At 39.1% G+C, this 144179-nt stretch overlaps 3 protein-coding genes and 1 long non-coding RNA gene across 8 annotated transcripts in view; 1 reads left to right on the forward strand and 3 right to left on the reverse strand.

The window, feature by feature from the left end:
• Positions 1 to 29466: 29466 nt before the first annotated feature.
• Positions 29467 to 87960, reverse strand: LOC18421358 (putative fucosyltransferase-like protein). Of its 5 annotated transcripts, XM_088863997.1 has the most exons (8): positions 87402 to 87960; positions 79925 to 80095; positions 77083 to 77122; positions 68825 to 69066; positions 61101 to 61205; positions 60156 to 60312; positions 54056 to 54286; positions 52470 to 52823 (listed from the first exon to the last, which is right to left on the reverse strand). In XM_088863997.1, exons 4-8 carry the CDS (start codon positions 69045 to 69047, stop codon positions 52568 to 52570), a joined length of 972 nt encoding a protein of 323 aa, XP_088720123.1. In that variant the 5' UTR covers positions 69048 to 69066; positions 77083 to 77122; positions 79925 to 80095; positions 87402 to 87960; the 3' UTR covers positions 52470 to 52567. The 5 variants fall into 5 exon arrangements, with proteins under 5 accessions (XP_088720120.1, XP_088720122.1, XP_088720123.1 ...); XM_088863994.1 differs by lacking the exons at positions 52470 to 52823; positions 77083 to 77122 and adding an exon at positions 29467 to 29923 and having other exon boundaries at positions 79929 to 80095; XM_088863996.1 differs by lacking the exons at positions 52470 to 52823; positions 77083 to 77122 and adding an exon at positions 29467 to 29923.
• LOC148782409 (uncharacterized) lies at positions 34933 to 37400 on the forward strand. Its single transcript, XR_016053507.1, has 2 exons — positions 34933 to 35354; positions 36782 to 37400. It is a non-coding gene; the product is annotated as an uncharacterized LOC148782409 (long non-coding RNA).
• Positions 39162 to 50230, reverse strand: ACD2 (accelerated cell death 2 (ACD2)). Its single transcript, XM_006826173.4, has 2 exons — positions 49895 to 50230; positions 39162 to 40082 (listed from the first exon to the last, which is right to left on the reverse strand). Exons 1-2 carry the CDS (start codon positions 50186 to 50188, stop codon positions 39483 to 39485), a joined length of 894 nt encoding a protein of 297 aa, XP_006826236.1. The 5' UTR covers positions 50189 to 50230; the 3' UTR covers positions 39162 to 39482.
• Positions 87961 to 143300: 55340 nt separating the features above from the next.
• Positions 143301 to 144179, reverse strand: part of HSF4 (heat shock factor 4) — a 5311-nt gene continuing 4432 nt past the window's right edge. Inside the window, exon 2 of the mRNA XM_006826177.4 lies at positions 143301 to 144179. This exon is cut by the window's right edge and continues 74 nt beyond it. Coding sequence (XP_006826240.1) covers positions 143636 to 144179 — 544 coding nt within the window. The 3' untranslated portion in view covers positions 143301 to 143635.

Here is a 144179-nt window from a genome sequence, read left to right on the forward strand (position 1 = left end):
AAGTTTATAAGTAGAACATGCCCTCAAGCACAACCCCACAATGTTTAAATATATATTAGTCTCTAAAGATCCCCCCATGGGTGTGCATACAACCAAAGCCCAATCAAGCTGCTCAGATTTAACATTCACGTGGCATGCAAAATGTGGTGGAACAAAAGAGTGGGAAGATCCAGGATCAATTAAAACTCTTGCTTCAATTCCACAAACAGAAAGCGTACATTGGATAACGGAGGTCGACGCCTTAGCCTCTTGTTCTGTCAAGGTGAATACCTGACCTTGAGTCCTCAATCGGTCGTCTGGTCCTTTGACTGGACAGTCCTTCACCAGATGGCTTGGTTTTCCACAACGAAAGTAAGCCCTGGTCTTTCTAAAGTACTTAGCTACCGTATGATTACCCAGACCACATTGAGGGTAGATTGGGTGTCGGTTGCCCCTTACATCACTCAGGAAAGCCCTCTGGATCTTGACACCACCCTGATCATTTCTCCCCTTCAAATCTCTCCTTGGAGGTAGTCGGGCTTTCGTCTTAAAATTCTCAGGCTGTGCGACACCCAATCTCCCTTCTCTCCTTGCTCAAAAGTCTTCGCAATCCCTTTCTATCTTCAGGGTAAGATCCACCAATGGGGAGAAGGTCTTGACGTTAGCCGAAATTATCCTCCCCCTTATATCAGGCCCAAGGCCCCTCTCAAATTTATTAGCTTTTCGCACCTCTATGTCAAGAATATGCAGCGCATATCTTGAGAGCTCAGAAAAAATTTTCGCGTACTTCTCTACAGACATCTTTCTCTATTGTAGCTCAATAAATTCTACTTCTTTTCTTTCCCCTACAGAGTTGGGAAAATACTTCTCATAAAAGGCTTCCAGAAAATTCTCCCAAGTGGTTACAATTCCTCACCTCTCCCGTGACTGTTTTATTGAGCTCCACCAATGCTCAGCTTCTCCTTCAAGCATAAAAGTACTCAGCCTCACCTTCTGCTTATCTGTACAATTTAGAACTTCAAAGATCTTTCCTACCTGCCTTCTTTTTTCTCTCAGCCTTTTCTACTCTCTCTCAACCTTCTCTACTCCCCCATGCCCCACAAAGTTTGGAGTTGCTAGCGTCCTAAATCTTTCTATCAAACTACTATCACTCTGCTCAGGGGCAGGGGTAGGGGCAGGGGCAAGGGTAGATGGCACTAGCATTGATTCTCTCATCATTTGTGTCATAGCCCGTAAGGTTCTGAAAAATTCACCGAAGGCCTCGGTGTTCTCGTTACTTAAACTCGTATTGTTGGCACGAGTCCTCGGCATCTTTAACCTAAAACACAAGCACCCAATTACTAGCCTATTAAAGAACTATCCTAAAGACACTTTTAAAACTTTATAGGCCAAGAATCTTATCCTGGCTGCTCTGATATCATAAACTGTGATGACCCCGCCCCCAAACCCCATACCGTACATGTCGGAGGGCAACAAATTGCAAGACTGCAACATGAGGTGAGTGGCTCAATTTATAAAAACACGGAATCAAGAGCAAACCATGAAATAAAACTAAAATCCAATCATTGGGACAGGTAAAAGTCCAAAAGCACAGCCATTCATTGACATCTAATATCCAAAATTTTCTTACAATTTCTCCAAGGCACTAATGGCCCAAAAATACAAGGTTAAATATAAACATCATAATTGCATAATCACTAAATACATATTAGGAAAATCTTCTGAAGGCAACTCCACAAATCTTCAAGCTTCAACCACCCAAACACAGAACAGGTACCCACATTTAGATCAGAGACTAACACTCTTCACTCTACAGTCATGGGAGTAAAATGGAATTAGCTAACAACCCAGTAAGCAGTTCTACACCATTACATTCCAACTTTAAAAACAGTGATAACATTAAATAGTGCCCACTAATTTATAGAGGTATCAAGAAAATTTCCTCTATCCCTTTAACACATTCACAATGCAAGGATAAACACAATTCAATTATCAGGAACATGCAGTGCATAAATCATAAATCATTTCATTTTTAGCGGACAGTAAGATTAACAGTTCACAGTTTATGCAGTGAAAGCTAGAGAAGCCTACTTTTGAAATAGAAGTTCCATTGATCAGGTCAAGTCAATCCTATAGCATGGAACCTCTACCCTCGTTCAAGAGGGAGGACAATGACAAGTGGGTGAACCACATCGTAATGCCCTCATACACACACACGTCCACAACGCACTTTAGGGTATTCGATAGGCAGTGGCCTTACAAGACACGACCCTCTCCTTATGCCTTTCTGACGAGAGAGCGTTACACTACCATTGGGTGTCCCAATGCATAGTGCCCATAACAATTGGGGGGAAAGCAACCCACCCTATTATCTAGTTTTACTTCCCGACCCCATTCCTATAATTGGGGTCGAGGTACAGTCCAATCAGCAGCCAGCAGAGCAGTATGCAACCACTAATAGATGACCCATTCCATGATGGTCAAAAGAACAGTATCTCATAGTATAAACAATATCACATTACCTACTACCGAAGGATGGCCCATTCCATAGTGGTCAGAGTCAGTGTCAGTTTCATGATCATAGTACAACAACATCCACTACCAATGGGTAGCCAAATGCGTAGAGGTCAGTATCAGTTTGGCTTATCAGAATCGCAATATCATATTCACAGTGTCACAGTGTGATATTCACAGTATCACAGTGTCATATTCATGGTTCGTATTTCCTGCAATTTCAGACAGTGACGTTCGATCATAATTAGGGTCGTAACTTTAATTCCGTTTTGAATTTGGAGGTGGTTTTCAAACCAATTTTATACTAGACACACCTGTATTTCAACTAGGGGTAGTTTGAAGGTAATTGGACGCTATTTGGTCCTTTAAAGGTTTAAGAAAATGGAGGTTCACTAGCTGTACCCTGCTGTGCTTGGGAGGCAGCGACATATCCTTCTTCGTGCCACTATAACTTTCAATTCGTGAGGTATTTTAAGATAATTTTTAAACCAAAGTTTAATCCACGACACGTATCGTTCCATCAACGGAAATTTGAAAGCATTTGGACTCCCATTTGGTTATTCAAAGATCTGTGCCCACTAAAGTAATGGTTCTGAGTTTTATTAAAAGATGTCCACAGTGACAAACCTTTATAAATAGTTGTGTAGCCTTCAATCTAGGAAGAATTTCGAAATAATTTCTCATGAAAGTTAACACTTGCTTAGATATATTTCAAATGGCAGTGGTTTGAAAGAAAATAGACTTCATTTAGTTAGTCAAAACCAATGGCAACAGCAGTGACGGTAAAATATCTAGGGAGAACAGCCAACAGTGGCATACTTATATATTTTGGTACATAACTTCACTTTTGTAAGGAATTTCAGCAATGGGCACACATGAAAAATTTACTAGACTCCCATATTTTCTAGTGGAATTCATTTGAGGTCAATTGGTCCTCATTTGGCTGTTCAAAAGGGCTCTTACAAAAACATTTATGTTCTTGGAATTTCACAATAACACTTTACATGCGTCAAGAACATGTTCCATAACCTTCAATTCTTAGTGAACAACATCATAATAATTGTTCCTTCACAATATACACAAATAAACATACAGTTCTACAGAATATGTAAGCCATACATTCATTTTTCAGTACCAAAATTCATCATAGAGCAAAGGCACTAATTTTGGTTAAACAATGCATAGGAATCACTACAATACATTCATTTTTTATTACTCATATTGTAGACAATCAATTTCATGTATTCTCATGGCAATAGTGCAATTGTGGTGGACCCACTTACTCAAACAGCAATGGTGCCCTCCAAATCTTTTTTTATAGTCTTCTTCAACTCCAACAATGGCTGGTCCACTAATGAGGTAGAGAACTTCACCAAGTTTTGTCTTTGAGAGAGAGAGAGATGAGGAAGAAAAGAAGTGGCAAGTGAGTGGGAGGGGAAGGCTTAAGTACTGCTGGCTGGGTCGTGGCCCAAGGCTAGAAAAGTGGCAAGCACCACACATGGGTGGCAGCCCAAGGCTAGACAAGTGGCAAGCACCACACATGGGTGGCAGCCCAAGGCTAGACAAGTGGCAAGCACCACACATGGGTGGCAGCCCAAGGCTAGACAAGTGGCAAGCACCACACATGTAACAGAACAAGTGGCGTGTGTGGCAGCATATATATGGCAAGTGGCAATCTTGTTCATGCACGCCGGTAACACAAAAGGCACTAACACAAAAGGCAATAACACAAACGGCGACAACACAAACGGTGATAACACAAAAAGCGATAACACAAACGGCGATAACACAAAAGGCGAAAACACAAAGGTGATAACACAAAAGCCAGTAACACAAAAGACGATAACACAAAAGGCAATAGCACAAACGGCGATAACACAAAAGACGATAACACAAAAGGCGATAAAACAAAAGGCAATAATACAAACGACGATAACACAAAAGGCGATAACACAAAAGGTAATAAGACAAACGACGATAACACAAACTGAGATAACACAAAAGGCGATAACAGAAAAGGCAATAACACGAAAGGCTATAACACAAACGGCGATAACACAAAAGGCGATAACACAAAAGGCAATAACGCAAACGTCGATAACACAAAAGGAGATAACACAAAAGGCGATAACACAAAAGGCAATAACACAAAAGGCGATAACACAAAAGGCGATAACACAAAAGGCGATGACACAAATGGCGATAACACAAAAGGTGATAACACTTCTCTTTTCCTCTTTCATTGGCTTTTTACTGCCGTGCAAGCCCCTCCAGCTGGTAAAGGTTTTATGCACCTAGTGAACTTCCCCTTCCCAATGGGCTTAGTTAACGTATCCGCTCGATTGTCATCAGTATGAATTTTTTGCAACAAAATTTTTTTATCTTCTACCACATCATTAATAAAGCTTTCGTCTTGTCATGGAAGATTAGATTTCTTGCTAGAAACAAGGCACTCTGATTATCGCAATGAAGTAAATTCCTTTTTGCACAACTTGGAATTCACCAAGTAACTTGTTTAACCAAAATGCTTATTTAGATGCATGAATAAGTAACATATACTTAGCTTCTGTAGAAGACAAAGCCACCATAGAGTGCAACCTCGATAACCAACTAACCGCACAACCTCCCAAAGAAAAAACATACCTAGTAATAGACCTTCTTTTATCCAAGTCACCTGTAAAGTCGGCATCGACATAACCAATGACTTTCAAATCTATTCCACTATAACAAAAATTGGCATTGCAAGTTTCCTTCAAATACTGAAGGATCCATTTCACATCGATCTTGTGATTATGGCCAGGTTTTGCCATATATCTTCTCACAACTCCCACAGCTTGAGTTATTTCAGGTCTAGTGCTGACCATAGCAAACATAAGCCCCCTACTGCTAATGAATATAGTACTCGAGACGTTTATGTCTTGTCTGCTTCGATGCTAGGATATTGTTTCGAAGACAATTTTATATGCATAGGAAATGGGGTACTAACTGGTTTGGCATTCGGCATATTGAAGTGTCGTAGAACCCTCTCCACATAACTCTTCTAAGATAACCAAATTTTCATGTTCGTCCTGTCTCTAAGTACACTCATCCCAAGAATTTGATTAACGGATCTCAAATCTTTCATCTCAAATTCCCTAGCCAACTGAGCTTTAAGTATTGTAATATTTCCCTTGTTTGTTCCTGCAACAATCATGTCATCGGCATATCATAACAAAATAATAAAGCTTCCATCACCATATCTATGAAAATAGGCACAATGTCAACTTGACATCTACGAAAATTCAAACTCAACATGAAATAGTCAAATCCTTTGTACCAACATCTCGGTGCATGTTTCAACCCATAAATGATTTCTTGAGCCTACAAACTAAATTCTCTTTACCTTTCTCAATAAAACCCTATAGTTGGGTCATACAAATTTTTCTTTTAAGCCATTATGTAAAAATATAGTTTTCACATCTAATTCTTCCAACTCTAAATGAAGAACAGTAGCCATAGTCAAAACAACTCTAATAGTGGATATGCGTGCAATAAGAGAAAAAATCTTATCAAAATTAATACTTGATTTCTGAGCATAGCCTTTCACAATTAATCGAGATCTGTACCTTTCAACAATATCATCAGGACCTTTCTTCTTCTTGAAGACCCACCTGCAACCAATTGTCTTTCACTTCTCTGGTAATTTGACAGGATCTCATGTTTTATTTTTTCACAGGGCCTCGATCTCTTCTTCCATAGATGCTCTCCATCGACCGACTTCATCAACCTCACATGCCTCATGAAAAAGAACCGATTCACCCTCATTTGTTAAGTAAGAATAGGATAAGACAAAGTCATTAAACCTCATAGGAGCCTTTTTAGGTCTATTTGATCTTCTGAATTCAATATCACCTAAATATTCTTCAAGCTCTTGGGCAATTTCAGGTTCTTGGTTTTGATCACTATCTCGCTGGTTCTCATGGGTGCATTCCACCTCAACAGTGGCTCATCTTTTTTTTTTGCATGGAATTTTCATTCAAAATAACATCTCGACTAATTATAACATTGTGGTCAGTAGGATCCTACAATCTGTACCCTTTTGTACTATCAACATGGCTAAGGAAAAATATACTTCTTGGATTTTTCATTCAACTTAGTTCTTTTCTCTTTTGGAATCCAAGAATATGCATCACAGACAAAAACACGAATGAAAGAGTAATCAACTGGTTTACCTATCCAAACCTCTTCTAGTGTCTTGCAGTCAATAGCATAACTGGAGGACCTATTGTTTAGAAAACAAGTTGTATGAACTGCTTCTGTCCAGAAATACTGCTCTAACCCCGCAACACTCAACATACACCTGGCACACTCCATAACGATACGATTCATCATCTCAACAACACCATTTTGCTGAGGTGTTCCAAGAACCATCAACTGCCCAGTAATATCATATTCACTACAAAATTTATTAAATTTACCAAAAATAAAATTCTCCCCCATTATCAGTTCTTAGACATTTGATGCTCTTACTTTTTTTATTTTCTATCAAGGCCTTAAATTTTTGGAAACAATCAAATGCATTTGATTTCTTTTTCAACATATAAACCTACACTTTTCTTGAAAAATCATTAATAAAAATGATAAAATATGCAGTACCTCCCATAGAAACAATAGGTGATTCTCATGTGTCCAAATGAATCAATTCTAAAAAATTCTTAGTTTTAGCTGTGGATATGGCAAAGCGTGATTTGTTCAGCTTTCTAAATAAGCATGACTCAAAAAAATTAAATTAAAAGATTTTAAACCAGGGAGAAGATTTTATCGAGAAGTACCTTGAGTCAACGCTCACTCTTGTGACCCAAACGTGCATGTCATGTCATGACAGAGTCTACCTCTGCAATATCGCCCCTGTCCCAAATCTATTTCTCCAACAAGTCTCTACAAATTGCCTGCTAACTCTCATTTTACAATGACTAACACTCCTTTTGAAATTTTCAAACATCTTTTTTTACTTATAAATTTAAAACATTGCTCATCAAACTTTCCCAAGGACAAACGACCCCTTCTATGACCCAAAAGATATCTACTCGAGATAGTGCATATGCCTCCATTGAACATATTTATTCTCACATCTCCAACTCCATTCAACATTAGTCATTATTTTTCATGTAAACAATACCTCCATCATATGGTTGGTACCTATATAACCATTCTCAATGTGGAGTCATGTGAAAGGATGGACCTGAATCAAATAGCCAATACTACAAAACTTCCTCCCTATCCATAGACAAAATTTTCCCATCTTCAGAATACTCTATTTCTTCTACTAGATTCCTTTGAGATCCAATCGAACTAAGCTTTTCATTAGAACCAGATTTAGGGGCTTCATGGTTCCCTTTTTGTGCCTTACAATCTTTCCTCAAATGGTCTCTTCCACAACTCCAACACTTCATTTTCTTAGGCCTTCTTGATTTGGATCTTGACTGACACCTACCTATAGGTCTCTCCATAGATCTTTCCTATATTACAAACACATTCCTAGATGAATCCTAACCAGAATTTCTCCTAGACTCCTCGGTCAGAAGTGTTTAAACAACATAATCAAATTCAAGAGATTTTGCACTATTGAGATTCATAACTAATCCATCCCATGATACTGACATTGAACAAAGTAAAATAGCTTACTTGTCTTCATTAATTTTTACATCCAGTGACATCAACTTGCTAATTAAGGTATTAAACTCATTTAAGTGCCCTCGCAAAGATGGATCATCACTCCTCTTGAGAGTGTAAAGTTTCTGACGAAGAAATTTTTTATTAGGAAGAGACTACTTACCTTTATAAGTATTTTTCAGCCTGTCTCATAAATCTTTCGCAAAAGTTTCTAATTAGACATTGAATAAAATGGACTCATCAAGCGTCAAGAAAACATTTGTCCTGGTTAATTCATCCTTCTCATCAAATTCCTCATCATCCATCTTTTCCAGTTTATTTTCTCTGCCTTTTAAAGCCACTATACGTCCATCTTTCACCAACACCGCATGCATCTTTAATTTTCAGGTTGAGATATCCGAACCGTCAAATTTTGGAATTTCATATTAGGTTGAATTTCTTCAAGCCATCTTCAAACATATGAGATCTACCACAAACTTTATGCCCAGCATGGATATTAAATAATGCAAAAAAATAAAAACCAAGGTTTAACAAAAATAAGGGAAGAAAAATAGTGCAGAAAAATAAAACAAAAGAGACACAAATATTTACATGGTTCAGCAAGTTACCTACGTCCACGAGACAGCAAAGTTCTCTTCCACTAATCAAAAAATGATATGCATGCATGGAGAATACAAGGGATTACAAGCTCTCTCTTGCTCTATCAAGCCCTAAAATAAAGTCTTTCTCTCACTAGAATACCCACCCAAAAGGACTAAAGAACTATCCTTCTCTTTGTATTTCACCTTGCATTATTTTTATCTCTCTAACAAGCTATCTTTATAAAAACAAACCCAAGAGACTCACGTGAGGCCTCTCTTCCAATCCTATTTTGATTGGGTTTCCTGAACACATAGATTTCCCATAGCTATTAGGATTTAGTTTCCTTAAAATAGTAAGTCTACAGAACACAGGAGTTATCACATACCACTCCCTTATTAATTGAGATCTTCCTTATCCTATAAATATGGATTTAACTTATATCCCATTTGATAAGGAGACAACCACATAGGATCATGCGACATCCCATTAAACTAGGAACATTGTAAAAAAGGAATCTATCCAATTGGAAATATAGATTCACATACATCCAACAAGCCCAACGGTCCACATTGAATCTGAACCCATCGAATGGCCATGATTATATTTTGTATTTTAATTTTAATATTTTTTATACAAATCTAAGACACTTGAAATTTTGAAAATCTATTATTTAAAAATACAATAATCTAAAAAAATATCAAAAAAATAATTTGCAAGAAATAAACCCAAAATATTTTAAGGGTACTTGATTACTTCATATTTTATGGATTATTTTTTTAATATTTTTATTAGGTGCATCTTAAAATTTCATATGATTTAGAATCCTAAAAAAAGTTTAAAAAAATATTATGAAATAAAGTCATGACCGTCAGATCAGCCCAGATTCATTATAGGTCATTGCGATAATACTGTAGTCTTTAGCTAGTGGGCTAACCTCAACTTTTTTCATATATATAATATACATGGAAATGCTTGCGTAGGCCCATTTGCATATAGGAAATCAGTACGCCCAATTGCTCAGATCATGTCATCATGTTTCAATGCCTAGGATGATGCCTGGTTGGCTGCCCGCATTTCAAATTTTGTAAACTTCATTTAATGGGTTGTCAGGTACCTGACACATCATGCAGTGCCCTGTTTTTCGTCTCTCTCATCTCACCTTCTCTCTCATCTCTCCCTCTCTCGTAGCTCAACCTCTCTCTGTACAACTAGGTTGCTCTCTCTATCTCTCTCGTTCTCTCTCCCATCTCACCCTCTCTTTGCTCACCTTCTCTCTCAAAAGATCTCACCCTCGCTCTATCTCCCATCTCACCCTCTCTCTCTCTCTACAACCATCGACCTGTTCCGCTCAGCTCAGAGTCGTTTTCTCTACAACCATGAGGCCGTGCCCCCTCTCTCTCTACAACCAGATTGAAGGTAAGGAATAATCTTAGATCTCTACCATAATTTTATGCATTACTGGTTAAAACCCTTCAAAACACCAAAACATCCCCTTTATTTGAAATAGAAAACAAATTTAATGAAAGAATTTCTGCATTTTGAGGAAGACAGATAAACATTTGCATGGTAACCAAAGTTCAAAATAGTTCTTTTGGCTGATTTAGTAGAATAGGGAAGCCATATTATGTTTTTGTGAGAGCTTAATATCTTCTTTTTGTTTTATTTTTTCATCGTGGGTCTCAAATTTTTGCAGCAATAATGTAAGATCGATTACATAAAAAATGGTCAATTTTGGATAGTTAAATATTGAATCAATAGTTAGTATGGACGCATTGTCCTGTAAACCTTGATTCTTAAAGGGTTATTCCCTTTGTTGTAGGTGTATTTCCATGGTTCAACTTGTTTACTAGTTTAATTCTTTTGCTTGTATGGACGGCCTTGTTCTATAGTGCAATACTTTGATTCCAGTGAGTTATTTTCCATTCTCTTTGCTTTTAATTACATAGATTAGAATTGATAATGCAAACGTTTTTAGGCTTATTATGTCCCAATTCAACGCATCATTTGCTCTAAAATTAGAGACTTAACATACTCTAAATCATTGGCACTTATATTGTGGTCTATGAGTGCCCATGCTAGTAGAAATTGCAACTCAAAAACTGAATTACTTAATGCTTGCCATTTTCCTTAGAAGTTACATAGGCTCATATCTTCCCGAGACATGACTAGATGTTAAATAGGACTAAAAAATTGAGTTACTTAATCCACACCATCTTGCTTAGAAGTAACATAAGCTCATATCTAGTACATGTGTTAGTATAAATAGACCCTCTAGTTTGAGCAACAATGAATTTAACACAATGCTATATACATGGCGAAGTCAATAAATTCATTTTTAGCTTTGCATTTGCAATTTTTACTCTCAATGTTGTAATGTGCTTGAAATACATATTGAATTAGTCCTTGTAAGTGTGGTTCTGATGTGATTATTTTAGACCCTCACAATGTCAATTGATTCTATAAGTTATCGAGGATGTCCACCTCGACATTGCCCTAAATGTGGTATAGAATGTGCTACAAGAGCATCATCAAGCTCAAGTAACCCGAACAGGATGTACTGCAAGTGTGCAGTATGTGGGTTCTTCCAATGGTGTGATGACTATGTTAACACCGTGCATAATATCAATTTAACATGTCATAATACACAACAATGGAATTCAATGCATGAATAAGAAGAATGTGTCATGGTCAATCTAGATACAAGTGTTAACCATGATACGATAATCAGTGCCTTAAGACGTTTGCAGCAATTTTTGCTTTTCTTTAGTATAATGATTGCTTGCTTATTTGTATTCATCTTTTTTATTTTTAGAGTCCTTACTCGAAACATGTGATTGGTTTTTGGGGTTGAATTTATACTAATATAAATATTTGACAAAAGCTATCACTATGATCCTAGGCATTGGCCCAAACCTGATTAATATGAACCACTGAATGACAAAGTATGGGACAATATGCTAGAACTGGGAGCTGAGTTTAAATACAATGATCGACATGTCTATGGGCTTAACCGTAGGCTTGTAGATGTGCATCCATATTCTACTTATTATTTGAGTCTTTTTTGTTGCAATTTTCCTTTGCCTAGTTTTATGATTTCTTGGATTATGAGGGAGACCTTTTTTGGACTCAAGATTTTATATCATTACATTGCAAATTGGTTTGCTTAGTTGTGAACGAATGTAGGGATATCACTTGATTGGACTGCATTACATTGGAGGTACAACTTAGATAGACTCTGTGGTTTTCATGCTAAGTTGTGATCCATTTGTATTTCATTCTTTTTTTCCTTGGGTGCTTATGGGTGTGCGTGACAGTGTGACCACTTTAGCTATAGTACAATAGATTAAACATTTAAAATTGAAGATGCATTGTCTGTTGCTAAACGGTGCAGTTTGCATACGGATGCATCAGTAGGTGCAGAGGTAAGGTACAACTTCAAATTTTATCATGTTATATAATTTTGATGTAAAATGTTCTTAGGATTATCTCAAAATCTATTTTTATATCTAATTATAAAAGTTTAAACTTTCAAAAATAGTTAAAATCAAGTAGATCTATAAATATATGAAAATCATAAAATAGACGGCCACTGTAGTTTTTGAATAAATATATGAAAATAGAAGGCCACAAAATCATAAATATATGAAAATCATAACAGAAAGTCTCTCGGCCACTGTAGTTTTTGGTTTCAAAACTGCAATGAGATGCCAGTTACAAATTGTATTTCATAACATAAAAACAAAAAAAAGGCGGCAGGGGGGTGGGGAGAAAGAGAGAGAGAGAGATACAAAACTGCCAAGAAGAAGAAGCTAAATATCCAAGACAAAAAATCAAAAAAAAAAAAATAGAAATCAAGTAAATGAGGAAATACCTGTTGGTAGGGGCGCTATGGGAATGACAAGCTTCTTACTAAACCAAAAATGTTGCAATTGTCACTGCAAAAATTATAGAAACACTTGTGCAAATCATTGACATGGATCCAGCCACACTAGCATAAAAAATTCAATGAAATAAAAATTCTTACCATGCAAAGCAATAAAAATTTAAAAATTTCATTGCAAAAACACTTGTTTACTGATACACTAGTCATCTCCAATGCAAAGCAATAAAAATTCTTATCTTTACTCATCATGTTCCACATTCTCAAATCCCATCCATGCATCTTATATTGTTATTTACCAGGAATGAAGAATAACCATTTCAAATATTTAAGGAATTCATAACCTTCTCAAAAGAGTACGAAAGTTTGAGCAATAGTGAGTTCATACTTTGAACGTAAGAGAGATGGACAATTTCTTTTGTCATGTCCACTCCCTTTGCAACCTTGCACTTTCAGGTAACTTCCTTCACTTTTGCTTTCTCTGCTTCTATCTCAGCTTGAGAAACATATCTATCACTGGTAAGTCGCCCCTTTGTTCATGCCTGAGAGGGCTCAAGGATGTTATGGTGTGCATGTCCCTCTACCTCTGCCCGGTTGCTATTGTCGGCAATCATATTCTCATTAGGGCTGCTGCAAGGGGTCTTAAAAGCATCATGTAGATCAGTCACACCCGCAATCTTGGCCTCAACCCTTCCAAATGTATTGGCTACTTCAGACATTTTAAATTCATGGAGTTCTACACTTCTTGAGCCATACTATACGAGCACTCTGGTGGCTTGAAAAACCTCATTGAAATGAATGGAATGGGAAAAATCATAAGTACCTCGAATTTATTTCCTACTTTCATCAAGTATAACCCCTTTCATCCCATCTTTCGTCCATTGTTTCATTATGTCATGCGATGGAATTTCAAAAATATTATTCACCATCACGACCTTAATCTCACGCCTAAGAATAATGCCTAACCTCCCATACATTTGGCAAGTACAAGAAAATGTTTGGTTATTAGCATTGAACTCTACATTACAGACCCTTGTTCCACTTCCACGTCTTGATACCTAGAAGATTGCAACTGTGTCATTATCTTCAGTAAGTTCACTCATGTAATTGACGCCATCTACAACTTCTTCCAAAAACAACTTCATAACTTTTTGTGTATATATCTTCCTAGCATGACCCTCGATGTCACATGTGGTCCTCAGAATAGTCATAGTTGTGATGTTCTGTAAGTCATTTTCTCTCATCGTATGAAGTTTTTTTAATGCACTTTTATAGTAGTTTCCAACAACATGCACAAGCTCGTTTTGGAAGTCAAGTACATTTTGAAGTGCTTATTCATTTATTCACTTCTTTGAGTCGATAACATATGGGCTGTGAATACATCTGGCACATATGAATGAATCCATTGCATTCAATAACTGTATAATCTGTTGAGCCATTAATTATGTTGAAGCTCATATTTATCAATAAGAGATTTCCATTATGACTCAAACTCTTCCTTAGTTGGGCTCATTATATAGTTCTTGAATATTTCTGAAAAATATGGACTTCTTCACTAAACATGGCAAATTTTTTTCTCTAAACTTTACAAGTATGTGCCACTTACAATAATGATGCATGTTTTTATTCAGAATTTGTCTCACTACAGCTGTCATTGCAGAATCCTAATCAATAACAATTACATCGAGTTGACGTCCACCCATTGCCTCTAGCTAATTTTCAAATACTCATACAAACGACTCCACCTTCTTATCTAATATAAGTGGAAACCCAAAAAATATTGTGCTAAGGTGGTGATTCACTCCAAGTATAGAAGCAAAGGGCATGCCATAAAAGTTTGCCTTATATGTGGTATCAAAAGTGACCACATCGAAAAAGTGATGGTAGAACACCCTTAACATGGCATCTACCCATAGTATATTGACAATGTTATCATGTTCATAGAATTCCACCTTATAAAAAAAGGACGGATTCGATGCGTTCATATTGATTAACCATTCCATTGTATAATTTCCATCCTCCCCTTTCAATTTTCTTCTTTTGTTTCCTAATTAGTTTTCAATATCTTTTTGTGAGCAAGGAAGATTATCAATCCCTCCACCTGGAGGGGTCCATTTCAGGTACATGAATGAATCTACACAAAACACATTTTATGTCAACTAATATCTTTAACACTTCACATCTTTCTTAATATTTACGAATTCAAGATCTATTTTTTAACAAAAAGGCATTGCATTTGATTTAATTATGTTGACTGTATACTTCCATGATTAATCAAAGTGCTAGAAAAAGAGCTCGGTGTGGCCTACTATTCTACGGGATCGATACCAAGTTAATACCGAGATGCAAAACATTGAAGGACTTTTGACTAAATTTGAGTTAGTTTTCTTAGCTACGACATACATAAGAACATAGCAAGATAAATAAGAGAAATCAGTTGCAACATCTACTATTATGGGCAGTCACAATCCACAACATAAGTGCCAATGATTTGGAGCATGTGAAGTCTCTAATTTTAGAGCAAATGATGTGTTGAATTGGGACATAATAAGCCTAAAAGCATTTGCATTATCAATTCAAATCTATGTAATTAAAAGCAAAGAAAGTGGAAAATTACTCGCTGGAATCAAAATATTACAATATAGAACAAGGCCACCCATATCAGTAAAAGAATTATACCAGTAAACAAGTGGAACCATGGAAATACAAATAGAGTAAAGGGAATAACCCTTCATGAATCAAGGAATCGTGCCTCCACATTAGCTAATAATTCAATCATTTAAAATTTGAAATGTGGGCAACCAGTCAGGCATCATTCTAGGCGTTGAAACAAGATGACATGATCTGAGCCATTGGGTGCACTGGTTTCCTATACCCAAACAGGCCTACACTAGTATTCTCCTATATGGATGGGTCATTTCTCTCTCATTTTATTTTACTTAATTATTTATGAAATTTATGTTTATGATTTCATTGATATATTAGTTAAATGATTGAATCATTAGCTAGTATGGAGACACTATTATGTAAACCTTGATTCTTGAAGGGTTATTTCCTTTGTAATATTTGTATTAAATGATTGAATCATAAGCTAATATGGAGGCCTTGTTCTGTAAATCTTTATTCTTGAAGGGTTATTTCCTTTGTTGTATTTGTATTTTCATCGGTCCACTTGTTTATTGGTATAAATCTTTTGCTTGTATGGGTGGCGTTCGTTCTATATTGCAATACTTTGATTCCAATGAGTTATTTTCCACTTGCTTGTATAAGTGGCCTTGCGAGTAAGGGATCTTGCTTCTTGGGCTCAAAAGTATCCCCCATATTGTCATGCTCTAACCATGCAAGAGATGACATGCTTCCTGAGATGGAGGGTCCATCTCAGGTGCATGAATGAACCTACACAAACCACATTATATGTCAACTAATATCTTTAACACTTCACATCTTTCTTAATATTTACGAATTCAAGATCTATTTTTTAACAAAAAGGCATTGCATTTGATTTAATTATGTTGATTGTTTACTTCCATGATTAATCAAAGTGCTAGAAAAAGAGCTCGATGTGGCCTACTATTCTTCGGGATCGATACCAAGTTAATACCAAGATGCAAAACATTGAAGGACTTTTGACTAAATTTGAGTTAGTTTTCTTAGGTATGACATATATAAGAACATAGCAATATCAATAAGAGAAATCAGTTGCAACATCTACTAGTATGGGCAGTCACAATCCACAACATAAGTGCCAATGATTTGGAGCATGTGAAGTCTCTAATTTTAGAGCAAATGATGTGTTGAATTGGGACATAATAAGCCTAAAAGCATTTGCATTATCAATTCAAATCTATTTAATTAAAAGCAAAGAAAGTGGAAAATAACTCACTGGAATCAAAATATTACAATTTAGAACAAGGCCACCTATATCAGTAAAAGAATTATACCAGTAAACAAGTGGAACCATGGAAATACAAATAGAGTAAAGGGAATAACTCTTCATGAATCAAGGTTTACAGAACAGTGCCTCCACATTAGCTAATGATTCAATTATTTAAAATTTGAAATGTGGGCAACCAGCCAGGCATCATCTTAGGCGTTGAAGCAAGATGACATGATCTGAGCCATTGGGCGCACTAGTTTCCTATACCCGAACAGACCTACATGAGCATTCTCCTATATGGATGGTCATTTCTCTCTCATTTTCTTTTACTTAATTATTTATGAAATTCATGTTTATGAGTTCACTGATATATTAGTTAAATGATTGAATCATTAGCTAGTATGGAGACACTATTATGTAAACCTTGATTCTTGAAGGGTTATTTCCTTTGCGATATTTGTATTAAATGATTGAATCATTAGCTAGTATGGAGGCAATGTTCTGTAAATCTTGATTCTTGAAGGGTTATTTCCTTCATTGTATTTGCATTTTCATTGGTCTACTTGTTCACTGGTATAAATCTTTTGGTTGTATGGGTAGCCTTATTCTACAATGAAATACTTTGATTCCAATGAGTTATTTTCCACTTTCTATCAATTCTAGTGAGTTATTTTTCAATTTCTTTGTTTCTAATTATATAGATTAGAATTGATAATGCAAATATTTTTAGCCTTATTATATCCCAATTCAACAAACCATTTGCTCTAAAATTAGAGACTTCAGATGCTCTAAATCATTGGCACTTATGTTGTGGACTATGACTGCTCATGCTAGTAGATGTTGCAACTAATTTTTCTTAACGATCTTACTATGTTCTTATATATGCCATAGCTATGAAAACTAACTCAAATTTAATCAAAAGAACTTCAATGTTTTGCATCTTGGTATTAAATTGGTATCGACCTTGAATAACAGCAAGCCGCATTGAGATCTTTTTCGAGCAATTTGATTAATCTTGGAAGTATACAATTGACAGGATCAAATCAAATGCAATGCTTTTTTATTAAAAATCAGATCTTGAATTTGTAAATATTAAGAAACATGTGAGGTGTTGAAGTCATTAGTTGACATAAAATGTATTTTATGTATTTATTCTTGTACTTAAGATGGATCCCTCCATTTCATAAAGCATGCCATCTTGTACATGGTCAGAGCATGACAATATGGGGGATACTTTTGAGCCCATGGAGCAAGATCCCTTGCTCACAAACCTGCCCCCAACAAGTTTACAGATGCGGGAAATGGGGAACATGCATCGTCAGAGAAGGGGTCAGAAATAGAGGAACCCCACATATGAATGAAGTTCAGTGCTGAAGAAGATGGATATGAGTATTAAAAATCTTATGCATTGGCGCGTGGGTTTGGTGTCAGAAGGGAAAGTACTCACAATAATAACAATGGAAAAAGAATAAATAGAGAGTATATTTGTTCTAAGGAATGATTTCTTAAGAAGAATGAAGTGTTACCTACAAAGGAAATCCCTCAATCAAAGTGTGGATGTGCTACTAAAACGGGCATAAGATGTTAACGATGAGTGGGTTGTGCCAAGGTTTGTTGAGGATCACAACCATGACTTTGTTATTCTAAAGAAAACTCGAGTCATCCGATCACACCAAACAATATCAAATGTAAAAAAGATAATGATAGAATCCATGAGCTCTGCTTTGGTAAAGTCTCAGCATATCTATGATATCTATATAGAGCAAGTTGCAGGGATTGATAATCTCCCTTACTCACAGAAAGACAATGAAAACCAAATACGAAAGAAGAGAAGAAAATTGAAAGGGGAAGATGGCAATTATGCAATGGAATGGTTGATCAATATGAACGCATCGAATCCATCCTTTTTCTATAAGGTGAAATTAGATGAACAAGATCACATTTTCAATATACTATGGGTAGATGCCATGTCAATGGAGGCTTACCATCATTTTTTGGATGTGGTCACTTTTGATACCACATATAAGACAAACTCTTATGGCATGCCCTTTGCTCCTATACTTGGAGTGAATCACTACCTTAGCACAATATTTTTTAGGTTTGTACTTATATTTGATGAGAATGTGGAGTCTTTTGTATGTGTATTTGATAGGTGGACATCAATAGGGTGTAATTATCACTAATCATGATCTTGCAATGACAGCTGCAGTGAGACAAGTTCTGAATAAAAGCAAGCATTGTTATTGTAAGTGGCACATACTTACAAAGATCAGAGGAAAAATGTGCCATGTCTTGCGAAGGAGTCCATCTTTTTCATAAATATTCAGGAACTGTATAATGAGCCCAACTAACGAAGAATTTAAGTCATAATGGAAAACTCTTATTAAAAGATATGAGCTTCAACAGAAAGAATGGCTTAACTGATTGTACAGTTGTCGAATGCAATGGATTGATTCATATGTGGCACATGCATTCATAGGGGGTATGTCATCGACTCAAAGAAGCAAATAAATGAATAAGCACTTCAAAATATACTTGACTTCCACAACAAGCTTACGAACATTGTTGAAAACTATTATAAAAGTGCATAAAAAAATGTCCTACCATGAGAGAAAATGACTTAAAGAACATCACAACTACGGTTATTTTTAGGACCATATGTAACATCAAGGCTCATGCTACGAAGATATATACACAGAAAGTTACAAAGTTGTTTTCAGAAGAAGTTGCAAAAGGCATCAATTACACGAGGGAAATTATTGAATATAATGGCACAGTTACAATCTTCAAGGTATCAAGATGTAGAAGTGGAGCATGGGTCTGTAATGTAGAGTTCAATTCTCACGACCAAACTTTTTCTTATGCTTGCCAAATGTATCAGAGGCTATGCATTATTTGTAGGCATGGGATTATGGACTTGATGGTGAATGATATTTTTGAAGTCCCATCGCATTACATAGTAAAGCGATGCGAAAGATGGTATGAAAGGGGTTGTCCTTGATGAAAGTGGGAAACAAATTCAAGATATCAGATCTAGCCCGTTCCATTCGTTTTAATGAGTTTTGTCAAACCACTGCTCGCAGAGCATACCTTGGGAAGTGTATAACTCCATGAATTTATAATGTCTAAAGTACCCAGTACATATGCAAAGGTTGAGGCCAAGATTGTAGGTGTGGCAGATCCACATGATGCTTTTAAGACTCCTTGCAACAGGCATAATGAGAATATCATTGCCAGCAGGAGCAACTGGGCAAAGGTAGAGGGACACGCACGCTATAACATTCTTGAGAGGTCCCCCCCCCCAAGGGGCACAAACAAAGGGGCGACCTACTAGTGATAGATATGTTTCTCGGGCTAAGTTAGAGTTCGAGAAAGTGAAAATGAAGGAAGTTACCCGAAAGTGCGTAGTTTGCAAAGGGAGTGGATATGACAAAAGAAGTTATCTATCTCTCGCACATTCAAAGTATGAATTCACTATTGCTACAACCTCTGTATTCTTTTGTGAATTTAATATGAATTCCTTAAATATTTGAAATGGTTATTTTTCATTCAAGCTAAATAACAATATAGGATGCACGGATGGATCATCTAAGAATGTGGAACATGATGAGTAATTGTAAGAATTTTTATTTCTTTGCATTGGAGAACTAGTGCAATTAGTAAACAAGTATTTTTGCAATGAATTTTTATCGCTTTTCATTGTAAGAATTTTTATTTCATTGAATTTTTATGCTGGTGTGGGTGGATCCATGTTAATTATTTGCAAAAGTGTATATGTAATATTTGTAGTGATAATTGTAGCTCTCTCCCAACCCCCCCCCCCCCCCCCCCCCCGTTGTTCCTTGTTTTCATGTTATGAAATGCAATGTGTAACTGGCAACTCGTTGCATGTTTGAAACTAAAAACTACAGTGGCCGAGAGACTTTCTGTTATGTGTCAAAATCCTCCTCTTTTGGCTGGCATATTTGGTGCTCCTAGTAGGCATAAATAACTTGATGCAGCCATGCCCCTTCTTGACTGGGGCAAAGAAGGGTCGCAGAACCCAAGAGGGAAAGAAAGGGCAATGTCGTAATAAGGAAACATTATTAGGGTTATTTATTAGGATTATTTTAATTGTTCTTTTGTTTAGGGAGTGTGCAGGGATAACTAGCATGGCAACTTTAGAGTTTATATTGTGTTTATCTCGTATCGATTGGATTAGTTTGACGGATATAATTAGGATAAGGGTAAATTTAGAAGAGAGTTTATCTTTATCAACAACAACCAACTTGGGAGGTCTTTTTTAGGTAAAACATGAGAGAGAAAACGTGGCTATTTAGAAACCCGTGAATATGAGAGAGAGAAAATAGGGATAGGTGTAGAGATAAGTTTTTTATTAGTTATCTTATTTTAGTCTATTAAAAGGGACATCTCCTTTTATTGTAAATCAGTCTATGAATTGAATAAAAATTGGTCACTTGAAAGAGATTGAATTGGTCTCTTAAAAATTTTTCTTTTACCTTCCTGTAGCTGCGAAAGTCGATGAGCTTACTGTCCCCAAGAATTTACAATACTGATATTCCTGAGATGTGACATTCAAAACAAAGCAATTTTAAATATCTACCATGTATTGAATCAAAATCAAAACCCCCTTTTATTTATTTTATTTTTTTTGAAATTTTAGGAATACTATATAAACTCTGTTCATAACTAATATTAACATAAAGGTCTAAACATATATATATCTCTTGACAGGACAAATTTACAATGGTGAATTCTAACAAAGTAACAAAAGAAAGTTTAAGCACAACTACAATATCTTCTAAAGTTGATCCTGACAAGCACTCCAAATGAAACCGCAGTTATCCTGAAAAAACTATTTACCATAGTTTGATGAGTTTGGCTACTCAGTAAGTGATCATCATAATCCTAAAAATAATCATGGTTGAAAGATATCAATATTTTCAAAAAAGAGATCTATTAACAGAAATGCATCAACAGTTTCACTTTCAAAAATGCATAATTAAGTATAATTCGAATAATTGAAATGCATATAACATTTTAACGGCAGTGCATAATTCAAAAGATTTCACAAAATACCCTACTGGCGTCCCAAGTAGGTCACCTATATACCCCATCAGCATCCTGATGGGTCCACTTAATCCCTATCAGCGTCTCAGATAGGTCCACTTAATCCCTGCAGGTAGACTTATACCTCATCGGCGTACCGAACGAGTCCACTTAAATCCCTACCGGCGTACCGGATAGGTCCACATATACCTCACCGGCAAACCGGATGAGTCCACTTGCATACTTAAAGTATTTCTAAATCTCTTTAAACATTCGAAAGCAGCAATATCATGTACTCAACATATCACTGCAATTATTAATATGAATTTCACTGAAACCACACAGTCACTTTCAATAACATTTTAAAAAATACCCAGTCAAATATTTTGGGCTCAAATTCAGAAAGGTAGCAGTTTGTAAAGACATTCTAGCATAATTGCCAATCTAGTATGTATAGAAAAACTCTTATAGAAATCCAAGAATACGGAATTATCACAATTTATGGGATGTCGATTCGCAAATAAACATTTCACAGACAATGTTATAATGAAATACAAAAATATCAGTTTTCAAGTAATAAGGTAGTCATTTGCACATGAATTTTACAATGTCTAAATATTCAAAAACAGTAGAAAGAAATCTCACAATTTTAATAAAAGCAGAAATATCACATTTATTTCTAATAATTTTACAGTATCCAAAATTCTCTAACAATAGACAAGAAAAATAAATTTATTTATAAGAATTTACAGCATTTAAAATTTCTAACATGGATAAAATATCACAATTTTATTAAAAGATTATTTTTCGAGACAATGAGGTCACTTACAGTTGCTCATCATATTTGATTCATCGGAACCATATATAGGTCTGGACCTTCAAAATGGTCTAAGCGATTCAAAGTTTAGAGTCCCTAAGCTTTACTTTGTACGGTTACTGCTCTCACCTTTTTATTTTCTTTGGAGGAACTAACCCTTGTCGGATGGTCAAGCCCCTTGAAATTGCCAACTACATGGCAGAAGTAAAAATTATATACGCGAAGGAAGACCTCATTACTAGGCTGTTAAAAAGGGATGGTCGGAGAAGGACTACTCCAAGAGAAACATCAAAGCGTGATTTCCTGTTATCTTTAGAATACATACGTATATAAGGGATATAAGGGAGAACTTTTTTTTTTTTTTTGCTAATGATTTACAATATTTAAAATTCCTAACAGTAAATAAAATTTCACAATTTTACTAAAAGTTTATTTTTACAAAATAATGAGGTCGCTTGCGCATAAAATTTATCGCGCCTAAAATTCATGATAATCAGCAGAAGTAATTAATTCATTTCATTTTTAAAAAGAACGGATTATTTTTCAAGATAATGAAGTCACTTACCTAAAATATTTGAGAGTGAGCTTCCGATAAAAATTCGGCTAGAGAGAGGAGCTCACTGTGTTTGTAAGAGGGAGAGCGAGAGTGGAGTTCTGTAAGGCGACGCCTTACCCTTCACCCTATTTAAATCTTTTAAAATGCCTCCACCTCATGTATGAGGTGTAGCGTAAATGTCATCCTTTAACACATGAAAACCACGTCCACTAAAAGATGTAGCAATGAAACAAAGCTTAAACCAAATGAAGGTAAAAGCTTTTGAAAGTAGTGATGGTCCCTAATAACCTCCTTGCTCATATGGACCATCACTTATTAAAAGTTTTTATTTTATTTTATTTTTTTTTGAAATTTTAAGATTATTACACTTACGTAAAGGTTCGCTCAGCTTCAGGATAGAAGGAATTTGGAGACCGACGTTGGAACTCAAGGTAACGGAGATGAAAGAGGTATGCATCTTGTTCCTGACCAACCTCAGGTGGCCCCGGCTAATAACAAATTCAATGAACGAATTCTTCGGTTGTTGCAAAGAGAAAGAGAACCTAGAATAAAAACTAATATTCCAGAGTTCCATGGTTGATTGCATGCAGATGATTTTCTTGATTGGCTAAGTAAAGTAGAGAAAGTGTTTGAGTATAAAGATATTGCAGATCACAAAAAAGTAAAATTAGTAGCCACAAAATCTTCTGGTCATGCATTGGTTTGGTGGGATGATTTGCAACAGGATCATCTTCGACAAGGCAAGGAAAAGATTATTTCGTGGGAAAAGATGAAGACGAAGATGCACCGAAAATTTTTACTAGTAAATTATGCCCGAACTTTGTACCAAAGGTGTCAAAACCTCAAGCAAGGTGAAAAGTCGGTAAGTGACTATACTGAAGAGTTCTATATTTTGACATCTAGAGCAAATTTACAAGAGTATGAAGATTAGAAACTAAGTTGTTACTTGAATGGGCTAAATCAAGGCATTCAGAATGAATTGGCCTTCAAAGATGTTTATAAGATGTCTTATGCCTATACTTTGGCCCTCAAAGCAGAGGAAATAATCAATCTGGCCCTTTGGAGAAATAGCTCAGTGACAAGAGGTTTTACTTCAATACAGGGGCAGCAAGCTTTAACCTTTAGAAGACCACCTATAGGGCGTAGAAACCAAACTTCTCAGAATTTTCCAACTAGGCCAAATCCTAATATGGGGAGAAGTGGTGTACGGAGAGGGTTGGGAGCACCTAAAACACTTCGTGATAGTACACAAATAGTGTGTTTCAAGTGCCAACAGCCTAGACATATGCCATTCAATTGCCCCTCACGTCAACCCCTTGTCAAACTTAATTTGGCTGAAGAAAATTATGAAGAAGTTGATGAAGGATACACCTATGAAGGCCAAGGTAATATTGGGACGAGCCAGTCTTATGAAGGGACTGGGCCCTTCAAAGGGAAAGTTGAGGATTTGTATGGAGATGAAGAGGGTGAAGTCATAGTTGTCCAGCGAACTATGTTATCAACCCCAATACCTAACGAGGATGAGAAGTGACTGCGACATAATATTTTTCGAACAATTTGCACATCAGGAAGCAAGTTATACACAGTACTAAGTGATAGTGGGAGTAGTGAAAACATTGTGTCTAAAGAGATGGTGGCTAAACTTCAATTGGAAGAACATAAGCACCCAGACCCATACCACATCCAGTGGTTCAAGAAAGGATGTGAGGTACGAGTTCTTACTCGATGTTTAGTCTCTTTTTCCATTGGTGCTAATTATAAAGATAAAGTGTGGTGTGATGTAGTACCTATGGATGCATGCCACATATTACTTGGTAGACCATAGCTTTATGATCATGATATGGTGCATAAAACTAGGCCAAACACTTATTCTTTTGTTAAGGATGGTATTAATATAATACTTCACGTTATGAAACAACTTCTTACACCCAAATCCACTAAATAGGAGGGTTCAAAGTTGCTTAATGTTCAAAAATTGAAAGGGGACAGCAAGGATATAGATGTGATTTATTTATTGGTTGCAAAAAAAAATTCTGCACCGACTGCAATTCTTGGGTCTCTTGAACCTCTACTTGATAAGTATAAAGATTTGATACTTGAAGAATTACCAGATGGTCTTCCTCCAATGAGAAATATTCAGCATCATATTGACTTGGTGCCCGGATCTAGCCTACCAAATTTGGCCCATTACCGAATGAGCCCCATGGAACATGAGGAGTTGTACAGACAAGTTGTTGCGTTGCTTAAGAAAGGATTGCTTCGAGAAAGCATGTCACCATGTGTCGTTCCTCCATTACTGACTCCAAAAAAATATGGGTCACGGAGGATGTGTGTAGACAATCAGGCAATCAACAAAATCACATTCAAGTGCTGATTTCTCATACCTAGGCTCGATGATATGTTAGATATGCTTAATGGAACCAAGGTTTTCTCAAAGATTGATTTAAGGAGTGCGTACCATCAAATTCGGATTCGACCTGAAGATAAATGGAAAACTGCATTCAAAACTAGAGATGGACTATATGAGTGGCTTGTGATGCCATTCGGCCTTTTTAATGCACCAAGTACATTCATGCGCCTAATGACTGAGGACTTCGTCCTTTTATTGGTAAATTTGTTGTGGTTTATTTTGATGATATCTTGGTTTTTAGCGTTAACCCACATGATCATCTTAACCACTTGGAACAAGTTTTTGATGTGCTAAGAAAAAAACCACTTATTGTGAATTTGAAAAAATGCTCATTTATGATAAACAATATTGTCTTTTTGGGGTATGTTGTTTCATCTGAGGGAATTAAGGTGGATCAAGAAAAAATAAAAGCCATAGCTGAGTGGCCGGTGCCAAAGTCACTCACTAAGGTGCGTTCTTTTCATGGCCTAGCGACCTTTTATCATCGATTTATCAAAAATTTCAGCACTCTAATAGCACCAGTGACTGATTGTATGAGGGCTGAAAATTTTTCATGAAATCCTACTACTGAAAAGAGTTTCTCTCTAATTAAACAAAAGATGATGCAAGCATCAGTACTTGCCTTACCAGATTTTTCTAAGGTGTTTGAGATTGAAACTGATGCATCAAATATTGGCATAAGGGCAGTTCTAAGTCAAGAGGGACAACCGTTGGCCTTCTTTAGTGAGAAATTGTATGATGCACGTAATAAGTATTCGGTTTATGACCTCGAGTTTTATGCAGTGGTGCAAGCTTTACGCTACTAGAGGCACTACCTGATTCATAGAGAGTTTGTTCTATACTCAGATCATGAAGCACTCTGATATTTGAGTTCTCAGAAAAAGTTGAATGCGCGACGTGCTAAGTGGATGGCCTTTCTTTAAGAATACATCTTCCTATTAAAGCACAAGGTTGGAACCCAAAATAAAGCACCTGATGCTTTAAGTAGAAGGGTAGTATTGCTTAGAACTTTGTCTATAGAAGTGTTAGGGTTAAAAGATCAATATAAAGTTGATCCAATTTTCAACAAGGTCTTTGAAAGGTGTGTTGATGCGCGAGATCCTATGGGTGAGTATCTCGTACATGATGGTTGTTTATTTAAAGGTGTGTGATTATGTATACCTGATTGCTCCCTAAGGGAGAAGATAATCATGGAGCTTCAAGGAGGGGGCTTGGGTGGACACTTTGGGAATGACAAAACTATGACTATGATTGAAGAAAAAAAAATTTAGCCACGTATACAACGAGATGTTTATCGATTTGTGACCCGATGTTGAACTTGCCAAGTATCTAAAGGTCACACACAAAATACAGGTCTTTATACTCCTCTTCCTGTTTCAGATGCCCCATGGGTTGATATTTCTATGGATTTTGTACTTAGACTTCGACGTACCACACGAGGTATGGACTCTATTTTTGTTGTTGTTGATCAATTTTCCAAAATAGCACATTTTATTCCTTGTAGAAGAACTATGGATGCTACACATATCTCGAATCTTTCTTTCAAAGATATTGTAAGGCTACGTGATGTTCCTAAGTCTATTACATCTGATCGGGATACAAAATTTTTAAGTCATTTTTAGCGCACGTTATGGAAGCTCATGGGAACCAAACTTCAATTTTTTAGGGCCTATCATCCTCAAACAGATGGGCAAACCGAAGTAGTGAATAGAAGCCTTGGTAACCTCTTGAGGAGTATTGTTCGTGATAACATATCTCTGTGGGACCTCGTTTTGCCTTAGGTTGAGTTTGCTTACAACAGTTCAATAAATCGATCTATAGAAAAATCACCATTTGAGATTGTTAATGGGCGGATGCCTAATCATGTATTGGACCTAGTGTCATTACCCATGCTAGGCAGGATAAGTGATGATGTCAATGCTTTTGCTATGCATATTCGAGATTTGCAAGCCCAAATCAAGAAGAAAATTGAGGAGAGCAATGCAAAGTATCAAAAAGCCTCAAATGAGCATAGAAGGGAGAAGATTTTCAAGGAGGGTGACTTAGTAATGGTGTATTTGCGAAAGGAAAGTTTTCATTGGAAACCTATAATAAACTCAAGTCCAAGAAAGTAGGTCCTTGCTGCATCTTGAAGCAATATGGGAACAATGCCTATAAGGTAGAATTACCAAAGGCATTGGATATCTCCCCAATATTTAATGTTGCTGACTGATTTGAGTTTCAAGAGACCCTCTAGAAGTCACAGAAGATGTAGTTGATATGATGAAGAAATTACCACGGAAGAAAAATGATAAAATTGAGCAAGTTTTGAAGACTGAAAGCTTTCAAACTCGAAAGGGGTTCCTATTGCCAATTTCTAGTCAAATGAAAGGGCAGGCCATACTCTGATAGCACGTGGATTCTGAGCTAGAGTTCAAAAGAGTAGATCCAAACTTATATCGCATATATACTGAAACCAACTTGCCGGAGTCGAGTTCCTTTCAACTGGGAGATAATGATGCAGCCATGCCCCTTCGTGACTGGGCCAAAGAGGGAAAGAAAAGGCAATGCCGTAATAAGGGGACATTATTATGATTATTTTAATTATTCTTTATTTAAGGAGTGCGCAAGGATAATTAGCGGGGCGACTTTAGAGTTTATATTGTGTTTATCTTGTATCGATTAGGTTAGTTTGGGGGATATAATTAGGATAAGGGTAAATTTAGAAGATAGTTTATCTTTATCAACATTAACCAACTTGGGAGGTCTTTTTGGGGTAAAACATGAGAGGGGAAACGTGGCTATCTAGAAGCCCGTGAATATGAGAGAGAAATAGGGATAGGTGTAGAGAGAAGCTTTTTATTAGTTATCTTATTTTAGTCTATTTAAAAGGACATCTCTTTTCATTGTAAATCAGTCTATAAATTGAATAAAAATTAGTCTCTTAAAAGAGATTGCTTTGAGAGTGGATTCCCTTGCAAACCTTGAAAGAGGGTATTTTTCTTTTAACCTTCCTTCTTTTTATTATCAATTTTTTGGTTTTATTCTCTCCCTGCATCACAACTTGCTGAATAATTGGGGATGTTGTTGATCCAAAGCTCACTAAGGGATAATATTAGTGAACTGCATTGATGCAGACTAGTTCCTTTGGTTTGAATTTGAATTTTAATGAACACAGTTGTTGTTTATTAAGCAATTACTGGGAACTATGTCTTAGATTGCAACCATCTTGGAAATCCAATGATATGATTTGAATTTGACTTTTAAAGCTTTTAATGGGTTATCGAATTCCTGTGTACATGCTGGTTATTGTTGGGGAATCTCTCTCTCCTTCTCCCTCTCCCTCTCCCCCTCTCTCTCTCTTTCTCTCCCTTGTTCCTCATTTTTTGACGAGATGCTCTGTCTTTGTACAGTTCTTACTTCTAACTTATCTGCCGCAATGGTTTTGATTGCCTGCTTCTCTCCCTATCAGATTGTGTCTTTATGTGTTTTCCATTATTTTCAATTTTTATTTGATGAGTCCCATGTTTCTACTCTCAATATCTTTTCTATGGTATGGCCTACTTGGATCCATTACAAGTCTCTCTCTCTCTAGAAAAACTTTATAATTTTAAATGTCTCACTTGGACATACACTGGAAAATAAGATTTAATAATCACACTATTGGAAATAGTTAATTCTTTGGAATAAAAATAATTAATAAAAAATTCAAAATTTCCAAGATAGAGATATTCTTTGCAATCAACCAGGAAATTTGCATTTCCTTGATTACTACTAGATCCATAATATTCACTTAAATTAAAAACTATAGACGTTCACCATTTTCGCAACATTGTATCATCAATTTTTAATGTTTAATCTGTTGTACTATAACTAAAGTGGTCACATTGTCACGCACACACATAAGCACCCAAGGCGGAAAAAAAAATGAAATACAAAAAGATTGGATAATGACTTAGCATGAAAATTAAGGAGTATCTAATTTGCACCTCCAACTCAATGTCATGCACTCCAATCAAGTGATACTCCTACGTTTGTTCACAACTAAGCAAACCAATCCAGCATTTGCAATGTAAGGGTATAAAATCCTGATCCCAAAATAGGTCTCCTCATAATCCAAAAAATCATAAAACTAAACAAAGGAAATTTGCCACAAAAATGACTGAAATACTAAGTGGAATATGGATGCATATCTACAAGCATAGGGTTAAGCCTATAGACATGTCGATCATTGTATTTAAACTCAGCTCAAAATTCTAGCATGTTGCCCCATACTTTGTCAATCAGTGGTTCATATTAATCAGGTTCAAGCGAACGCCTAAGATCATAATGATCGCTTCTATCGAATATTTACATTAGTATAAAGGCAACTTCAAAAACTAATCACATGTTTCGAATAAGGACTACAAAAATAGAAAAGATTAGTACAAGTAAACACATAATCATTATACATAAGAAAATCATAAGTTGTCGCAAATACTTATAATACTTCTTGCACACTCATAATATTTCCTGTTCGGGTTACTTGAGCTTGACGATGCTCTCGTAGCACAATCTATACCACACATAAGGCATTGTCGAGGTGGATATCCTCGATAACTTGTAGAATCAATTGAAATTGTAAGGGCCTAAAATAATCACATCAGAACCACATTGTCAAGGACTAATTCAATATGTATTCAAGCGCATTATAACATTGAGAGTAAATATGTCAATGAATAAACTAGATTGAAAATGCAAAGCTCATGAAAAATTACAAATGCAAAGCATAAAATGAATTTATTGATTCACTATGTATATAGCATTGTGTTAAATCCATTGTAGCTCAAACTAGAGGGTCTATTTATAATAACACATGTATTAGATATGAGCCTATGTAACTTCTAAGCAACATGGTGTGGATTAAGTAATTCAGTTTTTGAGTTCTATTTAGCATATAGTCATGTCTCTTGAAGATATGAGCTTATGCAACTTCTAAAGAAAATGGTGTGGATTAAGTAATTCAATATTTGAGTCCTATATAGCATCTCGTCATGTCTCTGGAAGAACATAAGACAGAACTCAGATCCTAGTACAAAAGATATCTTGGATACATTACAATTGGAACATACAGAACTCAGATCCTAGTACAAAAGATATCTTGGATACATTACAATTGGAACATAAAATGTCTATCAGTAAAACTATCATATACAAGTTATGGCATATATAAGAACATAGCAAGATCAATTAGAGAAATCAGCTGCAACGTCTATCAGTCACATTCCACTACATAAGTGCCAATGATTTAAAGCATGTGAAGTCTCTAATTTTAGAGCAAATGATGTGGTGATTGGGTCATAATAAGTCTAAAAACATCTGCATTATCAGTTCTATTCTATTTAATTAAAAGCAAAAAAAGTGGAAAATAACTCACTGGAATCAAAGTATTGCATTATAGAACAAGGCCCCCCATACATGCAAAAGAATTAAACCAGTAAACAAGTGGAACTATGGAAATCCAAATACAGCAAAGGGAATAAACCCTTCAAGAATCAAGGTTTGCTGAACAGTGCCTCCACACTAGCTAATGATTCAATAGTTAACTACACAAAATAACCATTTTTTACGGAATCCATACCACGTTCTTGAGCTCCTAAATTCAGTAGTTAACTATCCAAAATAAACAAAAGAAAGACATTAAGCTTTCACACAAACAGAATATGGCTTCCCTATTCTAGTAAACCATCCAAAAGAACCATTTTGAACTTTGGTTACCATGCAATTGTTTCTCTGTCTTCCTCAAAATGCAGAAATGTTTTATTAAATTTGTTTTATATTTCAAACAAAAGGAATGTTTTGGTGTTTTGAGTAACCAGTAATGCCTAAAACTATGGTACATATCTGAAATAATTCCTTACCTTCAATCTGGTTGTGGAGAGAGGGAGGACACGGCTTCCTGGTTGTAGAGAGAGCAACTCTGAGCTAAGAGGGCGAGGCTGATGGTTGTAGAGAGAGAGAGAGTGTGTGTGATCGGAGAGAGAAAGGGTGAGAACTGTTGGGCCTCCTAGTTGTAGAGAGAGCGACTCTGAGCAGAGAGAGAGTGGTTGATGGTTGTAAAGAGAGAGAGAGGGTGAGATCGGAGAGAGACAGAGAGAGTGAAATCTGTTGGGCTTCCTGATAGTAGAGAGTGACTCTGAGCTGAGAGGGTGAGGCCAATGGTTGTAGAGACAGAGGGTGAGATGGGAGATAAAGCGATGTTGAGATCTGCTAAGAGAGAAGGTGAGCTGAGAGAGAGGGTAAGATGGGCGAGAGAATGGGAGAGATGGATAGAGCAACCTGGTTTTAGAGAGCAAGAGGGGTGCACGGCCTGTAGGGAGACGATTTAAATAGACCAAAATACCTCTAAAATATTTTAGGGTATTTTGGTTAATTTAAATATTATGAATAATTTTTTAATATTTTATTAAGTGCACATTGATGAGACGATTGGATACTCCAAATTTCATGTACTTTGGATTTGTAAAAAAATTAAAATTCAAATATAAAATGTAGTCATGTCCGCCCATATAAAATATTAAAAAATTGATCATCAGCTAGTGATCTTTCCCTATATATATATATATATATATGAACAGTGTGAGCCCAATGATGTCGATTGAATCTGAACCGATCTAATGAACACGACTGCATTTTGCATTTTAATTTCAATTTTTTCTACAAATCCAAATCACTTAAAATTTAGAGCATCTTTTTGTTAAAAATTATGTGAATCCAATAAAAATATTAAAAAATTATTTATAAAATTTAAATAGACCGAAATACTTCTAAAATATTTCAGGGGTATTTCGGTTAATTTAAATATTACGAATAATTTTTAAATATTTTATTAGGTGTGCATGATGAAAAGATTGGATACTCCAAATTTCATGTAATTTGGATTTATAAAAAAATTAAAATTAAAATACGAAATACAGTCATGTCCACCCATATAAAATATTAAAAAATTTATCATCAGCTAGTGGGCTTTATATATATATATATATATATATATATATATATATCGAGAGAGAGAGAAGTGATCCAATGCAACAGTTTATCATACTATAATGAAACGATGTGTTGGCATAAAGTTATCCATTAAATTAAAGGGAAATCATCGTTAATATACTTTAATTTTAATAAAATCCCTCAAACTTCTCAAAACTTCGCCCACACCCTTTTTCCCAATTTTCAACATTTTTTGGATAAAAATACCCTTTGCGGTATTCTTTCTATCGTAATGCATTGTGACCATTACGGTAATTAAAATACCGTTGTAAATAGAGATAGAATTACAATACTTCTAGTACTGTAATAACATAAACATCTATTATGGTACTTTAATTACCGTAATGACGTAGAGTATTACGGCAATACTTTAAAAGCTTCAAATCAAAGCTAATATCAGGGCTACCCTTTTTGAAAAATCTATGTTCCCATGGGAGCACGATGTGGATCTACTCCCTCACTGAAAAATACCTATTTAAGAGTGTTTGCGTTCTAAAATTTTGAGAACCATATAAAAATTAAGTAGAGATTATATCCTAAAAATTTAAGATTTTAAAATTTACAACTAGCCCGGATTTTTGTCGAGGGAGTAAATAAATAGTAGGCTCGATAGTGTAAAAAATCTTCGTGTTGAGTTGCGTAATATTACGATACTTACCGTAATACTACTTTAAAGTATTAAATTATTTTAATTACCATAATACTCTATGTCAATGGTTTAAAAAACGGATCAGTGACCCGGATCGGGCTTCCAAAAAACCTATTCGGATCGGCGAATCGACGATCCGGATCGGGAATCGGGTGAATCGGTCAAAATAAAGCTTAAAAAAAATCCGAAAAAATTATTAAAATTCATTATAAATATTGTTTTTTAGGAATTCAATAAGAAATGAGGGTATTCCATTAAGAATTTTCATGTTTTTGAATGAATATGCGAATATTGATATGTTATTTCCCAGCATGAACCACCATTCAGCATTTAATTTACATCACACAAAAGGATAAACATATAATTATCATGGAATAAGTATATCTACATACATGGACTACAATAAAGCATAAAATTAGTAACATATAATCTAAAAATAAAATGATAGGCGACGTTATTGTTCTTCTTGGTCACGCTGGTGCCATAGATTGAATTCGTTTAACAATTCATTGATTCGATCTAAAAACGAATCACCGATATTAGCAGGCGTCTGACTATTCCCAAATCCCTGAGTGTTAGTGTTTTGTTGTGTTCCCAATCTAAAATCCCCGAAGATTGTCCATCCTTCATGCTCACCTGCACTGTCGTGCTCATCCCTACACTGTTGCTGTTGGGACTCGATATGTGAATAATATGGCTGGGATAGGGTGGCCTCAGAATCATCATCTCTCTCATTTTCTCTTTGAATAATATGGATTAAAAAGAAAAAATAACAAATTTTCAAAAAATTCGATCATGGATTAAAAAAAAAAAATCACAAATTTTCAAAAAATTCTATCATGGATTACAAAAAAAAATTCGATCATGGATTAAAAAAAAAAAATCACAAATTTTCAAAAAATTCAATCATGGATTACAAAAAATTCGATCATGGATTACATAAATTCGATCATGGATTACATAAAATTCGATCATGGATTACAAAAAAAAACAAACAAAAAAAAACAAAAAATTCAATCGTGGATTACAAAAAAAGAAAAAAACAATTTGATCATGGATTACAAAAATTCAATCATGGATTACAAAAAACTCTATCATGGGTTACAAAAAAAGCAAAAAACAAAAAATTCGATCATGGATTACAAAAAAAAAACAAACATTTCGATCATGGATTACAAAAAAAAAACAAACATTTCGATCATGTATTACAAAACATTCGATCATGGATTACAAAAAATTCTATCATGGGTTACAAAAAACAAAAAAAAAACAAAAAATTCGATCATGGATTACAAGAAAAAAAAACAAACATTTCGATCATGGATTACAAAAAATTCGATCATGGATTACAAAAAATTCTATCATGGGTTACAAAAAAAAAAAAAAAAACAAAAAATTCGATCATGGATTACAAAAAAATAAAAACAATTCGATCATGGATTACAAAAAAATCGATCAAGTATTACAAAAAAAAAAAAAAATTCCGACCGGGACTCGCCGATTCCGTACAGTGAATCGGCGAGTCACTGTACAGAATCGTTCGGTTCTCTCTAGAACCGGACGATTCCCGTTTTTTTCGCCGATTCGATCCTTCCATGGCGATTCCCGAGTCGAATCGGGCGAGTCCGGTTCGACTCGCCGTTTTTTTAAACACTGCTCTATGTTATTACGGTAATTAAAGTACCGTAATTATGGTACTAGAAGTACAGTAATTCTATCTCTATTTACAACTGTATTTTAATTGCCGCAATGGTCACAAAAAGACCACCATAAAGGGTATTTTCGTCCAGAAATTGCTAAAAATTGAGAAAAAATGTGTGGGCGAAGTTTGAGGAAGTTGGGGTTTTTTTTTTGAGATTTTCTTAAAATTAAGGTCTATTAACAATAATTTCCCTAAATTAAATTAAATCAAATGGGCTGAAAATAATACTTAAATATTCCCTTTTCAAATTTTGAATTCAAATTGAAAACCTTGAATGCTGTAAATCTCCTCTATTCTCACGATCTCCTTCCTTCTTGCTTTACAGGATATCAAGCCTCTAACATTCTCTCTACAACGATAAAGGGCTTTCTCTCTCTCTCTATGACCACCAGAGGCGCTCTCTCTGACCATCGAATGATCTTCTAGCTGGGACTGCGCCTCTCTCTCATTTCTATTTTTTTTCTCTTATTATATGTAGGGAGCAGCAAGATGCTTGTTTGAGTATGCAACTAGCCTACAAATAGATCAACGGACCTATGAAGATCGAAGAACTTTCGGCACCTGCAAATCAAAAACAGCTCGAACCCTCTTTCCTTCTCAATCCCAATTAAAGCTGAAATCTTCTCTCCATCTCAATCCCCATCAAGATTGCAGGAAATGAATCCCCAATTCAAATCAGGTTTGGGATTTTTTGAATTGTAGATTTTTAGCTTTTAAATTTAAAAAGTATGGATTTTCCAAAGGAAATCAATTTAATTCTCTAAAATTAGAATAAGATCTGTCTTCTTTAGGAATTTTTTATTTTTTTAGCTTCTTGGGTTTTTAGTTTCTTTTATTAGATAATTTTTTCAATTGCTATCTCTCACTGTTTTCCTTATAATTTCTCTCATGTTTCTTAGTTTATTAAGCTTTTTATTTCTTGGATAAAATGCTTCTAACCAGAGCTTCAAGTTAGCTGACAACTTGAATTTTATTTCAGAACAAGGTCCAAAGATTTAGACTTTTCTATGCTACTTAGCAAAGAAGACAATAAAAATTGCAACTATATATACTTCCCCGCATTTCTTCAACTTACAAAATCTCTTGGAAATCAGTCTATAATCGGCACATTATTACTTGACTTTTTGTTCGATCACTGAATAATAATTTGAGGGTACTTAATTATTATTATTGAAACTGATTTTTTGATATAAATATAGCTCCTGCCTCAAATATCTTTCTCCACACGAAAATGTGGGTCTAATTTAGCAAAAGTTTCCTAATTTATGTTTTTCTTATAGGTTAAAAAACTTAATTAATTTTCTAGCTATGATTTTTCTCTCAATATATAAAATTGCAATTCTTGTTTAAACGATTGATTGATGATTTCAGTGGCTTCTACCAAAATAATGAAACTGTAAGTGATTAATTGAACTGAGGATTGGTGCGGCTTCGCTCATGGCTCGCTCAGTGCTTACGCACTTCGTTTCCTTTCCTATTAGGCTCATTTTATAGAACTGCACTCGTTTAGACTGCTTACGCACTTCGTTTCTTTTCCTATTAGGCTCATTTCATAGAACTGCACTCGTTTAGACGTAACTTGGGCCTAACAAACTAGTTTTCGTACTTTTGATATGAGTTTGCAAGAACTACACCTAAGCTCGATGTTGTATTACTCTCTTTAATAATTTGTATATAATAGTGTTTATGTAACTATTATTTTCTTGTTTCACTCTTTGTATTAATTTTAGGTTATCCTTATTTAACTTCTTTTTGTATTTTAATTATATTTGTCAGTATGTGCATGTTTCTATCAACTGTATGTTTTGGCAGTGTCGTACTAACAACTTTATTTGTACAAGACCATAACTCAATATTTCTTCTATCTGAGAAATTTTGACTTGAGTATGAGACTGACTGGAAGCGACATGGGCAAGTTATTTTGAATCATATCCTTGTGATATAACTTTCCTTTTAGTTCTTCTACAGTTTGATGCCTTTGATTCTTTTGTACACTTAGATGAAGTTTATGTCCTTATATGTATCTTTCATCAACTGCTGACAAATGGTCTATTTGTTACACTTGTTCTATAGTAGACCAATATGTGTTATTTTCTTCCTTTTCAGAAGTTATGATGAATTTCACTCTAAATTAGTCTCCTCTGGAATATAAAAGGGCTGATTGTTGCAAGCTTGTAGAACATTGTCAACTATGTTCAGGCAGTTAACAACCGCCAATTTGATTTTGAGAATTAGTTACCAAGAATCAATTGGTGACTGAAGTAGTATTACTTTTAATTTAAGTATTTGAAAGCAAAAACACAGGTTATGGGAGGCAAGCAATCCACAAGCCCGCGAAGGCAATAATCGTCACTGTTTGGTTGTGCATCTTCCTCGTCATGGGGTTCTATGGAGTCTAATAAAGAAATATGATTGGAAACTCAGAGGGATAGTCATAATCGACACAAAGGAGTTGAGCCCCAAATTAGACATCTACATCAAATCTGATGGCTACACCAACTACTCTCTAGATACTAATTTATAGCATGCAAATAATCACACCAGTTGTAATTGGTTTGAGAGTTCATTGGAGTTGAAGTTCATTGTAATTAGATTATCCAATATTTTACAATTTCAATACCATATTTGTACTCTGTTTCCCAGACTTTGAGAAACTGATCAAGGTCCCATAGTTTTGATATGACATCGGATGCTACAATTGAATAACTAACTCTCTATTAGTAAACTCGTGATTCTAACAACTTTGTCATGTCAATAGATTCATTTTGATTACACATGATTGCTACTCACTAAGTGTTGGCTGACACTGTTCTTACGTGCTTTCTTTCATGAATGGTAGGATAAAAAACAATAATATATATATATATATATATATATATATATATATATATATATATATATATATATATATATATATATATATATATAGTGTTAGCCCAACAATTTAGGCCGATCTGACGTTTACGACCTCTTTTCGTAATATAATTTTACTATATTTTTTTACAAGTCCAAATCACATGAAATTCAAAGCGTCTATTATTCTCATCAAGGTAAATCTCATAAAAATGTTAAAAATTTATTCATAAAATATAAATTAACTAAAATAGTTTTAGTCAATTTACTTTTTACGAATTAGTTTTTTATATTTTTATTAAATTCTTCTATTTTTAAATACTAGATACTCAAAATTTTAAGTGATTTGGATTTATAGAAAAAAACTTAAAAATAAAATATGAAATACAATTGTGACCATTAGATTGGCCCACATTCAATTTAGACCATTGCTAGTGGGCAAACAACACTTTTTACTATATGGGAGAATTTGAAGTTAGCCCACTAGCTAACAGCTATAGAGTTAACCCAACAGCCCAGATTTAATCTTAATCAATCTGACGGTTACAACCTCATTTTGTAATATAATTTTATATAGAGAACTCAAAAAAAAAACTCTCCCACAAAATTAACGAGAGAAGTGCAGAAGAGAGGATTAACTAGTTCGCATGGGTGATAGCTCTCATTGCCATGCCAAGAGAGTATACACGGAGGCAAATAATTTTTAGAAAAAATTACAAAAAACCCCAACACTAGACTTCTTTTGCAACTTAGCCCCAACCTAACTTTTTCTCTCACATAACAAAAAAATGCCTAAACTACCCTCCCTAATATTTACCTTACCCATACCTCTCTCCTCTATCCTACCAAAATAGAGCCTCCGGCACTTTGTGAGTGTGGTTCAACAATAGAGCTCCAGCACTATGTAAAGTACGATCCGACAATAAAGCTCTAACGCTGTAAAATGCGATTCGACAGTAGGGCTCCGACTCTACAATCCGGCAATTGCAAAAGGTGATCCTTCAATTGCAAAAGGCAATCCGGCAACACTCAATTTCAACATGATAGTTGTCTTAAGACATTCCGATACATGTGCGCTCTAATAATGTGCTACTGGGTCCAAGAGTCAACGTCAAATCTGACAAAAATGATTTTTGTGTATGAGAAGGGTATTTCCATCTAAAAAAAAAACTTTTTTCTTCAAAGGGTATTTGCACATAAAGTTTATGTTAGAGAAAAAATTGAAAAAAAATTAAGGTGAGAGTAAGTTGCATAGAAAGTATGGTCTAGAGGGTTTTTAGTAATTTTTTCTAATTTTTATTCTAGACGTTTGATTTTACTAGCTTCTATTCACAAGCGGAGTTTTGAAAAGTGCGTTATTTACAGGCTCTTCTTAGCACTCAAATGTTTGGACACGAAAATCAGCCCTGTTCTCAAAGTTTGGTCCATCCAAATGGGCATTAGTGAGTTATTCAAATAACACAGCAGACAACCATATTTTTCACATAACTAAATGAGAATTCAACGTTCAAAAAAAAAAAAGTAAATAAGAATTCAGGTTTCCCAGGTGCTCCGAGTAAGAATTTACTAAATTCCAAATACTCAGGTCCGTTTCTATCAATCTGAGGATCTAGGGGCATAGAAGAATTACAAGGACTGAAAAAGGAGTATCATGCTAAAGTTTCTCTGTATTCGTTCAACAAATTTGCAGGGAAATTACCATATATGTATTAAATATTACAGTTAGCCCTAGGGAGATCACTCTTTATCCCTATCTCGTTTCTGTGTCAATCAGCCATGGGAGCAGATGGGTGGTACTCCTAGGCCCCTTTCGCTATGTCAAGGTACAATCACTATCCGGTTCAAGCTCAGAAATGCTGATCGACTTAAGAACCACACCTTAAAACTTTTGAATCAATTATACATACAATATATAACTACACAGTAGCTGTACTTGGTAATTACCACATGAACTCTATACCCCCTTCCTAAAAGCATCAACCACACGAGCCGTTACATCTGGACCAAACAATCTGGGCATGTTTGAGAGAAGGTCCACCTCAATACCTATGGTTTTGATCACATTGTCTCTCCTCAGTATCCTTTCTCTGTCACTCTCCTCCAACTCTCTTCCTGTTCCTTCCAAACAAAGCCTCAACCATGTCTCCACCACCTGCTTAACCACAGGCTCCACATCACCACCCACTATCTCATCCATGCTCATTTGAGAATCACTGTTTATCTGAAACAGAATAGCAGTAGGAGATACTACGCTGCGAATATAGAGAGATGAAGAAATGTAAGGCTTTGAAAATGGTTTTTTTTCCAATTGCTGCCTCAGTGGATCCAACCCGGCATCTTCATAGTAATGCTTAAGATAGTCAGAGTGTAGGACGAGGTCTTTCCGAGGAAGCAGATCAAGAACAAGAACAAGAGAAGATGGGCCAGTTTGGATCACCTCAAGAAGGAGATGAGGTGTATCAGTTCTAGTGTTGAGCATACCAACGAGAGTGAATATGTTGAGAATCCCATGTGGCATTTTGCAGTGGATCCAGGATCCCAATATGAAATCAATCTGTAGAAACCATTAAAAGGAATCAAGTAAAGAATTTTATTTCCCTCAGCAATGTCATAATCAGAGGCAACAAAAGAAGAAAAGTGCGTTGATTTATTGACGAATAGGACTACAATGGATCACATATTTCAGTAGTCAAGACGTAAAGTTTCAGGGAATAGCATAATATACAAAAATCAACTCATCATGCACCATGACTTGTAAGTGACATCAAACCATGTTTCGAAAATCACGCCTCTCCCTTCCTCCGCCCCTCCCTCCCTCATTTGCGGTTGAACTATCTATACATTCCAGGAGGGTAGATATTGGCTTCAATCCAGGTAAGCCCTTACACCACATGCTGTCACACCCAACCAAGCAGGATGTCTTCAAATGGAACTTGAGAATTTTGTAGAAAGCGCATGCCTGCTGAGGGTTGACACATCAAGAGAATAATTTGTACTTGCCAATTTCGTGGAAAAAGAAGTTCTGCCTTCCTGCAAAAACAATTTTCCTTGCAATTGTAGAAGCACACGACTTACATTAGCAGGACAGGCATTTTTCAGCAACATAATACGAGTGAGACAGCCAATAGCAATGTTGTCAGATTTGCTTTGGCGTCTTCTTCGGTGTGGTGAGAAAAATGAAGCAATTCGGTGCTTAGGCCGATTCGAGGGAAGACTTCGGACATTTTTTTTTTAATTTAGTATAATACAAATAATGGAAAAAATTAAAAATAAAAAAATTAAAAAAGTTCATTTATATAGCTATTTCTTTGCTGGCCGAAGCAAACACGAAGTGGTCAAAATTTGATTGAAGCAGCCCGAAGCGGTCCCTGACCGAAGTGACAGCACCACGCTTCACTTCTCTTCGGTTTATAACTAAAATACGAAATCCGAAGGCTTCGGCCTCTTTGGCCAAAGCGAAGAGAATTTGATAACATTGGCCAAAAGTGTTACAAATAAACAAACAAACAAGACTCTGATACAAAATAAAAATGATACCTTATGGAAAGTCGCCTTATCTACACGGGATATAGTCCACATTATCTTTGTTTAATAGGAGTATGTTTTTACAATAAATTTCAAAAATTGACCACATCTATAAGAGCAGAAAGGCTATTCTTTCCTCCCTGATAACATATCACAGTTTCTATCCCCAAAACTATAGTATACAACCCTGTACCCAGAGCTAAAATAGTATCAAACTGCAAACTACTTTTGTGCAATATGCGACTAATTTGTAGTTTATTTTGTTATTACCCATGGCCCTGCAACTTGGTGCTCCAAATCTCACAAATCGGGTTGCAGAGGGAATCCAAGTTCGCCTATCATGAAAAGAGGGGAAAGGAGCAACTGCATTCTAAGGTAAAAGACTGCTTGCAACAGAAGCTAAAAATCAAATATCCACACCACTGGGAAATCATCTAATCTAATCAAATGGCTGTTCATTCGAAATATGATCAAGTTTGCTTCAATAATAAGAGGATATGTGCTGCTCCATGAGAGGATGCACACATACAGAAACTATTCCTTAAAAAGTGAAGGTTTTCAGTCTTCACTTGAGGCAAAAGAGACCACATCCAAACTGCAAAGAGAAAGTAACCAAAGGCGAGCTTAATGACATGAAACATGTCAGTTGTACGTATCAGATTTACATCAGAAAGCCTCACCTCAAAGTGGACCAGTATTTCAAAGAGTGGACCAGATGCACACCCAGCTATAAATGCACTGATTAAATGGCTACCTTTCCAATGGAAATCATTTAAAGGAACGCATGCATAAATTTCTGGAATCCTTGCGTAGTCTATTCTTCAAATTTGGCAATCTATACTAACTTTGCAGCTAAACCAGAGTTAACAGGCAATAATAATGGAAATGGACAGAGCAGCAAGCGGATTGTAAAGCTGATCAAGGAAGCGATATTTACGAATAAATTATCAGGAAACCATTGGAATGCATTAATATTAACAAAGAATATACCCCCACTGACACTTCTTGAGAAATATACCCCCACTGACACTTCTTGAGATGGTTGGCTCTAGATTTACATCAACTCCATCCAGTTGCTTGACAAAAAAGAGAAGTCAAACATAGAGGGGTCCTGCACTCACAACCACTAAGTTCCTAATGACAGGACAAGGAGCATGGGTGGATAACCTTCTGGCTTCTATGAAACCCAATGAGCTGAAAACACAAATGAGCTAATATTTCAATTGAATATATCAAGAATGAAATTCAATGGGAGCAGAAGTACAGCTAATAACCTTCACAGAAAGAGGAGCCTTTGTGACCAAAGTAATTTGTCGTCAGAAATATAAACCTGAAAATCCTTTGCATCAGTTCTTCACTTATCAAATAAACCTATGTATCACATTCTTTTGAACTCTAAGTAAGTTCTTTACAAGTTGAAGTGATCCTCATTGTGATGGAGATATGTGTTTCCTTTGGATGGTTAACACTATAAAAAATTCACGTGTTTGTGTTGCTTGTGTAAAATGGACAAGCCCAGTGAACATTATTGCTCCAAAATTTACATTTGGTGGTTAGAAATAATATATATATATATATATATATATATATATATATATATGAAAAGTCTTCCCAACGCCTATAGGCAAAAATGAACAGTGATTTCACCTACCCTCATCACCGTTCAAAGTTCATCGCACGGTCACGATTGTCCAGTAGTGTTTCATTTTTTTTCTACAAATCGGAATGACCTAAAATTTGGAGCGTGTGTACATCTTAGTGAGGCGGACCTCATAAAAATATAAAAAAAATAATTCGCAAAAAACTAAATTGATCAAAATACCCCCAAAACTTTTCAGGGGTGTTTTGGTTAATTTTTTTCGTGTAAAATATTTTTTTGATATTTTTTGTAGATTAGTCTATTTTTTATAAACACGCGCTCCAAATTTCAGGTCATTCCAATTTGTAGAAAAAAAAATGAAAAATGAAACACTATCGGACAATCGTGACCGTGCGATGAACTTTAGACGATGATGAGGGTAGACGAAATCACTGTTTATTTTCGCCTATAGGCGTTTTGTATTATCTTTCATCTATATATATATATATATATATATATATAGGGTGTGGTTTCCATAAGGTTGCAATACTAAGGTGCACCTTCAAATTTTATCATAATATATAATTTTGATGTAAAATATTTTTAGGATTATCTCAAAATCTATTTTTATATCTAATTATAAAATTTTAAATTCCAAAAATGGTTAAAATCAAGTAGATATATAAACATATGAAAATCTTGAAAATGGACGGTGTAGATAATATGTTGTAAGATGCACTATTTCTGAGACTCAAAATCTTTTTTTGTTTCATTGTCATACATCTCGATGTCGAGATGATCAATCACAAGGTTTATCAACATTAAAACAACCTTTTCCGGTGGATTTTTTAGGTGCATTCGTAGTTCTACATTTTAAAGTTGCAACTTTATATAAACTATATATATATATATATATATTGGAAGAAAAATGAGCCCAACGGCCCAGATTTAATCTGGGCCGATCTGATGATCACAGATGTCCGATAGTGTTTGAATTTTATTTTTTTTTCTACGAATCCAAATCACTTGAAATTTGGAGCATGTGTACATCAAAAATAGGTGAATCTTCGAAAAATATCAAAAGAATATTTTACATGAAATAAATTGACCAAAATACCGCCGAAAAGTTTTGGGGGTATTTTGGTCAATTTGTTTTTTGTAAATTATTTTTTTTATATTTTTATTAGGTGTGGCTTGATGAGAAGAACACACGCCTAAAACTTCAAGTGATTTGGATTTTTAGAAAAAAAATTAAAATTCAAACACTACCAGACGTACGTGTTCGTCAGATCAGTCCAGATTCAATCTGGGCCGTTGGGCTTATACTATTCCATGAGCTAGTGGGCTTACCGCAGCTTTTTCATATATATATATATATATATAGGGAAAGTATAGAATTAGACTATTTACCTTTGGTATAAGGTAGTCACATTAATCTTGATCATTAGATGTGAAATTGGGTGGCTGCAATTATTTTATTGACCAAGTTCAAGCCTCAAAAAAAAATTTCTTGAACTTGACATCCAAGCTATCAAATTTCACATCGGAATCAGATGGTTGGAAGTAATTGTGACAACCTTGTATCAAAAGTTAATGATCGCATTATATACAATTTCATATATATATATATATATATATATATATATATATATATATATATATATATATATATATATATATATATATATATATATATATATATGGAAAAAGCTCCTGTCAGCCGATGGGATGATGGAACAGTGTAAACCCAATAGCCTAAATTGAATTGAATTTGGGTTGATCCAATGAACACAATTGAATTTTAATTTTTTTTTCTACAAATCCAAATCACTTGAAATTTGGAGCATATATTCTTCAAAAATAGTGGAATCTAATAAAAATATCAAAAAAAAAAAACTCGTATAATTAAATTGACCAAAATACCACTGAAAAGTTCCAGTGGTATTTTGATCAATTTATTGTATGCGAATTATTTTTTTAATATTTTTATTAGGTGCACCTTGATGAGAAGAGTTAATGCTTCAAATTTCATGTTATTTGAATTTATACAAAAAATATTAAAATTATATTACCAAAAACAGTTCTGACTGTCAGATCGGCCTAGATTTAATCTGGGCTGTTGGGTTTATACCATTCCATTAGCTAGTGGGCTGACCCTAGCATCTTCCTATATATATATGAAGCCACTACGCAACACCTATGGGCGAAAATGAACAGTGTTTTCGCCCATAGGCTCGGCACCGCCAAATTTTTTCAAACGGCGTGGATAAATCGACCGCACTGGATAATGCTACGTTTGTTGTTGTCCGGTGCAGTCGATTTCTCACACGAAAACACGGGAAACCGCAACGGCTCTATGAGAGCTGTTGCAACATTCAGGCAAAACCACAACGGCACTACGAGAGCCGTTGTGGGGCAAAACACTATTCATTTTGACCTATTTTCAGACCTTTCCAGATATATATATATATATATAGATAGTAATAAAATTGTGATGGGGACATTTATTCTGTTAATGGCCAAACAAGAAAATCGAGGTTATGTATTCTAATGACCCCTTCTCTTGCCAAAAAGGTTGGCTCACACCATACATATTAAAAATGACACGTTCAGGTCCAAGCAAAGCTCCAAAATCTCCTTGATTCTCCAAGGATATAGACATTAGAGGCCCAAGAGATTACATTTGACAAATCTCCCCCAATAAGTAGTAAGCTTCATCTCCAGTTGAACAAATTGATTCCATTTGTGGTCGTTCTTGAATGTTTTGCATGGAAGACTCTTAGTTTTCTCCTTGCCATATGGACCTAAGAGTGCAATAACCCTAGGATGCCAGCAATGCGTGGTAGTGGAAGAGAAACCAAGTCTTAAATAGCAAATCCTACCGATGCTCGATAGACTCGAAATAAATCAAAATAGTCACAAGAAGTAATACGCATATGGAAGGCAATCTTACAGTGGAGAAAGAGATGCTGGACTGATTCATGAAGAGATATCAAATGTTGAAGTAGGTCATTAAGCAAGTACATCCATGTCCTGCAGTTACTGGGTAAACTGATGGAAAGTATAGACAATTGTCAAATTGTAACAAGCAGAGAACCAGTTATACATTTAAACAACCTAAGATTCTCCTTGAGCAAAATGGGCTAAACCACAAAAGGTCTTACAATGTATCTTGTGAAATTCAGCACGGGAGTAGTAACTGTAAAAGTTGCCCACCATGGTTAAAGTTTCATTTGGACAACTTTGGGTCATCGTATTGAAAAGTATTTAAGCCAAGACGCATTGGCTCCATCTTGTATTTGACCAAATATGTTTACAGGAAGTTTCATGTTCTGCTGTGTAGGTTAGTTTTAGTTCCTCTGCATTTTCAGACTGGCAACAGATGATGAATTTATGGTTTCCACTTCTCAATGGAAACATAATAACTCATTTCTGCATGACCATCTCCAGTTTACCATTTGCAAAATTTGTCATAGAACATACAGAACTAGTGTTACATTGACAATGACAGAGGTGTCATGTGTAATACATATTTCAGATATCTTGTACTTCCGCCCAAATGCTCAGTACAGACCTGACATGTCCGGACAACCTTTTATATAACAGATATATAAAAAATAAAAAAATGTCAAAATATAACTTACATACATTAAAAATATATATAAAAATCAAAAATATAAATTATATTTTATACAAGAAAAATAAAATCATATTCTTCTGTTCACCAAAATTAATATTTTCATAATGCATGTCATACATAATTCACAGTTTTGTTAGTAGAGACATTTATAATTTGATATTATTAGAAGGATGCAGATTGAATTCAACAAAATGCAATTTATATTTTAGAATATAAATCATGTTTAAATTTCAGAGACTCTTTGTGGGACAATCTTAATATGGTAATAGCATTATAATAAATGTATTTTTTTTTATTTGAGTCATGTTTGATAATATTTGAATAGTTTCACTTCTCTCCTCCAATATGTTCATATTTTAGTTTAAGTCACCACCATCTAATATATAAACAATTATTTGTTCACAAAACACATATAAGCACTCTGTGCAGTGATAGCTAGTAATATCTCACTTTAACACATCGCAGGTTCCAATTCTACCCTTGGCATTAATTTTGAAAATGCAATTATAAGACATTTCAAAAAAGGTAATCCAATTAAAAGAACAACTCATAAGTATTCCTCATAAGTATTCCATCTCACGCCCTTCTGCGTCAAGAACGACCATGCTACTATGGGGGCAATGGGCCTGTTAGTGTATAAAATAATGACAACACTTCTATATGAAGTGTCAACACATACTAAATATCAGTAGAATGGCCCAACATGTACAGTCAACTTATCATGTCCATTTCTACACATGTTGACCATGTCTACGTGCCAATACATGTTGACATGGAAAAGAATGTGATACATGAAGTGCCCAGGTAATACCGGAAATAAACTCTTCTCAACCACAAAACATCTGACAACTCAGCAGGGAGCTGCATATTGACAACAAACTTTTTGAAGCATCCATACACATTCGTTGCAATTTGTAAAACTAGCCAATCATTGGATTTAATTGCTGCACAAACGACTCAATCAAAAAAAAAAAAAAAAACCGACTCAACTAGTAATAATTAAAAATTTGAATACAAATTATCAAGATTGCTTGAGACAGGCTAATCTGTAATAATTGAAAGTTGAAATGCTTGCTTTTATGAATTCGAATTTTTCGTACATTTAGGCTGCCTTTGGGAAGGGATATTTAATGCCATAAATACAATAGCTGAAAGAATCCTAGGGAGGTCAACATTGTGGACTATGCCATCATTCAATAGGACGGACATTCCAAATGCAACTTTTTATCCCCATTTTGAAATACATATGAAAAGAACCCTTGACCCCTTTTCCTTTCCAATGTATGGACAGCTATGAGGTGCCACACCCAGTGCATTAGGGAATTTAAATTCAGAAGGAAGAAAGGAAGTCTAAACTCTCATGAGCTTGCAATTAATTAACCAATTATCTCATCAACCATCAAAGTAGAGAAATCTTTCACTCCTTTAACTTCAAAATATGGTATATTTGGCTTACATTGCTTCAATCTTCTCTATAATGCAATAACTCCATATCATGAATCCCATGTGATTTACTAAAGCAGGATGTGAGAAAATGGGTTGAATTTCTGACAACTAGTGAGATAAACCGCCTTCTTAGGATTGAGGTTTACTTTCTTTTCCATTCAACTGCTTTACATGATCCATGCTAACATTCCTAACTTGTTTCGTTATGAGAACCAGACATCTCCTCATTTAAGGATCAGTTATCAGGTAGTCACCCATGTTTTCCATTAACTTCTATTACTTTTTAAAGGGCTCTATTTAGGTTTAGGGATAAAGGTTAATCCATTAAGGTTTAAAAATGCATTGACATGAACAACTAGAATGTCTTTGATATCTAAATAGCACATCCATATGCACAACATGATGGAAGATGGCATCGGATGGTTCCATTCAATGATGCCATATCTTAAGCACGATAACTAGATTATCACGAAATGACCACATTACTTCCTAGACCAGATTGCCTTTAAAATCTTTTGGCTCAATGTTTAGGGTGTTTGGAATGCAATACGTTGTCCAATGTTTTCAATATCAAAAGCCCAACCAAAAAGAAGATTTATCTGACAATCACATTCAATGGAAGCCAATAACAATCATTTTTCCCACAACTTTGATGTAAGTCTCTCTTAGATATGAAGCAAGCACAAAACAAGGACTTTACTCATGGGTTTGGATCTGGAAAACTCACTTTACAACATGATTAGTCCAGTCAGACTATATTCCTACCTATTTTGATTGTAATATTCAAATACAAAAAATGAAATGCAACCAACATTCATCACCATTCCCAAAGCCTTTTCCCAACTAATTGGGGTCAGCTACACGAATCCTGGTCCAACATATTGTTCCAGCAAAATGCAACCAGCAATATTTACTGAAATAAGGGCACCACCCTTATCACCAAGAATTCCCCATTAAAAGTGAAACCATGCCCCATTAAAAGTGAAACCATCAGAGAAGTCTAAGTTTTTCTACAATTGTACTGTAATCAGGTGCACAATTCTCCCATTGATTAAGCTTCTTTATTTGTTCAATTTTTCATTAATTCATAAACATGAGTGCAGAACAAGGTCCACCAATATGGCGAACAATCCCAGTAACAATCTGAACAAACACACTAGAGTTCATGTGTGATCCAGTTAACCAGTTGTTCCACATAAAATATTGTTTCAAAGTTAATTGTTAAAAAACAGCCCATTATTTAGACCCAAAAACTTGAAAAGTTGGATAAGAAAAAATCAATTTATAACTTGCATTGTGCATGTAAGTGGAAGAGGATGATGGCCCGACAAAAGAAAGTGAAGCATTCTCACTCAACAAGGTAGCTTAATGCCCGGGAAAAGTCACCCACATCCAAGTGTAGCAAAAGTGTCCACCATACACTAGTACCACCTCCATTCTCTAGTATCATTATTAAATTGCTTACATTACATACTTTGTATTACTGTTTAGAACTAGGCTCCGGCCAAGTGGACTAGCCAAGTACCGTACAGGGCTAAGAAAGCCCTAAAAAATAAAAAGAATAAAAAAACTAAAACAAATAAAATAAAAATAGTGAAAATCAAACCAAACCAAAAACAACATACAAAGTCCGCCTAAGCAGAAAAATAATATACAAATTATGGATTTAGAAAAACTGATCTAGAGTTGGCAAACATTTGAGGAAAATACCCAAAAAAAAAAAAATGGGGCATATGACAACAAAAACAACCAAATCATCAAGAACACCTAAACTACAAATTCTTATATATTTTTTCAATCACCCCGCGTTTTATCCGAGTGGTCGGCTCGGCACAGCAAAGGCCCGAGTCCAAGCACGGCATTGTAACAACATGGCTTCATATGCAGTAACACTATCTATACCCCATTAGCATCAAACAATAAAATAAGTCCAAAAAAGTTCATGCAACCTGTTAATTGTCTATGCTTAATACAAAGATACTCAATTCACTCAAACGAAAATAATCAACAAATTCATGAGATCCATTTCCTGTCATAAAAATCCGAAAAAGGAAAAGCGAATGTTTATTTCTAGTCAACAGAAACTGCGAAAAAAAAAATATCGCAAGATGGAAATCACATAAACAGTTAGTAAAAAAAAAAAAGAGGAGATGGGGGTGGGTTAGCAACAAAATACCATGGTACGTGTGTTATTGCCTCCTCTGATATTCACGGATCCCTGAGAGCTCCCATTTTGGTTGCGGAAGGAGCGGACATCTGAGGGGGTGAAAGAGGGGTTTAGGTAAGGACCCAAACGCGACTCAACAGTGGAGAGCAGACCTTCCATTAGTTTTTCACCACTCGATGACAAGTGAGGGAACTTTAGCAGAGGCTCTTGTTGTGCCATTGAAGTACACTTTGCTGTTATTGTTGGTACAAAGGGTTTCAGAGGAGGAGGACTGGAGATGACGCTCAAATGCAACGGGACCATTTTCGCTTTCCCTCCCTCCCCTAAATTCTACTTCTACTTTCCTCTGAGCTCCCAAATATTATGAGTTTTTTTTTTTTTTTTTTCGTTTTTTTGAGAATTTTTCTAGAGGGATTTCTATATATCTGGACCGTCCATCTAGGAACGGACGATTGGGACGTGGGAATTGTGCTTTGGAGCTCCATTAACTAGTGAACTGGATATGTTTTACTCACTCTTGTTGCTGTACGAGTGTGACATTTGGCTACAACTTGACATCACTTGAAGAAATGCCCATCTCCTTAATTTTGATCTGCCTCTCTCGCGCTGAGACATTGGAAAGTGAGATTTAGAGGGGTAATCTGTATTTTCTTTTTCTTTTTTTTTTTAGAATTATAAAATCTCGAACTCAAGTTTCTTTATAACCTCCTTCCAATCAAATTTTTTTTTGCAAAGTAAAAAAATCATAATTTGGAAGACAAAAATATCATAAAAGGGTGGTGAAGGCTGGTATTGCTATCGGACCCAAACCCATACCACATTAATTGCTGGACCGCATGCAATTTATGCTAGACCGAGGCATCATAGCGCTGCACCAATAAAACTGCCAAATTGCATTTACAAGTGTCGAACCAAGGCATCATAAATTTTTTAATTAGAGATATTTGCCATAAAAGTTAGTTGTAAGGTAAAAGTTACGATAAAAAAATTGTTTCAAGAGAGGATGTAAAGAAAATTGAGTCAATAGGTGTTTTTGTAATTTTTGCATGAACTTTTCATAAATTTGAGATTTCCTACTCTTTGTGGGAGTGTACTACACCAAGAGTATCTTTTAGATGCCAAAATTTTGAAGATGTGATCTCTCGAACCGGACAACTAAACTCAATAAATATATATATATATATATATATATATATATATATATATATATATATATATATATATATATATATATATATATATATATATCAGGCACTCTATGTACCTCAAAAAAATAGAATCCCAAGATTGCATTGGGTTTAGATATTCAAGAACTCAAAATCTAAACTTTTTTTCTTTAAAAGCATTCATCTACTTATAACTAGATAGATCGCCACATTTCTCCGAAAAGACTCAAATAAGTGTTTCACCGGAGAGAATAAATGCATATTTTACTCCTGATGGGGAATAGTATACATGCGCAAATTTGATTATGATATAAGGTTTAACCGAGGCAAAAAACCTACATTCTCTTTCTTCGGACGGCAGTAGCCAACCAGAAAGACAATGAAGAGGGCACAAAATATGGGAGATGGGCCATATACATTGTTTGACGACCGACAATGGAGAAGACCTATTTATGGGGCACTTTCCCTTTTCAATTTATCGAATAAAACTGTGCAGGGAAAATATCTTTTAATTGGATCAAAACTCCTTACAAATTTATTAATAAGTATGAAGATTCCAATAAATATTAAAAGGTTTGTTTCTTTAATTTTCATTCAAATGTTTGGTAGCTTCATTTGTTTTAGTGCCTTCTCAAAAAATATAATTAAGAGATACCCAATGCTCAGTTGGGGCCAAATTATAGAAATGTCTTTTTCAGAGTTCTCACAAGGACAACTAGAGTATTTTTTTAACCTATGTTTTGAGAAAGAACCTAAGAAAAAAAAATGAAGAAAAAAATGAATAAACTCTCCAATATTAATTGAACTTTTGACCCTTGATGCTTTTGTCAGGAGTTTTGAATATTTTCCCAACTTCGCAAGGTTAGTACGAAACTTATTTTAATTAACCCACATGGACCATTCACGCAATAGCGTAGAGATGCCTTAGGAACACAAACGCAAATGCAACAAATCTATTGCTGGAGTGAATCAACTTGTTTTGAATCTCTGTTCGATATGAAATTTGAGAATGTCCTTTCATCCTTGATTTGCAAATGGATTGAAGAATGCCATTAATGCTTTTGCTCTCCCTCTCCACATCACTGCAAAGGCAGTGCATGCTGGAATCCCAAACAGGCATTTAGAGGTCCGCGCAACTACTCTTGTATGAAGTAGACATAAGGGACCTGTTTGAGCTGTATTAGTCGCGGAAACCACCTGTTTACACTCACTCATCTGTCTCATTGTGCATCATTTGTAGTGAGGGTACCATCTAGAGTGACACAGCTAAGTTCATATTGCTATTATTAATTTTAATAATAGTCATAGGCGGTCTAAGCTGTTATTTGCACCATCCAAACTCGCCTGGCAACATATGCTCAGATGCTGCACAACAGCAAAGAAGAGAGAGGGAGAGAGCGAGAGAGGAGACCAGGTAATGGATAACAAATCCCATATATCAGATGCAGGAAACAAAATTTTGATAAATGGGCATCAACCGCATAAATAATTCTAACAAGGGCACTAACATTGCCAATCATACAAATATGACCTCAAGCTTTGCACATGGGTTGCTTTCTATGTAATACTGGAGATCACCATCGCCCTTGAAGCTGAAAGTGTACAGTGCCTGGCGTTGGGTCATGCCAAGCGGATATATCCTATAAATCTTCAAATCATCACCACCTTTGATCACACTGGGTCTATCTCCCTTCCATATGGGCACATGATTCAGGGACTTGAATTTCGCTAAAACGGCAGACTCCAATGCTTGCAATGTCAGACTACTCGAACTGCATAAAAGTATAGTTTACAATCCACTCCAAAACGATCAAGGTACGGTGACCACTATAGGCCTAGGGATTTTGGAGATCAAGAATCACGGTTGGGGGTTCCAATAAAGAGAGCATGTATAGCAATTTTGTTTTCCTGATGTGGAGGAATGATAAATATGGACAAGAGGGCAGCATGTAACCAAGAGATAAATGGTGTTCTGCTCAATTTTAATAATTGAAATGACTCTTAAACATAAACAATTGAGACGTTTGAGCATTGTCAGACAAATGGAAGGTATCATGCTGTCCCTAACAAGAGATAAATGGCGCTCTGCTCAATTTTAATAATTGAAATGACTCTCTTAAACATAAACAATTGAGACGTTTGAGCATTGTCAGACAAATGGAAGGTATCATGTTGTCCCTAAAAATCAAGGACTCTTATCAATTGAAATTTAAATGTTAACTACACCGCCACCCTTAAATGTTAACTACACCGCCACCCACAACCCAACCCCTCCCCCCCGCCCCCCCCCCCTCCCTCCTTCACTCTTCTTTTCCCGGGATGAAATTTTGGCCAAAGGAATTCCCAAAAACCTGTAACCCTAACCCTTGGGACTACACTAGCTTAGTACAACTGACCTATAGTCCCAGAGCCTTAAAAACCTCAAAATAGACCCTAAAACTCAGTCAGAGCTGAACTAGACCACTGCCCCTGGACTCAGCACAATTTCCGGTGCAAGCTAGAGCATTGTGTCAGCAATGCGCCCACCTTATAAGCCCTGCAACCGATACGCGTCACTGAAGATTTCTGGGTCACCAGAGCGAAAGTGAGGGTACTTAGCCCTTCTGCTTTCAGAAACACATTATTGAACCTCCAAAATATATTGTCTTACTATAAGAAAGCAAGAATAGTTTAGTCATATTTTTACAACAACACCCAAAATCGTAAATGCTTTAGGTTCATCCCAATTATCTAGGTGATAGTGGCAGAGCATACAGAAAATCTATCCCAAGAAATTCCTAGTGCCAACTTTTACGGCCTAAATAAAGACATACATGCTACAAGCTATGAATTGCTCACATGAGGATTAGAATACCACTTTAAAAAGTTCAATATTGACCTTCATCATACAGATGATGAAAGCTTCAGACAGGAACCTCCATTCAAAATCTTATCAGCATGATACAAACAGAAATTATAGATTGATCTTGGGTATGAGGCAAGAAAGATTCAGACAAGTAATTACCTTAGGAAAATTGACTCCATCTCAAACCTTCCCCTCTCTCTCACAAACAAATGGTGCACAGTTACACCGCTTCTCGTACAGTTGCAGGGACGTTTTTGAAAATTGGGATTTGATCTTTCCTTTTTCTCTCGGATTTGAGTGGCAAGGTGAATACAGAGCCTGCAAGATGAATGCACAGCAGCCATGTCCACAAGGGCCTTGAAAGAATCAGATGGACCCTCATATTTCCACCTACAAAATTCAACCCCACCAATTATATTATAATCAGACTGATTCACACAAACTTTTCATGTATAAGAATTACTCAAAAAAGACAAAAAGTTAAGATTGAGAGAGAAGAGAGAAACATTCAAGTACATGATTGGGTAAAATATACATCTTTCACATTGATAAATCATGGGGCAATGTGCCCTATATACACGTGTATCCTTATAGGAGGTGCAATATAGGTCAACATGCATGTCGGTTACAACTATCATGCATATAGGTTACAGTAGGAAAAGCATCTGGATATAGTAGGATATTCCAATATTATACAATTTGGTATAGATTATGTTTCCAAAGTGTGCATGGATCATGGTCAACGGTCCTTGTCACCGCATGGAGATTTCCTTAATGGGCATGAGGCCCTTAATAGTTACTGCGGGTCAGTGTAGGAAAAATCGAACAGGAATGGTTAACAAGATATGGTGCTGGAAGTGGTTCAATTGGCCTAACTGGTAAACCGGCCGGTTCAACCGGCCTAACTAGGCAAGTCTCGGGAGGTCAAAAAAGGGCTAAAAAAATAAAAGAATTGCAAAAAAATAATAATAAAATATGAAGAGTATATTTAAAGCATGATTAAACAAAGCACATCCAAATGAAGTTGAAAATTAACGAAAAAATGGACTTCAAAGAATCATTTGTGCCAAGAGGTATTTTTGAAATTTTTCAAAAAAGATGGGAAAATGTAAAAATAAGTATTAATGGACAAAACAATTTCCAATCTTTGTCAAAATGATGAAAGACATTGAAAAAATACATTACAAAAAAAATCTCATAATTTTTGCGATTTCATTTTTTTTTTTTTTTAATTCTTTTTAAAATACCCGGCTGGTTCTCCAAAACCGGAACTGGCCAGTTGCCGGTTTTGATCTAACCGAGTGATTAGAATTTGAACCACCCGATTTTTCCTAAACTGTTGCGGGTAGAACAAGAACAAGAATCTCTTTTAACAAATACCGAATCATCAGAAACCCCTCTTTAAAATCCGATATTGAAATGCAAAATTTTTTGAACCAAACTCATTAAATATCGAATCTCCCAAGGAAGAGTAATAGGGTATTTTCTCAAAGAAGGTAACATCTTTTAAGACATTGCCTTTTACTATTGTTCAAAAAGACAATCCGCCTAGTGCCTTGGTACCCAAAGGCTCCCAGGGCGTACGCCTAGGCCCAGGCGGCCCTCCCTAGCCACTAGTGCCCAGGCGCCTGCCCAGATGGTCCAAGCAGGTGCCCAGCACCTAGGGCAGGGGCCCGGTTTTTTGTAATTAACCCCTAAGGGCATTTTTCCTAACCCCCAAAGTGAAAAAAATAAAATCCAAACCCTACAAACACCCCAAATTGATTGATTTTGAGATTTCTCTGAAACAAAAAAAAAAAATCTGAGTTTAAACTTTAAAGAAGTATCCAAAAGCTCATCCTTTACTATGACCTCTTATAAAAGGATCGAAAAAAGATTTATTTTAATGTTGTCTTTTATATTGCATCCTCTTGTATTGGACATTTGGACCCATTGGTTTTATAGCTTTTTGGAGACTTGCAGTCCATGTGACTATGTCTATGTGTGTGTAACTAAGTATCATCTATCATGAGCATGTGTCACTATGGAGTATGGATTGGAGTATGGATTGGAGAGTTGGACTATTGAAGACTAAATACACCATGGACTTGAAGTTTTCAACGTGTTTCAAGATTCATGCATATATATTTGCATGGAAGGAGTTAGAATACATATGAATGCAAAAAAAAAAAAACCAAAAAAAAAAAAAAAATAACACATACCTGCATATATGTGTGTTAGAACAGTACATCTATGCAATTCTCTAAATATTTTTAACCTTATGGCGACCGCCTAAGGGTTGGGCGTTGAGTGCCAGGATGGCCACCTAGGGGCCGCCAAGCATTTTTCGATACTTTGCCTTTTAGTAATGGACAAAACACTTGCATCCTTTTGAGAGTTCGATTATCCCAGGAACACATCTACTACATTGGGGCTGGGGCCTAATTTACTTCTGACGCTCCTTAGGGTATGCACAAAGCAGACACAGCTAAAGATTTTTGGTGCAAGAGAAAACATTGGAAGTGCATAGTGGAGAAATTTGAAAGGGTAACACCACTGAAAATAGGTGTAGGCATCCTATTGATCACATAGGATGCAATAAGAATTGCTTTATCCCATTATGTCTTGGGAACTTTAATTCCTATTAAGACCACTCTTATAACTTCTAACAAGCGCCTATTTTTCTGTTCTGCCACATTATTTTGTTGTGGTATATGTATAAGAATATGATGTATGAGTTTCTATACCATATTCAAGAAAATAATTCTTTAATCCCCTGTACCATGCATTATCAAAATGGAAAATTTTGATTTGGGCCCCTAATTGGGTCTAAACCAATTTATGAAATATTTTAACTATTGAGGTTACTTCATCTCTACTATTCATAAGATAAATCCAAGTATAACAAGGGTAGTCATATAAAATACCGACACCAAATATAGAAATAACTAGAGCAGGCCCCCAAACATTAGAGATTGAACGATTTAGGGTGTTTACTTTCACTAAAAGAACAGAGGTTCTACAATGTTTAAATAATTGACAGGTGTCACATTGTCACTGAGAAATATTCAAAGAAACAAACTTATCTGTAAACAACAATTTCAAAAATATCAGAGACAAGTGGCCTGAGTGGGTGTGCCACAAGAGTACTTGCTCATGACTTCTAGACTTAGAATTGAGAGCAGTAGAAGTGCATCATGTGTTGAACAGGTACAGCCTATTGTCTCCACAAGTACACCAATTGTCTTCCAAGTTTTTAGGTCATGAAAAAAACAATATGAGGGATCAAAATAACACTGCAGTTTAGTTGTTTTGTCAGGCTGCCAACTGAGAGAAGATTGGAAGACAAGAAAGCACACATGTTACAAAAGGTTAGACAAAGGATGACAAAAGTTTATATGTTCCATTCCCAGAGGCACTGATCATGGGATCCATCAACAAGTTTAACTTCACTAGAAACACGAGAAAGGACGAAGAACCACCTTTCTTACCAGTCATATGATAATTAGCCCCTGCATCAATAATCTAGGATGCAGAAGATGTGGATTCGGAGACATGGTTTTGGATGCATATGTACTTGGCTGCTCTCTACTAGTGTCTTAGAGCTGAGGTAAGCCTTGAGAGCAGGTAACTGGTGCTGTAAATCTTTGATGGCCTGATCACTTGGATCGGATACATTGAGTTGTGTGGCTAAAGTTCATCCCCTTCAGTCAATACAATATATGCACTTGTATTCCTTTGTTTCGGTCTAAAGTGTGGATGCAAGTCCCAACAGTGCTCACGAGTGTCTCCTCTTCCCCCAATGGGAGCAATTGAGTTTCTCCTTTTCAGCGAGAGAGTGGCCCATAATTTTGTCCTTTTGCACCCACATTCCCTTAAAACTTGTTGTGAAGGATGATTGTTTATGGTGGATGCTTGAGGTTTGTCCCACTACAATAGCCATTCTATTAGGCCCCCTCACGTAAACATAGACTAGTTCAACGTAGGGCAATTTGTCCTTCCCTAGAACTTGTACTTTCTAAAGTTCAAAGTCAGGATGTAGGCATGCTAAAAACTCAAATCCTTCGTTGCTATTTTTTTAATGTCATCAACATTGGAATAATGGGTTGATAATGGTCTAGTTCTTCCCAATGATACCTTAGTATCCTAAAGTACTCTTCCCCAGTCATTTCCCCTTGTTGCAAATTCGCTATTTCACAAATGTAATTTGTTAGGCATATCATCTAATTGCAAGTATGTCTTGGCTACTGCCTCCCATACTTCGTATGCAGTTCTAAGAAACAACAATCCCATGTTGATAATTGGCTGCATGGAATGAAGACGCCATACCATTAATGTCAGATTCTCAATTTTCTATTCATCATGGGATGGATCATTTATGGGCTCCTTCACCTTTCCTATGGTGTAACCCATTTTTCTACGGCTTCCTATGAACATTTTGAAAAATTGGGACCATTCTGAGTAGTTTGTCCCATCTAGCTGAACTATAGTGATAATCAATCGTGGGTGATCAGGTCGACAGCTTCCCAAGGAAATGTTGTGCTTGATTTCTAACATTTTGATTTGATCTCTAACTCAAAAACCTGTCTTTTCCCAAGGTACTAGATCCCCAATCTCAAAGCATGTAAGGATCAACTTTTTCTGGTTTGTTTATGTGAGAAGGGTATGGAATATATTTTCCTAATTTGTTTGAGAACGAAGGATATCAGATATATTGGTGTGACTTTTGTATCGGGAAAAAAAATATAAAGAAAATAAGGCCTTTGGTTTTTCTGGAAACAATGTTCAAAAAATCACCAGCCGAGCCACCTGGGCATTTGGGAGGCCTCACCACCCTGTCTTGGGGCTATACGACTCTGGGCAATGGCAGTAGGCCTGGGCGGGTGCCCAGCTCCTACTGCCCGAGCGCCCGCCCTGGTTCCTTTTGGCGAGCTGAAAATGTCCTCGCCCAAAAGGGATTTTAATTATTTCCCCCCTTAAAAGAAGAGGGGCGGGGGCAATAGATTGTGGGGGTTACTTTGGCCATCCAAACCCTAGTGAGAGAGATTTTCCTCCCAAAAAATATTTTTTTACCTTGAATTGATATTTTTTTTTAAATCGATTTCATGAGAAATTGAAAGGAATTTGATACGGGTGTTTTTGTTGACCAAAGAGGTTGCAAAAGAGAGGTTTTGGCATTTGAAAGTAAGAGATTAAAGCCTATTTCGATTAGGTTTGAAAAGGTTAGTAGATTTAAATGATTATGTTTAGGTTTTGATTTTTTTTATGAGTATTGTATAATGTCATTTTTTTTAGGTAATTTTAAGTCCATGAACATTTATTTCTTTGTACATGTGTATGCTGGAACTTTGGATTTCGGAATTCTACAATGTGTTGAAATTTTTTAGGTTAGTGGAATGTGTTGAAGTTGAACTTCTAAACTTTCAAGTTTGAAGTAATATTGAAATGCTTATGGATATACATTTATGTTATGTGACTTTGTATTTTGCTTAAATAGCTAATGGATGTCAAAATTTGGACAATTTTACAGTTCTATTTTTTACATATGTAAATTTTAGTTCATAAGCAATTAGATCCATAATTGAAAACCCCACACCCCCACTTTCAACAACACCACCATCCACCCTCCCAAAAAAAAAAGAAAAAAAAAAACCCAATCCCCTATACAGTGGCCTACCTGTGCTTTAGGCGGCCGCCTAGGTCGTTGGGCACCTCTATCACCCGGTCGGCCATTTCCATGTTCTTGAACATAGTGGAAAAGAATTTTGATGAACTTACTTATTGGTTAAAAAGCGAGATGATCTTGCTAAAAATACGAGGTTGCTGATACACCACAACTTCAACCCAAGAAGAAAGAAAATATGATTCTAGGATTGCTGGAAATAGTGGATACAGTGGGACATTATAAAAATTTGGTACAGATTAGATTTCGAAAAGTGCATGGAATGTTGGTCAATGTGCCTTGTCACCATATGGAGATTTCCATAATCGGCATGAGATCCATAATAGTTACTGCAAGTTTCCTTAGTAGGCGTGAGACCCATACTAATCACCACACAGATTCCATAATAGGCATGAGACCCAAAATAGTCACTACAATAACTAATGTAACGAACAAGGAAACTCCATTCTCCATTCAAGCCTTTGCAGACCCTGAATGGAAGGATGTTCTCGATAGTAAGCACAACGTCCAATGTATTTAAGAGCAAAGTTCGAAACTGCATTATGACAGCCACAAAGATTAATAGTAGTAATTGTACTGAGAGGAATTTTACCATACCTGAGGGAGTTATTAAATGCAACAGGATTTGATGCGAGGTACGTAATGTTTTTTGCAACTGACGGCACATCATCTACCTCTTTGATATGCAAAATAGAACCTGGTGCAGGAGCAAAATCTTGGATATTTGGAGCACCGACAACCACAGGGATGGTGCCTGTAGAGATCCACACAAAAAATAATAATTATCTCATCTGGACATGAGATAATTTAATGCATAGTTAAAGGAACACAAGCATGCCCCTTTCATTCAAATCGAATTACTAATATGCTCTTGGGACATGTCAAAGATAACAATGGCATTCAAACTTTTGAAAGATATTGCATTTCATTATTTTAATTATTTTTGTTACAACCCCAAAATATGAATCTCGAGTCCGTAATGTGGCAGGACATAAGGTACACGTATTAAGAAAAATTTAGAGCACCCTTTCCACTCTTTGATCAGGTGTCAGGATGTCCACTGTCAAGAGGAAGAGTCATCGGTGATTGGGTCTGCTGGTTGAACAGTGGTGATCATCCTCCTCACAGGTTCAACCATGAAGAGGGGATGACCCATTTCTTGAATTTTGGAAATAGGTAGTTGGACCATGCATCTCTTTCCTTAAACACAAAACATACATATATGCACGCATGCAAATAAACATGCATTTATTGTTACACATGCATATGCAAACTAATATGTATACAGACATGCATGCACGTATATACATATGTATGCAACCTCTCTCTCTCTCTCTCTCTCTCTCTCTCTCTCTCTCTCTCTCTCTATGCAAAGCAACCACCAAACCTGAAGCAGGTTTTGATCATTTTCAATTGGAAGCATTTCCCAGAATATTAGGAAGTAAAATCCATTTAAGTTTCCACGAGCGAAGGGCATTTTAGACATACACAGACAAATCTGCATAAATCAAATGTGCAAATAAGACAATGAAATTAGCATACCTGCAACGAGTGACTGAAAGAATTTCTCTGTAACATAATCTTCTTCATTAGAATTTTCAAAAGCCAAACTGAACTTGTAGCGCTTCAAAGCTTTCACCTTGTCCACTGTTTTATAATCAAAGAAAGTTCATTATGTTAGTTGTGAAGCATGCAACAACCACTAGAGGGACTTCCATGGAAACCAAGTGCTTTTTCGTTAACACTTTCCATTGTATTTTTTTATTTATTTAAATATTTTTCCATTAATAAAGAATCATGCAAGAACCGAAGACAATCTATTTAACTTTAACATGCAAGGAACAGAAACAATTCAATCATACTATTATCTGCCACAATGCCAGACATTATATCTCTAGCTTGAGTGAGAAGAAAAAGACATCATTTTGAAAAGGGAAAGCTTTATATGTGACCCCTGATCTCAGCCATCAGATCAAAATAGATGGCTGAGATGGCTTGAGTCACAATGTCATAAGTTGGAGCTTGACCGTTGGATCTTGATCGAACGGCTCATAGTTTTTTATTATTTATTTTTTTCTACAAATAATTTTGAAGCAAAATTTGGGGCATGCATAGATCTGACACGGTTGCTCATGATAAAAATAATAAAAAAACATTTCCGGTGATGAAAAATTATCAGAATATCCCTGAAAATTGCAGGGGAATTTTGGTTATTTATTTTTACAGAAAATACTTGTTTTTTTTTTTTTTTTCTAGGTTCACCCTAATTTTATGATGGGACGCCCAAAATTTCATCCAAAAATGTTCTGAAGAAAAAAAACAAAAATAAAACAGTGTTTGGCATGACATTGTGGTGTGAACAATCGTAACCATCAATTCAGATCAAACGGCTAAAAAGTGAGGTCACATATAACTTATATGTTGTTGGGGTCACATAGAAATATTCCCCTTTTGAAAATATAGATAAACATTAACAGAAGTCAAAGCCTTCTAAACTACCATTAATAAACCATAATTCAAAAGTTTTAAGAGGCAAACAAAGACCATAAATTTCAATTATTTACATCAGAGAAACATTTCTTGTAATCCGACCACAACAAAATATAGGCAACACAGGATTTGGGTGCCCTATACAAAAACCACTAAGGGTCAAACAATGCTCTACATCAGATTCGCAAGAGGATGGAAAAAGGTGGAGGGTGAGAAAAGAAAGCTTAAAAAATGCCCGCAGATCCCATGTTAGAATTTAGATCCGCTCCTTCCCTAGCTAGAGCATCCGCTGCCTCACTGGCTTCTCTAAAAACATGGTTCCAGATAACCCTCAATGTGCTTGAAATCTGAGAGATTACGTCGAAGATGTGATCTAGTCTCCAGGGCCATAAAGCTGCCCCAAAGGCCCAAGTGATCATGTTGTTAGAGTCACCTTCAACTATCACTTCTGTGTTCGGAGCCCTTCGAGTAAGGCCTTGGCCTCTGCAGTAGTGGAATCCATAACTCCAACAGGCAGGGAGAAAGAAAGGAGGTTGGAGCCCTCAGAATTTCAGAAAATGCCCCCAATCCCAGAGGGGCCCAGGTTGCCAAGAGAGCAACCATTAACATTAAGTTAGGTTTGCCGAACGCACGATAGTCTCCACAAGAGTAGAGAGAGATCCTAGGAGTTCTCAGAAATAGAAGTTCATGACAGTTGTGAAACAGGTCTGCAAAGGAGTAATTTTTTAGGAGTTTGTGGTTTATGGCCCAGAATGAGACTAAAGAACAATATTTGTCAATTAAGGAGGGGATCGAAGCAACTTCCCCCCTAAAGATTCTGCTATTTCTTTCTAGCCAGATAGTCCACAAAATAGCAGCAATGGAGACTCTCCAAAGGAATTAACCACAAATGCTCTAAGGAGTACCCAGGTAAATGGAGAAGAGCTGAGGGATGGAATGCAGGGTGACCCAATGCCACTTGAAGAGGTTGAGCACATCAGTCCAAAGGGCTGCAGCTACATCACAGTGGCTGAGAAGATGGGAGTTAGACTCCTTAGCTGAGAGGCACATGACACATCAGTTTGGAAAAGATAGGCCTCTCCTCTGAAGTTAGTCGAGGGTTAAGGCCCTTTCATGAAGGATGATCCTAATGAATACTTGGATCTTTGGGGGAATGGAGGGGAACCAGGCTTTGGCAGTTATGGGGGGGGTGGGCAAGCATTGATTGTAGAAGAGGTCATGGTAATGGCTAGGTAGAATGAAGCTACTGAGAAGATCCCCAAAGTGGCAAGGGAACAGATGATCTTGTCTTCCCGATACAAGGGAAGGAGGAAGAAAAAACAAGTGTAAGAGGGCTGAGAGATACGAAAAGTGTCCAATCTCTAGATTGCTGAGGGCTCTTCTGAAATTGGGGTTCCAAGTTCTACTGTCCCCATAGCGAGCAAAGCAGTCAGCCACAGTTGAATTGGGGTTAAGGGCAAGCCGAAAGAGAGAGGGGAATAATTCTTTAAGAGGGCTGCCACCAACCTAAATCATGCCAAAAAGAGAGAGTTTTGCTCAACCTTGGACGGTACCAGATCCTTGCAAGAATAAGCTTCGGTAGTGTTGGACAGCAATTTAAAATCCAGAAATGTTGCCTGTAGATCTGATAGAGGGCAGCCACTCGTGGTCTTGACAGCAGTATTTACAGGAGATTACCACTCTCCACGGGTGATTAGGTTGCATGGCATAGCACCACCACCATTTGCCTAAAGAGCCAGGCTGGTGGTTCTTAGGCTGCGAATGCCAAGACCACCACGGGACTTACGTAAACACACCTTCACCCAGGAGATAAGGTGGAATTTATGGCCACACTTCACCTGACCACAAGAAATCCCTCATGAGTTTTTCCATCTCGTAACCGGGGCCAACATGAGGAAGAGAGACATCAGGAAAAGAAGAATACTAGAGAGGGTGGCCTTGATGAGTATCACTCTTCCAGCCGAGGATAAGAATCTCCCTTTTTTTGAAGCTGCAAGCCACCTTTCAAATTTATCAATTATTGGGCTCCATAGGTTAAGTCTAGGCATGCCGAGGCAAAGGGGAAGCCCAAGATAGGTGGAGGGGAGGTTATCAACCACACAACCCCATAGGACAGCAAGGCTCTGGACCAAGGGAATGTCAATGGCACCCATCATTTTAGATTTTGCCACGTTGACTCTGAAGCCAATGGCTAGTTCAAAACATTTGAGGAAGAGAATACTGTCAACTTGCTGCTGGGAGATATTGCAGAAGATAAGAGTATTCGCCTGCGTATTGAAGGTGGGTTACAACAGGGCCCGACCTTCCTATGTTGAAGCCAGAAAGGAGTCGATACATCCTCAATATGGAGGCACTGAACACCTTTGCTACTATGGCAAAGAAGAAGGGCGACAAAGGATCACCCTGTCGTAGGCCTCTTAAGGCCTGAAAGTACCCCTTGCGGGAGCCTACGATGAGCATGGAGAAAAAGGGATGGAAATGCAGCCTTGGATCCATATTCTCCATCTAGCCTCCAACCCCATTCGAAGAAGGGTTTCATCAAGAATCTTCCAATCAACATGATCAGCCCTAGGATTTTTGGAAGTTAGCATTGTTGAGGTCCCCAAATCCTAAAGCCAATCTTGTGAAAGTAAGCATTGTTACAGAGATGAAGTTTCTTCTAAAGCCTAAAGCCAACCCATCCATGAGCTTGGGTGGAAAAAGAATCCCACTTCGAACGAACCATAGCTGAGAAGTCAGCCTCCTTGAACCAAGCGTTTTCAAATCGAAAAGGTTTAGGCCCCCTCGAACAGCCTGAGTGTCAAGTAAAATGGGACGGTGGTCAAAAGCAGGCTTGAGGAGGACAGAGAAGTGGGTTTCAGGGAAGAGACAATCCCATTCAAGGGAGGTGAGGAACCTGTCCAGCTTAGATAAGGTTGAGAAGTGATTGGAGGAATGTCAAGTAGGTGGTTTTGGTATATAAAAACCGAGAATTGGATGGCATGGGCAATCCTATCATTGAAGTTTCTCTCATAAGACCATCTAGTTTCGTTGAAATAACCTCCCAAGTACTAAATGGATGGGGTCAGGGACACAACATGTTGAAGTTCTCCCTAGAAGGCATTTCTGGCAAAGTCCGAGTTGGGTCCATACACCATTGTGGTCTTCCACAAGAGGCTATCAGTAATTTTAGAAAGTGTAACAGCGACAAAAAATTGCCCTATGTGGTGATTGACTACGGCGTGGATCAGTGTTTCAAAAAGCGCTCGGCGGCCCGGGGGGTTCAGGCCCCCCAATGCTTAGGCGGGCGCCCAGGCGGGCGTCCAGAACCTAAGCGGCCCAATCGAATCCAAAAAGGATGCCCATTTGAATAAAAAATGATATATAGTATAAAAAATAAAAATTAGTTGCTCAATCTTCAAACTCCCACCTCAAAGATGCTTCTAAGGACTCAAAATCTTCTAAAAAACTCCCAATAGATTTATAAAATATCAAAAATTTAATCTAATATCAATGGGTGATGTTTTGGTCAATTTTTGTCAACTTTGAGAAACCCTTCGATCCTAAAGAAATCACTAAAAACTAGTTTTTTGGAGGCTTTCTCTCTCTAAAATGGGCTCCAATAAGTTTTAGGTTTCAAATTAACTTAAAACCATCCTTCTAACTCTTTATATTTTAAAAAAAAAATCAATACAAAAAAAAAAAATTCCGCCTCTGGGCGGGGCACCCGCCTAGGTAGGGCACAGGCCCTAGGCGCTAGGCACCCGCCTAGGCGGGTTCCATACCACCTAGGTGGCCGCCCAGGGACTACCGCCCAGATTGGCTGCCTAGGCCTGAGCGATGCACCCAGGCCTTCTAGACCGCTTAGACGGACGCCTAGGCGCTGGGGGGTCCGCTTTTTGAATCATTGGCGTGGATGGTTGGATCCCAAAGGACCCAAATTCCACCCAAAGCTCCTTGGGCTTCAAGGGACACCCATTGGCAGGGTATGAAGCCCCATGTTTGTCGAATAAAGGGAAGGGAGGGAGAGGGAAGTTTAGTTTCTACCAACCTGAGGAGGGAAGGGAAGAATTTGGCATTGAAGTCACAAATTGAACTTCACTTATTGGGTTGCCCAGGCCCCAAACATTCCAAATCAAAATCTTCATGATGAAGACAGAGGGGGAGGGGCTCGCCTCGTCGAGCGTCTAATAGGCTGTGGAGCCATGGGAGGAGGCGTAGAGGATTTCCCCTTGCCGTATTTGATGCTGATGTGAAGATTGGTGAGCTCTCACTGTCCTTTGCGAGTGGTTGTTGGAACCTTACCTTTGGCTTTTGCTTTGGCTTTCTCTGCAGCCCTGAGTTGGGCATCAGCCTTGATAAAAGCTACTAAAGCCGCAGGCCAATCGAACTCGAGCCCCATCGCTTGAAGCACCTCTTTAGTGTTACCTTGAGCGAAGTCCAGAGCTTCAACAAAGTTGGAGTCAACTGAGGTTGCGAAGAATCCTCTATCGAGGGAGGAGGAGGGGTGGCACGATGGGGAATGCGAAAGGATACCCAGCCCGAAGGGGTTGGAGGAAGGAAAGGAGGGGGAGGTGCGATACAACGGGGGAAAAGGCATGGTCCAGCTGGGTAGGATAATAAGGAGGAGGAGGAGGTCTGGTCATAGCTCGGTAGCGCCAAAATATTACCCGAGGTGGAAGAGGACGAAAGCGAAAGCACTGAAAAAGGGTAGAAGGGGGTCCCTGCAGAGGGGAGGGCCAGAGAAGAGAAGCCACTGGAGATTGAGATGGGGTGGAGGAAGGTTGGGAGGTGAAGGGATTGAAGAGGGAGGAGAGGGCGAGAGGGAGATGTGAGATGACGGGATACGGGGGAGCGTGGGGTAAAGGGGGATAGATCAAGAGGGGTAAGGAGGTAGAGAGGAAGAAGGACGAGGCACTGAGGGGAGACGGTTGGAAGGGGTTAAGGGAGAAAGGGTTGGAGGCTGAGAGATGAGGGGGACGAGGAAATGGGAGAGGTAGAGGGAGCCGGCTGCAAAAGGCTGGGAACCTGGGAGGGTGGAGGTTGACAGAGCTCAAGGAAAAGGGTCTGTGGTGGGGGGCCCGAGGAGGGGTAGGTTGAAGAAAGGGGCAAGAGAGAGGGGTCAAACTGTTTGAAGTGGGGAGGCATGCCGTCTTCACCGTCAGGCAGCCCTTGAGGTGACACCTGTAGGGTGGTGCCGAGGGATGAATGGGGCAAGGTCACGTAAGGGGAATTGTATGAGGGGCATGTGTGACAGCTGGATCCAGCCATTGAGTGAGGCAGTAAGGGTTGAGTGGCAGCCGTTGAGTGTCGAGGCAAGCGTTGGGTGGCAGCCGTAATAGAAAGGCATGCAGCCTTTGGGGAAGAAGAAGGTGGTGACAAGGCGTGTGGGGGAAGGCAGGCCTCGTTCGTCACATGAAGAGAGGCACGCGTAAGCATGTGATTGGATGCAAAGGGGTCTAACACATGGGCCAAGGATGAAGTGCCAGGGGCAGGATGACTAAGGCGAGAATGGGCGATACCTGTCCCGAGGGGCATGATAGTTACGGCTGCATCCACTTCCCTGTTGTTGTGGCGATCCCTTGGGAAAACCCTACGATTAGCTGGTGGAAGGTTGGGACGCCGTCAACGATTGTGTCTACAGCCACGATTATCCCATCTTTGGTGCTTACGAGAAAAAGTGGCCAGCCTTCCCTGTCCACAGGATGATTGCGTGCCCTAGGAGTATGGTGCAAGGCTCCGTTGTCTAGGATATGGTGAGTAGATGGAGGGGACGATGGAGACCAAGCCAGCGGGATGCGAAAGAAAAGGCCATTGGTCTCAACCTATCAAAAGCTAGGGATTAAGGATGAGATAAGGGTTTCAACCAAGAGTTGAATGGAACGAAGGGGGAGAGAAGCCAAGGAATTCCACTGAACTGAGATGAAGGCCCTGCAAGAGTCTCCAATCTTCTTAAATGTATCGAAATGCCAAGCTTGGAGAGGAATGCGGGAGGCAGTCAAGCATATTTTCTATGGCTTAGCAGAGCCCATTTCCTTATTCCATGGTTGCAGGGAGAAAAAAGCGCCTCTGAACCAAAGGTCATGGCTTGGACTGTTGAAAGCACTGAGTAGGTTCTCTTCCGAGGGGAAAGAAAAGAGGACATCACCTGAAGATAGTGTCCAGCAAGAGAGGTCCGGGATGGCCCAATGGTTTGCTCCATTTCTCAATGCCAAAATTCTTGTCACTGTGGGGTTTGAAATGGCCCACTAGGGTTAAATCCATAGCCTTCTCAATAAAAGCAGAGTGTCTACCCCCTACTGGAATGGAGAAAGGGGCAAGCGAGCGAGAGTAAGAAGGGTAGAGAGGGGGCATGGGATGGGGATTAGGATGGTTTTGGAGGTTGGAGGGCTGGGGTGGAAAGGAAACGCTCTGGGGAATGGTTTGCTTGGTGTTATGGATGAGATGTGTATATTTCTCATTGAGTGGACGGAAAGAAGAAGAAGCAAGGGGAGGCAGAGGTCGAGGAGGGGCAGGATGGGAAGCATAAGGGTGGGGGGCGTTAGAGTGCAGCTGGGAGAGGAGGCGTAGCAAAGAGTGGAATGGAGCTCCCTGAGACGGAGCAATCAGTTCCTCCACTAATGGTTATTCCTGCTTTGTTCTTTTACTTACCATAACAAGCCATACTTATTCAAATGAATTGCAAAAGTGGAAACCATATTAATACGACTTTTAGTATTATATACCAAAACAAATATACTTTACCGTAAAAAAATACAAGTCAGCATAGAGGCTTTATAAAGACATGTTTTACATACCTCTGCCATCGTGGTTCCGATGACAACCGCCATAAGAATCTATTTGTATATTCATCTTTTCAAGAAGTTCAAGAGCCTCCAAACGGAAGTTACGAGCTCCACAATTAGATATGAAGGCAGCTGCAGGCGATTTTTCTGTCTTTGGTTGTACAGGTGCCATTATGTCATATTCAGCCCACGAAAAGTAGCCAACAGGAACATCAGATGAAAGGCTAGTAGTCATTACAACATTGTATCCTTTCCTATAAGAAAGAAAGAAATATTCCATCAGTTGATCAATCATTACTTTTTGAAGATAAATAATTTCTTGCTAAGAAAAGCAGAGTAAACATCCCAAACAATGAAAATGTATACAACATTAATACATTAAAGAACTTGAAAGCAAGAAGCACGGGAGTCTTTGCGAAGTCAAACATTTGCTGACTCTAAATACGGTTTTATGTCTTCAATAGATGAAGATCTATTCATATCCAATTGATACTGTGCAACAACATAGCAAACATGATTAACCGTGTCCAACACTGGCACCATATCATGCAGGTAAGCAACCCTGTAAACATAGTTTACTTCATCTGGTATCTCTAACATTTGGATGCCAGACATAGGAGACAGAATCATGGCCAGTGAGCAATGACATCCAAATGGGGAAAGACGAGGGATAAGATGTGTTCAAATTGTTTGGAGCTAAAGCTAGTATCTTCAAGCTTGTGCAATTATGCGTTTCCTTTTGATAAACAATTGATTTTATGTTGAGCCCTTCCAGCAAAGCCATCACTTCAGCAATGTTAGAGTTTGAGATACCGATAACTCCAGAGAAAGTCAACAGGAGTTCAAGCACATGAGATCCAAAAATCTCCCCAGCCCCAGCCAGGCCAAGGTTGCCAAGAGAAACCAAAATAGTTTAGCTTTATCAACCAGAGGGTTTGAAACGACCACCAATCAGATCTAGAAACCTCCATAGGCCAGGACTTCAAGATGAGTTCCCAGTTCATGTGAGGATGACCACCCAAGAAATTCCTTTCTGTTGCTTGACTAGGAAGTAACAGTGGCTGCAATCCTGTTGACAAAAAACCACAGATATCTCTCCCTACTCTCAAAAATTCGAGAGTTTCACTCCAGCCATGTTGTCCATATGGCAGCCAAGGTGGCCCACCACAAGAAGAGTCTGTCAGCAGGGAAAGGCAAATTGAAGTAACCTGATAAGATCACCTACACCTGGACATTCTCAGGCCACACCGGCACCCAATTGACTAGGCCACGGATAAAGCCCCAGATATGAGCCGCAAATGAGCAATGGAGGGACAAATGGTCTGTTGTTTGCTCACCTGCTGCGTATGACACAAAGAATTGGGATGGAGATTCCTCTCCTTTGGATTCGATCAATGGTGAGGGCCTTCATGGCAATTCATCAACCACTTGAAAGCCTGAATTTTCGGGGTGATAAGGATGCACCAGAGTTTCTAGGGCTAAGGCCAGCATGCTGCTAGTTGGGTTCAAAACATTATATGCGCAGAGGAAACAGTGACGCAACCTGAAGAATCAACCAGTCAATCCCTGCCTGAACTGGAGATACTGTTTGTTTGTGAGGAGGACGGGCCTCCAAATCAGGGGCCCCTGAGTTTCAAAGATCTCTCATAAATCTTGAGGACAGTATGACGATACTCCCAAGCACCTTGAAGGAATGCACAATCTGAGGACTCTGATTAGTTGCTAAAGAGAACAGGCCTGGGAATTAGATTTTCAAAGTCGTTTCACGAACCCAAAATTCCAGGGAAATCTTATCCTTTCCCCTGCTTTTTATATAAACCTGGTTATGCAGATAAATCCCCATGCACTATTTAGGCAATGCCCTTCCCAGCAATTAACTCACTGCCACTCATGTTGGCCTTCGGCAACCATCCCAAATCCTCAAGGCTATACTGGTCTCTGCAACAGACGCCCACTTTGACTTGCAAATCCCACCACCACTGGCAGAGGAGAGCAGAGTTGCAGTCATTGATTCTCTTAATACCTAGCCTAACCCTTATCTTGAGCTTAAACATGTGCTCACAACTGGCCAGGCAGAGTTTGCAAGACCCTTCAACCCCTTCCTCCTTGTGCCTCACCATAAGAAATCTCTCATCAAGCACTCCAGCCACTTAAAATATGTGAATATGAATCTAGAACAGCGACATATGGAACACCTGCATATTGGATACCATTCCATTGCTATTGTGAGGGTGGTCCCATAGTTACCATAATCTCTCCACCGACCTCGCGTTTCCGATTCTGAAACCTGATTCCGCGACTCCGTTAAGGAATCTCCACGGAAGCCGTTTTTCGGAACAAAGGAAACTCGATTCCTTTTTCAAAATCTCGCTTTGACACATCTTTAGATACCATTTTTTGGAACCAAGGAAACTCAATTCCTTAATTTCAGAATCTCGATTCAGCACATCTTTAGAAACCATTTATCGGAACCAAAGAAACTCGATGCTTTAATTTCGGAATCTCGATCCAACGCATCTTTAGAAACTTGAACCCATTAATTGTGGGTAAACATTCTCAAATATATCGAATCTGGATTCCAGCGAGGCTTAAATCTTGATTCCACGTCAATTAGAGTAGAAATCTTCCTCCGAATGCTTCTAGTGGTTACAAGGTAACATTATTTTACTTGTGCCACCTTGGATCGCCTTTACTTTAAATTTAAAATATAACTGGTAAATAAAACACATAATTAAAAGTAAAACCATGGCGTAGACATAGTCCTATTTTGTCTTTATAATAATGAAGTCAAAATCACAATTTAGAAATACTTGTCTTTTGTACATAATGACCGTAAGTTCAATAGTCAACACAATACGTTAAAATTTGGGAAAACTTCTAATAAGAAACATCCAATATTGATGAGGCTCAAGATGTGCTTGTCGCTTCCTTCTCCATAAAAACGAAATCTCGATTCCTGGTAGGGGTCGTCAAATGTATTCCATAGTCCATATTATCGTAAATCTTGATCTCAAATTGGCAAGGATCTCTTATCCATATACTTCAAAAAATTGATTCCAAATATGTTAGAATCACGACACATATGTCAGAAACTTGACTCCATAGATGTCGGAACTTTATTCCGCATATAAAGGAATCTTGACTCCTGGAGTGTCGATTCCAAGGGGATGGGAATCTCGATTCCAAGGAGGAAGGAATCTCGATTCCAGATGTGGATGAAACTTGGATCTATTTCGGTGGAAACACGATTCTCTAAAACTAGGAATCTCGTTGCTAGCGATTCCTATTGTACAGACAACGATTCCTAAGATAGGAACCTTCGATCCAGTTGCGATTTTGATTCTGAAAAGGATTCTGGTTCCCAGGCGTTTCCAACAACCATGGATGGTCCTGCCGATAGTTACCAATAGCAGAAGAGGGATCAAATCCCAAAGCGGGACAGGAACCGCGAATCGAGAGTTAAAGGGATCGAGATCCATATACCATGAGTTAAAGGGATCACAAACCCAATATGAAGGGAGCGCCATCCAAATTTATCCAGGATTGAATGATTTACTGTATGGGATAGAGGTCCGCCCAGCTTCGAATCGAAGCACCCTAAAACAACACTTAACTAGGGTACTCTAGCTAGCGAACAAAATCTGTTGAACAATATGCTTAATGTTTCTTCTGCATTCAAAACCCAAAAGTGTCATTACATGCAAACAATCTTGTTTTTAAAACAATTTTATTTTTTATTATCATTAGAGTTTGCTTCATAAGTGAGAAGTGAAACTGAAAAACCATAATAAGGATTCAAATTTCAGTCATCAGGAATGAAAGAACCTCTAGTATTTGATGAAAATGCTGGTGATCCAAATACAACACCTCAAATATTTTGGTGATCTACGCTCCCACTATAAATGATCAAGATCCATATACCATGAGTTACCAATATCAAAAGCAGGATCAAATCGAAGCAGATAGGGATCGAAATCCATATACCATGAGCTAAAGGGATCATGAACCCAATATGAAGGGAGCGCGATCCAAATTTATCCAAGATTGAATGATCTGCTGTATGGGATAGAGGTCCGCCTAGCATCGTATCGAAGCTCCCTAAAAAGGCACTTAACTAGGGTAGTCTAGCTAGGGAACAAAATCTGTTGAACAACATGCTTAATGTTTTTTCCGCATTCACCAAAAGTATCATTACATACAAACAATCATGCATTTAAAATAATTTTATTTTTGTTATCATTGGAGTTTGTTTCATAAGTGAGAAGTGAAACTGAAAAACCATAATGAGGATTCAAATTTCAGTCATCAGGAATGAAAGAACCTCTAGTATTTGACAAAAATGCTGGTGATACAAATACAACAACTCAAATATTTTGGTTATCCACGCTTCCACTATAAATGAATCTCAAAATGTGTTGGTGACCTTTGGTACCAATGTAAAAGAAACTCGATTCCAAAATTGGTGGCGGCTCAATTCTACTTACACATAGACCTCTAATTTGGATGAGAGGGATCTAAATCCCTAATCTTGTAGAGTCAACCTTTTCCCAACTTTTGGCGGTTGGCTACACGAATCCTAGTCCGCCATTCGGCTTTATTAAGGGTCATATCCTCAATAAGGCCATAAGTCCCCATATCGTTTCTCACTACTTTCAACCATGTCCTTTTGGACCTGCCTCTTGCCCTTTTTTTTTTTTATAAGAGTTAACTGTATTGCTATAAAAAGTTGTTGTATATGGAGTGTTTAAACCGAGAGTCCCTCCATGACGGGACTCTCCGTAAAAAATAGGTCAGTCGACCCTATACAAAATGGGCTTATAGATCTACTCGAGATTATACAAGATTTACAATGAGATTACAAAAAATGGGCTTATAGCATTGCCCCTTTACACAGAGACACTGTGATCCAAAGCAACAAAAAGTAGCTGGCCGAGCACTGCTACGCCCTGGTCCCTCTGTGGTCCGGATCGAAAACGGGGGCGAGACCCAGTTTGGTCTTCAACATGAGCTTTGGCCCCGTCCTTTCCAAGGAGATCGGCTAACTCGTTTGACATCCTCAAGGGATGCGGCCATAAAACGTCCATATCCCTTGTCCTTTTTTAGCCTTGTACATGAACTAACTCGCACCTCCTAACGGGTGTTATACTAGGTCTGCACCACACATGGCCAGCCACTTACGTATACTTTCTCTCATCTTATCACCTATTGGTGGCCCACCTAAATTCTCCCGAATGTATTCATTTAGAATTTTATCCCTTCTTGTCTTGTTACTTATCTATCTCAACATCCTCATCTCAACTACACTCATTCTATCGGTATGTTGTTTCGTGATCTCCCAACATTCCGCCCCATAAAGTAAAGCTGGTCTTATAGCTGTCCTATAGAACTTACCTGTCAGCTTCATTGATATGCGACGATCACATAAAACTTTAGTTGCACATATCCACTTCACGCACCTAGCTCTAATTTTATATGCAACATCTTCCTCAATTTCTCCAGTTTCCAGTTATATTGACCTAAGATAACGAAAGTGCGCTCTTTTTGGTATTTCGTAGCCATCAATCTTAACTACTTCCTTGTCTCTACTCCTATTATTACTAAACTTGCATTCCATACACTATGTCTTACTCAGGCTGATTTTAAAACCCTTAGATTGTAGAGCATCCCTCCAAAGTTCTTTGTGTTGATGTCATTTCGAATCTCATCGAGCAAAACTATATCATCTGCAAACAACATGCACCACGGGACCTCATTTTGTAAGTGCCTAGTTAAGTCATCCATAACTAAGACAATGAAGTATGAGCTCAATGCTAACCCTTGATGTAGATCCATTGTAACTGAAAATTCACCCGTCTCTCCACTAGTTGTTCGTACACTAGTGGAGAGAGATCCATTAAGCCAAAAAACATCAAAAATCAAGATCCCTTATCCAGGAGTGCAGGATTGAGCTTCTGGAGCTAGAGCTACTACCTCCTTGGGTGATCCCAATAAATATGGTCCTGCCACCAAGGGCCAAGACCAAGAACCTAGTTTTCCATGCCAACATTAACATGTGTTTCTAAACTTTGAATTCTCGCGTCCAAATTTAGAGACATAAAAATTTAGACATGCATGTCAAAAAAACTTGTCAAGCAAACCTAGAGTTTAAACACGTCTAGATTTTTAACCAAATGCATAGTATTCTTAACTAATTATATATTGATTTAGCTAGTTAGTTTGTTTGTGTGTGTGGGAAGGATTTAAGTTAGTGCCTATTGCTACCTCCATGGTGCACCTTAAATTCAACAAAACAATTTTTCAAAAAACATCCAAAAGAAGAAGAGGAAGAACAAGAAACTTTTCATTTCAATTCTTAAAAGACCGATTTGATCATCCAATAAATGGGCAACCAACATTCATTGATGGAGCAGGAGCGGGGTTTCGAATAACTCATTTCTTAGGGCACATTATATATTTCCCTATGCCATTTGCTAAGATGACAAAAAGATGCGTGCAAAATTTGGAGTCCAACAAATACCCCAAACATGGTTTTTTAGCCTCGAGTCAGCAATGTAGAAATTTGCCGAAAGGCTAAATCATTTGTCACTTGTCTGAAATTTGAAAGAACATCTAACTAAATACAAATTATGACTTACTTTCCTAGTGAAGTTTAAACTGAAGCCCTATTATTCTGAAAATTCATAGCTAAATTATCTTGTAAGGCTTCCAACCATGATTTGAAGCCCGAGATGCCCAATTTAGTCAAAACCATTGAGATAAAGTTCAAGGACCTCAAAGAGTTCTCCAACTTGAGCTTTGGATCATCTTAAAAAGGTATGTGGGTGTAAAGTAATGCTTCCAGAAAGCAGTCTGCATCAATAAATTTGGAGAAGTATGAGGCCCATCCTTGGTGGACCGCTACAATGTCTGCCCTGCATCAATATTCAGGGCCTTAGAGACACTTGTTCATACTGACATTCCATGGTTTGAAGCCCAAGATGCCCAATTTAGTCAAAACCATAGAGATAAAGGTCCAGGAGAAAGAGTTCTCCGACTTGAGCCTTAGATCATTTTAGACAGGTATGTAGTTGTAAAATAATGCTTCCAGAAAGCAGTTTGCATCAATAAATATGAAGAAGAATGAAGCCCATCCTTGGTGGACCGCTACCCAGTATCAATTTTCACGGCCTTAGAGACATTTGTTCATGCTCACATTTTGCACACATAACTCTAGGATCCAATGAACAATGTCGAAACAAAATGAAAATGTTTTAGTTTTTATTGAGAGAGAAAATGCAATTGAGACAGGCCATCGATTTAAGGTGCTCTAACATGGCATTACAAAATTCTTTAGAAGACAGTTCAATGGGGTGCATCAGCCGACCACTAATCCTAATCTCGATCCGGTAAATTGTTGATCTGGAAAAATGAAAAAAATAAAAAAAAGGAAAAGAAGATAAACGTTTTTTCTTTTTTCTTTTTTTTGTGTATTTTACGGTTACTTTAACTTTAGGGAAATTATTGAAAACACTCTTTTTCAATAATTCAAAAAATACAACACTTTTTGAAAATTTATGCCCATACCTACTTCACATTTTTTAATTCTTAAAATGCCCTTCACATACCTAATAGGTTCATAAAGTGTGTATGCAGACATATTACGTCTGTAAAGATCAAGACACTACGGTCTTAGTACGCTGAGGGCTTCACAGACCTAATAGATCTGTGAGGACCCATCACAGAGCTAATAGGTTTGTGATGGTCCAAAGCACCCACTTGGGTACTTCTTATTTATCCAAGAAGCATCCAAGTGGGTGCTTGGGGCTTGACGGACCTATTAGGTTTGTGATGGTCCTAGGCACCCATATGGGGGCTTCCTGGAATCATGAAGCAGGGCTTGGGGCTTTTCTTTTCAAATTGAAGAAATACGAGAATTTTTTGAACTATCCAGAAAGAAGATATTTTCAATAATTTCTATTGGTTTTATAACACTTAGTTCAATGTTAATAATGGTTTGTTAGGTCTTATTAACCATTATTTCACACACACACACACATTCATACATGTGTGTCTGTATAAATATATATCATAGTTGTTGCGAACCGGATCAGGAAGCTCAGCCTAGTCGACCTGGAAGATCTTTATGATCGAGGCTATTTGGAAGCTCCTTATGAAAGGAATCAATGTCTATACGCTATTGAACTCAAGAAAATCAATCCTTGCCTACTATGGATCGTGATCCCAAACCATTATTATCGAGTAATAAAATTTCTAAGACCAAGATCCCTTACTTGAGAATTGAAGTTCCTCGGTGCAATTAAATAAGGTTCCCTGCCACCAAAAAGTTGTCAGAAACTTATCCCAACATAGACTGGAGCAAATAATAAAATTTACACATGCGAGCTCCATATAGTTCCAAAATGAGGCCCTCAAGTACATTTAACTAGGGCATCCTGGCTTGAGAACGTAGTCCCTAACATTGGTAAACTAATACTATCGAATTATAGGCTTGGCAATGGGCTGGGCGGCCCAGCCTAGCCTAGTCGGCCTGGCCCTAAAAAACTAGGGTTTGGGCCACAAATTGTGTGTCGGGTCAAGCCAAGGCACCATCATAGCTCTAAGTATGGGCTGGGCCAGGACCAAGACCAGCCTGTCCAGTAAGGCTCGACCTTCTCTTTGTATCTCTTTTCTATTATTTGTTTAGCCCGGCCCGGCCCAGCTAAGGTCCTGACAGGGCCAGAGCCTCTTTGGCCCAATCCTGACTGGGCCAGGGCAAGCCTAGGCTGGCGCTATGGGGACATGGGTCAAACCAATGCAGGGCTGGTCCTGCCCAAACCGGCCTGTTGCTAGCCCTTTATCTAAACTTTAAACCTTTATTAAAGAAATAAAAAATTTTCGATCATTTTGTAGTCTATTATGTTTATATTTAAAAAATTCAAACATTTAGTAAATTATGACTTCATAGTTTGCATCTTTTGATATTTGTAAAGTCCCCAAACTGATGGCCATCTTACTCATTATATATACGTATATGCATATGTATATGTATATTTATATGTATATGTATATGTATATGTATATGTATGTGTATATGTATATGAATACGTATATGTATATATATTTGTATATGTATTTGTATATTTATAATCATAGTAATAATTTGGCTAATAAGTATGCTTTTGATACCCATCCCGATTTAATGGAAGCTCGATCACTTATTGACAGGTCTTGATATGAACTATAGGATGTGATGGATCCCATACTATTAGAACCACTTATTGGTGTAATCTGGTTGCAGTATATGTATGGTCCTAGTGTTACAATGTAAAAGAATTTGGATCCCACAACTCTTCAGGTTCAAACCCTAACACACAAGAACAAGATCCAATTGAAGTATGGATCTCAATCACATGAAGAATGGAACTCGATTCCTTGAAGAAAGCACCAAGATCCGAAATTCTTAAATATAAGATCCACAGAAACTCCATTTCATGGATCTCAGAATTGAACTTTTGAAATGGATCACTAGCCAAAGTAAGCGTGTGTGTATATATATATATATATATATATATATATATATATATATATATATATATATAGGGATTTTCTAGGGTTAATAACCCCCCAAATAAGATAGGTTCAAGTTAGAGACCATTGTGAACCATATTTGTACTTTTACTGCCCCTATATTACTTGAAGACCAAAAGATACAGAAGGTTATTTTGAACTTTTTACTTCCAAACTTGAAAAAAATTGAATTTTGAAATTTAAAGCTCTTCTCTCTCTCACACGCATTCCTATTCTTTCTCTCTCCTTATTGTCCCCCATCATCTCTCTCTTTATCTCTCTCCTTTCTGTCCCCCTTCCTATTCTTTCTCTCTCCTTGCTATCCCTCTTTCTCTCTCTTGATCCTATATGAGAGATTTCTAGTGATGGGGGAGGGGGGAGGGAAAGGAGAGAGATAAAGAGAGATGATAGGGAGAGAGAAAGAATAGGAAGGCGTGTGAGAGAGAGGAGCTTTAAATTTCAAGTAAAAAGTCCAAAATGCCCTTCTATGTCCTTTGGTCTTCAAGTAATATAGGGCAGTAAAAGTAAAAATACGGTTCACAAGGGTCTCTAACTTGAACCAATGTAATTTGAGGGGTTGTTAACCCTAGACAATCCCATATCATATATATATATTTCTCCGTGTGTGTGTGTGTGTGTGTGCATGACTGCATGTGTGTGCGTGTTGCGTGTGTTGCCCATGTCCAATATGTTGCTATACCGATGTGTCATATCCAAGATGCCTCCTTTTATGGCAGCAGCATCACACATGCACATCCATGTTCGAAATCAACAAGTGTTTGTCCTAGTCACATAGCAACCTAGCCTTCTTAATTTGTTAATAAAATTCTATGTATAAGACGACTTCTTAGCAGTCTAACTACTATTAGTTAGTATTCCGAAGGCGTGTTGAGTCATATCGGTAATATGATGTCATGTAAATAAAAGTTTGTTCCTCCACAGTCCTTGATATACAAAAGGCCAAAGCCATAAAGCCATATATGATACAAATCAATTATCATAAATTGAACATGAAAACCAAAGAAAAGGCTCCATTAGGTTGTGCTGAAAGAAATCGAAGAACCATACTTTTTTACATGCATTTAAGGTAGATTTGACAAATTTTATATTGATTAAATACGAGAAATCAAGGCTGTCACTTTCTCCTACAATGAAAAACTGTTACAATTTTATGAAGAAAGGCAAGTAAAAAAGTTGCCAGATTCAAAACAAGTACAAAAATAAAATGAACATATAAGGATTCTACTTAAGGGATTGTATATTATGATACCATTTATCTTTATTACAAGAAGGTCATAATTACTCGTAGCTATTAGATGTCAAATTGAATTACTTGGGGCATCTCACGAAGTTCAAGAAAAAAGTTTGTCTTTGAACTTTGAGTTTAGTCAATAACTCTTACAACCACCCAATTTGACATCTGACGGATAAAAGTAATTATGACCTTCTTGTACCAAGAGTAAATGGTCTCTTTGTATAATGTTTCCTTCACTTAATGAACACAAGTTTGCTAGTTTCAAGAATAGGTACACAAAGAAAATGGATGGTAATCCAATTTGTGCTTACCCACCGTCGTGCATGGTCCAAGTTGTTCTCTGAATAGTAGTGTGAAGATTCCATGGACCGAAGGACACTAGCTGTTTCTGGTTCTCCATGTAAACCAAACGCAGCATCAGGTTTCCTATTAGAAAGTCGATCATTCGCAAAAGTGCATCCCACCGAGCATGACTTCCAATCCTACCCAAAAGAGAAAAAAATATGACAAATAAATTTCAGCAATAATTTCTAAAAAAACAATATCAAATGACAAATTCAAATGGAAAACACAATTTGCTTAGCATTTAACGTTTAACTTGTTTAATACACTAGTATTAAACATATTATACGCAAACAAGTAAGTGCTTTTTGTGAACCCAAATCAAGAAATCAAACAATCTGAGCTCCCGACTAGTAAGAATGGAACTAAAGAAAATGACTAATAGGGGCCAAGTGTTGGAAATAAATATAATTTGCACTTAGAATTGTACATTCAAATGTATTAGAGAAATTGTTGCCATCAATGTTTAAAAAAAGGTAAACCGGATAGAACTAGTCAGTTCGGTTCGGGAACTAGTGGGGCCCGTCTAGTTCCGTCAAAATATCTAGAACTGGCCCCCATTTTCATTTTTCTATTTTTTCAATTTTTTTTGTTCTCTAATTTTTAAAAATTTTTATTGGCCAATTCACTCAGCCAGATCGCCGACTCAGACCGTTGATCTGCAAAGTCAGGCCGGTTTTTCGAATGGGAGATCCGGGTCGGGTCACTGATCTTTTTTTTTAAACCTTGGTTGTCATTCTCCCCTCACATACAAACAGGTGAGCCATTTGCTTGTCTATTCTGGTATACCTCAATTTCTTAAAGTTTCAATGCATCAGAGCTGCAATATTCTGGAAAAAGAAAAAAAAGTATTCTTTATATCATCCAATAGAACTACACACATTGTATAGATGTCACTACATTATACATACACTTGTTACTATTATCAAAGTGGGATGCAGACTTGATGCGCTGGAGAAGGAAAGAAAAAAAAAAGATAGGGAAGCATCTTGCGGCATGATGCAATCCCAATGCAAGCGCATCAAATCCGATGCAGTCAATAAATAAATAAATAAAATCCATAAAAATACAAGAATACAAAGAATAACATGAATATGTGATTTGTGTGATAGAACGGATTTTAATTTAGTGTTATCTCTAATATATAGGTTGTCGGAGTTGTTGAAAACCTCATAGAAAGTAACAAAGTCCATTGTCTCTATTGAAATTAAAATGTAAAATAATTAATAACCCCAACCCTAAATTTCAAAACTATATATATATATATATATAGGAAGATACTACAAAACACCTATAGGCGAATATGAACAGTGATTTGACCTACCCTCATCACCGTCCAAAGTTCATCGCATGGTCACGATTGTCCGGTAGTGTTTCATTTTTCATTTTTTTTTACAAATAAGAATGACCTGAAATTTGGAGCGTGTGTTAATCAAAAATAGGCAAATCTACGAAAAATATCAAAAAAAATATTTTACATGAAAAAAATTGACCAAAATACCCTCAAAACGTTTCGGGGGTATTTTAGTCAATTTGTTTTTTGCAAATTATTTTTTTATATTTTTATTAGGTGTACCTCACTAAGATGTACACACACTCCAAATGTCAAGTCATTCCGATTTGTAGAAAAAAATGAAAAATAAAACCCTACCGGACAATCGTGACCGTGCGATGAACTTTGGACGGTGATGAGAGTAGGCAAAATCACTGTTCATTTTCGCCTATAGGCGTTCAGAAGACTTTTCCATATATATATATATATATAAGTGACCATCGAACCACCTAGAATATGTATTAGCATCAAGCAACCAAATCACTATGACACTGTAGGTTGTAGCATATAGCCAAACCCCAAAATGCCAAATAATCATTAATAGCATCCAAAGACCAAAAGTACTTTACAAGAACATGACATCCAAACTCCAAAGACCAAAAGGTTCAACATAATAAAACCCAAAATCGGAAGAATTCTTTATTTATAAGTTTAATCACGTCGTCCCTTGAAATTCTTGATTAGTTAGTCAATCTTCAGCATAAATCCTTCAAAAACAATGCACAAAACAAACTCAACCCAAAGAATCCCCAAATTTTATCGAAATGTTTGGATTTAACAAAACAATGTTGGTTAGAACTGTCTACAATTTAATCCCCTTGGACCCCACGAAAAAATTGCTCTAAGGGGCTTTTAGCAAAAAAGAGAAGGGAGGGGGTGGGGGTGTTTCTATAAGTACCCCTCTCCCCCACCCCCCAAACAAAAAAAAAAGGAAAAAAAATTCCCCTCCTTTCAAGAGAGTTTTTTTTTAGGTGGGTGTGTGTGTGTTTGTTTTTTTTGGTTGGGGGAGGGGGGGGGGGGGGGGGATACCAAAATTGCCTTAGTAGAGTATATTTGTCACCCACAAGCAGTCGTCCGCACATGCGGGTGGATAACACTCCATTTGATGTGCTTGCATATGTAGATAGTGCCCTGCATAGTGCAATCCCTTATATGCAGCTTATGTGACGGGCCAAGGTGCATCTGCATTGATACAGCACCACTCTTTCAGAAAACCATGTTCGTGGCCATTATATGACAGCAAATTTTGCGATTTCCTCATCCCAAAAATCAATCCCCAAAAAAAAATCATCTTTTTGCATCATATAAAAGGTCAAAATGAGTCCCCCAACAAAGGACCCAACCCATCCATTTGGTGGACATGGAGAACTAGGCCTTTAAGAACTCAGATTCTATTTTTTCTTTTTCAAAACTGTTCATCTGATGATGATAAGGCCATCTTAAATGTTTGGAATAAAAAACAATCCCTCCAAGGTGTAGACCTAATCATCCCATCCACTGGGTTAAAAGAACACTTCCTAGGCCCCCCCGGCCCTAAATTTTTCGTCCGAATGGAAAGAGTGTATATTTGAAATTTGGGATCAAACAAATGCCTTTCATTAATTTGATGATGTTTTGGAAGATCTTGGGGAACCGTCACAAGTACAGCCGGCCTGTATTCTATTTGATTGAATGAGAATGCCGTGTCATCCAGCGGAGCTCAGAAGAAGGTGAATTGGAGCCTAGACGAAGGTTACTCGTTTGCCCAACAGGAATACATACAAAAGATTGGAGCGACATCACCATCTCAAGAATGAAGAATACATAGAGTCAAACAACAACTGGCTTAAGATTTTAAGTATGCAAAGTATTCCTCAAGTGCAGCATGAATTGAATCTCCCAATTTTTTACAAGGATCATAACATATTACCTGTTTTAAGTTTCATCACAGGCCAAAAAGCCACAATTGATTGATGTGGCAAACAATTTGTCCTAAACACATGAGGTACAAAACAGAAGTTGCTATGAATATACAAATTGTATTTATCAAGTATCACGCAGATAAACGGCAATCGAATAATGGTGATTAAGATTCACTGATGTATTCTCTTTCAGCATAAACACTTTTTTTAATTTAGAGATAATTTCATTAAATATAAACAAAGAAAATACATGTGGTTTGAGCCAGTTGAAGAGGAATTGTTCTCATCAGCAATCAAAGCAGAATCCCATTTTGCAAAAACACAGAAAACTTCACAGATTATAGCTCTGCTGGAGGTGAGTGGTAGCGTCCAATTCCCAGCTATTGTAGAGGAGACAATTGATGTTTCACCTAGAGGGACCAGCAACAAGAATGCAGGAGAAAATGATAGAGTTTATAGAGAATGAAAATTGTAAGGTCTGTGGTTAAGAAACTCAGGAACCAACTAAAGAAGGCAGAAGCAACAGGAAAGTGGAGAAGCACTTGCATATCCATGGCTTGCCTGCTACAGTAGAAGCTGAGGTCCCTATTGCTTTTGAGTTTTATGAAGAAGCTTGCAATGAAGACGATTTGGTGCATGGCACACGGCTTAAGACCCAAGATTCATTGATCACATGGCAAGCAGTGGTACCGTTAGAGGAGCAGAGAGCAGCCAAGTCAGCATTGTAGTGGACTCACGACATACCACGCCTCATTTTCTGTTTCCTTCTTTGTCCCCAGTAAACTTCTATCTTCATTATGACCCCAGGATTTTTGGCCGTGCAGGGCTGCCCCTTGTTCATTTAGAGTGGATGAGGACATAGTATGGAATCCCAAACTTTCACCAGCAGTTGGTTGTGGAACCAGGAGTCCATAGGTCTTCCATTCTGAGGATCCAATCATGCTAGCAATGGTCAATGAACCAATAAAGCTTTCTATAAATAACCTAATTCCTCCATAATTAAAGTACTTTTGATCTGTGGGCCAGGAACAATACATTTTCAGAAATTTCTCATGAAGTGTATACCCTGGAATGTATGCGATCTGGATTAGTCTTAGCCATGAAGGATTTTGCCTTTTTTTGTTTTGATAAATGGAGTGAGCATTATCTCTATATCATTAATGGAGTGAATATTATCCTTAAAGTGCTATGATGTTGCCATCAAGAATATATCGGATAGGAGACATGTTTTGCTTCCCTTCCAGATATTGGACCAGCTGGAGGAATTATCAATGATTTGGAGTGGCACAGGGTAGTAAAAGAAAGCAAATGTCACTTGGTAAGTTCTCCTCGACAGTACACCCATCTGTGGATAATAGACAGCAGTTCATGGGCTGAACAAATCAAGGGGACATGAAGACATTTTGGAGAATTAGATGGTAATCACAATGAAAACCCAGATTTACGGTACAATGAAACCCCAGATTTACGGTATCCTGGAGAAGGTTCGATATAATCCAATTGTTTGATATGAAAATACAGCATATCAGATTAGCTACTGGCATGGAAAGGTGCTCAAATTTAGAGGGAAGGCATAAGCCAGCCAATCTTCCAATTGCAGGTGCAAATATTTTGCAGGCAAATGAACAGAAGGAACTAGTTATAACAGGGTTGGATAAATTACACAGTTTAGGGGTGTGAGAGAAAGATTTCCCAAGGATTAACCAGTGATCGCTCCTTACAACAGCCTAAGATCACTGTTACAATGGATTGATCACCCATGAGCCCAGACCCAGGAATATTCAATTTCAGAACATGTGTATCAAGGGCATGACTCTTGAAAACAATTGGTTTGTGAAGAGCGAACCTTTTGATGAACCAGTAAGTTACTGGGCAATGGAAGTTCCAATTAACTGATGAGAAGATTAAAGTGCTTTTGACCTTCTTGGTGCAAGGAAGATGCCCATATTGTAGGCGGATTGTGGACCGTGAGTTAAAGCCCTCAAATCCAAGGGGCCCCTCTTACTAAGATAAACTTTTGGAGATTATTGAGTCATCTACTCATTGATCTAGGCATCTAAAATGCGACACGAAGCTAATTGCTAGTGTAGCTAATGTTTAATGAAGGTGTTTCAGCAACCAATGGATGGAATCTTGCCTTCCTGGAACCTACTAGCCACTTGGTCTGATAGCAGATTCCACAGTTGTATCCTTGGGGTATCACTGCAGCAGAGTAAACCCTAATATGAGGATTCTACTCTCAGCTCTCATAATTTCTACTTTTAAAAAAAATCAACCTTTGGCCCTAGAGCCGCCACAGAAAAAATCAGTATTACATGTAATGTCAAGCCTGCTAAGTGAATGTTCCCAATAAAACAATCACAAAATAGATAAATCTTATCTGCCCCAGACACAAGAACGAAGCACATATTCAAGCCCAAATCTACTCCTTTTTACATGATCAAAGTCAAAGTTTTTGCCATAATAATGACTAAGGCAAAAACCATGTCTCAAGCCATTGGAACGCCTGTAACATACACCAGAGGACGCATTTGTCATAGTCGAAAAGGATTTCATGTGCATGCCATATGTATCGGTGGTAACCAGCAAGCACCAAATCCAATCAAACCAATGTTGCCACCTACTAGTACAGGGACTTGGATTAGCGGTATTATTACTAATTGATCCTAATTTGTAGTAAATGATTACACATTCATGCCACATGAGGTGGATTTCTATAAAAGCGCATTGCATTCCAGTAGCAATTTGGATGGGCAGATGGCATAACATACACCTACAGGGAAACGGGCGCAGTATCAATTGTGAGAAAATATTGGACCAGTATCAATTGTGAGAAAATATTGGACCAGTAACTCACATGAAGAAAGATTCCTTTATAAAAAGACGAGTAGAAAATATGAGAATAAAATGACATAAATATAAGGAAAGCTTCTCAATCGTCAAGGTAGCCTAACCGCCCGTCACCAATAGCACCTATATTCAGAAGGTGAAGCTTCATAACATCAACAAAGTAGGCCATATCACGAATAATTTAATGCCCTTTGATATTTTAAGAGGCTTGTAAACGAGAAAGTTTGGTCTGTTACTCTTGTAAGTTTATCATCAAATTATACTACTTGTATAAACATTTGGGTTTATAAAAACTTGTGGCTTCTCCCCTGCTGCCCTAAAAGGAAAGAAACAAAAACTATTTTCTGGCTAGCAATGTAAGTTAAAAAATATAACCTCCCCAGAAACCTGACAAGTCAGCCAGCCATCTGGCTAACTAACCAACATACGAAAATAATCTGTAAATCTCAAGTCTTGTCTTAGAATAAGTATATTAAGTAATCATACCTATTTACATTGTGGTCTTCAAATTGAATAATTCTTCTACAGGTACCATGTATAGGTGCAAACTCTTTAGAACTGACTAAAATATGGTTCCTATTTAGTCAAAAGCTAAGGCATAAATCTGGGTCCAATTTGTGAAGTTTATACTATGATCACTTCTTCATAAAGTAAATGGATTGCCACTTACAAGCACTTAGTTCAATGGGATGTACTCCAACTAGAGTTTCAGAAGTATGAGATCACTCCATAAGAAAATCAAAACTACATTCTATCGAATATAAATAATAGATTAGTAAGATGCAATTTCAAAGTCAACTACAGCATCAAGGGAATACTTATATATGCTTCCTATGTTCAGCTATGGTCTATAGCTTATAGAGAACGTGTTAGCTTAAGCTATTATAATTCAGTTAATTAATCAAGGAAGTAGACAATAACTTACTAACTTGATAGAGTTCGACTAATCAAAAGATAAAGTAAAGGACAGTTTAAAATTTTAAAACAAGAAGCAATCCATTTCAAAAACCCACTACTCGCAGTTCATTCAAAACCATTCCATTTCACGAGTAAATACAAGAGAACAAAAGAAAAAAACTCTAACAGAAGATTAGCACCATAAAACAATAAATGCTCACAGACCATAACCAGAACCACGGTTAAGGCTTAGAAAAGGGTAGAACTCCACCACGTCAAATTGTAAACTATCTTAAGAATCACCACCAAATTTTGTAACACTTAAGATGGAGAATGAACAGAAAATTTTTCAAAAAGCGCAACAAAAACACGGAGACAATCCCCAAAAAGAAATCATCCAATGGCAGATTAACCATTAGCTTCAATTCCAAACGAACCAGATATATTGAGTTAGAGAAAGCCCACCTGCTCCCCTCCATTTACCCAGATGGGGTCCCTCTTAAAATCCCTGGTACAAGTAACTGAATCTTCTCTCTCCAACCATTCCTCGCAGCTCCAACCCCTAATCTCATGAACACTCTCCTCAATAACACCCAACCCATCAATTCCCTTCTCTGCATCCACCGGCGAGTTAAACCCGGCAGTCCACGTCCGCATCATAGCTGCGTTCTTTGCCATATCAAGCCGACCAAGAAAGACGATCTCTGCAACGACTACAAGAGCGACCAGAATAGGCACCAGTTTGTTCCATCTCTTCTTCGAATGATCATACGGAGAAGAAGAGGAAGCAGCTCCCCTATAAACTGTTGGCAAAACCATTTTTTCCTACTTTTAAGTTTCTTTCAGGTCACCTGAAACTCCATGAGAAAGGTAAGTTGAGACAGAAGACAGAAAAGGGAGAGTAGAGTAAGGTTTAAGAGAGGGGAAAGTGGGGCTTTGGAATGAGAGATCACTGGCAATGTAGGTTCCCCTGCTATCGCTCCAGGCCCATTGCCTCTTTTATCACTTTGGTCCCTGGATTTCTGCGAGGTTTGGTGAGGTTTGGATTGGTTTCATTGGGTTCCAGGGGACCACTGTCATGCCTTTACGCAAACTCAATTGTAATTTAATAAAAATGTACTTAACCCAAAAATAAAAAAAGGTTGAAGTTTCTATGGGCCAGGCTTTATGACAACAAAATAATGGCTCACCTTAAATCTTCATTTAGCAAGCACTTTTGACATAAGAAACCTTCATGATAGCTCTAAAATTAATTTTGAACGCAATAAATTTTGAAACTAAAAAAATGATGTAGATCTTGTAGATAGGTGCACACTTATTTTTAGGGCGAAATAGTTGGTCTAAATGATTTGTTGCAATATACATTATTTTTAGAATTTGAAATCCTAATTTTTTTTGCACAACCATAATGTTCAAGTGGAGATGATCCATTTAAAGGATTTTCAACTCTTAAATTGTAATTTTTGATGAGTTATGAGGTGGGACTTTACTTACTCAAAACCATTTTCCATGAAAAAAAAAGAATGGGAATACAAATGATCAAGATGCAGCCAATCTGTTAGTGGTCCGTTTGCTTGTGGATTCTACTCTAAAGAAGGTTATCCAGGTTTTATTTGTGTTTTCTTTGTTTGTGTTGCGGGATAGAACATCAGTGCACGAATAGGAGAATCCCACAGATCAGCCTAACCACAGTTTTCCTTCAAAAATGTGGATAACCTCACAGCACTCATAACAATAGAATAAGCCAATCTAATTTTTTGGATAACTCAATCCCCATCATGGAGCCATAATTTGTCATCGAATTCAGTTTGTATACTCTATTTTCATGTCCAAGATAAAAAATCGCATATGCCCCACTAGAGTAGCTCACTCTTCCCTGTTCATGAAACCCTAGATTGTTGTGAGAAGGTCTCTCCCTTCCTGAAACCCCTTCTGGTGCCGCTCACTTTTCTCAGTGCAGCTCTCTACGTCACTCAGACATCGGGAAAAGCTCCATCTCTTTTTCTGAAGTCCTGAAAAATGTGTCTTCTTGCAAACCTTGGTTGGGTACTTTCCCGGACCTCCTTTTATGGTTTATTTTATCTCGAATCGAAGCTTTCAAGTCATAATCGAAATGCCTCCTTTCTTGGTCTATCTGACCTTGAGGCTTCGATTTATGATCTTTGGAGTGAGAGATTATCATACATACAGATTTTCTATATAATGCCTTTTTGTGCAACCTTCTATCGAAGATTTCTCAAGGAAGACTATAAGAGCGACATTTTGGACAAGATAGGGAAACCAAGAAAACTTTGCATGTTGGCCGAAAAATTAGAAATTCCTAAGCACACTGTCAAAACTTGACAACATCGTGCAAATCTTATATCAAAACGATCATCTGGGTGCAATCTACGTTTTTATGACAATAGATCGCCTGAAAGGTCCCTCAAGCCATGTCGATGGGAAGATGCCCCTCTTTGGGGGACCTAAATGTCATTTGTATGTTTATTTAGGGTTATTTTTTATCATTTTTATACAATTTCGGGATTGATTTTTTATTTACTTTATTATATTTTTCATCATTCCCCGTGGGTTTGGAGTGCACCAAGGGGTAACTGTTTCAAGGGGTAACTATGTATAAACCCCATACTTTGTAACATCTAGTAGCTTTAGAAAGAGGTGGGAAAGGCTTTCAAAATTGGCGGGAAAGGCTTTCAAAATTATTGAAATTGCACTCAATCTAGAAAAAAGAATGTAGTTATCTTTGTGGTTACTTAAAAATCTTTTATCCTTGAGTGAGGAGAGAGAAAACTTTGTGCTTAACGAAAAATACCTTTTTTCCACCATACTTCCTAGTTGGACTACACTTCCACCCTACCAACCCATACACCAGACCAACCCATACAACACGCCTATCCATACACTAAAGCTACCCATACACCACACCTACCCATGCACTACACCTACCTACTCATACATCACACTTACCCATATTCCACTCTATCCCTAAACCAGTTAGTGGGCAGTATCTTAATCACCGGTCCCTTTTCTAACCAAACTTCCCGATCTAGACCACTCTTTGAAGAGACTTGCGCAACAGGGTTTGTCCTGGAAATCACCCTTCACAAGTCTCTGGGTATTTAGGCTTCGTGCCTAATACCTTTTCCTCATGTTGCCAGTGCTGCCTCCTAGGGGAGGTGACACTGGAAGGTCAGCGGATATGTTGAATGGTCTTCTAACCCTTTAGCCTAGCTTAGCTTACCAACCCACCTAGTCTAGTCTACCACACCAACCAACCTTGTCTAGCCTACCCAACCTTAACCCACCTAGTCACATATAAGCACATCATTTCAAAGCCTAAGGATAGGTTCAAGGGCTCATGCAACCCAAACAATACAAGTGCGCATCGTTGAGCCGAAGGTCGTGAAGAGGTCGACTCCAAACCAAGCCGAACAAAGGCCGGGGGGCGTTTCGCAGGCGCTTCAAGGTGCCGAAATCTAAGAGGGCATCCTTACCCAGGTGCATTCGACCCCATCCTCGCGAGGTAAGCCTTACCTCGCACATTTCTTTTCTGGTTTCGAATTGCTTCACCGCACTACCCAAGCCTTATCTTAGCGAGCACCGGAGGTCACCCGTGTGTGTACACGCACACGCACCCTTAGGGGCGCGGTACACGTTCTCTCTTTTCTCAAAAGTTAAAAAAGAAAGGATCCACGGTTTTAAGAAATGATTTCTCTCTCACAAAGGTTGAAAATCCAGTGTCGACCACAAGGCGGTTCGAGCCCAAATTTCAATATGTTGTTCTCCTCAAATAGAGCAAACCTTTGACATGCGCCATGCACAAAGCCAATGACCGATTTGAGAGAAATCTTAGAGAGAATCTCACAGAAAAAGGAATTATGCAAAAAATATGCGTGCATGATGTTCTCTCACTCAAACGATTATGACTCGAAGCCCCGAGGTCGGATAGACCCAAAAATGGAGGGATTTCAATCGTGACTCAAAGAACTTCGATTTTGATGTAAAATACACCATAAAAGAGAGCCGGTAAGATACCCAACTAAGGCTCGCAAGAAGGCACAATTTTCGGGTCAACAGAAAAGGTTTTTCGGTGACTTCTCAAAATCACAAGAAGGTCAATCTGAGGCCAAATCGTGTGATTCATGATGGAAAATGATCATAGAGACTTCCCTTCAATTTACTAACAAAAAAAAAGACCATAAAAATGATATTTTGGACATGATCAAACGACCAAGAAAACTCAAATTGGCATGTTGACCAAAAAATTAGAAATTTACAATCAAAATTCCACAACATCATGCAAATCATATATCAAAACAATTATCTCATAGCGATTTATGTTTTCATGACAATAGATCATCTGAAACGTCGTCGAAAAGTACGAAAAGAAGGCCCAAAGCCATGTGGATGGGAAGAGTCCCCTTTTTGATGACCTAAATGCCATTTGCATGTTTTCTTGTAGTCATATTTTGTTACTTTTTTACAATTTCAGGATTAATTTTTTATTTACTTTACTCTATTTTTCATCAATTGACATGGGTTTTGAGTGTACACCCATGTTTCATGGGGTAACCGTAAATAAACCCCATGTTGTGTAACATGTAATAGCTCTGGAAAGAGGTGAGAAAGGCTTTTGAAATGATTGAAATTGTGCTTAACCGAGGAGAGAGAGTGTAGCTTTTTGTGTCTACTAAAAAATCTATGACCCTTGAGTGAAGAGAGAGAAAACTTTGTACTTAAGGAAAAATTCTCTTCTCCCACCATACTCTATTGTTGGACTACACTTCCACTTTATCAACCCATACACCACATTGTTGGGTGTACTTTTATCACAAACAAGACCAGGTACATTGATAGAGTTGCTAATGACTCATACTTTTACCTTTGGAAAAGTATGGACACGTAATCCCAATGGAAGATTACTGATAAAACCACTTCAAGATATGCAGTGAACCTCTAAAGGATGAATATGGTTCTCGTCATTCAAGTGTGCTATGTTTGACTATGATCAGAGCATGGCTTAATCTATGGATTTCGAGAATAGGACAAAGATAGTCTCAACATCATTCTAAAGCTACCTAGATATGGCTTAACCCATCTCAGTTTGAACTATAATCTAAAGCTGTATAGAGATGGCTTAAGCCATCTCAGTCTCAACGGCAATCTAAAGTATTCTAAAGATGGCTTAACTTATCTCAGTTTCAACAACAGTTTTGAACTGCCACAAATAAATCCTTAAAATCTTTATGGATTGCACAGCCAATTGGTTTCCACAAGAATGGAATTGTTTCTTCAGGAACAAGGAATTCTCTCGTTTAATCAACACCATTGAACTCTAGGCTCCTTGCTTTATCACCTTTAAAAGTTTAGCATGGATTGAGTTGAAATAATGGAAGTGGCTACAACCCACTAACACCAACATTGATGATAATGATGAATATCTGATTCTGCTCCTACTTCTGCTCCTACAAAATCATTGGTGGCGAAGGTTTGTGAAGCGCCAGCGATTTCATCTATGAAGATAACCTAGCAGATCGATCAACAGCGTGAGAAGATAAATCCAAAAGATAAACCAAAGATAAAAGATAAACACAAGAGGTAAACCGAAGATAAACACAAGAAGAACAACCGCGTTATGAAGATAAAGATCGCACCCTACAAGATTTATGATTCAAATAAGTGGATAAACTCAAATGAAAATGGAGGGTGAAGATTCAAAATGCATGAATATCCCTAAATTTGCACTTTAAAAAGGGGTACTCCTTCGATTGAAGGGGAGGTCGTACTTTTGAGAGACATAGTTTAGTAGAGAGATAAAGAGTTCTTCAGAGGTCGTGCCTCGACAAGAACCAAGAGTAAAAAAGAGAGTAATATTCAAGACACGAGGAGAAAGATAATCATCTCCTACGATTCACTTGAGACCCTTTCTCTTTTGAAGACCAGACTCGAAGGATAACAAGTGTCTGCCTACATGTATATGGGATGATATGCCCTTGACGTCATCTTTCCCCTTTAACATGTCTGTATTTTCTTCTTTAGAAAAGAATGTATAGGTTTCAAAGTCAGAATCAAAGACGTTCGACTTATTTTAATTCTTCAAAATCGATGTAAATGTAACAGAGGATTAAACATCTGGAAGTGCACGATGAATTTGGCCCTGAATGTGATGTCCTCTGGTTTTCCATCTGGAGTCTAATGTTTGTTCAAACATTCCACATTTCTTTTAACACATCCACAGAAGTAACCACACACCAATCCATGCACCACACCTACTCATACATCGCACATATCCATACACTACACCTACCCATACACCACATCTACGCATGTGCCCTATTACTCATACTCCATCCTATCTCTACACCACTTTGGCACTGATCCCTTCCCTTCCCAAACTCCCCCACCTAGACTACTCTCTAAGGAGGATGGCTCCTGGTTGGGCGACAGGGTTCATCCTGGCAATCACCCTTGAGAAGTCTCCAGGGTACTTAGGCCTCGTGCCATATAACTTTTCCCCATATTGCTGGCCTCCTAGGGGAGGTGACACCGGAAGGCCAATGAATTTATTGAGTGATCTTCTAACCCTTTAGCCTAGCCTAGCTTACCAACCCACTTAGTCTAGTCTACCCATCCAGCCCACCTAGTCTAGCCTACCCAACCTTAACCCACATAATCTAACCCAACCAAGCCTCACTTATAAGCACATCCTTTTCAAGCCTAGACACAAACCCAAGGGTTCATGCAACCCAAACCATAAGAGTATGCATAGTTGAGCCAAAGGTCGTGAAGAGCTCAATTCTAAACCGAGCCGAACAACTGCCGAGGGGCTCTTTGCAGGTGCTTCAAGGCACCTTAATCTAAGAGCACGACCTTGCCCGAGTGCATCCAATCCCATCATCGTGAAGTAGGCCTTACCTCACACATTTCTTTTCTTAGTTCAGACCGTTTCACCACACTGCCCCACCCTGATCCTAGCGAGCACCAGAGTCACCCATGTGCGCACATGCTCATGAACCCTAAGGGGCATGGCACAAGTTTTCTCTCTTTTTCCAAAAAATAAAAAAAAACAAAGGATTTGCAGTTTTATGAAAGGATTTCTCTATCACAAAGGGTGAAAATCCAAGGCCGACCACAAGGCGGATTGAGCCCAAATTTTAATTTGTTTTCCTTCTCAACGAGAGAAAACTTTTGACATATGCGACGCATGAAACCGATAATCGATCCAAGAGAAATCTTAGAGAGAAATTCGCATTCAAGGCATTATGCATAAAATATGTGTGCATGACGTCTCTTACTCCAGCGATAATAACTCGAAACCCGAGGATAGACCGAAAAGCAGAGGCCTTTTGATCATGACTCAAAGAGCTTAGATTTGATGTAAAATACACCATAAAAGAGGTCAATTAAACAAGGCTCGCAAGAAGACATAATTTTCAGGTTGCCAAAAAATTGGTTTTTCGGTGACTTCCCAGAATCACAAAATGGTCAATCGGAGGCCAAATCACGTGATTCTTGATGCAAATTTTTCATGGTGACTTCCATTTAGATTTATTAACAACCATAAGAGTGACATTTTGAACAAGCTCGAGCATTTGCATGTTGGCTGAAAAATTAGAAATTTCCAAGAACACTGTCAAAATTCCACAATATCGTGCAAATATTATATCAAAATGATCATCTCATAATGATCTACATTTTCTTGACAATAGTTTATCCAAAACATCATCAAAAAGTAAAAAGAAGACCCCAAGCCATGTGGATGGGAAGAGACCCCTTTTTGAGGACCTAAATGTCATTAGCATGTTTTCTTAGGGTTATTTATTTTTTATTTATTTGTTTTTATTTTTATCAATCCCCATGGGTTTTGATTGTACAACTATATTTCAAGGGGTAATTCCCCATGCTTTGTAAGATATAATAGCTTTGGAAAGAGGTGGGAAAGGCTTTTAAAATTGTTGAAATTGTGCTTAACCTTGGAGAGAGTGTAGTTTTCTTTGTGCTTACTTGAAAACTACTACCCTTGAGTGATGAGAGAGAAAACTTTGTGCTTAAGGAAAAATTCCCTTCTCCCATTATACGACCTAGTGGGACTAGAGTTTCTCCCTACCAACCCATACACAACACCAATCCATACAACAAATCAACCCATACACCACACCTACCCATTCCTCAAACCTAACTATACACCACACCTATTTATACGCTACACCTACCTATATACTACACTTATCCATGCACCACACTACCCATACACCCTATTACCCATACTCCACCCTATCCCTATACCACTTAGCAGCTAGTCCCTTCCCTTACCAAAATCCCCCACCTAGACCACTCTCTAAGGAGGCTTGCATCTGGGTTCCATGGCAAGGTTATTCTCGATAATCACCCTTGAAAATCTCCGGGGGTGGACCTCGTGCCTAATACCTCTTACCCATGTTGCCGATGTTGCCTCCTAGGGCAGGTGATTCCGAAAGGCCAAAAAATGAGTGGTCTTCTAACCCTTTAGGCTAGCCTAGTCTTCCCAACCAAGCCCCCTAGCTTGCCCAACCTTGACCCACCTAGTCTAATCCAACCAAGTCTCACATATAAGCACATCCTTTTCAAGCCTACAGACAAGTCAAAGGGTTCATACAACCCAAACCATACATGTGCGCATAGTGAAGCTGAAGGTCGTGAAGTGGCCGATTCCAAACTGAGCCAAACAAAGGACGAGGAGATTTTCCTAGGTGCTTCAAGGTGTTGAAATCTAAGAGCGTGACCTTGCTCGGGTGCATTCGTCCCCATCCTTGCGAGGTAAGCCGTATCTTGCACATTTTTTTGTTGGTTCAAACCGCTTTACTACATTGTCAAACCCTTATCCTAGCCGGCACCGGGGTCACCCGTGTGCGCACATGCGCACGCACCCCAGGGGGCGCGACCCACATTTTCTCTCTTTTTCCAAAAACAAAAAAGAAAGGATTTGTGGTTTTATGAAAGGATTTCTCTCTAAAAAAGGGCGAAAATCCAGGGCCGACCAACTGGCGACTCCACACGGGATGCGCCACCCTACAGTGCTTCTTGTTTACAAAAGCATTTCACTCCTAGAGCGCACAATATGGTTTTGGAGTCCTCGCACTCGTATGTTTGGTTTGAGGATTTCATGATCCCCACCTTTGAAACTTTGTCTCTAAGGAGTTGGGTTTCAAACTTACTTGCTTCTCTAGCCTTTCGTTTGTGTGGTGGTTCTACCACCCAGTCCTCGCCTCATGCCCCATCCGGGTCAAGAAGGGACCTCAGTCCCCTTACTCCACATTTCTTAGTCATATTGGCAGGCTAGGTGACGGTGCCCATTGCATAGTTGGCCCAAAGCCCACCACCAATTGCATGCACCCCACTATCGGCGGCCTCGCCTCATCTCCCCCTTCATGGTACCGGTGGCTATGTCTATGGGTGGCCCAAAGGCCACCCCTAGCTCTCTCCACTCTCTTAGACTGACAGCCTCACTCTCTCCACTCTCTCTCAGGCCACTGGTCTCTCACTCCAAGGTGGCCCAAAGGATGCCCTCTCTCACACAATCTCTTAGCCGTCAGTCTCTCACCTGGGGATGGTCCAAAGACCACTCCCCTCCTCCCGTAGTGCACCAGGTGTCAATGCCTTCACACTGAGTCGCTTAAAGGCCACCCGCCTTGCACTACATCTCACAGTCACTTCATTCGGGGTAGCCCAAAGGCCACCCCTCACCCACAAGCTAGGTCGTTGGTCACCCTACCCCACATATTTGCACACCATGAATGGTGGCCCCAAGGCCACCCCACCACTTGCACTTCATTGAGAGAGGTTGACACCTCTATTGCTCTCACTCACTTTGGCCTGGCCTCAAAGACACCCGCAGCACACAAGAGCATCATGCACACATGCATTTGCCCAACATCACTCTGGATTCTAAAGGGATTCACCGGCACTGCAAATCCCTTCACTCTCACACCACGTCCAGTTAGCTAGCTACTACCCCTGCCTTAAGGCTGGGGATGTCTAGCTCTTGGTCCACCCCAGTGCACCCACTTGTCCTTTCTCTACTTGGGGCCTTGACCCTAAGAGTACTAGGATAGGGCTTGGGACCCCAAAAGAGGTCGTAGCAAAGGTTTTAGAAGGCTGTTATGCTGCTAAATTTTTATCAGCCTCGAATCGAGGCAAGACAAGAAGAAGCACACATACGCCTAACCACTCAAGCGTTCAGACTTGGGAGCTAGCACCTTCGTGCCCATGTCAAAACCATCCAAACCACTCACCACTTAGTACTCGAAGACTTCCCTTTGAGTACTCTTCTACCACCAACACATCCCATGCGCGCCAGCCATTGAGGAAGAACTCAGAGCAAGATCCTCGTGCTACGAAGGTTCGAGCCACCTCCCCGTCTCCCAACAAGGCATGAACCTCTCTCCAAGACAGTCGTGAAAACTCCCGCTTCGAGTAATAATACACTACTCGAGCTAATGGCCTTTGCCTTGACCCACTTGAGGCGGGTGACTCGCCTCGAGTCTCGTTCATAGTTCAAGTTCTGGGAATGTGTATACTGGAACCTAAAGTCTAACATAAGAGAGACATGCAGGTTGTGGGCACCTGTCAAACAAGTGAACCTTGAGAGGAAAAATCGATTCTACTTGTTTTGGGCAGCAATGGAACAAAGAATGAAGGGTCAGGTCCAGTGCTTGACCGTCAAAGTTCAAGAGGATGAGCGAAGTCAACGCTCATCGGTCCCATGATTGTAATGAACCGACCTCCTCGCGATCACAAGAATGTCACGAACCAACCTCCTTACGGTCCCAAGACTGTAAAGTACCAAATCAGCTCATGCCATGATCCCAAGACTGTTGAGAACTGGTGCTCAATCGAGTACTAAGGTGAGCTCAAGCCCAATTGGAGAAACCTCAACCCCTCTTATCCGGACTTCCAGAAACAGCCTCTAGATGCTATAAGACCCCTGACACACTCGGGGCACCATCGCTCGAGGAAAGGGCAGATGTCATGATGGTCAATCATGTCAATGACGACATAAAGATCCAATGGCCCACGTCACGAAAACGCTTAATCTAATCATGCTCAAAGAAGTGGAGACTGCAAGGCAACCATAATGGCCTCCCACCACGGGTGTAACTCACCCATTGTGCTACCATCGTTGGAGGAGGTACAAAGACCACAACCCCCTCCAGCGACGCAAGAACCTCCCCATCATGACTCACGAGCTGCACCAGCTCCATCAACTACCTCACCAGCAGTTACCTAGGAAGACGTCTAATTGATGATTCAACAAATCTTACAGGCATGCAAGTCCTTGGGATGCAAGGGATGACATTGTACAAAAGTTGTACTTAGCTTTCATCGACCAACTTTTGTTCCCACCGATGTATTAAAAGGGGAGATTATCAGTCTTCAATGGCGCTGAATCACCACAACTGCATATTGCACATTTTGTGTCAGCATGTCAAGAGTTAGAGTCTGATGAAAGATTGCTTCTTTGCCAATTGTGGAAACCCTGGGCGTACCAACTTTTAAGTGGTATGTGCGCCTACCTCCAAAGTCCATGCATTCATGAGACTAAATGGAATGCTTATTTTACAAACACTTCTACGAAGGCGAACGGGAAGTTCAGGCTATTGAGCTCTTCTCCATGACTCAAGGATCGAGCGAGTCCATAGATAAGTTTGTCCAAAGATGGAGTGACCTTGCAGTGTACCAAAGTAATCCAAATCTCGAGGCAGATGCAGTTCAAACTTGCGGCGAAATATGAGAAAAGAGATCTTGCTCCATGTCGAAGCATCAAATTCTGTCACTTTCACCAACATGATCTTTAAGGCAGAGCTTATCAAGAGCTTGCTCAAGCACCATGGCGGCCCTCGCTGACAAGCTTTGAGTGAGGGTAAGTCAGACCTTTAATAACGATCAGCCAAGTTCGCATGATTACAAGCAAAAGGACGTAGTTAGTGTTGCCGTCACAACCACATTGGTATATGCTTAAGTTCCTGTCGGTCAAACCCCTATGAAATATTTGGATATTGATACCTCCTTAAGAGTCCTATGGTTAAAACTCCAAGGGCATCCTTAGCAAAAGTAGCAATAGCCCCAGCCATATAACTGAGTGCCTTCGCCTCCAAAACTTTATCGTGCCTCCATCAATGAAATGCTTAACAAACCCTACAGCTTAGGGATTGGACTCCGATGATTTTGCATATGTTGTTAGATGAAAAAATGATAGCCTTGTGGGAACCAAGGAGATCCGAGCAAGTGGGGCTCACAGATCGTAAAAATGATTGCATCTTCCACTGAATGTTGGGGCATGTAGTTCAAGATTGATTGCTTCTCAAGGATCACATTGAGGCTCTGATCTAGAAGGGGAAAATCCATTTGGACAGAATCAAAAAGGCTTTCGAGGCAATTAAGACCTCCCATGCAGTCACCATTGAAGATGAACAGCCCCAAAAGCGTGCATCCAATTGAGTTGCGACTCGACTTACTTCCCGTAACCGTACAATTCACAAGTTTTGTTGATGAAGGAATGATCTACCCTTGTACACCCAAAGAACCAAGGCACATAGCTTAAGGGTGTAAGAACCTTTGGTGCTTATATCACCAACAAAGCGGCCACGATATTACACAATGCTGGGCTTTCATGTTCATCTGAGAAGGCTCACGACCAGTGGTAAATTAGTCGTGACAAATTTGGCAACATCACATGGGGATTCCAACCAAGTGCTCGACTTGTCGTCCCATGGAACAAACATGCCCATTTGAAGATATATCGTTTGAATCGCTCACTTTAGATGAATCACACTCATTGCTCAATCCTTAACAGGTCTACCATGGATGCGACAAGATTAAAGCCCTCAAGAGGGAGGAAATTCAGTAGGCCAATATGGAACCTATGCTATACCATAAGCGCAAACCACTCCTTACCAATAAGAAGCGGAAGGGTAAATGAGCTCGAAAGGCTCTTTGCCAAAAGAGAATAATACAACAACCTCTTATTGAAGAAGTATTCTTCCCACCAATCCCTCCGCTTCCAACTTTGTATGATTTCCTCTCATGGAAAATCCTCTTGTGACAAGATGACCAGCTCGATCATATGAAAGCACATCAAGTGGCCAACCATGATGCATTTATGCCATTCATGATGAGTCCAATGTGGCGAAGACTCTAAAAGCACCCCTCAATGGTTCAACACAAGAGAAGACCTTAAAGGCACCCTTAACTGGTCCAACATGAGCGAAGACTCTAAAAGCACCCCTCGCGAAGACTCTAAAAGCACCCCTCAATGGTCCAACAAAGGGAGAATACCTTATAAGCACTTCTAACTCGTCCAATATGGGTGATGACACTTAAAGTACCCCTTATCTATCCAAGATAGGCGACGACCATAAAATCCCTCCTAATTAAGTCCATTCAAGATAAAGGCCTTAAAGATCCTCTATATTCATTTGACACAAGTGACGATGTTAAAAGCTGCTCGAAACCATCTAAATCAACAGATGACGTAAAACACTGCTTGACATCATCCAACAAGGGTTATGATGTTAAAATATCCTTGATAACATCTAAGGAGAGTGAAGACGTTAAAAACCTCTGCAGGTCTAATACGGGTAATGACCCCCAAAGCTACCCAACTCGGTCAAATTTGAGTGACAACCCTAATTTCTATTCCCCCTCTTGTATCCCTAACTCTTCAAACCCTTTCTCCCTCATGAAACCTCTCTCGGGGCTCACTCTTGAGCGCCTAGACTTTGACACCCTCAATGAGGAGCTACAACATTGCAATACTAACCATCAACATTGAAAGCAGATGAGAAAGATGGTGGCTCAAAAGGCGGGCTTCTTAAGTGTTGACAATGCCATGGCCTTTACCCTTAAGAAGAAGCTCCATCCCACTATTGACGAGCTAATTGAGTGCTTCCAAAATCCAAGGCCCAAAAACTCTCGTTGGCCTGCTATGAAAGAATGGGAAGAGTTCATGAGAGAAGATTCTTCTTCTTACGAAGCATGACATGTGGTGTGAATCACAGTTGGAAGTAGAACTGTGGATTGAGTTGACGTGTCTTATGAAGCATGGCATGTTTGGTCAGGCCTAGGTCAGGTTGACCCCCTCTCGAACAACCATGTGACCTGGCATGGGTCGCTTGCATGGCTCATGCGTCACTTTGCGGATAGGTATGTCCAACTTTGAGAGGATTTTAAAAGTGATGAAGAGATGGACTGAAGCACTTACTTCACCGCCATTTGAGTTCCTAGGATAAGCCCAGGTTAATGCCCTCTTAGATTAGCACGTGAAAGCCCTCTGGCTGTTTAGCTGCTTGATTTGGACATGGCTCCCTCTCGAAAACTCAACACCTCACCTCAGAATCCCACTTGTAACTGCTAATAGAGTTCGTATAGAGTATGTTCCTCTTTGATGTACCTCTTGATGAATGAGTGGTTCTACTTTATGGCTTGAATGGTTTGAAGAAAGAGAGAGAAGAGAGAAAGAAAGAGAGAGAAAGAAATCCCTCACAACCCTAACACTATGTGACCTGGTGGTTAGAGCAGTGAGAGGGTCAAGATTCTAAGAAAGTTGGCTCAAGATGACCCCAACCCGAATAATTGGGTGTAAGAGAATCAAGGCCTCTTATGACTCGAGTTCACTATACGAGAAGGTGGTTAGAGTAGCAATCCCTGAATTAGGACCCTAAGACACTATCTTAGGACGACCCCGACTCGAGTGTTTAGGCAATGAGGGAAGCAACCAATAAAGGAGAAGAGGTAAGAAGATGATTAAAATAAAAATAAAATAAAATAAATGAGCAGTTAAAGGGGTATGGTTTAGAGAGGAGAAGATGAAAGGTATGGATGAAAATGTAAGGACTAAAGGGTGGTTGGAATTTAAGGGGTATAACTGCGGGCAGGACTTGGTATGTGCTAGAAGTGTGTAGTGGTTAAGTTGAGTGAAGACACGAATGGGAGTGAGTGAGTGAAAGGCATGGGCATGGGTCTAGGGGGTAGTAGGCACGGGCAGAGTTGTAGGTATTAGGTGCGGGTAGGAGTTGATGTGGCGTGGATAGAGTTGTATGGACTAGGCACAGGCAGGAGTTGAGGTGCGTTAGGTGTGGGCACTGTAAATGAATAGACGTGAGTAGGAATGTAGATGTTAAGCGCGGGCAAGACTTGGTATGTGCTACAAGTGTGTAGTGGTTAAGGTGAGTGAAGACACAAATGGGAGCAAGTGAGTGATAGGCATGGGCAGGGGTACAAGGGGGGTAGTAGTCATGGGCCGAGTTGTAGGGATTAGGCTCGTGCAGAAGTTGAGTAGGAGTGTGCAGAGTTGTAGGGATTAGGTGCGGGCAGGAGTTGAGGAGCGGGCTGATGTAAATGGATAGGCATGGGTGGGAATGTAGATGCTAAGCGCAGGTAGGGAGGTGCGTGAGAGGTTAAGCACAAGTGAGTGGATATATGGAGTGCTGGGTGTAGGTAAAACGTTTCCAGGTTAGGTGCGGGTAGGAGGTGATGATGTGACGAAAAGGCTAAGACGAGAGAGATAGGGAAAGGAAGCCTAGCCCGCCCTAGGCGCGGGCCCATGACTTTGGACAAGAGAGAGTGATGGAAGGAAAATATAAGAAAAAGGGGAAAGAAGGATAGTGCTCAGGCCCACCCTGAGCTCGAGCAAGGAAGAGAGAGAATGAGAGAAGTGAAAGAAGAAAGAGAAAGAAAGGATGTAGAGGACAGAGAGTAGACATAAGATGAGCTTGAGCCTAAGTACACACCCATTGGTTCCTTTACATGCACATGAGAGAGAAGGGTCTAAGGTTTGCTGGGTAAGTTTAGGGTTTAGGTGTGATATAGGGAATAAGTTATGGTATATAGTAGTCTAGGGTTTATGGTGTGAGGTAAGGTGTAGGGAATGGGCTTTGGTGTATGGTGGTCTAGGGGTATTTTATCTCTCTAAAAATTTTATCTCTCTCCTCTCCTCTTGAACCCTGAACTTGTAACTAAAGAAAAAGAATAATAAAAAGTCTCACTTCTAAATGCTTCAATATTCAAGCTCTAAGCAAGAGTTCAAGAGTTCTATTATAAGTGACTTGTGTCTCCTTATATAGAGCAACCACTAAACAATGGTGGAATGCTCAAAAGTACCCAAAATTGTCAAAATATACATGCTTAATGAATTAAAATAATAATCCCGTATTTAGACCAAATGACCAAAATACCCTAAAGCACTTTTCAACAAATGACAAAATCATCCCTCCATGAGGGGCCTCTTTCCATTGCTAGTCTTTGAGAGTCTTCTTGGATATCTATAAACTTTGTAATTCTTCAACCATCAATGTGATATGATCTATGATGTTCCAAGTCTTCATTCTCATCACAAATCAAAGAGGCCACTGTCACAATCATTTTGCAGTAAATTTTGTCCGTTTGGTCTTTGTTTAAGCATATTCCAAATTTGGGAATTCGTTGGTGTTATACATCATTTTTTACACACCTTAGCCCCTCAATCAAATAAAGGAAGAGAGCCGACTACAACCCCATCACCGCGGCACACAAGACAGCCGCGATGAGATAGTAGCCATAGAATGAATAAGCCTCAGATAAAGATGACCAAAGAATAAAGATGCCCACTCGAAGCCCTATCCCCGCCCCCGCGTAGGAGCCGGATAGGTAAGCCAGATAATCACCGTCATCTTCCAAGAAAAATAAGTGCGCCCGGGCTCATAAGGACTTACCCAGCAGCCCAAAAAGCCAGACCATCGCAAAGTAGGCCAGAGGCATGACTACCACCATGCGGCCTCACAAAACCAGTTGACGACCATGTCGATTCCTCGGCTACCCCTCGACGAGCTCGCTGCTTCTTCCTAATAGCAGGAAAGTAATCGAAAGCCTCGGATGCCCACAAAAAGCTTCGACAAAACCCCTCCCTCTGGTGAACAGACTCGAAAGACAAGCCACCTGCACGAAAGAGTAGAAAAGATGGCCTGAATCCATGGATGCCGGAATCTTCAAAGGGACATCTTACCTCGTCACAGAGAGAACTCGGCCACACGAAAGCTGGTGCCGAGAAAGGAACACTTTCAGGAAGAGAACCCAAGTCAAACACGACAAGCAACGTCCAAAACAAAACAGAGAAAGGTACAAAAACCCAAGGTCACAACAATAAAAACAAGACGATCCCCACCGCCGGATGATCTTTTTCCTGACGATCCACCAAAAGTTCGAGAAACAATGCAAAAGCAAAGAAAACCTCTTGCAAAAACACTCGAAGAAAACCTTCTCCAGGCTCACGATCGACTCAAAACTGCCACAGAGATCATCAAAGAGTTCATAAAAACCAATCGAGTACCTCCATTCACGAAGGAGAGTGCCATAAAATGATCAAAACGATCACAACCAAATGAATATTAAGAATATAACAATAGATCAACCCGTCTCATGCTGCAATTTCTCGGGAAGAACTCTCGAAGTTTTGACAATGGAGGTGCGCCTCTATGAGAAGGACAAGCTTGTCATATGTGCAAAAGAGTTTAAGGGCATTTTGGTCTTTGTACCCAATTTCGGGACTTTATTTTAATTACTTTTAATTGTATTTAAGCTTAGTTTTTTTAGTATCCACCCCTGTTTGTGGAAAAATCTATATAAACAAGCTTAAGGCAATTGTAAAATGGGGATTACAATTCAATAAAGAAGAGGCATTATGCTTAATTCTGCTTGTCTTTTCTCTTAGCCCTGAGAGAAAACTTTTGCAAGATAAGTAAATACCCCCAACTGTGCGGGCACGCACTTTCCTCTTCTTAAAGATGTTTATTGCTTCCGAAAACTTTCTCTCTTCTTCTCCCACATCCGTAATCCCACGCTCGTGTAAGACTGTGCAGACTCGAGCAAACCAAAAAGGTTTCGAACCGAAGCATGCATGCATCTAATCCATTTTCTTTGTACGACAAAGTTCCCCGCCCGCATGTTCGAACAATGAAAAGAAAGCCACTTCGGAACGAAGAATCGAGACATCCATTGAAACCCAGATTTGAAAAGAGAGAAGAGGGTCGTAGCGTCTGAAGAGAGTCCTTGACCAAACTGCACTGGTGAACAGCCGAAGGGCTTTCGTAATTGATCTAAGAGGCTGATCCACCCGGACGTGTCCCACGAACTTGTAACCACGAGGTAAGAGAATCAACCCTTCCCCGTTGTAAAATCTCTCTCTTTGTTGGTAGCCTAGCCGCACGCTAGAAAGCTAACATGCCCGCATCACCTGACGCGCCACATGCGCCAGCCTTCGGCGGTTGTTTGAGAGAACCAGAGAAAATCAGGCCCCAACCAACTGGTGACTCCATTGGGGACATGCCACCCTATAGTTGGCTCGGATTGTTTTCAGACAAAAGTCCTCTTCTCCTCTCTTTGTAAAACTTTGATGGATTCATACTCTTCTTGTCTCCTTCAATTCGGGGATTTTCTCACGCTATATCGGTGACTCATTCATCCACGGGTGGGTTGGCTGGCCCTGCTACCCTAGTCCATTCTAGGGTAACATAGAGTAAGGGCATCCATGCCGCTACTCCTTCTACCCTTGATCAGAGGGAACCCGCTAGGGTTACCTCCAAGGACTGCATCGCGGTCGCTCTTCCACACCTTCACGACTGGCACCTAGTCAGTCGTAAACCTAGACGTGGGCTTCCCCACTGCTCGGTGAACCCTAACAAGGCTGCCACCCCCACCAGCATCCATAAAGCAGGGCGGTCTGCCCCACACAACGTGTAAGACCGTCCTCCTTCACGCCCACTCGCATCACGGCCGACGGCCTAACCGTTGTTATGACAAGTCCAGGTGAGGGGCAACCCTCATCAATCCCTCCACCCACGTCGGGTCTCATCAGACCCAAGTTCACTACACGTGGCCCACTCACCGCCTCCATACCACATAACAAACTCGTCGCTCGGGGCAATCCAGACGAAAGACCCACGCGGGCACATGGCCTTCAGATCAATCGAAGGTTGCAAAAGCCCCTACACATATATGTCGAAAGCCATAAGGCCTACCAAACCAGGCAGACAGGCATCCCAAGACCAACATAACGCAGTCTCGCAGGCCGTCTCAATGGATGACCTTCACCCAAGAAAACATCCAGGCGATGATACATCTAGGTGTCGAAAAAGCCTGAGAATCACCAATACAAAACCTTACCCTCCTTCAATAGACCAAGTCCGCTGCCCCACTAGATACTAAAAAGGGAAACTGCCGACGGCACAGGGTCGCCACAACAACACATAGCCCACTTCACGTCTGCGTGCCACGAGTCAGACACAGACACCAAACTACTCTTGCGACAGTTCGTCGAAACACTCAAGGGACCCGCATTCAAATGGTATGCACGCCTACCACCAAACTCAGTCCACTCGTGGGAAGAAATGGAATAACTCTTCTATAAACGCTTCTTTGAAGCCGAACTGGAAGTCCAAACCATAGAGCTCCTCACCAATCATTCTAAGAACGTAATCAGCGCAGCTGTCACGACCACACCCCTCAACTTTAAACCTTTGGCTAATACAACCCCTCTGCCTAATCTAGATATGTCACGAGGAATACCGACTAATGCCAAGACGGTTGCACAACCGCAAGCCCCCTCAGAAGCAGAATTATAATAACGTGCTGTTGTCTCAAAAATACTATCAAATTGAGAAATTCTTGTGCAAGCTAAATCAAAAATATAGTTTCAAAAAGGAGTGGGTCCCCACCCTCCTGGAAATGCTCCTTGATCAAGAGATGATGGTACTCCCCGATGCCAAAAAGCCAGTGTTACGACCCCGCTCCCGTCTACGTAACCTTCTCAACGGAACGCGACCGAGAGCGGGTTCATGATCCCAATATAGCATTTATCACCCAAGTGGGGGTAAATTTAACGCCTCAATATGGTAATCAGCAAACCAAGGAAGTAAACACTGATATAAATTAAAACTTAACAAGCCCACTCAGGATATTACATTGTATTATAGTTCAAAATGTGATACAATCAAGTTCAAGGCTCCAAGGCCCAAAATTACAAAATCCCTAAGAGACAATCTAAGTAAGGTTGAGGGCCCAAAACCTAGAAGATTCTCGAGCTTCTTTGAAAAATGGTCGATTCAGTCTTTAGCTGCAGCCCACACCTTCAACTTGTAACATGTTGCTTTCAATCTACAAGGAGAAAAATGTAGTGGAATGAGCTTTGAAGCTCGGTAGCCAGATCTATTGTTAAGCATGGATATTAGGCATACTCAGGTGCAAGGAATAGTTTCCTTAATCATCATTTATAATAGTACAGTAGTCGAGCACATTGGTTATCAAATCAATGCAGCCGATATAATAGGATATCTAATATAAACGTGCATCCAACATAAGCAACATCAGGCAGGCAATACAAAAGAAATCATAGTTTCAATATATGCGTCTCATACTCACTCCCTAACTCACCTACTCATGTTAGTAGAAGCCATATCCATCAGGCTAAGCCAATGCCATTGCTTAGGGCTTCTCCCATCCCACAGGAGGGTGGGCGATGACAAGCGATCAATCCACTTTGTAGTACCCTCAACTCACGCACACGATGCCCAACGCGCATTGGGGGTTCGACAGGCTATCACCTTGTACGGCATCAACTCAGAACTCATATCTCATATCATGAATCATAGGGAGCAACCCTCTTTTCTCCCCTAACCTACTCTTGTCATTGTGCAGGCTAGTGAATACGACGACTTCACTATCTTGGTGAACCTAGCTCCACTACCGATTGGCTCGGGTCCTCCCACGTAGCGGCCAGTGTTCTCATCATTAAGTCTAGTATCCACCACTGAAGGGCTAGAGTCCCAATACATAGTGGTCAACATAACAGTACAGTATCCACTACCAATGGGTTGGGGTCCCAATGCATAGTGGTCAACATAACAACACAATATCCACTACCAATGGGCTTGGGTCCCAATGGATAGTGGTTAGCATTCTCATTAAAACAATATCATAACAGTATGGAAGTCGTCACTAGGCATTCATCTTGTATTCATAGTATGGCATTCACACATGAGCATCATTCCTGGTGTTTTGACAATTGTCATGAAGCTTTCATCGTGTGTCATTATTGCACCATCTACTTTTCACATAGCATCATGTTAAGTAGCATTATTTTCATCATCTCGTAGTATGCACATGACAATTATCATATAACATTCATATTCATTATTCATTTATTAAGCCTTAATGCTTCAATAAATGGCTAAGTGAGAGAGTTAGATGCTTCATTTCTCAAGAAGGTCAATTCTTACACCTGAGATTGAGGTGCGATCTTAAGCAGGCAATAGTGATGAGTAAAGACATACTCATACTTTTTCAAACATAAATCAAGATTCATAGAAAATTTCAAACATCCTAAAACATTGAACCTTTCATTCATTCACAAGGCTTTACAAATGTGGCAATTTGGAGCATTTAGGTGTCATTTACCAGGCCAAAAATGCGGCCCAAAGAGGGTCACAGTTGCTGGAAATTCACAACAACCATGGTAATTCCATATCTCACATAACGGGTCATATCTCTTAATTGTCATGATATTATAAAATCATGCTGGAAACAAAATTTAACTATACATATACATCATTTGTTTGAAGCTTATTTGGGCCCCAACGGGCGCTGTTTGACTAGTGAAAAGTGTCGGGCAATCGCCTTAATGTTGCTGGAAATTCTGGGTGTCATCGTCGTGTTACATGCTCATGAATTAACTCAAATCTCATTGAATAAGCTAGCGAGTGTGGCACAAAAAAAAAGGCTCTATGATTTCATGTCAGAGCTGATCTCTAAATCAGTCTGCATACAAAGTCTATCACGCCACCACGTTGGGCCACGACAATAGCCTACAAGCTTTGAGAACAACCGGGGCAATGGTAGCTCTCGGAACAACACACGAAGGAGCCACAAGAAAGGAGTAATCAGTGCAACTGTCACGGTCACTGATCCAAAGAAGGCTCCCTCCCAAAGTTTGGACCTCTCCAAAGGGGTGAGCACAGCAAAGACAATGCCTCAGGCAAGCATGCAACGACAGCCATACAATCGAGTACCACCGCCGGCGAATCTTAATCGAGATGATTATTTAACCAGGCATAGGAACAAGGTCTACCCCTTTGAGAAGGAATGGGTCCCTACACTGTTCCAGTTATTATTGGAACAGAATATGATTCAACTTCTAGAACCCAAGTTTCCTAAGCAAGCTGGCCTTGACACTTAGGCGAATTATTGAGCTTATCATAGAAGGATCAATCGTCCCACAGATGTCTGCCACACACTAAAAGATATTATCGAGGCCTTGATCCAGAAGGGTCAAATAAAGCTCGAAGAGTTAAAGAAGGACTTCAGGGCAGCAAAAACCTCCCATGCAGTAACCATCTAGGAAGAAGAGGAAGCCCTTGGTATCCTTCACGCCTTCTTTGCTATAATGCTTCACGAAGGCATAATCACACCGAAGCCCGCAAAGCAACCCTGACACCTTGTTCAAGGGACTGAGGACAGTTGGTGCCCGTATCACCAAATAAGAGGTCATTACCTATGGGAATGCACCAGTTTCCATGACATATTCGTAAAGAAAATGTGGGAATGTCAAGAGTTTTATGACGTTCCAGTAAGCGATCCCCAAGCCATTGCTCCATCAGTGCAAGAGGAGTATCTCCCAACACAAGACCTTTCTAATAATGATTCAGAATATGTTGAACCATTGACTTCCCATCCATGGATAGTCCACCACGGTCGAAGCAGACTCAAGTCCTTGAGGCAAGAAGCAGCTTACCAAGCTAAGGCTGTTCACAAGCCTAGCGAGACGAATCAAACACCACCTCAGAAAACCAGAACGAGACGGGCACTAAGGGCTGCTCTCCGAAGAAACAAGACGGTTCAACCACCAGTTGAGCAGGAATTTCTCAGGCCCCTTCCCAAACTGCCAACCTTACTGAATTTTATCCCTATCACGATCCTCCTTCCTTCTCATCAAGAGGATGTCCTTGTGTCATCTTCTACTCAGAGCACGTCCAATGAGGGTGACGATGTTAAAAGCATTCCCCAACGATTTAAGCATGGGAAAGGCCTAAAAGGTTTCCTGCCCATGTCCAACCCTGGTGATAATGTAAAAAGCCACCTATATCGGTTCGATGAGCGGAACGACCTTAAAAGTCCCCCACTTTCTGACCCTTCTCCTTCTTCTTCTTCTACTTCTCATCTTTCTTCTTGTATGTCTCCTGCAGGTACAACCTTGAAGTGTCCGAACTTCAAGGCTCTCGACACAGAATTTGAAGGGATCAACATAAGCAGGATGTAATGAAAACAATTGAGAAAGACCCTGGCACAGGCCGCAGGATTCCTAATAGTTGCTGATGCCCTGACAGCTAAAGCCAAGGCAGAGCCACCTTCTTCAAATAAGCACAAAAAGTCGAAGCCAAAGAAACTCCAATGGCCCCCTGAGCCTGACTATGAGCAGAGACTGGAAATATCAAGGGGGCAGAATTTTTATTCTCAGGAAGCTTGCCACATGGTACAAGCCTATGAAACATTGCAGGCACCCCGTACAAATACCGTGTGATTCATATGAAGATGCTTCCTGCCCAACCACCATTGAACCTTAATTTCCCTCTAACTTTCAAGACAAGCTTCTGCATCTTGATAGGCTTTCCACGTTTGAGGTTGACCTTCCCGTCCCTCGGTTCGAGAAAGGCGCAGAAATCATGACCTACTCTGCACTCCTATTGGAGGTAGAGATGTCAAGATCATGGGTCTCTGCACTTGAGGTTGATGAAAAGACCCCTGAAAACAACAAGGAGGAGTTGCAAGAAGCCTCAGAAGAATGGGAAGAAGGCGGTCGAGCTACTGCTGACGAGCTCGAAGAAATAAACCTAGGAGATGAGGCCGACCCTAGGCTTACTTATATCTCGGAAAATATGTCTCCAAAAGAGAAAGAAGATTTCACCACTTCTTGCGAGCAAATTGAGATGCCTGGTTTAGACCCTCAAGTCGTCGTTCACGGTCTCAGCATTAATCTAACTTTCAAACCTATCAAGCAGAAATCAAGAAGGTTCAGGCCTTACCTTGAAATGCATATAGATGCTGAAGTTACCAAACTCAAACAAGCAGGCTTCATTCGTGAAGTCAAGTACCCGAAATAGCTAGAAAATGTTGTTCCAGTCAAGAAGAAGAATGACCAAATCAGGGTTTGCATCGACTTCCACGACCTGAATACCACCTGTCCCAAGGATTACTTCCCGCTGCCATTCACCGAGATGCTCATCGATTCTACGGCTCACTGTCAAATCTTTTCCTTTATGGATGGTACCTCCGGGTATAATCATATACGTATGGCGCCCGAAGATGAGGAAGCCACTGCATTCTTAACTCCAAAAGGGGTCTTCTATTACACAATGATGCGTTTTAGATTAAAGAATGTCGGTGCCACATACCAAAGAGCAATGACGACCATCTTCAAGGACATGATGCATAAAGAGGTGGAGTGTTATGTAGATGACTCGGTGGTAAAATCCAAAGAGAAGGATGCTTACATTGAAGACCTTGAAAAGGTATTTGAGTGACTACATCTCCATCAACTTAAAATGAACCCGCTGAAGTGCGCTTTCGACTTGTGTTCGGGAAAGTTCTTAGGGTTCATTATTAGACACCGAGGGCTTGCAGTGGAGCCGGTCAAGATCAAGGCGATCCAAGAAATGTTGTCACCAACCACGTTGCGAGAGTTACACTCTCTTCAAGGGTAGTTGGCATACATCCACAGGTTCATCTCTAATCTCTCAGGTCGCTGTAAATCCTTCTCACATTTGTTAAAGAAAGATACTCCATTCATCTGGGATGAAGCATGTCAAGCAGCTCTTTATGACATTAAACAATATTTACTCAACCCTCCAGTACTCTCTACTCCAGTGCTAGGAAAACCTCTCATTGTATACGTGACCGCTCTGGACGAGTCACTCAGGGCATTGTTGGCACAAAACAATGAAGAGGGAAAAGAGATTGCATTATACTACCTCAGTAGCAGGATGCAAGGGGCCGAGAGGATTTATCCCCCAATAGAGAAGATGTGCCTGATCTTGATCTTCGCAGTACAAATCGCAGTACAAAACCTCCGTCATTACTTGCTTGGTCATGAAGTGAAACTTATATCAAAAGCAGATCCTATGAAATTTCTCATGATACGCCCATGCCTATCGGGATGTCTTGCTAAGTGGGCATTATTATTGATGGAATTTGACATCACATATGTCCCACAAAAGGCCATCAAGGGCCAAGCCCAAGCTGATTTTCTCGCAGCACACCTCGTGCCGGTGGAATCTCCGTTATCAAGCGACCTTCCTAATGAAGAAGTATTCTGTGCAGAGCTTGCTCATGAGTGGTAAATGTACTTCGATGGAGCCTTTCAATTTGATCGAGGAGGAGTCAAAGAGGTATTCCTGACTCCAAGGGAGGGATATTGTAGTTTTCTTTTTCTCTTGCCTAAGCCTGTTCTCATAATGAGGCAGAATATCAGGCCCTTATAATTGGATTGGAGATAGCCTTCGACCTAAACTTGGAACAACTCAAGATCTATGGCAACTCTGAGTTGGTTATCTGGCAGCTCAAAGGGATCTACGACATCAGAAAGGCACTCTCAAGTCTTATCACGATACTGCAAAATTGTACATGGCCCAGTTTGAGGATGTATCCCTAAGTCACATCCCCAGGAGGCTAAACTCACAGGTAGACGCGCTTGTGAAACTTGGGGCTACAATTCAATATTCCTCATCAGAACCCACGCTTGTTTGGGTGGCAGAATGGAGACACATTGAACTAGGAACTGAGGTTGACGTGGATGATGAGCGAAATATCTTCCCTGATTGCCCTCCTTATCCGTTCCACGCACTTCTTTCAGCTAACGAAGAAATTAAGATTGAACAAGAAATGGCACAGAGTCAATGAGCTAAGGGTCGAAACCAAGAACCAGATTTCTTTGACCCAATATATGCGGAAATTGAGCAAATAAGAGATTTGAGAGAGCTCATCACTAGTTTCTTAAAACATGACAGGCTCCCTGAAGATCGTGTTGAATGCAACAGCATACGTCGAATGTCTACCAAGAATATCCTCCTTGAAGGAGATGCTCTTTTCAGACGGTCATTTGATGGTATTCTTCTTAGATGTGTGGACATGCAAGAAGCAAATAAGGTGTTGGAAGAAGTACACTCAGGCATTTGTGTACTACATCAATCCAATCTAAGTTCTATGAACGGATACGTAGATTGGGGTATTATTGGCCTTTCATGAATGTTGATTCCCTAAACTATGCTAAAAAGTGCCAGGTATGCCAAATACATTCAAGCCTTATTCACCAGCCTCTAGAATCCTTACACCCTACAGTGGTATCATGGCCCTTCTCACAATGGGGTATGGACTTTGTATGGTCTAGAGACCCTCCTTTGGTAGTGGGTCATGTCTTCATTCTAGCCACAACAGATTACTTCTCTAAGTGGGCTAAAGCGCTCCCATTTAAGCTAGTTCCTGGGACAACAGTGGCCGACTTCGTTTAGCATCACATCATATAGCGGTTTGGGGTCCCTGACCGGATTATCTCAGACAATGGCCCTCAATTTCAAAGCCATCATATTGATCACTTGATCAACCAATTTAGTTTCGAATGGAGGTATTCGATTAGGTATCACCCTCGGGCGAATGGATTAGCTGAGGCTTTCAATAAGACTTTGTGCAACATTTTATGAAAATCAGTATCAAAGATGAAAAAGAACTGGCATGAGAAGCTTCCTGAAGAACTATGGGCTTATCGTATTACTACGCGAAATGCCTCCGATTCCACTTCTTATTCTTTGGCCTACAGGGGTGAAGCAGTTTTACCGCTTGAAATTCAAATCCCTTCACTACGAGTCGCTATTCATCAAGGAGTAATCGAAGACGAGAGAGTCAAGCTCTGGTATCAAGAATTGGATGCCCTCGACGAAAAGAGGCTAGAGGCTTAACAGAACCTTGAAATTAACCAAGGAAGAATGAAGAGGGCTTTTGACAAGTCTGTCAAGGTCCGCTCATTCGCCCGTGGAAATCTAGTTCTAGTCGTCAAGAGGCCTATTGTTAAACATGACCATTGTAAAGGGAAATTTGAACCCAAATGGGAGGGTCCCTTTATAGTAAAAAAGGTCTCATCAAATGGAGCCTACATACTGGCACATCATGATGGAGAGGAGGCGATGCCCCCTATAACGGGCGATACCTAAAGAAGTACTATTCGTGATGCATATTCAAAGGGAAGTGACTCAATGCGAAGTATGCAAGATAGTCTAAACAAATTCTAACTCTTTCTATCGCAGTAAAAATGAAATACAAATTACAAGCCAAGAGCCCATTATTAGGGAGATTACAAGTCTCTTACATCTGAGGGTAAAAGGACGGTTATAAACCAAAACCTGTAGTGTTGCTCTGGCATCTGAGGATAAGAGGACAGTTACAGGCCAAAAGAAAGGCTTTCCTCATGAAGAAGAAGAGAAACCACTCTGAGAAGTTATAGCTTCAATTCATTCGATGAGTACCACTAGAGAGAACGGTTACAGGCCAAAAGAAGAAGCCAACCATTTCCGAGTCAGCTTCAATTCATCACATGTACATCAAACATACAAGCCAGATCTCATCTGACATGTATATCAAATGTACAAGGCAGAATTCATTCGACATGTACATCAAACATACAAGGCAAGCTTCGCTGATAAGGAACTGGCCTATGATGGAGAGCATACCTTATTCATAGTGGATGCCCTTCCACAGAACAACATGGACTTCACTGTTGTGCTGAAGGACTTGGCTTCCAACAGGTATCACAAGCCATTCCTTACCATCATTCACCACCCTTTGCCGACCCATGTCAGCACCATCGCCAAGCGCAGCCATTCCCACATGTAACTTACTACGTGCGCATCATCATGTGTCACATGCACTGATGAGTGTCGTCTGAAGCCAGTGCCGGCTGTTTCCTCTAAAGACCAACGCCGGCTGTGCTCCCAACTCCTAGTGTCAGCTGCCTTTCTTGAGGATCAACGCCGACGGTGTCAGCGTCAGTTGTGCTTCTAACCATTAGCGCCGACTGTGCTTCTGTTAACGTTGGCTGCCTGTCTTAAGTCAGCGTCGGCTATGTGCTTCACCGCGGCTCTTCACCTCCCAATGACTCCTTGTTTTTCATGACTCCTTGTTTTTCAAGGCCTAAATCCCTTCGCCTCCTCAGCCGTTGCATGATTTCCAAGCGCAACCATTCGCGTTTCCCGCGACGGTTCACCTTCAGTGACCGTTCCGTTCCCTGACCCTTTGGTTTCTCACTGGAACTTATCTTCCCCACCGAGAAACCTCTGCAAGGCCACCAAAGACACTGGGAAACAACCTAAGCCCTCAGAAAAATTCCCAAAGCGTGAAAAAATGCCCACTGCTGCACTTCCCGTGTCTCCACTGCAAAATCATGGTCAGATCTCTCGTGCTTCCTGGAAAACTCCCTGGAGAACTCTCTTTTCTCGCTCCCTTCTTACAACTTCACCAATCCCCAACAAAAAATTCTGCCAGGCTTGCCGAAACCTTCCCTATAAGGCTTGCCGGAACACTTGATCTCTTGTCGAAATCCCCCTGCTTGCGATGGAACCCTCTGCTCACTGTTAAAAATTTTGTTGAACTTTTTACCTTCGGTGAAAAGTGGGGAAAATGGGGTTTTACCCCCTTATATAGCCAACACTACCCTCAAACGCCCCTCACAAAATGGGAATCCCAGCCGCGTCTAAGGAAAGCCAAACAACGATGAGCCGGGTCGGGCTTTGACTCGTGGCCCGAGGCAACTCTCATCGTTACCTATAAAATTCCAACAAACGGGCTAGACCTGGTCGGGCTTTAACCCGAGGCCTGGGTAAAGTTTCATTTACCGCCTCATCAAATGCCATATAACACATACCAGGATCGGGTCGGGCTCGGGTCATTGCTCAAATATCAATCCATACCCAGCGCTGGCTACGCGGTCAAAGTGACCTAGCACCGGTTGTGTTTTAACAAACACAACGTCGACTATGTTCAAAGCGCGTGCCATCCTTAGCGCCGGCTGTGTTTTTAATAGTCTAGCACTGACTATGATTTTAGCAATCTAGCGTCGGCTGAGTGGTTAAGAAGCAGTGTTGGCCGTCCTCAGTGCCCATTGCATTTTCGAAGACTCATCACCAACTGAGCACTCGCAAGAAATAATGGTTGTTGCACCTAATGCCAGCTGTATTTTAAACAACTTAGGCTGAAACCATGTGTGTCCTATCGCTATCCCTAGTGAGGTTGCACCTTGACTCTGACCTATTGAACCTAGGCCGATCAAAATTAGGTCATGGCTTCTCATCCCCAGTAGGAGAGCCATACTCGTACTATAGCCTATTATCCCTGGTAGAGTTAGAGTCATTCTTGCTGCTGCAAACCCCAGTGGTCTGCCTCATGCTTATTTATTCTGTCTCCAAGGATATAAAAGTCCCACATTTGTCCCCTCTTCCCCAATAAGGTCAGTTTTCTCATTTGGATCCCTCATTGGTCCTACCTATCTTATCCCCAGGGAGTCAGATCGTCATCCACAGACCTATTCCCCATGAAGCTTCACCTACAAGGCGACCCATAGATGCATGACTCTAAACTGCATGGTCCAAACTATATGACCTTAAACTGTAGCAATGGTCTAGATGCACGACCCTAAACTGCTCGGTCAAAACTATATGACCTTAAATTGTAGCAGAGGTATAGTTGCACGACCTTAAACTACATGGCCCTAGTTGCATGACTCTAAACTGCATAACCACGGTCCAAACTATATGACCTTAAATTGTAGCGGAGGTCTAGTTGCACGACCTTAAACTGCATGATCCTGACTGCATGACTTTAAATTACATAGTCACAGTTCAGCTATATGACCCTAAACCATATTGCACGTCCTGGCTGCATGATGATAAACTGCTTTGCACAGGTCCAAGAGGTATGACGTTAAACACTCCCCCGCACATACGCACACATGCCTTTTATGTGCATCTTCACGCATGTCTTCCCTTACCAACCCGTTCATGTGCACGCACCACCTTCACTACCTCCGCAGTGAGTCCATTCATTTCATGCTCCTTTATCATTCCCCAGTGAGTCGCACCCACACTCACAAAATGATGAACCATCCCACCACCTATACTCGTCGCAAGCTAATGGGTCATCATTTTACACCCACCTTTCACACCTCATCCATCTTTCATAGGTAGCTTCATGCCATCTCCCCAAAAGTGAGCTAAAAGCACTATCATACTCACTCCATGGCCTCTACCAACTGCCATCCATCTCCATTATGGTCCAGCTGTATGACCTTAAATTGAAGTGTACGTCCTGGTCGCATGACATTACAAGGCTTCGCACTAGTCCCAAAGGCATGACCTTAAACACGCCTTCACAAAAAATAAAATGAAATAATGGGCATGGTGTATACCTTACTAAGGGAACGTCATGAGTAAAAATGACGGACGGGCATGGTCACGAAACCATGAGTAAAAGAGTTCCATGAATAAAACTTGGGCACGATGAAAACCCAAAAGGGCACCATGAATAAAAATGGAAGAATAAGGGTGAACATGGCCATAAGGTCATGGGTAAAAGAGCCCCAAATAAAAAGAAGTTGGTAAAAACCTTCTCTACGGCGCCGCTCCCTAAGTTCAAGTGAAAATCCCCAACGGACTCTTGAACTAATAAAAAGGTTGATGCAATGCTCACCTCAACAGACGGCTTCAGTCCTCACTTAAAAAAAGACAAAAATCCCTGGTGTTACAATACCAGGGTCCAAAAATACGAGCTCTAAGGAAAAGATACTGATAGCCTGAGCCCAGTTGCAAAAAGGACTCGACGGACATAATACTTGCCCAGACGGCAAGATAAGTCTCATGAAAAAGAGCATCATTCCCAGGAGGCCATGAAACACACTCCCAGATGCCAGAGAGGCCTTGAGAAGGCTAAGTCAACCATGACTTTGGAGAGGCAATCAGATGATTGTCGTAGCTGCAAAGCAGTGGGTAGGGGTGGTTATACCCAAAGCTGGTTATCTCGATAAACTGAGGTACCCTACCCGCCAAGGAACAAATGGTGCATGACGCTGACGAGCACCAACAAAAGGCTCTTCAACACAACAAACAAACAAGAAAGTCACTCTGACGAACCAAAGATGCCCTAAGAAGGCTAAGTCAACCATGACTTTGGAGCAGCAATCAGATGATTGTCATAACAGCAAAGCAGTGGGCAGGGGTGGTTATACCCAAAGCTGATTATCTCGATAAACTTAGGTTCCCTACCCGTCAAGAAACAACTAGTGCATTACGCAGACGAGCACCAATCAAAGGCTCTTTTGTTGTTTATCTAAGACAAAGAAACCTAGGCCAAATGGGAACAATGCCCTTTGACATGACACTCAATTGTCAGAAGGAACTATTCTGACTTATGAGGTCCGTACAAAATCCTCAGCTTCAAAATCACAGACAGTCCATACGAGGGTGAGAACTTCGATAAGATCCCTCAAAAAAGTCTCTTGTCCCCCTAAAGTCTCTACAAATGGACCCGCGAACAATGCATCCCTACATCTAAACATTCAAGTTACACCATTGCATGAATCTCCTCGGCTTTCACGTGGTCCAGTGGCTAGGAAGAAAAAAGTAATAAATTCAAAGGAAATTTTCTAAATGTTGTCCTTCTCGCTTCTCTCGAAGCGCAACACTCAGCTAGGAAAGCTTTTGAATGCATTTTTCAGCACCTTGGTTCCCGATGCAAAATAAAGAGGAAGCAAGTCAATAAAGCCTACAAAACAGTTGAAATTTTGACAATCTCATAGTGGCCCCAAAATCGGTCAAGATCTTCATCAGCACTCCAAAAGGGCACCTGCCAAGTTTCATCACGATCAGACATATCTAAGGCAGTGAACGCAAAGAAACAAATTCGGCAAAATCGACCTCTAGCACCCTGAAATGGACCCTGTAACTAGAACTATATTTTTGGTACGTCAAATAGCTATGGGACTACCGCCATTGCATTCGATACGGTCGAAAATCCCTATGGGTCAAGTTTTGGCTTAATCAGGAACTCCAGGACAAAGTTATGGGTAAAATACCAAAAGGGATAGGCCGCACACTACTCCCGTGTGGCCACCCTGCACCAAAACACCATTAAAGGTGGTTGTTTTTACAATCAAAGGCAGTGACTTTCAGAGCCTATATCTCACTCGATCCAAGTCGGCTCGCTCTCAAATTTTGTGAGTATTCGTCTCATCAAGACGAGCGTTTCGATATATGGTACGCCCCGTGACGATGCTTGTGCAGGGATAAAACTAGAGAGAAGATGCTGATCCGTGAAGAAAATTACAAAAAATTCAGCAACAGCACCCCTCACTCGAGTGGCCAAATCATGGTGCTCTTATACCTGATCGACACAAAACCATTGCATTATGTACGTGAGGTCCGTGGCTATCTTTGGTCCGAACCCCACGTACGATGAACAGTTGGATTTCACACATGGAGGACTCGAAGCTGCTGTAAATTCTGACCGCCAAATTTCAAGATTTCGGCAAACAACTCAAGATGATAAAATATTCATCCGGACGCGAAATCGAGCTGCATTTGTTGCAACGTGATCACGACGGCATGCTCAGTGTGATTCTGCGAAGAAACTGAAGAAAAACATTAAGAAACGAGCATACAATTGATCCAAAGTTTTCAAGATTCAAGCAAATTTCAAGTTTCATGATCATGGCTTAAAAAAATGATTCAAGGCTCGAAGTTGGTATCAAATCGATCGTCATGCCAAGCCCAATAAGAAAACAATCATCTTTCGATCAAACGGGCATCAGAACAACCCCGGATCAGTCATGGAAGATCATGCAAGTTCTCGGACAATAGCAGGGACTGTTCTTGAATTCCACACATTGTTAGGCAAGGGGAAAACAGTCCTTTTACACCCATTTTTAGAATATATTTTAATTCAATTAAATTATAATCATCTTCAATTCTAGGTAGTTTTTGAGCATCCACCTATGTTTCGGCCCAATTCTATATAAGCATGTAAAGCCAAATAATAAAATCCCCTGGGTTCATTCTTAAAGATTCAATAAAGACTTCATTTTTGTTTAAACTCGTGGGTGCGCCTTGGGGAGAGAGACATGAGAGAGAAGAAAAGGGTCGGTACCCTTCAGTAAGTTAACTTTCTCTCTTCTCCCCTCTTTCCCTCTCCTCCCCTCTTTTTCTCTCTTTCTCTCTCTTCTTCTCATCTCTATCTCTCTCTTCTTCTCATCTCTATCTCTCTTTCTCTCTCTTATTCTCATATATATCTCTCATTCTCTCTCTTCTTCTCATCTTTATCTCTCTTCTTCACATATCTACATATGTTTCTCTCTCTTCTTCTCATCTCTATCTCTCTTTGGCTCTCTTCTTCTCATCTCTATCTCCTTTCTGTTCTTCTTCTTAAAGCACAGTCGGCAATGCCTAGTGTCAACTGTGTCTTTCTCTCTTCGCTCTTCTTAAAACATAGCTAGCAATGCCTAGCACCGACTGTGTCTTTTTCTCTCTGCTCTTCTTAAAACACAGCTGGCAATGCCTAGTGCTGACTGTGTCTTTCTCTCTCTGCTCTTCTTAAAATACAGTCGGTAATGCCTAGCACCAACTGTGTCTTTCTCTCTCCTCTCTTGGTAAAAAAACACAACCGACGATGCTTAGCATTGACTGTGTCCTTCTTGCCCCCACTCTCTCTAACACAGCCGGTGATACCTAATGCCGACTGTGTCCTCTCTCTCTCCTTCTTGCCCCTCTCTCTCTAATACAGCCGGTGATACCTAACGTCGATTGTGTCCTCTCTCTCTTCTTCTAAAACAGCGGGTGATGACTAGCGCCAACTGTCTTCTTTCTCTTTTTCCTCCAACACAACTGGTGACACCTGGCACCGACTGTGTCCTTCTCCCTCCTCTCTCTTTCTTCTCTCTTCTCTCACACTCTTCTCCTTCTTTCCTTCCCTTCCTCTCTTTCTTTCCCTTCTCATCTTATTCTCTTACTTCTTATTCTCTCTTTATAATTTCCATGCCTTCTGTTATCCTTTCGTTTGACTAAGAGGGGTTGAGATTAGCCTCTTATGGTAGCCCTGTCGTCTAGCCGTAATGTTGTTGTGCCCGAATTACTGTGCCCGTTTTATTACCACGACAGACTAACCATCGCGTCTAGCTAGTCAATATCGGTATTGACATCCAATAGTAACTCTGTTGAGCCGGTCTGAGTTACCCAGCCCGTTTTACTGCCACGTCACACCAATTACCTACCAGCTTAGTCATTATGCTGATCTCCCCTCTTAGTCAAATTCTTTTCTCCCCCACCTTTCTTCTCTCATTATTCTTTTCTTCTTTGAATGTGTACTCCTACATGTATTCATCAAGAAGGGAAGGTGAGGTCTGCTAACCCACCTATCTTATAACATTTTCCATATGTATGTGATTGCAAAAAACAGGAAAATACAAGCCAAGGGAGGCGATTCCGAAGTAGTTTTATGACTAGGGAGTTTCTTTGTGATCTAAAAGGGCGCCCACGCGAGCCAGCTTGAGCAAGTCCCATCTTAAATTTCTCTCTCATCGGTTGGTAACACTTGCCTTTGTTCTCGAACGAGGTTCCCGAAAGAGAGATCTCAAAACGTTATGGATCACCCCTGAAACCTGAGACGTGTGTCATCCGTTCATCCAGATCCAAAGTATAAGATCGAGGCACCTAATCAGCTAAACTTTTCACCTCTCTCGAAGCGTAACATCCGTCGGGGCAAGTTGTTATACGTCATTTTTGACACACCTCAGCCCCTCAATCAAATAAAGGAAGAGAGCCGGCTACAACCCCGTTACTGCGGCACACAAGACATAGTCGCACAGAGACAGTAGTCGTAGAAGGAATAAGCCTTGGATAAAGATGACCAAAGAATAAAGATGCCCACTCGAAGCCCTATCCCCGCCACCATGTAGGAGCCGAATAAGCAAGCTAGAGGTGACAGAGTGCGGGTCCGTGATCCAGAGGTAACGAATGCCACTTTGGTCGAAGTGCGCTTATCGCTTTAGAAAAGCAGTAATCAAAGCAAACCACAAAAAAAAGAAAAACTCTAATCACAAACATATAAGATCTGGGCAATTTTCAAATTGAAATTATATATATATATATATATATATATATATATATATATATATATATATATATATATATATATATATATATATATATATATATATATATATATATATATATATATATATACATATACACACACACAAACTTAGAGTATTACAATCGTTCAAGGCACTAAAGGCCCAGATACAAAAATGCATAGCTCCAACACAAACTGGAACATGGCCCACGGCCATCAAACACATACAATTAAAAAGTCTCCTCGGCAAGTGCAGGTCTTCAGCCACCAGAACGATCACCCAACCGATTGTTCTTGACCTGCAGCTTCTACTCTACAAGGATAGAAAGTAAATAAAGCCCAATAAGTATGATCAGATGTCATGTTTCACTACAATATCCAGTAAGGAGTCATGAGTAATTCTATTTGGAGATGAGTAATAATAATAACACATACATCATTAAAAGCATCAGTCTATCAAGTCCTATCAACACAAGTGTCATAACGAATCACGAAGCTATAAATTTAAATCAATTCAACATCAACAAGCATATCACCCAACTCACTCTCTAGGTCACCTACTCCCGAAGTTGAGGCCCTATTCATCAGGCCAAGCCAATCCCATTGCTTATGACCTCTACCATTCCTCAGGAGGGAAGACAATGACAAGTGGATGTCCCCCTTCGTAATGCCTTCACGCATACACACAGTCCCTAGCTCGCTTTGGGGTTTTCGATAGGCGATGACCTTGCAAGACACTACTCCCTATGCCACCGTGGCTAGGAGCATCACACCATCAAGGTGCCAATCACTACGAATGGGGGAGCGACCACCCAAACATCATCTACCCTGACTCCTGTCCTATTATTGGGCGAGCCGGAGAGATCACAAGTAGGCAATGCAATAAGCTCAAAGCACGCCCACAAGTCTTATATCACAGTATGGTCATGCAACATGCTCAAAGCATGCCAATCAATCATAAATCACAGTATGGTCATGGAATACGCTCAAAGCATGCCAGTCAATCACATATCACATCACATACCACAATATCACATATCACAGTATCACATATCCAGTATGGTCATGCAATACGCTCAAAGTATACAAGTCAATCACATTCCATAATATCACATATCACAGTCTCACATATCTCAATATGGTCATGCAATACGCTCAAAGCATGCCAGTCAATCACATATCACATCACATACCACAATATCACAGTATCATATATCTCAGTATGGCCATGCAATACGCTCAAAGCATGCCAGTCAATCACATATCACATCACATACCACAATATCACATATCACAGTATCACATATCTTAGTATGGTCATGCAATACTCTCAAAGCATGCCAATTAGTCACAGTAGGACACACAATATAACAAAGCATGCCTCAACATCATGCACATTCATTTTCACTTAGCACTTATCACTTATCACCAGTGTTCGCAAAACCGGCCTGTTAGATCGCTACCTGTGGGGTGGCGAGTCCGGTTAGGGGCGGTTTTACGGCACACCTCATAAGACGGCACTCTCCAAAAAACATCGGCACCAAAACCGACCGGTTTGAGGTTGAACCGGCGGTTTTTAGTATAAACCGAAAGGTTTTTCCTAACCTGTCTGATTTACCGTTTTAATGCCCGATATAACGGCGTTTTCAAAGCATCAAATAACGGTCATTATTTGATACGTGCCCATTTTTTTTCACAGAACAAGATTTTGTAGCTTTTTTTTTGTATATTTTTTGTTTTTTTCTGTCAACTATTGATGTTATACATCGGAAAGTTTCTATAAATCATCGATTATTGAATCAAAATTCCAAAAACAAAGAGTTCTTGGCGGGTTGAAATGGGGATTTTTGAAAATTAGAAATTTTCGCCATTCTATAAAATGCAGCTTCAATACCTCATAGATTTTCATAAAAATGGAGGGCTTTGATTCATTGTTGAAGGATTCAACGTTCACATATTTCAAATTTTCCAAAACGATGAAGATTTGAGGGTTTTTTCGGCCCGAAGTACTGCTGCTTGAAGAACGATTTTTTACCCAAACAAATTGATTTCTGATCGATCAATTTTTCTCGAATTGATCCCTAAAGTTTGATCATAAAGGCCTCATGTATCAAATAAACTAATTATTTTGATTTACTATTGATTAAGTGTTTTTATATCAATTTTTTTTTGCTGCGTTTTTTTCCTGAAATTTTAGTGAAGTGAAAAATCTGCAATTTTTTTAATAAAGGTCTCAATAGTGAGTAAATCTTTATGAAATTTGGGGAATTTGAATCTTAATTAAAGTATCTATCATATCCCCACGTCAATTTGTTCAAAAAATGAAAGATTTGGAGTTGATTTTGACTCTAAAGTTTCTGTGTTCTTGGGCTTGATTTTAGGGTTCTTAAAAAAAATTGCTTTTTAATAAAATTGTTTTGTTTTTATAAAAATATGTTATTTGTGATGAATATGAGAAAAAAATAATGTATATATATTTTTTAATTTTATATATTTTTGGTAAGCTTTTTGAATTTTTTTTTATGTTATTTATGTTTTTGACAAAAATATGCTTCTTTTTTTTTATGAATATGAGAAAAAAATATTTCCTTCTTTTTAATGTTTTATATTTTTGGTGAGCTTGTTGGATTGGTTTTAATATTATATTCTTTTTTTATAAAAATATATTTTTTTGCTATAAATATGAGAAAAAAATTTATTTTTTTTTAAGGTTATTTTTAGTGCATGTTACTGCTGTCTTAGCTCTCAACTTCTTGTTTAGTTGTGGCATTTTATTCTAATTTGTTTTTTATTTGTTACAACCTGTCTATTTATTAGCCTCTATGAAGAAAAGAGGTAGAAACTAAAAAGTGTTTTACTCATCTCCCATGTTTCCACATGCCGAAATGGATAAAAAAATAACTTTTTATTATTATTATTAATAAGCATCTTAATTCTACATTTTAAAGTTGCCATCTTGTATAAATTGTTTCTTTTCATGTTAAAACCTAACTCAAAAGGTTACTGAGTAAATAAGGTTTGGCCATTTTAAAATTGATTTGGCGATTTGAAAATTGACATGGCCATATTTTTTTAAAATATGCAATTTGGCCATTTGAAGCAACACTTAACACCCACACCTTGGATTTGATAACCAAGTTACTGAGTAAATGAGGCGCTCTCTCTTACTACCTTGACTCACAGCCCTTCGAAAAATTGGGAACATCATGCCACAAAAAAATACGCTCTGAAATCCAATTATAAACCGTATTAAAGAGTTTTTCAACATTAAAACAATATTTTTCAACATCAACATTAAAACAATATAGAAGCATATATTGTTGCATCATCCATTGTTAGTTGGACTTTGTAACTTCATCAGTTGAATTTATGTGAAATTATAAACTGTCTTACATATCTCCATAATATTCAAATATTAAATTATATAAAAAGTTGTTTCAATTTTTTTTTATAAGATAAATGTATGTAATATGATAGTGTAAATTTAATTTAAATTTTTCTATTTTTTTGGGGCAGTTTCGATCCATTTTTTTTAAAAAAAATCTACTTGACCGGTTAGTTTGGTTAACCCACTTCGGTTAGTCCGGTTCCGGTTCGAACCGCTCCCAGCCTCATGACCGGTTAATCGTTCCGGTTTGATTTTGCGAACACTGCTGATCACTTGCACTAATCACGTGCACTTATCATGTCATCACATACTACAATTAGATGATCTATCATATACGTAATACGCTACATCTGAGTCAAGAATATTCAATAAGCACTCACTCATTCATTAGCATACATGTCCTTCATAAATATGCCTCATGAGCATTCGTTGTTTTACAAGCAGTAGCCTTCACTATTTCATAAGCATAATTGATTTCAACCATGCATAGTCAATGATTTCATATGTACATTCTATTTCACATCATAAGCATGTCTTATTTCAATCATAATTATACTTAGTCAAGTATTCATTGATATTTCATTTAGAACTGATTTGGGGTTAAATCAGGGGTGTTTTGGTCCACTAATTAACCATTACATCAAAATGGAAAGATTCTGGAATTCTCTACATTCATAACAGTGACATTACTCTAGAAAAACGAACACCGTTTCCAAATCATAGAAAATCTTGACATGCTTCCAAAACAAAGTTTATACTAGACACACGAATCTTTCAAATGGAGGTGATTTGAAAGAATTTGGACTTCATTTAGTCAGTCAAAAGCTCATGCCACCAGAGGTCAATTTCTGAATTATGTTGAATTCTGCTAACAGTAACATATCCCTCTTCACAAAGGCATAAACTTTAATCTAAAAGGAAGTTCAAAATAATTTCAACATGTAACTTTTAGTACACATACATATCTTTCAAATGACAGTAGTTTGGGAGCATTCAGGCTCCGTTTGTTAGTCAAAACTCTTGACAACTGAGGTAATAGTTGTGAATTCCAGTGAAATATGTTAACAGTGACATGCTTACATAAATTGAGATATAACTTCTTATTTATAAAGAATTTGAACAATGCTTAAGCATGAACATCATAGTAGACACATGTATCTTTCAATTGGCTGCGATTTTAAGGTATTTGGATGTCATTTGGCTGGTCAAAGTGCATTTCAAAAGCATGCATTTTCCTGGAATTTCACAGCATAAACATGGCATAGTACAAAGATCACTTAATAACCTTCAATTTATGAGGGATAACCATGTAGTTTTCATCCTGAATCATACTTAATTATCGTCTCACCAATTTTCAGGGCCATCTAGAAGAATTTAGTTACCCGATTTGTCATGCAATGAAGGCCCCATTTCCATGGAAAACAGGGTCCCCTTCTAACATAAGTTTTACAAAATACAGTCACATACATAAGAAGATTTCCCAAAAATCCATCTTGAACTTCATGCATTACACATTCATGCTCATGTCTTCAATTACACACTCATAACTTTACTTGGATTTCATGCTTGGATTAACTAACCAAAAATATACATCACGAAGTATAAAAGCATGGATATGAATCTACTCACTTGCAGCAAGGTTCTAAGTTCCACACAGCTTCTCTCCAAGATTAAGTCTTCAAGGGTGGTTCTCAAGGTTGGGGCTTAAAGGGCCAAGGGGAAAAACGTGGGGGAGAGAGAGGGAGTGTGAAACTCTTGAGAGGGGTATTTGGAGGAGTATTTATAAGCAAGAAAGGAAAGGGGGCAGCAAACACAAGCCAAGTGGCAACAACATATCACAAGTGCCATGAACAAAGTGTCCGAGTGGCTAACAAAAGCTCACAAGTGGCACTCATAGCAGAAACACTCCCGGTGATAACACGCACGACGCTACACACATGACGCTACACACACGGCGCTACTCCTTCTCTCTCTTCATTCCATTTCATGCACAGCATTGCCTCTTCGACACGCGTGACGTTACCTCCCTACATGTACAGTGTTACCCCCTTCTCTCTCTACACGTACAGTGGTAGCCCTCTCTCTCTACACACACGACGGTAGCCCTCTCTCTCTCTCTATATGCACGGTGGTAGCTCCTGCTACTTACTGTCAGTGCTCACCTCATTGCCACGTGCATCTCATCTACTCATCGCCATACGTGCACCCTAAGCTTATAAAATCTAGGTCGTCACACCATCCCTCTCTGAGGGGCCTCCTGCCATGGCCAGATCTTGGAAGCTTTTTCGGAAACTTGTAGTGATGGTTCAGACGATTTTCCATCATTCTTTGATGTTCATTCGATTTTGGGCATTTTGATGCTCTTTAATCATGTTGAGCCAAACTTTTTTTGAAGGATGAAAGTCCGACTAGATTCGTGAACTATGATCACCAATGCCATTCGATCTGTGATGTTCTGAGTCTTTACTTTGTTTGCAAATGAAATAGGAGATTTTCACAGTCATTTTGCATCAAGTTTGGCCCGTTTTGATCTTTATTTGCAGTATTTCTGAATTTGGGAGGTCATCAGAAAAAGGGGTTCTGGTGACTGAGCGATCTTGCTTTTCTATAACCTTGAGATTTGTGCTTATCTGACCTTAGATTAAGTGCAACAGTTGTACCAGTTTGCAGCCTTTCGCGAGATGGTCACATTGAACTCGACCTTGCAATGATCCGATGCATGGATATCGAGTTGTGCTTTACGAGGTTCAAGACGTATTCCTCATGAAACCTTGATTTTCTTGGTTTCATGCTCATTTTCTTTTTGGAAACGGTTTGACTCTAGGTCATGCCATGATACATGCCCAATGTCAAAATGACTAGGTCATTGAGACCTTGCTTGTGTCAGAATCTGAGCCTTTTTCAATTCTAGACGAAGGATCTGTAGGTCCCTGAAGTTCATCTCGAGATGTAAAATCGCAGCCTCCATGGTTGGGAACTAGTTTGGTGAGGCCGCACCACAATAATTTACCCCCGCCTTATTTTGAGGTAATTTGGACTTAGAACCCTATTGGGAGGTCCAATTGGGCCCAAATTTGGTCCTTGTGGGTTTTTCGACATTTCGAGTGAAACGGCAGTGGTCTAGTACTATTCTGAAGACACTCGCACATGGCTACAGTTGTAAGGTCCTTTCTTGGCATGATAGTACTCTTCCCATGTTGTCTAGTTTGAGGCTTATTTTGTAGTATAACCTTGGATTGACAGTGTCTTGAGTACTGGCAGGACCGACTTGTCACTGGCTCTCTCCTTATTCAGGGATGTAAGTATGTCAAAAATGACATACAACACATACGTAAAAACTGTACCACATTGTAGCTCCTCAAAGTACGGTCGTAACGGACCCATACTAGCGACGATCCAATAATAGAATCTTGAGCTTTGGGCTCTCAAAGAATCATGTGTCATCTTGTATAAAATCTGAATTTTCATGTTTTTGAGGCCATTTTCTCTTTAGAAATTCTCTAATTTCGAGCCACACCATGAAGCGTGCCTTATCTCAAAACTATCGGGTCGTTGAGATCTAGCTCATGTCCAAATGTGAGCTTAATTGGACTCAATGGTGTAAGCCTTTCACTACCTACTGGACAAAGACATGCCTTTTGAATTGGATGAAGCATGTTAAGTGGCTTTCGAAGACATTAAGGCCTATCTTTTGAATCCGTATGTTCTATCTACCCCTATTCTTGGGAAGCCTCTCATTCTATATGTGACCACTCTTGATGAGTTGCTTATTAATTTACTTGCACAAAACATGGAAGAGGAAAGAGAGACAGCCTTGTACTACCTTAGTCAAAGGATGCAAGGACCATAGGGCAATTATTCTCTAATTGAAAAGATGTGTCTAACCCTGATATTTGCAATGGAAAAGCTTCAACACTATTTGTTGGCACACCTATTCTGACTCATTTCACGAGAAGATCCATCAAGTTTCTCATGATGGGTCTCTGTCTTTCGGGTCGTCTTGCGAAATGGTTACTACTCCTCATGGAGTTTGACATAACTTATGTGCCACAAAAAGCTGTTGAAGGACAAGCATTAACAGACTTCTTAGCTGCATACCCTCTCCCAGTAGATTCTCCCCTGTCAAATGATCTCCCAGATGAGGAAGTACTTTGTATTGAGTTTTCATATGATTGGAAGATGTACTTTGATGGAACCTTCCAAGCAAGATATGGTGGTGCCAGAGTGGTGTTCCCTACACCCAAAGATGGTCTCATCCTACTATGTTTTTCCCTTCAGAAGGTGGAGTCTCACAATGAGGCGGAATATCAGACACTCATTATAAGCCTGGATATTGCTTCCCACATGGAGATAGAATGCCTAGCCATTTTTGAAGATTCTGAATTGGTAGTGCAACAACTCAAATGTGAGAAAGCACACCATGATCCCTTACTATAACACAGCCAAGTCTTTGATGACAAACCTCAAAGAAATCTACTTAGATCACATTCCACGAAGGCTGAACTCCCAGGCAGATGCGCTTGCCAAGCAAGGTGTGAACATCCAGTTACTAATGAAGGAGCCCGTACCAATGTGGGCAGTGGAATGGAGACACATTGAGCTTGTAAAAGGCCTTGATGGTGATGATGAATGGTGGTTGTTCCCAGAGTGCCCACCATACCCATTCAAGGCATTACTTACAACCCAAGGTTCGATTAAATCTTCAAACTTGTCTCAAAAGCCTCGCGTATTCGAGGTGAATGAAGAAGAGCCAAGATCTTTGTACCCTCTATGCGCCGAGATCAAACAAGTGGAAGATTGGCAAGAGCCCATTCTTGACTACCTCAGATACAGTCGCCTTCCTAACGATCGTGTCAAACGTAAAGGCATTTGAAGGTTAGCCACTAGATGTGTGTCTTAATGACCTCTTATACTGGCGCTCTTTCGATGACATGCTCCTCAAGTGCATTGATGAGAAAGAGGCAAATCATGTGATCGAAGGGATTCATGCTGGAATCTATGGGCTGCATCAATCCGGTCCTGAACTTTATGACCAGATCAGGAGGTTAGGCTACTATTGACCAACCATGATCGTGGATTCCCTAGCATACGGCAAGAGATGCCAAATTTTCCAAATACACAAAAGCTTCATCCACCAGGCCCTTGAACCTCTTCACCCCATAGTAGCATCATGACCCTTCACACAATGGGGCATAGACATTATGGGAACCATTGCCTCACCTTCCGCTGCGAGTCATGTCTTCATTATCACTGTCACTGACTACTTCTCCAAATGCGCTGAAGCTATCCCTCTCTAGCAACTCCATCAAATTATTGTGGCTAATTTTGTTCGCCACCACATTATCTATCGATTCGGTGCCAAGACCTGATCCCTTTAGACAATGATCCCCAGTTTCGCAGCTATCATATAGACCGCCTAGTCATCCAATTTGGCTTCAAATGGAAGTACTCGACTATGTACCATCCCCAAGCTAATGGTCTAGCTGAGGCCTTTAACAGGTCCCTATGTGATGCTCCGTGAAAGTCTATCTCCAAGGAGAAGAAGAATTAGAATGAGAAACTCCTAGAAGTCTTATGGTCTTACCACACCACCATGAGCAGTCAAACGAGTCGACTCCCTACTCCTTGGTTTATGGAAGCAAGGCAGTCTTGCCATTAGTCCAACTCCCCTCACTCCGGGTGGCCATTCACCATGAGGTGACTGATGATGAGCGGAGAATGCTCTGGTATCAAGAATTAGATGCACTTGATGAGAAGAGGCTTGTAGCCCAACAAAGCCTCAAGGTCTACCGAGCCCCGCATGAGTTGAGCCTTTGACAAGGCAGTACGAGTCCTCTCATTTACCAGAGGTGAACTAGTCATGGTAGTCAGACGACCCATTGTAACCTATGGTCGCCACAAAGGGAAATTTGAACCAAAATGAGAAGGGTCATTTGTGGTGAAGAAAGCCTTCCCCAATGGTGCTTACATACTTGATCATGCTAATGGAGAAGAAGTTATGCCCCCAATTAATGGGCGTCATCTGAAGAAGTATTACCCATAATCATTGGTCTGAGCTGCAAGACCTTAAACTGCGTAGCATTGGTCCAAGCTGCAAGATCATAAACTGCATAGTATTGGTCCAAGCTACAAGACCTTAAACTAAGTAGCATGGGTCTGAGCTGCATGAACTTAAATATTCTGGCATCGATCCAAGCTATATAACCTTAAACTATAGCCCTCGTCCCTTCATCACGACGTTAAACTACATGACATACAGGTCGTAGTTGCAAGACCATAAACTACACTACTCTATGGTCCCCAGTAGCATGACCATAAGCTGTAATTGTCTATGGTACACACTGCATGACCCTAAACTTTAATGATGTATCACTGATTTTGAGTTGCATCCCGACAAAAAAAATGGAAAAAAGAAGAAAAAATAAAATAGTGATGGACATGGTGTGCACCCAAAAAGTCACAAAATATATCAAAAAAAAGGGAGAAAAAGATGGACATAGTGAAAACTCGCAAGGGCGCTACGGGCAAGAGTGTCAAAATAAAAGGGGTGTGGTGAAAACCCTTAGGGGCACTCACTCTCATGGGCAGAGTCGAGTTCAGGTGCCACGCCAGAAAGTGCAAGACTTACGCACGACACTTGCAATGAGGATAGTCTATTGGACTTCAAACTTAGCCTCAAGTGGTGTGGTCTAGACCAGGCTGGCTCCAAGTACTTCAAAGGAAATGACTAAAAAAGGTGCCTAAGCCCAAAGCCAAATCCAGTGAGAAATAACAGATGTGTTGATCCTATGGATCATCACAAGTAAAAGTATCATAGTCTCATGTCCCTGTAGCATGACAGTAAACCACACAACACATGGTCCTGGTCATATGACCTTAACCTTCACTACATTGTCTTACCGCACGATATAAGACTGCTTGGATCTAAGTGCAAATCTGGATTGGCAACCCATGCTACTATCTTAGGATGATGACGTGAAAAGCACAAAACATTATCCAATAACCCCATTATGTTAAACTGCTAGTCTTGGTCTTGGTGTACGACCTTAAACACACTAACCATAAGGTCTCGGAGGCATGACCCTAAAGAGGCCTCTCAAAAAATGACAAACATGATGAGAACCCTCACAGGATTAAAATATGTCAAAATAAAAGAAAAGAAACATGACGGATGTGGTAGTAAAAATATCAAAATGGGCACAATGAAAACACGTAAGGGCATTGTGAGTAAAAATATAAAACAAAAGGAGGAGGACTAGGTGTCATAGCCACAGTAAAAGCACTACAAAACAATTTTGTCGGGGTTTATGTGAAAACTAGAAATGGTACATACCCCAAGGGCTCAGATGAAAACTCGACAGGGCATTCAAGTCGAGATAAAATGGAGACAGAGGGCACTTCTATGGGAAGCATCTCCAACATCTTTCATTCCCCTTGAGGAGATGAAAGCAAATCATACGAACCACGAGAAAAGGAGACGATCAAGCCAAACAAGAACCATCCATTCAAACAAGGAGGAGGTTACATGTCATGGCACGACGCCTTACATAACAAAAGGAAAGAAGAGCCAAGTCCAAACATACGACTCAAGGCCTCAAAACACGAAAACAGCAAAAGCAAAAGGGATAAGGCAATCAATGAGCTACTCTTTCCTGTCGTTAAGCTCGGAGAAAACCCACTGCATTACTTCAACATATCCCTTAACTTTGATGCTTTAAGAAGGCACACATGAGGAAATTCGCGGTACTCAAGATTGAAAGACGACAAATCTCTCATTTCCTCTCTAACTAAGCCTAACAAAGCTTCATTTTCGCTCATGCACCGCTCAAGAGTGAGCATGCCACTCTTATTCTAAAGAAGTGAAATCAACATGAACCATCTCCTTTTCAACCTTAGAAGAATGCTCCTCGAAAGACCACCAGATCACTCCTAAGCTCTTGCACCTCCAAAATCTCTCTCGCTTAGTGAGCTAGTCTGACCACCTCCTCTTGGAGTGACCTTCTGCCTGGAGTACCGAACTCCATAAGATTCTTCACCGACTCCCTAAAAATGAATAAGAGCATTGCTAGCTCGTGGAAAGAAGCACGGCCCAAGAGATGATAGATGGCTTTGAGTATCTCAATCCAAGTTTCCGCATTCCGGATATCATAATTAAGAAAGGTAAAACCACTAATCTAATTCAGAAAAGGGAGCTGCATTCGTTCGACATCAACACTAATGCTCTTTTCTAGTTGAAGAGACATCAACACCAATGCTCTTTTCTAGTTCTTTGTGGATCGCTAAAGGCAATGATCCTCGGGGGCATAAAAAACAGTGATGGCACCGCCACTAGTCTGATGATCATGCACAAATGTCTTAGAGCCCTTGCCGCATGATGGGTTCTCCTATTATCAAGCGCCTTGCCTACATAAGCTACAAGGAAGACATAAGAGTGGGTTCATTCCATGTCATGGACTTAACCACAAAGACAGACCCAACTGGGACCAACAACAATTCATCATCATCTCCCCTATAAAACAGAGATCTGATGACATAAAAGGTGATTGGATAGCTCAAGGCACCTCAGAGGATTCAGAGGTCATGAGAATGACGAGTCGAACCTGCCTATGCCTTAGAAGATCCCCCTCATAAGAAAGCAAAGCTTGGAAAACAAGAAAATACTGAAGGAATGAAAGGACAAAAAGGGGTTAGGCTTACCGTGATCCACACCATGGGCTTGAGAAGTGCTCGCCATGAGTCCGGATACCAAAAGCATATATTAATCCCCAAGCTATGCTCTTTCTCTCTCTAAAGGAGCTCTACCACCTGTCTCTCTAGAAAGTGAAAAATGAGGAAGAGATAGTAAATATAAGGGCCCCCTCCTTTTATACATGGGTAAAAGATGAAAATGGGATATTTCTCCCATAACTCGTTACAAAACCCATATTCCAATTAAGTCCCCTTTGCAAAGTCGGGCATTTTGAAGAAGAAACAGGACACTAAGGTAAAAAAGAGGGGCCAAAGGACCACTCCTACACTTGATAAAGCTCCCAAAGCCCTTAGACAAATCTTGCCCTCACAAAAATGCCAGGGGGATTATCATCCAAATGGGTTTTCGAACACCCAAACAATGGCCAAATGACGTGAGATCAGGTCATTGCGGAGCTAAGGCCTGACCTAGTAAAAATGGGTACCCTTGAGCTGAAAGCTGCCCCCGAGGCATGGGCGCCACACCCAAAAAGAGGGGGGGGGTGGGCCCCCCAATTTTTCTTCTCTCTCTCTCTCTCTCTCTCTCTTTCATGCATTGGCAGCCTAATTTTCAGTCAGTCTCTCTCTCTCTCTCTTTCTCTCTCACCGCCAGCTCTCTCTCACCAGCAGCTAGGCCGCTGGTTTCCGTATCTTTCTCATCTCTCCCCCTCTTCTCTCTTGTCTCCTCTCCCAGTCTCTCACCGCTGGCTAGGTCGTCTATCTCACTCTCTCTCCCTTCTCCCTTCTCTCCTCTCCTCCTCTCACGAATGGCTCTCCCTCTCTCTTCTCTCCCCTCTCCTCTCTTCTCTCCTCTCCCTCTCTTTCACTTCCCGGCGGCCGATCTGTCCCATCTCTCCCCTTCTCTCTGTCTATCTCATCTTCTCCCTACTCTATCTCATCTCCCCTCTCATCTCTCATCTCTTTATCGCTTACTATCTCTCCAAAACACCAGCAACTTAGGTGTTTGTGCCTCATCATCTTATTCGCTCTTATCCCTCACACCAATAGTCGGTGCCTCCACCACACATCTCATCCATCTTATACATCAAACAACCCATGAGCATTCGTTTAGGGCTGAGAATTTACTCGTCCGGATCCAAAACCCGGATTTCGGATCCTATTTGGATTTAGATATGGATCCAAGATTTGGATTCCAAATTTGGATCCCGATCAAAAAATCATATTTGAATTAAAATTTAGATTGGATCGGTGCAGGTGGCTCCGATCCAGGTTTGACCTGGTTTTTAAAAATAATATGATATAAATTATATACGTAAGATATAATTAGGGTTTAGTAACAATGTGAATTGTATGTAAGTTATAATTTAGGGTTCAATAACAATATGAATTGCAACAAAGAATAGAAAATTAGGGTTTCTTGATGGTCGTACCAAGCATTGTAACAGAAAGGCCAAACCTTCAAATTACTATGAATTCACAGAAAGGCAAGGGGCTTATAGAGAGCCAGCATGCCAATCATATTTGTCTCTCTGAACATAGAACCATGGAACGAACCTCCCTAACCCCCACCCTCTCTCTCTCTAATGAGGGCCCTCTAAAGAGTAGCCCACCTCTCTCTCTCTCTCTCTCAATAGAGAACCCTCTAAACAGAAGCCCAACTCTCTCTTTCTCTCTCCTCTCTCCCTCTCTAAACAGATGACCCCCCAAAACAATCGCTAACACTCTTTCTCTAAATAGAGGTGCCCTAAGCAAGCTCAACTATCTCTCTCTCTTTCTCTCTCTCCCTCTATCTCTCTCTCCCCCTTCTTTCTCTTTATGTATAGGTATGCAAAACAAAAGCTTAACTCTCTCTTCCTCAAATGGAGACCATCGAAATTAAAAACCACCTCTCTTTGTAAACATAATCACCTCTCTCTATCTCTAAACAAAGAAACCCACAACACCCCTTGTAAACTCTCTCTTTTTATTGATGAAGGCTTGCGAAACTCTCTGAGAAGACAACCATGAAAGTTGCATACCAAGATGTGGGGATCGTCCTCCACATCTCTCAAAACCTTCTTCATTTTCTCTCACTAAAAATATCTCAAGTTTAGATCTTCAAAGGAAAATGGGGCGTTCGTAAAAACCAAGCTATATCAGCTGCCCTGTCTCATCACTAATCTCTCTGAGTTCCCCAACTTCTCTTCCAACCTTTTGTGTGTAGAGCTTAGAGCTTTTCCAGTCCATCTCTCAAACCCTTACCTTGGTCCTAAAACTCCTCAGGAAATTCAGTAGGCATGAACAAACCATGGGCAAGCTTCACATGCAGAGTAACCTATATTCTCTATCAATGAAACTCAACCAACACATTCAGGATGGTGAGATATTGATAAAGAGTGGGATTCTCCAAGAAAACCTCACTCCCTCTCTGAAAGGAAAGAAATTGACTTCAAGGAGAGAAGCCATTAAAGTGAATGCAATGACCCTATTGGCAAAATTACAAATTGGTAACCTCGAATTCAAGCATTCAACCATGTATTCATTGAGGGGTTTGTTGCAGGAGGATTATAAGAGCGTGATCATAGCTGTTGCTCAAGGTATGGTCCTTGTTCTAGTTCACTTGCTTGATTTTAGTGAGATGAGAGAGTGAATCAAAGGTAAATAGAAGTTTAATTAGTCAGACTTTCACCATCATCATTTTTTCTCTATTTCAAATTCCCATTCAATTCAAAATCAAGACTAAAAAGAAAATTTCTAAAGCTGAAAATGACTACAGTAGCGTCCCCTCAGCAAGGAGAAATCATCAGCTTAAAGGTAGGGTAGGTTCTTGTTGACTGTACTTCGGATATCGATTATCGGAGACCTCTCAATGCAATTGCCTCAGAGACAATGCAGTTCCAGTTCAACGCCTTATGGATCAAAAACATTCATCGGTGTACCACCTTCCCCAAGGGTACTAGTCGTTCAAAAAGATGACCCTCTCTCATTTTTTTCCATTGTGTCATGGGTGTTTAATTATTTGCCATTCACCTGGTATTCTAGTTGAATGCCAAAGAGGGGCAACTGTAGATACCCATAGAAATTCTGGCTAAGGGAATTCTTAGAAACCTAAGATCATAGTCTTAAGGACTACACTAACCCTAGTGAACCATAGTGAGCTTAGACTTATCAGAGTCATTCCAAAATCATCACAAACTAGTCTCAAGCCATATTAGACCCCACGAGCTTTCCAATGGTCCAAGAATAACCAAAATCAGATACACAGTTGAAAGGTTAGGGCTTCTAGGGGGCTGTTTGGCCAAAATGACCAAACTACCCCTAGCAAGCTGCTCCGAGTCACATGCAGGCCGGTCAAGTCGTTGCGCCACGCACGGCCCGATGGGCCCAAAGGTAGCAAGATGCTTATAGAAATCCCATTTTTGATGGATTTTAGGTCTGTGAAAAACATAGATAATTCTAAACAATCCCAAAATTATCCTTCCTAATCAAATTGGAACTTTAGGATTAGTTCCGAATACTTCAAACCTAACCCTCACCTAAACATATAAATACCCTCTAAAAAATCTTGAACAATCTCTTCCAAAAATTAGACAAAAATCCTCAAAAAATAGATAGAAAATTTTAGAAAATTAGGAAAATAGCCAAATTAATTAGGAAAAATCCTAGAAAATTCCTAAAGAAGAAAAATTTAGCAAAAATACCAAAAAACCAAGAAAATTTCTGAAAATTCATAAAAAAAATATAGAAAATCCCAAAAGGCTTAGAAAAAATTAGAAATTCGTCTCCTTTCCTTAAAAATCCTTAGGGAAGCCCCACACATAGGATCCTTAAGCTTTCTTCAACCCTAGAAATACCATCTAGGGAAATCAACCCAAATCACAACAGCCAAAAGCATTCATCAAAGGAGATGGGGGCACAAGAGTGGCCTGATCCGAACCCGAAACTCTAGGTTTTGGGTCCCCCAAGGTAAATAATCGCTTCTCTACTTCTTCTGATTCATTATTCTTTTTATTTCTAATTTATTCCTGTAGTTTTTAGCTTACTAGCATCTTTAGGAAAATTAGTTAGATATTGCTAAGTTTCTTAAGATCTAGAAAGTGAAATCTACAGTTAACACTGCAAATAGATTTAGAAGAGGATCAAACCTGCAATATTTGTGATCATTCTAAGTCTATAATTTGAGCGACCCCCACTCTATCTATTGATCTATAAATTGAACTCTTTTTACGAGAATTTGAGTGAATCTCACTCAGAGATTGGTCCAAATTCCTACATAACCAATATTATTACTTAAAAAGTTTAAAGATGTCTTTGTGAAAATATTTTGAGAGAGATTATAGGAATTTAGAATATATTTTGTCCTAGTTTGTTTTCTTTTAGAATTCCTACATATCTCATTTAAAAGATGAGATGTGACTGGTTAAAATCAAGAAAGATTCAAAGTGGATATGAGCCAAAGATTATGGGGATAAGGTTCCTAGAATCGTCCATACATCATGATGCTGATTTCAGAGATAGATGACTCAGATTATCTCTCTCACTTTACAAATTACTTAGTTATCCTTAGATAATATTGAATCCTGATCTGATTGGAACATCTGAAGGCCCTTAAGACTTATATAAGGAGGGGAACTCCCCCATTCTCAATATAATTTTCATCTCTCTCTCTCTCTCTCTCTCTCTCTCTCTCTCTCTCTCTCTCTCTCTCTCTCTCTCTCTCTTTGTATGTGTGTGTGTGGAACGCCCCATTCTCTAAGCTTTCTTCAGCCATAGAAACACAATCTAGGGAAACCAACCCAAATCACAAGAATTACAACAGCCAAAAGCCATCATTAATGGAGATGGTGTCACAAGAGCAAGAGCAAGAAACTCTAGATTTTGGGTCCCCCAAGGTAAGTAATTTCTTGTCTACTTCTTTTATGTCATTATTTTTTTTATTTCTAATTTATTTATGTAATCTTCATTTTACTAGCATCTTTAGGAAAATTAGTTAGGTACTTTTAAGCTTTTTAAGGTCTACAAGGCAAAATTTACAACTAACACTACTATTAGATAATAAAAGAGGATCAAACCTGCAAGATCTATGAATATTCTATGTTTATAATTTGAGCGAACCCCCACTATCTCTATCGATCTACAAATTTAACTCATTTCACAGGAATTTGAGTTGATCTCCCTCAGAGATCGGTCCAAATTCATGTGTAAACAATATTATTACTAATACAATCTAGAGATATCTTTGTGAAAATATTTTGTAAGAGATTCTAGGAATTCAGATTATATTTTGATCTAGTTTGTTTTGTTTTGGAATTCCTACATATCTCATTTAAAAGATGAGATTTGACTGGTTAAAATCTATATAGATTAGAAGGGATATGAGTCAAAGATTATGAGGATAAGGTTCCTAGAATCCTTCCTAAATCATGATGATTGATTTCAAGATAGATGACTCAGATTATTTCTCTCTCACTTCACAAATTACCTAGTTATCCTTAAATAATATTGAATCCTGATCTCTTTGGAATATCCTAAGACTCTTACGGCCTATGTAAGAAGGTGAACTTCCCCATTCTCGACACATTTTCAGCTCTCTCTCTCTCTCTCTCTCTCTCTCTTGTATGTGCTCCTGGGAAACATGTGGGACTCTAGTTTTCTATTGAACAGGAACAATAAAAAAAGCCAAACCAGTACGGCCCTTCCCTTGGGATCCTGAATATGGTGATACTTCCGATTGTACGAGAATTGTAATTTCAATTTAAAAAAGGATATAGGGGCGGCACACAACACCAAATAAAAAGAGAGAAAAGGGGCATGCTCAACACTAGATTAGGCTAGGGGTGGTACAACCCAGTGGCATTCCCTAAAAATTAGAAAGGTCTTAGAGAAAACCCTGGTCGTGACCCTATGCTCTCTGCCTCATAGTTTTTTGAAAAGGATGTGGCAGAGCTACTTTCTAGTTTGATGGATTCAGTAGCTAAAGATTAAGTTCGACATCGTTCAGGTAATCGTGTGTGGGCTTAAGGTAGTAACCTTAGGCGAAAGTTCAGTAAGTCTTCTCAGTATCCTTTATTTTGTGGAAAATGTTTATATAAGGTCTCAAACTTATACTGTGAGGTGCACCTAAAAAACCTACTAGTGAAGGTTGTTCCTATGCTAGAAAACCCTCAAATCAATCATCTTGACCTCGACATTCATAGACATGAAAAAAAGGGGATTTCTCGCCCTAATAATTGTTCACCTTCTAATACATTATCTGGACCGTCCATTTACAAAATTTTCAAGTGTTTATAGATCTGCTTGGTTGTCACCATTTCTAGAACTCTAAATTTTGTAATTGGGGGCAATAATAAATTTTCATATCATGGCAAGGCTTTGTGGCACCGAAACTTATTTTCGGCATAGTTTTGAGGCGCATATTACTTCAATAGTATAAGGTTTATACCTTACACAATCCTCACCCTTATTTTGTAAATTTGAGTTTTATTTTTGGGAGTAAGAATTGCACACCTTTTAGAAAAACCCTTTTAGAATGACAGGGAAAATAGCCTTTTCCCATTTTTGCCTAAAAAGGACAAAAGCTATAGCACACCATTTTAGAAAAGGTCCAAGGTCAAAAATTAAGAGAAATAAGAGAGGCATTAGAGTAAATATCCTATTCGTGCCCTAGCAAAAACCAAAAGGAAAGGTTTCTATGCTTCTCCTACAGCATAAAAGTTCTATCCTCCCCCTACCATCCAGCCATCGCCGTCTAATTTTGATCAAGAGAGCCACTCACCGTTTGATCTTAGATCCGACGTCTCAAAGTAATTTTATTTTTAGGTTTTTTTTTATACAAATTGTATGAATATAAAATTTGGTATGTGCCATCTTCACATTAGGGCGCCACTATAAAAAATATTAAAAAAAAAATTCGATAAAATATAATGACCAAAATACCTCTTGAAAATTTTAGGGGTATTTTGGTCATTTTATTTTATTGAAAATATATTTTTTATATTTTTCGCTAGTGTGAGTTTTATAGAAGAATGGACGTCCAAAATTTGGTGTCAAGATAGTTTATAGAAAAAAAATTAAAAATAAAATAATATAGAGACGTTACATTGTAATTGGGGCAATCTTAACCCTCCATTCAGAATGGATGGTTGGATAAAAGGGAGGATATAACTTCTATGTTGTAGGAGAAACATAGAAAGCTTGCCCAAAACCAATAGATGACCCGAGAAGGAAAGATGAGTTTGAGAGTTTTTCTAAGGCAAAATTGGAAGCCCAAAAGTACTAGCCCCTCTGCCGGTTTTTGGCATTTGCTTGCACCTCACAGCAATGTCGGGAAACAAAAGGATGTGAGGTCGGGCTGCCGAAAAACCCAGCCTAAGGCACACAAAATTGGTTTTGTCAGGTCGCAAATCACCATCGGGACTGCCCGCACCGGCAACTGCAAGCCACCGATAGTCACAGCACCGATGGGCAGTATGGATCTGCATGGACAGTTCTGGCGACCTGCCCACCACCCGAGTCAAGAGTTAACACAACTGGTTGTTTTTAAATCTTTTAAAGAAACGATTAGACTTTCATGCATTAAACGAAATAATAGTAGGGAGATATAATATAATTATAGTGCTATAGCAATAGTAAGTAAATACATTTTTTGTAAGACTCATGGGAATTTTTATTTTGGGTGCGGTTTGTATAGAGCCTAGACTCTAAACAATCAAATTAGAACCTACCTTCAAATAGTATCAAAAAATATAGTATCAATACGGGAAATCTTTGTGATAGCCTTAAAATATATTTTTATATTTAGTTGTAAAGTTTAAACCTTCAAAATGGTGTAGATCGACAAAATCTATGAAAATTGACCGTCTAAAAATGCATTACAAAATACACAATTTCCAAAACTAGAAATCTATTTTTTTCTCATGTAAATGCATCTTGATATCGAGATGATTAATTTGAAGATATTTGAGCATCAAAACCTCCTCTTCTATATAAACTTTTCCCTTTTTATTTTCCCTTTTATCGATATCAATCAATTTTTTTTTTAGTTTTTGAAAAGAAATTTTAGACAGCAACTTACAAATAGCATCCCCTAAATTTACGAAGGAGCACCAAGTGCCTACAACATGTAGGCCTCTCGGATTTGGCTTTGTGGTTATAGATATGTTCGAATTCTTGATATCAAGCAAAGTAGCGCACCCGACGATTATTTAAGAGAAATACCCTTCTTTTTTTTTTATGGGGAATAGTGTCGGGGCATTAGCAGTTTGGCGACTTAGTTCCTTACCATAACTTCCCATCCCCCATCCCTACCATTCACAAAAACAAAACAAGAGAGAAAGGATGAGAGATTTTTTTTGGGAAAAGTTTAAAAAGAGCCGAGGTTCTAAACAATCAAGTTTGACCAGACTTTAAATTTTTCACCCGAAGAGATTGTTTTTATGCCCAAATGTTCTCAAATAGATTATCTTAACATTTAGATACATGGACATGAGAAAAAACATTGATTTCAAGTTTTGGAAATAGTAATTTTATAACGCATTTTTTACCGTCAATTGTCAAGATTTTCAAGTTTACATAGATCTCTGGATCGACACGATTTTTGAAGCTATAAACTTTACAAATAAAGATAAAAATATACTTTAAAGCCATCACAAAGGTTTCCAATATTGAAACCACACTTCTCGACACTATTTGATGGTAGGCTCTAATTTGATTGTTTAGAGCCTAGGCTCTATACAAACCGAACATGAGATTGCACCCTTAAACAATCCAATTAAAGCTCACCTCTAAATTTTTTCATAAATATAATTTTGATGTCAAAATTTTTTAGAATGGTTTAATAATCTATTTTTATCTCTAATTATAAAATCTTAAATTCTAAAAATAGTCCAAATCAAATAGATTTATAAACTCATGAAAATATTAAGAATTGACAATCCAAATAATATGTTGCAAGATACACAGCTTCACGGACTCGAAATCTTTTTTAATTTTCATATTCATATATCCCGATGTCAAGTTGATCAATTAGAGGGTCTTCAAACCTCCAAACAACCTTTTATAATGAATTTTTGAGATGCACATTTAATTCTACATTTTAAAATTGCAACCTTATATAAATTTCTACTTTTAAATAAAAACTGTACCACGAATCATCAAACACCTTTGCTGCACATTAATTACAATTAGAACTTTCGCAATCTAAGAGCTTTTCTGCTTACATTTTGGAAATGGAAAAGCTCAAGGAAACCTGTGAAAAGTGAACTTTCAATCCCAGATAACACTAGAAAACTACTTACTAATAACCCAGAGTCCCAAACCATGCGGTGATTTCCCCCACATTGATTTGTTGTTATGTATCTCCTAATTTTTTAAAATGATTCTAAAATAACAATTTTTTTCCTTAAATTTTTTATTTTTTCCCCTCCCCCTAGTGGCAAACTTTGCTGCCTTCAGGAGAAGATATCCTCATCCAAGGGGTCTCCAAATCAAGCTTCTTGACCTTCAATGGAGGCCCATTCACCCCCTCTCCCATGAAACCCCTCTTCTTATTCTTCTCATCTTTCACTCTCAGCCTCACGCCAAAGAGCTTAGGACTCTGATCATCATTTTCGTCATCATCATCTCTGCCTTCCTTCACATAAGACCCACAATCCACATTGCTCCCGCGCTCCATGATCTTAGTGATTTGTTCAGGCAAAACATTTATGCATTTCGAGAGGAAAGCGATGAGATCGGCACATTGCTTCTTGGTTTGAAGGAGCTCTGAGGCAAGATGAAAGTTATCCCTCTTGAGCTTCTCATTCTCATCGGAGAGGTCGGAGAAAGAGGTTTCATGGAGGTTCTTAGGTAGGGGATCAGTGGACGAGGTGGACGAAGATGCCTGATCGTCACCTGAATTTGATGCTGAGACCGCGGCAGCTGATTTGGAGCAAATGGCCACTGTTGATGCCTTCCTACGGTGGATTTCGCAG

Source organism: Amborella trichopoda, chromosome 4 (genome assembly GCF_054954075.1).
Source record: "Amborella trichopoda isolate Santa Cruz 75 chromosome 4, AtrichopodaSantaCruz75HAP2 v2.0, whole genome shotgun sequence".
Taxonomy (NCBI): Eukaryota; Viridiplantae; Streptophyta; class Magnoliopsida; order Amborellales; family Amborellaceae; genus Amborella; species Amborella trichopoda.

Bases quoted from the DNA above. Each gene is read 5' to 3' on its own strand.
- LOC18421358 (XM_006826174.4), bottom strand. From the start codon at position 87,755: ATGGTTTTGCCAACAGTTTATAGGGGAGCTGCTTCCTCTTCTTCTCCG. The intron at 80,096-87,401 runs GTGGGCTTTCTC...TCTTTTGGGTAG, and splicing joins GGGTAAATGGAGGGGAGCAG to GATTGGAAGTCATGCTCGGT. The intron at 54,287-60,155 runs GTATGGTAAAAT...TGAATTTTGTAG, and splicing joins GCATTTAATAACTCCCTCAG to GTGGAAATATGAGGGTCCAT.
- ACD2 (XM_006826173.4), bottom strand. From the start codon at position 50,188: ATGGTCCCGTTGCATTTGAGCGTCATCTCCAGTCCTCCTCCTCTGAAA. The intron at 40,083-49,894 runs GTATTTTGTTGC...TGGTTTCTACAG, and splicing joins GCAATAACACACGTACCATG to ATTGATTTCATATTGGGATC.